Source organism: Chionomys nivalis, chromosome X (assembly GCF_950005125.1).
Source record: "Chionomys nivalis chromosome X, mChiNiv1.1, whole genome shotgun sequence".
In the NCBI taxonomy this organism is placed as follows: Eukaryota; Metazoa; Chordata; class Mammalia; order Rodentia; family Cricetidae; genus Chionomys; species Chionomys nivalis.
The window spans coordinates 111682070-111826248 of NC_080112.1; positions in this window are offsets into that span (position 1 = coordinate 111682070).

Sequence of the window (144179 nt, forward strand, 5' to 3'; positions counted from 1 at the left end):
CCAAGGTCCTCCCACTTCTATCTAGGTCCAGGAAGGTGAGCATCCAAACAGGCTAAGCTCCCACAAAGCCAGTTCATGTATTAGGATCGAAACCTAGTGCCATTGTCCTTGGCTTCTCATCAGCCTTCATTGTCTGCCATGTTCAGAGAGTCCAGTTTCAACCCATGCTTATTCAGTCCCAGTCCAGCTGGCCTTGGAGAGCTCCCAATAGATCAGTTCCACTGTCACAGTGGGTGGGTGCACGCCTCGTGGTCCTGATTTCCTTGCTCATGTTCTCCCTCCTTCTGCTCCTCATTTGGACCTTAAGAGCTCAGACCGTTGCTCCAAATTGGGTCTCTGTCTCTCTCTCGATCCATCGCCAGATGAAAGTTCCCGTGCCATTCTCCTTGGCCTCTCGTCAGCTCTCATTGTCCGCCACATTCAGAGAGTCCGGTTTTATCCCATGTTTTTTCAGTAGCAGTCCAGCTGGCCTTGGTGAGCTCCCAATAGATCGGCCCCACTGTCTCAGTGGTTAGGCTGGATAGGGGAGCAGGGAAACTCATATCTTAGTTAAGGGAGCCACCTAAGGGTTGGCAAGAGACTTGAACTTGGAATGGCTATCAGATGCCCAGGGCAATGTCCCCAGTTAGTTCATTGGGGCACCTGAGGATAGGGAACCTGAAATGAACCTATCCTATAACCATACTGATGAATATCTTGCATATCGCCATAGAACCTTCATCTAGCGATGGATGGAGATAGAGACCCACACTGGAGCACTGGACTGAGCTCCCAAGGTTATAATGAGGAGCAGAAGGAGAGAGAACATGAACAAGGAAGTCAGGACCATGAGGGGTATAACTTTTATTTAAATGTACTTTTGGTATTCGTTGTGTATTTCCTTATTATCTTGAAAATACATGTTTATTTGATTTTAAAATATCTTGAAGATATGACTAGTAATTTAATTAAAGTTTGTTGTGGTTCTGAGTAATCATATAGTATGTGTAATATCCCCAAATTATTTTCTGAGTGTTCTAATGAGTGTATCACAAATTCTGTTGATTTATGATTTTTTACTTGAATGTGCCTGTATGAAAGTGAATATATGCATTCATAGTGAATAATACTGCAATTTGTTTTCCTATTAGATGTTGCTATTTTATACTGCTTATTATGTAGTGAGTATAACTTGTCGCTAATCAAATCTCTTCTTTACATAATTTAAAACCACCTCAGTAATTCATAAAATTATTCTATCCTTGATGAGTTGGCATAGTTTAAACTGCGTTATTAATTTTTTATATATTAACCTTATTAAATTTGTATATTCTCTGCTGAGTACATCATTGGTTAGTTAATTCACTCTTTTAGAAAAGTTCTATTGATATACAAGTCATATAATAATGTTTTCATATTGTTTTGTTTTTGTTTGTTTTTTTGTTTTCTTTTTTCTGATTTTTAGATACAAGGTTTCTCTGTGCATCTGGAGACTGCCTGACTCTATAGACCAGACTGGCCCCTGACTCACAGACATCCATGTACCTCTCCCTCCTCAGTGCTGGGATTAAAGCCATATGCCACCAAGGACCAAGCCAATGCTTATCATTTTAAAGTGAAAAATTGGTTAATAGTTTGTTTACTGTTTTGTTATTATATCATTATCTCAATTTACAATTTTTCTTTATTTAAAAAAAACACAGAATTTCACTCAGTTCCAGGATTCTCTTTTTAATTAGTAATTTTTTCTCTTTCTCTCTATCTCTGTCTGTTTATCATTTATATTTTCATGTAAAATTAATATATGCATTTGACTGGATTTTTCTATTTATTCTTATATTATCAAGGTTTTTCTATATTTTAGCAGCTGCACATTTTGTCATAGAATAGACTATTTTAGTTGCATCCTAAACACATAATGGACAACAGTGTAGTTTCTTCTTTGGAGCTGATATTAGTAAGATACAAATATCTGCATACAATTTTCACTTTCCAATTCCGTGACACTATGTTTTGCAACCAAATTAGAGAAATAAAGAGTATCTTGTCATTTGTTGTTGTTGTTTTTGGAAATAGCATATTGTTTCCTGGAGTAGGAGAACTTAGATAATCTGACTACCAAACCATGAAGTTCATAGATTTTCATCATTATTGACATGCTTTATTTTCTCTCTTAATATTTATAAAAATTCAGATATTATATCACTTTATTATTGTTTTAAATAGTTTGTGTCACAACTAGTGTTAAACAAATTTTAATATTTATTGCCTCTTTCTGTGTGTATCCTATTTAAATAAATAAATCTCCATACAGAATTTATTTTCTGTTATTGTATAGTTATAAATTACATTTACTTTTATCGATTGTTTTCTTTTGCATACAAACATGTCTGTTTCTGCACCTCTGTTTTTCTTGTGATTTTTCTTTTGTTTGTTTTTTCTTATTCTGGTTTGTTTCCATTTATTTTATCTTCAAATTATTATTATTTTCATGTTTTTAGATGGCTTTTCGTAATATAATGAGAGTGAAAAAGAGAGAGTGTGTGATGTAGGTGGGTCTTCTATCTAGGTGTTACTTTCATTGGTCAAATAAAGAGACCTCATTGGCCTTTGATAGGACAGCAGCTTAGATAGACGGAGTAGACAGAACAGAATGCTGGGAGGAAGGCAATGAGGCAGACAGACATCATAGCTCTCCTTTCTGAGATGGATGCAGGTTAGAATCTTCCCAGTAAGCTACCACTTCATGGTGCTACACAGAAATTAAAAATTAATAGAAATTGGTTAATCAAGATGTGAGAATTAGCCAATAAGAGGCTGGAACTAATGGGACAGGCAGTGTTTAAGTGAATACAGTTTCCATGTAATTATTTTGGGTAAAGCTCCCCAGGGGCCAGGAGACAGGCGGCGGGAAGCAGCTGCAGCTCCTCACTACAGGTGTGGATTTGGATAAGTGGGGAAGTGGGGAGGATCTGGGAGGCATTGGGTTTGCAGAGACCATAATCAAAATATATTGTATGAAAAATATATTTTCCATAAGACATGTATTTACATTTAGCACATATACCCTATAAATATATGTTCAGATTATTATTTTTTTGTCAACTTGACATAAGCTACTGTCACCATGGAAGACAGAATCTCAATTGAGGAAGTATTTGTAGCAGACTGGTCTTTGTAGATGTATATGGGGCAGCTTTTTGAATAATGATTGATATGAAAGTGCCCAGCCCACTGTGATTATTATTATTTTTAGGCATGTATCTTGGGCTGTGTAAGAAGAATAACATAACAAGGTATGGAAAGTCAACCAGTAAAGAGCTTTCTTCTATGGTTCTTGTCTTTGCTCTTGCTTGAGTTCATATCTTAACTTCTCTCAAAGATGGACTGGGATCCAGACCTGTAATCCAAAAGAGTCTGTTCCTCTCCAAGCTGTTTTTGGCCAGTGTTTTATTACAGAAACAGAAATTAAAATAAAACTTAATATAATATCAGATTTTGTGCTTTTTTCTGTGTGCTGCACTTGATGTTACTCTTCAAACTGCAGTTTCCTCAATCAGTTACAAATTAAACAAAAAAATAAATATTTGGGGAAATATTCACCTTGTACATGATCATGGCATCTGACTATAAGGAAATATATACACATATACACGTGCGCACTTGCACACACGTATGCACACGCATGCAACACAGATACACACACAGATAAAAATTGAGTGCATTGTTAGGACACTTGCCCGCCATCCTGAGGGCCTTAATTCAATCTTCACTAAAGAAAGAAGGAAATATGAAGAGAGAGAGACAGAGAAAGGGGAGAAGTGAAAACAAAGATTCAAGGGAAATGAGGTAGGGAATCACACTATTCTGTTTTACAGTAAAAATATGTCATTAGTGCTTCTTAATTTATCCTTTATACTTTCAGACAAATGATGATACCTAAATAGATTCTCTTATGAAAAACAGCCTTTGTCCAGATATCAAAGTTTTACATGCTATCATCTTGACACATTGGCATTCATAAGAATGAGAAAATGAAATATCTCCCTTTATAACTTGACAAATATCCAGGATTCTTTTATAGCTGAAACAACAGACTAAAACACTTTTATTTCCAATTTTAATAATAGTATTTGCTACTCCTACTTAATTGCCTGAACTAAAATCTCCAATATCATATTTAAGGATCTGGCAAGAGAACATATCCTCTCCACATTATTTGCCAAGTATCGTCATGCATATTTAGGATGAGAATTGGAAAATATATTCTTTACCTCATTTGCCATACCCTCAAGAGCAACTGTCATAAGGAAATACCTGTATCTCTTATTAAAAATATTTAACGATTGATAATCTAATCAGCTATACATATACATGCAAATGTGTTAGCATTTCCTGGAATTTTCTGGCACAGGTGTTAGTACAAGGGAAACATTCCTTGTACTGTGTGTCTTTCTATATTCTACAGGTAAAAGGGTCATGGGATAATTCACAAAAAAAATATTGGTTTGGAGATAAAAATTTAAATGCTTTTCCAATGCAATAGTTTAGTATCATGTTCTATTAGCTATTTGTTTCATATGGAATTTATGTTCTGGCACATTTCCTTTAAAAGCTTAATTTTCTTCAGGCTATTTCCTCAGTTTCGACAACCTAACTTTCACAGTTCATGCTTGATCCAGCTACAAATGAGTCTTCCCAGTAGCGTCCTGTGCCAGAAAATTGCACAGGTCAACCATATCTGTTGTAAAGAATCCTTCACTTTACTTCTTTCAAATTAATTGCCTTTAAGCCCTTTCCATTGTGCCTTGCATTATAGCAATATGAGCAAGCTGCTGAGTAGCTGAGGCTATTGACATTCATTATGTCCATAATTACTAAGGACTGCCTATCAAGTTTCCTTTCAATCTTTAAAGAATAGTTGTCATCTCATTTCTGGACTTTTTTTCTCAGAGTCAAGAAAAATGTTTAAATACATTTATTAGTATCTGTGGACAAAGAACTATAATATGTGCTTTGGTGATCATCTTTAAATATAGAACATTTTATCACACAGTTTAATAATAAGGATACATTTTGGTACTTATGCAAAGCTACTTTTTAAAAGTTAATCTATTTTCCATTATTTGACATTTTATGCATGCATATAATAAATTTTAATCTTTCTCGACTCCTTTATAAATCTATCTCATCCCTGTTCCTTTTACTTAAACCTGTATTTGCAACTTTCTTTCTCACTGTTTTTTTTTCCATTGGTGGCCCACTGAGTTTAAATATACTGCCTGCTTGAGCATGGACAAGGGGCTATTTGCCAGCAAGTTATCACTAGATTCATCACTGCAGTGACAGCCTTGTTCCAGCCACTATTACCTCTCAATATATACTCTGTGAGGTTTGAGGCCACATGAATCCCTGGCTTTCCATGATAGAATGTTCAGAGACTAATTTTATACAGGACTTGTGCAGGTAACCATAGTTCCAGTGACTTTATGAGTGCTTTGGTCCTGTGATGTCCAGATACTACTTGGCAGCACTCTTCATCAACCTCTGGCTTTTATAAATCCTGATATGCATCTATAATGTTCAGACTTTTTTTTCTTTTAAACACTGCCTGGCCCATTAGTTCCAGCCTCTTATTGTCTAGCTCTTACATATTTATCTAAACCATTTCTGATATTCTGTGTAGCCTCACAAGGTGGCTTACCAGGGAGGATCTTAACCTGCATCTGTCTGGAGTGGGAGAATCATGGTGACTCCCTGACTCAGCTCTTTCTACCAGCATTCTGTTCTGTTTACTCCGCCTACCTAATTTTCTGTCCTATTAAAGGGCCAGGGCAGTTTCTTTATTTAACCAAGGAAATCAACACAAAACAGAAGACTCTCCCCCATCCTTTCCCCTTTTTCTGTTTAAACAAAAAGGAAAGGTATTCACTTTAACATAGTAAAATTACTGATTTATGAAAGAGTCTACAAGACATTCTGCAGGACACAACAAATAGTGACTGAACTGTCTTTGAAATTTCCTGTTTCATGGAAAGGTCTGCTGAAAACTATGGACCTGTAGGCTGAAGATGGATGCCCCAATGGTACAGAGGAACTTTGGGTGACTGTCCAAGCAGCGAGATGTCTCTGTCATTTCTAGAGTTTTCTTATTTCTTGTTTACTTAGGTAATATTATATCCTTCTGGAGTCTTTGATGGAGTTGAAGAATAAATAGATAGTTATAGTTTTCTTTAGTTATGATAAAAGATAAAGTAGATATAAATAATGTAACTGTAATTCTTGCTTTATAACTGTTTTTCTAAATGTTCAGACTTTTTATACCTATAATAATAAAAGAATACAATCTAAAAGGTCTGTATATTGATTATCTTAACCTTTTCCTTAAAGGTTTCATAAAACTTAATAATGACTGTCTGGTCACAAGCTTTTATTTATTCCTTTTTTGTCATTGTTTGATACAAGCCATTTGAAGATAGTTTATGCATTTATGGTTTAATTCTGGTGTGTAATATATGCAAATGAAGCTTTCTAAATTCAAGTCTTTTCCAGATTTTTTTGCTAAGTAAAATTTCAATAATATTTCCTAATTATTATGGATTTGGAATCTGTTTTTCCTGTTTAGCCTCTAATCTTATTCATTTAAATCTTCAGTGTTTTTTTTGAAGCTTAAGTGGATAAAGGTTTGTAGTTACTGCTATTATTCTTTTTGATTGATTTTATGTGTTTCTCTTTAGGTTTCAATTTCATTCACTTATGCCTTGCTCTCTTATTACTTCTTAGGTTATTGTAGGTGACACTGTTTCCATGATATCTTTCTCAACATGCTTATTAATTGTGTACAAAAGGCTATTGCTCTTTGTAAAGTGGTTTTTCTCCTGTGACTTTGCTCAAAGTATTGATCATTTCTAGTTGTAGAACACCTGACATCTCCTGAGTACATCATAACATCTGAAAAGGATAATTTGACTTCTTCTTTTCCTACTTATATACTATTAAATTTCTTGTTTTATTTTTCCAGCTAGTTCTTCTGGCACAGTATCAAAAAGAAATGGGAAAACTGACCATCCATGTATCATTTCTGATTATAATGGGATCACTTCAAGTTTAGGATAATATAAACCACAGGCTTGCTATATATAGTCTTTATTATATTGACAGATGTTTCCTCTCATCCTACTCTCTTTAGAAATTTTATCGTAAAGGAATGTCAGATTTTGTCAAAGGCTTTTTATTGTGACTGTTGTCTTTTAATCCATTTGCACAATTTTACATTTATTGACTTACATATGTTGAACTGTCACTGAATCTCTGGTAAAAATAAATTGAAGACAGTGAATTCTCTTTTTTAATATGTTTATGTTTGCTTTGGGGCTAATCTTTAATTTAAATTATGTTTAAATTAAAATATAATTGCATAAGCATAACCCTTCCCTTTCCTCCTTCCAACTCCTCCACTAACTCTACTTGCTCTCAAAATCCTGGACTAATTTTCATTATTATTGTTACATATATATGTAAACATAAAAATATAAAATCCAACATGCTAAGTCTGTTTAGTGTTCCTCCTATTTATTTGATCTCAGGACTGAACACTTTGTATTTATTAACAAATTAGGGAAGCCAATTCCTGAAAAAGGTTAATTTTATCAGTCATAATTACTTGTTTAGTTCTTCATCTGGGAGAGGGACCATATGAGATTTCCCCTTTCAAGTTAGCATGTTTATTTATATCATTGCTCAGGTCTTGATTAGGCAGCCATATTGTTGAGGTATTACAGATACAGCTTTTCTATCATTTCAGGAGATGAAATCTGATACCCTGGCTCTGCCTGTCACTTCTTCCATAATGTTCTCTGACAGGCCTTAGGTGCACAAGTTTTGTTTTAGATGTATCCAATAATATTATGCATCCCATGATTGGTTGATCATCATGAACAATTGTGGTTTTGCTGTAATGTTATCTTTTTGATGTAAAGGGAATCTTCTTGATAAGGGCTGATATATATGTACATATATATTATGCAACATATACTTATGCACATAGGCACAAGTGTGTAACATGAGTGGGCCTGGCTTGTTTGTTGTTGGGCTTTTTTTCCTCCTACCAGGTACCCCACAACTGTTTGGCCAGAAAGAAAATCACACATAGGTCTCCATAAATTATAAAGCTGATTGGCCCATTAGCTCTAGCCTCTCACTGGCTAACTCTCACATCTTGATTAACCCATTTTTTGATCTATATTAGCCATATGGCTCAGTACCTTTTTTCAGTGGGGCAAATCACATCCTTCTGCTTCGGTGGTCTGGGCAGGAGTGGGAGGAATCAACTTCCTCCTTCTCAGAATTCTCCTGTTCTCATTACATCATTTTTACTTCCTGTCTGGTTCCCCCCCTCTATATTTCCTGCCTGGCCAATCAGCATTTATTTATAACATGATTGACAGAATACAGACAATTCTCCTGCACCACTGGTGTGCACTGCACACACGCACACGTGCACACACACACACATTCAATTATGCTAGTCTAAGAAACTGGCAGTAATAAACTCTCTTCTAAGATCCATGACCTCACAAGATACAGGTAGTTGTCTAGGTTTCTAGTACTAGTCATGATTTCTCTCCTATTGAGTAGACTTTAAGTACAGCTTTTGGTTAACAGGAAGATATGAGTGCTACTATTGCACTTTTAGATATAACCTTTAGCACACTGGTCATTTTGTTGTGATTCACAGGAATCCCAGTTGGATAGGACTATTGACTGCTAACTTGTATGGACAGCTTGATTACTACTTACCAGTACTATGAAAGAAAGACTGTGAGAGGGAGACTTTCAAGTTTCAACAGCTCAAATTTTCAGAAAGCTGTGCCTGAAGTCTGAAGTACTACGAATGTACCTTCAACTTCTGAAAGACAAGCAAAAGCAGCAACAATAGCGTATATTGTTTTGCACATGTTGGGCTGCTCTAAATAACAACTTGAATCTAGGTTTCTCATTCGTGGTACTAGGATTTTTGTCTGTGGCTCTTGTGGAGAGCATTATTAGCCCTAATGGCATAAATTTCTTTAAGACATATACATTCCATCTATGTTCATCTGTTATTTCCTTTTTTGTTGTGTCTTTACATAGTTTGAACATTAGAGTGTTGCTTTGATGTGGGATTTCCCTCTTTACATTGTGATAACCATTAATGAATAAAGAAACTGCCTTGGCCTGTTGATAGGGCAGAACTTAGGTAAGTGGGGAAGATGGAACTGAATTCTGGGATGAAGAAGGCAGAGTCAGAGAGATGCCATGAAGCCTCCAATGCCACCAGAGGCAGGTGTGCTGAAAATTTGCTGGTAGGCCATGGCCTCATGATGAAGTACAGATTAAGAGAAATGGGTTAGATTAATATGTAAGAGTTATCGAATAAGAAGATTGAGCTAATGGGCCAAGCAGTGATTTAATAAATATAATTTCTGTGTGATTATTTTGGGGGTAAGCAGTCAGGCAGCTGGGAAGAACAAGAATCCCCTACAATGCAACAATGCTTGCTTTGTAAACAGAATTTAAAAGTTTTCCTTCTGTTTCTAATTTTTTAATAATTTAAGTATTTTCTGTAGAACATTTAAAGTGGTAGAATTCTATTATGAATCCATCTGACCTTCCATTTGTTTTAGTTAAATGACTTTTTATTACTGTTTATATAGCTTTATTTATTATGGATCTGTTTAAGTTGTTATCTCACATTGGTTTTTCCTTGGTAGTTTGTATGAATCAACAAAGTTGTCCATGTCTTTTAGATTTCTGACTTAATGGTCTATAGTTTTGAAGAGTATTATTTTGTCTCTGTAGTTGAAGGGATGGTTATCTTTCTCTATATTCACACATTTCCTTGTTTCTGAGACATTTGTGCTTGGGCTTCATTTTTGTTAATCATTCTCTTTTATGAATCCCCATGTAACAGTTACAATTCTGTCTCTTGTGTATGGAAAAAAGGACTCTCTAACAAGGCTTTCCTTGACTGGAATCTGGGAACTTAAGGGAGGTTTAATCACATGGGTTCTCTTTAGTTGCTGGGTAATCTGTTTCCAGTCAAAAGTTATAGTAATGATCAGATGACCTATTCAGCCCAGTTCTCCTGTGCATTCAATCCCTTGTGATTAATCATTGTTGGGTGTATTTATTAGTTTTATTATTTTTATAGTTGCTGGTATAAAATACCAGACAAAGTCAATTTGGAAAAGGAGGGATTTATGTTTACACATAGTTCAAGGGCCTTCTCCATTGTAGTGGGGTAATCATGGTAGCTGAAGCCAGAGAAAGCCTATTATTTTGTACTTTATTTTTCATTTTAGGACCACTGCCAAATAATATTGCTGCTCACTTTTAGGAAAGATCTCCTGCCATTATTAAGTCAATATAGAAACTCCTTTAGAGACATGGCTAAAAAAAATGTTCCCTATGTAATTCTAGGTGTTGTTGTTTTGACAATGCAAATGATGACAATGGTAAGGGACATAAAACTGGACACTGCTGAAGAATTTCATCTTCAGATTTCTACACAACCACTTGGCTGCTTTCTGCACAGCCTATGCTATTGCTATATCTTTGCCCAGTGTGTTGTATATAGTCTTTGATTATGTCCTCGCAGTCTGACCAATCTCTCTTCAGCTGGGTTTTACTGCAGAACCAGTGACCAGATAAAATGAACACCTCTCTGGATGCTATTGCATTTATCAGCTCTGGGATATTCTAATCCCCTTCACAGCAGGCTCCTAGTACAGGCAAATCAGTAGTTATGGCATAGATACCTGAGATTCTTCATTAGAGAGCAAAGTTTAGAGAAAGATTCCTAGGTTAACGCATATCAATTTTGTACTAATAATATTTTTCTACTTCTTAGTCCTGACTGTCAGATTTAATCCTGTAATGTAACATTTGCTACTAATTTTCTCCTCAGAAGCAGTATAGTAATTAAAATTTATATCAGTTACATGTCTCATACAGAAAATCTCATTCTAATTTCATAACCTTAGGTATACACTGAGAGCCCCCTTTCTATTATTCTATGTGATAATAAAATGTCTGTGTTTCATATTTGGGGAGGATGCCTTCTTGTTTTCTTTCAGAAAACAAGTATTTGCCCTATTGAAAGTCGATATTAAATTTAGTTTTCCATTATTTTATCATCAACACAGTGATTCATTTGAAGTGCATAAAACATTGGTCTAACATTATTATATTTTCTTGAGAAATGTTGAGAGTTTATATATTTCTGCTTTCCTGAAGATATTTTAATAGATATTTGGGGGGGCTGGAGAGATGGCTCAGTAGTTAAGAGCATTGCCTGCTCTTCTAAAGGTACTGAGTTCAATTCCCAGCAACCACATGGTGGTTCACAACTATCTGTAATGAGGTCTGGTGCCTCTTCTGTCCTGCAGGCATACATGTAGACAGACTATTGTATACATAATAAATAAATATTTTAAAAAATATATTTGGTTATATTAAATTCTCAAAGTTGTAGAAGGAGCAGCAGGCTGCAGGCTCCTGGCCACCTGGCTAGCTTATATCACGAAATAACAACACACACATTGTATTCATTTAAACACTGCCTGGCCCATTAGTTTCAGCCACTTATTGGCTAGCTCTTACATCTTGATTAACCCATATTTAGTAATCTGTGTAGCACCAGGAGGTGGTGGCTTACCAGGAAAGATTAAGCATGTCTGACCTGGTGGCTGGCTCCATGGCATCTGCATCACTTCCCTTCTTCCCAGCATTCTGTTCTGTGTACTCCACCCACCTATGTTATGACCTATCAAGCCAAGCAGTTTCTTTAGTAATTAACCAATGAAAGCAACACATAGAAAGAAGACCCACCTTCATCACTTCCCCTTTTTCTGTTTAAATAAAAAAAGATAGTCTTTCATTTTAACATAGTAAAATTACATATAACAAAACAGTTATCAAGCAAGAATTACAGTTACAATATTTATATCTATTTCATCTTTGATCATAACTAAGGAAAACTATATCTATTTATTCATCAACTCCATCAAAGACTCCAGAAGGATATAATATTACCTAAGTAAACAAGAAGTAAGCAACTTCCAAAACTCTAGAAATGACAGAGACATCTTGCTGCCTATACAGTCACCCAAATTTTTTTGTACCATTGGGGCATCCATCTTTGGTCTTCAGGCCCATAGTATCCAGAGACATTTTCCATGAAGCAGGAAATTTCAAAGAGAGTGCAGTCACTTTCTTCTGTGTCCTGCAGAATGACTTGCAGACTCTTTCATGATTCAGGAACCCCAAAGGATCATCTCACCTTTAGGCAAGTTCAGCAGTCCTCTCTCTGCAGGTTCTCTGTGTCCAGTTTATACAACAGTCCAGGCAAGAGCAGTTTCTTGCCCAAATGGCTATCAAACTCCATAAGGAGCCTCTTCAATGCCCATCTTTCTCTTGAAGTAGCTGGTGCTGCCAGGAGCAGACATGTCTCATTATCATGAAAAGCTCTAAATTATTAAAACTTTAAATGCCATATTCTATAGTCTTTGAAAGATATAAAGAATGCCTATCTGAAATATATCTATGCACATCTAGAAAGTCTAACTAACATGACTACAAACTTGACTATTATAGATGATTATCCATTAACAACCTATATTTTCTAATTATACATTACATTTTTAAATGAACTACACAATCACAATACCTTAGTCAAGGTCAGAAATACATATAAATATAAGAAAATTGACCTTAAATTTATACCAATAGAGTAAAATTTATACCAATATAAATTATTCATATCTATACTTCTTTCTTGGCCCCAAGCGGCCATACCCTAGCCAAATGTGATTGGCTGAGCTTCCCCACCACAAAGTAAAATAATCAAAATATTACTGATGGTAGTCATATCTTTAGAAATCACATTATAAAAGCAAATACACTTTAACTTATGATATTAGGTTATAAAAGGCAGTAAAGTAAAAATATTGAATAAACAAATTGTGATTTGGTAGTGAGAAAGGTTGATTTTACCACTGAGTTCAAAAGTATTTCTGTTCATCATGAAAGTTATGACTTAGTTTTCTATTGTTCTAATAAAATACCATGATCAAAAGCAACTTGAGGAAAAAATAAATTATTTGGGTTACATATTTTGTGTCAGAGCCTATCGAGGGAAGCACAGGAAGGTTCTTCTAGGCAGGAACTGAAGCAAAGATATAGAAAAATTTTCCTTACTGATGTGCTCCTCTTTTCTTGATCAGTATGTGTTATTATATCATCTAAGATAATCTGCCTGTGGATATCACCACCCACAGTGGGCTGCTATTCCCACATCAATCATTAATCAAGAAAATACTACATAGACTACCTGAAAGTCACATCTATTGTTGATATTTTCTCCTTTGAGCTCTGCTCTTCTCAAATGACTTTAGCTTTTGTCAAGTTGACATAAAACCAGTTGGCACAGTAAGATACAGTGGAGATCATAGTAGTGGGGACATAGCTAGAAATTGTTTATATAAGAGCATACTAAGGAGATGCAGAAACCAAACAAGAACCAGGAATGGTTGCTTCTAAAGCACATTCCTGCTTATTGGCCCTGCCATCTAAGGTCCAAATTCCTAAAAGCCTCACAACCTTAAATATAGCACAACAGAAAATCAACCAGATGACAAATGTATGAAATTCTAGTATTTAGTGGCATGAGGAAAGTGGATTGCATGTTCAAGGCCAGCCTGAGGTACATAGTAAAGCCAATATTTAACAACAGAGAGGAGAGAGAGAGAGGGAGAGAGAGAGAATTTTAAAAAATGAAAAGAGAAAAATAGACTCCATGACTCAAATCAAGTACTGAAAACATAAGCTTCTGATAGATATTTCAGGTTGATTTATAGCATTTACCCTGGTCTCTCAAAGGCTTATGGTCATATCACAACACAAAATGAAACTTAATGAAACCTGAAGAGTTCTCAAATTTTAATTATCTTAAAATTAACGGTTTATTTTTCAAACATAGAGCCTTGTAAAACAGAGCCTCATGGCACTTTTCTTTTCCAGTGAAAAGTCCATGGCTAGAGTCTAATGGTCCTGATCTCTTTAACAATAATCTTCGATGTCACTGCAATGTTTTTGTCTACAGATATAAACACAGGTATTCTGGGTCCCAACAAGATAGCTCAGCAAGTAAAGAAACTTACCACCAAACCTGATGACCTAAGTTCAGTCCCCAAGACTCATAAATTATCATCAAACCACCATAAGAGCACCATGATATATATTTGTAAATGATATTTGTAAATGAACAAATGCATGTAATACAAAATATAAACACATTCAGTTAGTCTATAACTTTAAGAGTATCTGTACTCTTAAACTGCACTTTCACATTGTTTTTTCTGTTTTGTCAGTTGATCCTGCTTCTTACTGTAAATTCAGTTTTAAAAGACTAGCAGTAACCACAATATATCTTGAATTATGATGTCTTCAAATATTCTTCACAAAATACATAATCAATTAGTTTTTAATTTAGTTTCGTATGAATTTTCAGACAATTATAAAATAATAAGTATATTCTTAGCCAGATTGTAAGCAGAAAATTATCAAATGTGATTGTCAAAAGAGTCTATGTTCCTATTGGTAACTTCTTGAAAACAGTTCTCTCATGAATTAAGTTATGATTCTTCTTTATCTTCTCTAAAGTAAACAAAATATTTTCAGACTTTAAATAATCTTTGAGTATATCAAATCTTTTAAAATGTTATCTGGCATAGGAATCATGGTATAATCATAATATAGGAAGCTTATCCTTCATTAATGAATGTCCAAGGCCAACCTGGAATATATATTTGAGGTATTTGAGATCAATATGGACAATTTAGTGTGATGGAGAATAGGTTGGGCTATTTCATAAGAATTAGGGTATTTGGCCATAGTTTCTTGTGAGTTCATATTCTACCCCTCCTTCCTTGGTTATAGAAATGTCATTATTCAACGCTTAGAAGCAGTATTTGAGAAGACAACATTTTCAAATTTCACCAAACAAGGTCCAGGATAACCATTCCCCTGAAAATAATTCAATTTTCCCATTCCTGAATTACAGAAGTTCTTATATTCTCATTGATTATAAAACAGAGTAAACAAGCATACATAATGAGACCAGACTCTGCCATTTCTAGATTTCTTAGGAGTCCTGGGATATTCCTTAGTAATATTCAAGAAATAATATGTCACAGGGTGACATAATTGTGGTAATGTCACCTAAAAATTCTAAAAGTAATAGAGAGCCTAAAAACAGCAAAAAAATACAAACAAAAAACAACGGACCTACAGGTGTATTATGACGTGTCTTGAAATAAATAATGACAATAAAGGGTCAATCAATCATTGTTGGAAAGAAAAGTGAAATAAAACCAATATAATGTCTTCTACAACACATACAAAATAAATAGTTACCTTAAAAGTAAAATGTTCAAAGAAACTTCTGTAACATATTATTACATTTGTAGTATATATGATATATATACATGTATATATATATATATGTTTCTAGTTTTCAGTTTTAATTTTATATAATACCTTATTTTCTTCCACCAAGAACAATTTTGAAGCTTTACATTTACTAGCACATTTCCTTAATAAGTTTATCAGAAACACTACACTTAAGTTTATGTCATGCAAAATCATATACTTTCCTAAGATATCATGCCATCCAATAAATCCAATTCTGTGCATAAATTCTAGAAAACTAAAATCAATGTCTCAAAGAGATATTTGTGCTCACATGTTTATTGCATAAACAAACAGAGAGCTGAAAATAAGAAACAACTCAAATATCAATGAGTAGTTGGTTCTATAAATAAATATGGTGTATACATATAGGAAGACTAATATTTAATGGAAAGAAAAATTTGATATATGCTGTAACATGAATGAACATTAACAAAATTATGCAAAATAAAATACACATGTCACAACAGATATTCTATGATATAAGGAATCTAATATGAAAATGACAAGGACAAGATATGAAATGATATAAAAATCCTAGAAACATGAAGAAAAGAAAGCAAGGAGTTCTTCTTTAACATTCACTAAATTGCTGTTTTTGCAACATTAGAAGTTTCTAGTAATATCTTACATAAGTGTGTAAAGAAATATTAAGTTTGACATTTATTTACTTATATATTATTTATCTATGTATTTTTAAGAATGCATGTATATATGTGTGTTCCATGAAGCACATGTGAAGATGGGACCAAATTTAGGTCATGTTTGGTGACAGTTAGCTTTTGTAACTGAGTCATTTATTAATCAAATGTGAATTTTTTAATAGTGATATATATATATATATATATATATACTGAAAAGAATGGCAGCCATTAAAAATAACCCACCTCCAAACTCTGTCACTTATAATATGTCACCTGCAAAATATACTGGTGCAATAATAACACATGTTACTGGAATAAAAAACAATTTTAGAATTTTTTATATTTTAAAGTAATCAAACTATCTTTTTCATTATACATACCAATCCAAGTTCCCACTCCCTCCCCTTCTCCTATTCCCTCTACATAGCTCCCACCCCACCCCCATTCACTCCTCAGAGAAGGTAAGGCACATTGTTTGGGGAAGGTCCAAGACCCTCCCTACTATATATCTAGGTTGAGCAAGGTATCCATTCAAAGTGAATAGATTTTCAAAAAATCAGTACAAACAATGGGAATAAATCCTGGTGCCACTGCCAGTGGGTCTTATTTTGTCCCAGCCATGTACCCGTCAACCACATTCAGAGTTACTAGTTTGGTCCTGTGCTTGTCCCTTCCCAGTCGAGCTGGGGTTGGTGAGAGCTCCCTTTAGCTTAGATAGACTGTTTCAGTGGGTGTACCCATCATGGTCTTAACCTTTTTTCTCATATTATCATTCCTCCTACTTTTCATCTATACTTTGGGAGCTCAGTGCAGTGCCCTGATGCGGCTCTCTGCCTCTGTTTCTATCAGTTGCTGGATGAAAGTTCTTTGGTGATATTTAAGATATTCATCAATCTGACTAAAGGGAAAGGCCAGTTAGGGCATCCTCTCTTCTATTGCTTAGTGTCTTATCTAGAGTCATCCTTGTGGATTCTTGGAAATTTCTCTAGAGTCAGGTTTCTTGCTAACCCTATAATGGCTCCGTCAAACAAAATATCTCTTTCCTTGCTCTCATCTCTCTCCTTCCTCCATCTCAACTATCCCATTCCCTCAAGTTCTCCTTACCTCTCCTGTAAGTTCTCCTTGCCCCTCCCCTTCTTCCCTCTTCTTCCCATTCTACCCTCCCTTTTCATTTTTGTTCCCAATTTTATCAGGTGACAAAATCCCAATCTTCTCTATTTTGATTTTCCAGGTGGATCTATATATGTTTTTCTTAGGGTTTACTTTGTTACTTAGCTTCTCTATGATCATGAACTATAGTATCAATGTCCTTTGTTTATAGCCAGTATCCACTTATGAGTGAGTACATACTATATTCATCTTTTGGGGTATGGGTTACCTCACTCAGGATGGTGTTTTCTAGTTCCATCCATTCGCATGCAAAATTCAAGATATCATTGTTTTTTACTGCTGGGAAACTTTATAAAATAATAGATTTCAATATTATACTTTCAAACATCCTTAGTTTTATTTATTCATCATCATCCCTTTTCTTTGTCCTACCTCTATCCCCTCACCCAACTTAAACCTCCACTTATTATTCCCATTACTCCTGTCTTATATCCTATGTTCTACTATATCTCCCTCAGTTAAAGACATATCATCTACCTTCTCCATCAATGGCCACTTTCTATTTTCCTGGCTTCTATAGGTACTCCAAGTGAAACACAGAAATCTAAAGATTCAGTGGTCGAAACTACATATTAGGTATATTCCCAATAGTGGTATTGCTGGGTCGAAAGGTAGGTTGAACCCGACTTTCCTGAGAAACCGCCACACTGCTTTCCAAAGTGGTTGCACAAGTTTGCAGTCCCACCAGCAATGGATGAGAGTGCCCCTTTCTCCACCACCTCTCCAGCAGAGGCTATCATTGGTGTTTTTGATTTTAGCCATTCTGACCGGTGTAAGATGGTATCTTAATGTTGTCTTGATTTGCATTTCCCTGATTGCTAAGGAAGTTGAGCACGATCTTAAGTGTCTTTTGGCCATTTGAACTTCTTCTGTTGAAAAGTCTCTGTTCAGCTCAGTGCCCCATTTTATAATTGGATTGATTAACCTTTTACGGTCTAATTTCTTGAGTTCTTTGTATATTTTGGATATCAGACCTTTGTCAGTTGCGGGGTTGGTGAAGATCTTCTCCCAGTCAGTGGGTTGCCTTTCTGTCTTAGTGACAGTGTCCTTTGCTTTACAGAAGCTTCTCAGTCTCAGGAGGTCCCATTTATTCAATACCACTATTGGGAATATACCCAAGAGATGCCCAAACATACAACAAAAGTATATGTTCAACTATGTTCATAGCAGCATTCTTTGTAATAGCCAGAACCTGGAAACAACCTAGATGTCCTTCAATGGAAGAATGGATGAAGAAAGTGTGGAATATATACATATTAGAGTACTACTCAGCAGTAAAAAACAATGACTTCTTGAATTTTGCATACAAATGGACGGAAATAGAAAACACTATCCTGAGTGAGGTAAGCCAGACCCAAAAAGAGGAACATGGGATGTACTCACTCATATTTGGTTTCTAGCCATAAATAAAGGACATTGGGACTATAATTCGTGATTCTAGAGAAGCTAAATAAGAAGGTGAACCCAAAGAAAAACATATGAGCATCCTCCTGAATATTAACTGATGGAGGTGGGTCATCTTTCTATCTGTTGTTGTTGTTTCATTGGTTAAGTAATAAAGAAACTGCCTTGGCCCCTTTAATAGGACAGAAAAAATGATGGAGGTGGGTCATCTTTCTATCTGTTGTTTCATTGGTTAAGTAATAAAGAAACTGCCTTGGCCCCTTTAATAGGACAGAAAACTAGGTAGGCGGAGTAGACAGAACAGAATGCTGGGAGAAAGAAGCTGAGTCAGGAGTCGCCATGATTCTCCCACTCCAGCCAGACGCAGGTTAAGATCCTCCCTGGTAAGCCAGCTCGTGGTACTACACAGAATATTAGAAATGGGTTAGATCAATATGTAGGAGCTAGCCAATAAGAGACTGGAACTAATGGGCCAGGCAGTAATTAAAAGAATACAGTTTCCGTGTAATTATTTCGGGGCATAAGCTAGCCATGCAGGCGGCTGGGTGCCGGGGACGCAGCCCTGCCGCTCCTATTACAACAATTAACCTTCATCAGGCGATGAAAGGAGACAGAGACGAACATTGGAGCACTGGACTGAAGTCTCACGATCCAAAGGAGGAGCAGAAGGAGAGTGAACACGAGCAAGGAACTCAGGACCGCGAGGGGTGCACCCACACACTGAGGCAATGGGGATGTTCTATTGGGAACTCACCAAGGCCAGCTGGCCGGGGTCTGAAAAAGCATGGGACAAAACTGGTCTCGCTGAACATAATGGACAATGAGGACTACTGAGAACTGAAGAACAATGGCAATGGGTTCTTGATCCTATTGCACGTAATGGCTTTGTGGGAGCCCAGGTAGTTTGGATGCTCACCTTAATAGACCTGGATGGAGGTGGGTGGTCCTTGGACCTCCCACAGGGCAGAGAAACCTGCTTGCTCTTTGGGCTCAGGAGGGAGGAAGACTTGATTGGGGGAGGGGGAGGGAATGGGAGGTGGTGGCAGGGAAGAGGCAGAAATCTTTAATAATTAAATAAATTAATTAATAAAAAAAAATAAAATATACTTTACATAAAATAAAAAAAAAGAAACTACATATTAGGAAGAAGACATGGAAAGACACACAGTCTTCCATCTCTATATAAATAGCCATTGATAGTGATGGCTGATTATAGAAGGGGTTGTCTCAGTTTGCTTTATGAGTATGGACCCTGGTAAATTGATCATGCTCTAAGTGAATGGCCCTACAAATGTATGCATATAGGTAATGAAAATTGTACTCAATGGATTATGAAAATTAAAAAGGCAGGATATTAATTTGAAAGGGTATAAATTGTATATAGAAATCCTTATTCAGTTTGTCAATTTGAAGGGGATATTTTGATCTTATCAATGGCTTCTACTGTAAAATATGGATTATATGCTATCAGAAAACATATCACAAATATTATATGTGAGGAAGTATGATGGCATAGCAAAATGATACACACTAATTTAAAACTAACATTCGATTAGTAATAACCTATAGAGTAAAGTTTCAAGGTCTTTAGGATATTTTTGGCCACCAATTTCAAAATAAATAATTCATTATCAGCTCTAGATATGTTTTTTACTCTTGTGTCTAGTCAGACAATGTTTCCATATTGTTGGATAATATTATCTTATCCATTTTGTGTATATGTAAAGATATATTTTAGAAAGATTTTTACAAAAGTTGGTTTCCATTTCCATATGACTTTTTTGAAGTTTTAGTGTTATTTACCCCTCTCTGATTCTTTCTTTTACCTTGTCTTTATCTCTCCAAGCCCAATTTATTTATTTACAATCTATAATTTTTATTTAACTCTGTATAGCAGTGTGTTCTACCTATTCTCCATTGAAAGCACCTCCCTATTGGGGCTTACTAATTTCCTAACATTTGTGAGTATTTGAATTGCCATATTTTTCTAAAGATTCAAAGATAATATCCAAAAATGAAAGAAGACCCAAAACATATATTTCACAGACTGGGTTACCTCACTTAAAATGAATATTTACAGCTGTACCCACTCACTTGTGAATTTCTAAATTTCACTTTTACAAAACGAATGGTCATGCTGGGCAATGGTGGCACACGCCTTTAATTCCAGCACTTGGGAGGCAGAGGCAGGTGGATCTCTGGGAGTTCTAGACTAGCCTGGTCTACAAGTACTAGTTCCAGCCCAGGCTCCAAAGCTACAGAGAAACCCTGTCTCAAAGAACCAAAAAAAAAATGGTCAATATTCTGTTCTAAATGCCATTTTACTATCCATTAATCTCATCGGTTTACATCTCTTGGCTACTGTGAGCATCAGTGAACATGGAAGAGCAATTGTTGCTATAGTGGTATAGAAAGGCCTTTGGCTATATGCTCAATAGTTGTATAGCTAGATATGCAGTAAATTTATTTTTACTCTTTGTAAAATTGGTTCTTTGTGGCTTCATACAATGTATTTTGGTCATATTCCATCACCTTCCCCTAATTCTTCCCAGATATACCCCCTCCCTAACTACCCAACTTTTTACCTTATTTTTTTAAAAAAAATCATTCAATAAAACTTTGTGCTGTCCATATATTCTTAGTTGTGCTGTCTTCCACTGAAGAGTGGTCAACTTCACAAGGATTGTACTCTTAGAGAAAACTGAACCTACCTTTCCTGTAATTAACAATTAGCAATTGATTAAGAGGTGTGTGTAGGATCTAAATATTGGGATTTGATCTGCCTTATGTTGCCATGGGTTTTGTACATGCTGTCCCAAACTTTGTGAGCCGTGTTGTGTCTAGAAATCACTGTTTTCTTATAGTTATTTATGACCTCTGATTTTATACACTTTTCCCTCTTCTGCGTTGATTCCCGAGCCTTAGGAGTGACTTGTGGCATATATTTCCTTGGAACAAAACATTCTACACTTTCATTTTTTCTACAACTTGATCAGCTGTGGGCCAGTTTGAAATGCCATCTACTACAAACAGAAGTTCCTTGGGTGAGGGTTTGAGAAAAACATAGACCTATTGGCATAACAATAAATTAATAGGATTTCATTTAATGCTATATGTCCATTTAGCAGCATAATAGTAGTATGTTCTCCACTAGGGCTCATGATCTGTCTAATCATAGTTTCCAAGCCTAGTAATAGTTCCAGGCACATTTTACACCTCATAGAACAGGCCTTTAACTCAAGAAGAAAGTAGATAATGCCAACATATCTATGTCACTACTGTATCAGTGGGCATGTTATCCCATAACAGTGATTATTGTAGCTCTCAGGGTTCTTATCTCTGCATTATTGTTTGTTTTCTTCTCTTTCTCTTCTTTTTTATTGATTTTTTTATTGAGCTCTATATTTTATCTACCCCTCTCCCTGCCTCTCCCCTCCCCTTCAACCCTCTCCCAAGGTCCCCATGCTTCCAGTTTTCTCAGGAGATGTTTCCTTTTTTTACTTAACATGTAGATTAGATCTATGTATGTCTCTCTTAAGGTCCTCATTGTTTTCTAATTGTGATTTGTGCACTGATTTTCTTTGCTTTATGTTTAAGAAACACTTATGAGTAAGTAAATGTGATAATTGTCTTTTTTGGTCTGGGTTACTTCACTCAAAATGATGTTTTCTAGCTCCATCTATTTGCCTTCAAATTTCAAGATTTTTTTTTCTGCTTTGTACTTCCCCATTGTGTGAATTTACCACATTTTCCTTATCCATTCTTCCTTCAAGGGGCATTTAGGTCATTTCCAGGTTCTGACTATGACAAACAATGCTGATATGAACATAGATGAGTACATGTCCTTGTGGCTTGATTGAGCATCCTTTGAATATATACACAAAAGTAGTACTACTTGATCTTGAGGAAGGTTGTTTCCCAATTTTCTGAGAAATCACAACACTGACATCCAAAGGGGGCTGTGCCAGCTTGCATCCTCACCATCAATGCAGGAGTGTTCCCTTTTCCCCACAACATCTCCAGCTTAAGTTGTCATCAGTGTTTTTGATCTTGACCATTCTTACAGGTGTAAGATGGAATCTCAGAGTTGTTTTGATTTGCATTTCTCTGATGACAGAAGCTGCTGCGAATTTCTTGGGTGTCTTTCAGTCATTTTAGATTTCTCTGTTGAGAGTTCTCTCTTTAGGTCTGTATTCCATTTTTATTGGATTATTTGTTCTTTTGATGATCAATTTCTTGAGTTCTTTGTATATTTTGGAGATCAGACCTCTGACTGATGTGGAGGTAGTGAAGATCTTTTCCCATTCTGTAGATTGTCATTTTGGCTTGATGACCATGTCCTTTTCTTTACAGAAGCTATTCAGTTTCAGGAGGTCCCATTTATTAATTGTTTCTTTCAGTGTCTGTGCTAATGGGGTTATATTAAGGAAGTGGTCGCCTGTACCAATGCGTTCAAGTGTACTTCCCACTTTCTCTTCTATGAAGTTTAGTGTGGCTGATTTTATGATGAGGTCTTTGATCTATTTAGACTTGGGTTTTGTGCATGGTGATAGATATGGATCTACTTTATTCTTCTACTTGTTGATATCCAGTTATGTCAGCATCATTTGTCAAACATGCTTTCTTTTTTCCATTTGATATTTTTTGTTTCTTCTCAAAAATCAGGTGTTCAAAGGTGTGTGGATTCATATCCGGCTCTTCAATTTGACTCCATTGTTCCTGCTGTCTATTTTTTTTGTTTGATATTTATTTATTTATTTATTAAAGATTTCTGCCTTCTCCCTGCCACCACCTCCCATTTCCCTCCCCCTCCCCCAACAAGTTCCCCTCCCTCATCATCTCTAAGAGTAATCCGGGTTCCCTGCCCTGTGGGAAGTCCAAGGACCACCCACCTCCATCCAGGTCTAGTAAGGTGAGCATCCAAACTGCCTAGGTTCCCACAAAGCCAGTACATGCAGTAGGATCAAAAACCCATTGCCATTGTTCTTGAGTTCTCAGTAGTCCTCATTGTCCATTATGTTCAGCAAGTCCGGTTTTATCCCATGCTTTTTCAGACCCAGGCCAGCTGGCCTTGGTGAGTTCCTGATAGAACAACCCCATTGTCTCAGTGTGTGGGTGCACCCCTCGCGGTCCTGAGTTCCTTGCTCGTGCTCTGTCTCCTGCTCTTGATTTGGACCTTGAGATTTCAGGGATAAGGAAGCAGAGAGGGAAATCAGAGAAGCATCACCTTTCACGATAGCTACAAATAGCATAAAATATCTTGGGGTAACTCTAACCAAGGACGTGAAAGATCTATTTAACAAGAACTTTAAGTCTTTGAAGAAAGAAATCGATGAGGACACCAGAAAATGGAAGGATCTCCCTTGCTCTTGGATTGGGAGGATCAACATAGTAAAAATGGCAATTCTACCAAAAGCAATCTATAGATTCAATGCAATTCCCATCAAAATCCCATCAAAATTCTTCACAGATCTGGAAAAGACAATAATCAACTTTATATGGAAAAACAAAAAACCCAGGATAGCATCCTGTCTATTTTAATACCAATACCTGGCTGTTTACAGTACTATAGCTCTGTAGTAGAGTTTGAAGTCAGAGATTGTGAAGCCTTCCGGAGTTCTTTTATTGTACAGGATTGCTTGGGCTATCCTGGGTTTTTTGCTTTTCCTTATTAAGTTGAATACTGTTCTTTTGAAGTCTGTGAAGAATTTTGGGGGGGGGGGGATTTTGATGGGCATTGCATTGAATCTGTAGTATGCTTTCAATCTGATTTTCTTCTTCTGGAAGCTTACACAGCACTTTCTAAAACTACAAAGACTAGCAAATACATATCAAACTTCCAGGGGAGTTCTAGCCATGATCAGTGATTCTCCTATATTGTGTCTGCCTCTTGAGAAGCTGCAACACTTTTTCTATCACAGCTGTACCAGTTTGCACTCCCATCAGAAATTAATAATGGTTTCCCCTTCTCCACGTTCATGCCAACATTGATGATCATTTGCCTCTGTTTTTGCTGTTTTCTTTTTACTTTGTTTTATTTTAGCCATTCTGATTGTGGTAGTATGAAATCTCAATTAATTTTAATTTGATTTTTTTCCATGATTGCTAAGAATGCTGGACATTTAAAAAATATTTCTTAACTATTTGTGTTTTGAGAATTCTCTTTAGGTTCATGTTCCATATTTTTAATTGGCCTGTTTATTTTCTTAGTTCTTTCTTTCTTCCTTCCTTCCTTCCTTCCTTCCTTCCTTCCTTCCTTCCTTCCTTCTTTCCTTCCTTCCTTCCTTCCTTCCTTCCTTTTATTCTTTTTTCTTTTCCTTCTATTTATTCATATATATTTTATTTATATATTCTAGATATTAAATACATCTCCAATGTATACCCATTAATGACCTTTCGCCATTCTGCTGGCTTCTTCATAATTTAAGCCATGATATTGTTTACTGTCCCAAAAGTTTATAGCTTCACAAAATCACACTTATTATTTTTTCATCTTAGTCTCTGTGGTATGAGACTCCTATCCAGAAAGTTCTTATCTGTGTCAGGAAGAAGTATATTTTCTACTTTCTCTAGACTTTGACAGTAAGTCCTTATTTCTGAAAACAACATTGGCCACAGTATTATATGTGATTAACCAACCACTTCCTGATTAGATGTAAAGTTCACTGCACAAGATGATACATATACATGGCACCATTATTATATAAGACACTGTGGCTGGGCAGATCACAGATCCCAAGATAGAACCTAATACTGGTAATTGGCTAAATGGACACATTATTAAGGCAATTCCTAATGACTTTCCATTACCCCTATAGATTAAGGAATCTCTCCACCCTCATTAGAGAAGTTTCTGTCCACAGTAAAAGATTATCAGTAAGAAGATCCATAATTGCACACCGTACATATAACACAAGACTACAGAACACTAGCCCTGGGTGGAACATTTATAACACATTCATCTTCCTAAGCCTCAGAATACATTGCATAAAAGGGAGTGAGGTAGGTGGGTCTTCTATCTATCTGTTGCATTCATTGGTTAATTAATAAAGAAAACTGCTTGGCCTGATAGGGCAGAACTTAGATAGACGGAATAGACAGAACAGAATGCTGGGAAGAAGGAAAGTGAGGCAGACGCTATAGCTCTCCTCTCCAAGATGGATGCAGGCTAAGATCCTTCCTGGTAAGCCACCACCTCGTGGTGCTATACAGATTATTAGAAATGGGTTAATCAAGATGTGAGGGTTAGCCAATAAGAGGCTAAAATTAATGGGCCAAACAGTGCTTAAAAGAACACAGTTTCCATATAATTATTTCGGGTAAAGCTAGCCGTGCAGGAGCTGGGCGGGAATGCAGCCCGCAGCTCCTACTACAAGGGAGTAATAAGAGTGTAAGACTCAGTAATAGTGGATGATTACAAGAAGACGGTGTCTTCTTAATATAGCAGGGAATGTAAACATATGAACTCAGCAGTAGTGGCATCAAGAATGAGAAATGGGCAAACCTAAGCCAGCTCAAATCCTAACATTTGGGAGCTCAGGAGAAGGGCTAGTAATTTTATCCTTAGCTAAGAAGATATTGGCACTTCTTAGCTGCGACGGAAGGAAGAGTCAGTTTTCTCTAAAAGTATAGCCCTTCATAAGTAGGCCAAACTCAAGAGGAAAGTCACACATCCAAGAAAAGTTGGAGAGTCCAAATCAGCCTTGTTGCTGCAACAAAGGAAACAAAGTTGAATGGGAGGGGAAGAGGATGGATTTGGGAAAAGTTTGAGGGAGGATGAGTGACCAGGATCAAAACATGTTTTATAAAATTTTCAAAGAACTGATTACAAACACACACATACACACACACGCATGCACGCACGCGCACGCACACACACACACACATTGCAGCAGTGTAGTCTCTTCATAAAGGATTCTTTTTAATGCTTTTAAGTAATGAAGTTCTATTTAAACCAATACAACAATACAATTAATTATATTGGAAACCACTTGATTCATTTTTGTCTCAATATATTCAGAGTAGGATTTCTTTGGTGTGCTTTCTTAGGGGATAGAGATCTCCATAAGGTGGGAAGCCTTCTTTCCATTGGTTTATATATTGAATAGAACACAAGAAATAGCCTCCCTAAAGGAAGCAAAAGAGAATTCTGCAGTACATTACCTTCAGATATTATTTTCTAACATATCCTAGTTCTATTGCAGAAAGATTTTAGATTGGATCTGCAGCAACAGCTGACTTGTCTAGTAGAATTTGGACTTTCCAGTTTTCATAACCACTTGAGCTAATTTCTTATAATGATATTTTTCCACCTATTTTCATATCCTGTTTGTTCTGTCTCCAAGAATGCTGAATGGGGTAAAATACAAGTCAGGCCAAAGGATGGTGGTGGATGTCTTTAATCCCAGCACTTGGGAGGCAGAGGCTGAGGTGTCTCTGAGATTGAGGCCAGTGTAGTCTACAGAGCAAGTTCTAGAATAGGTTCCAAAGCTATGCAGAGAAATCTTATCTCAAAAAACCAGAAAAAAATTATGCAAGTTAGTAAAGTTAGAATTGCAAAGTGCTAAGACAAATAAGGTAAATACATAGATAATAGATCACTGTCAAAGTAACTATCTGTTGCTTTGTTTTATTTGGCCTGATAGATGGGAAAAATACATAATATATGTCAAGTATATAATCATTTACAAAGGCATTCACATATTTATGTGATTCAAATTTCACAATACCCCATGAGTAAAAAAGGTATACTATTCCCAACTTCCCTTTGAGGAAATGCAATGTACCACTTCCTATTGTAACTTAATTATACCTTGCAAAACTTCCATCAAGTTATATAAAACTCTAGACAACCTAGTCACATACTGCCACAGAAAAATGAGTTGTCATTGATATTAATATCCAGATTCACGTATGTTACAAAAACTTCTTTGATTTCATAATCAATTGTAATGCTTTCTTTCTATACTCTGATTAGGGAATATTTTTATTTTCTATCATTTTGTAGGGGAAATCAACTCCATTTTTAGTCTACCTTAAAAAAGGACAGCATGTAGATGATGAGTACTGTTATGCTTGACTTGTTTCTAGCACAAAATATATGTCTGCTCCATATATATATATTCCAAACATCTATAAGGCATGTTTTATAGTTATTAATCCAATTCTTAAATGAGAAAACTAGTATAATGACTATTTAAATATTTTACAAAAATAAAAACAAGAAATGAAAAAATAGAAATCATACATTATTTCTAACATATAGCTGCTATTGTCTTTTAATATCATAGGGGGCCCACTTATCCTTGATATATTTGCATTTAGTGAATAAATATATTCATTCTCAGTTATTACTCTCAGTTTACATATGTATTTGATTTTATGCTGATTTCTGTACTCCTACAAAAGTCATTCTAATGGTCATCAAGACATACACAATCATTTGCAATTTTTTGTGCTTTATATATGTTATTTTCATCAATATATTGTCTTTCTTCAAATGTAGTATCCTAGTTTCTATGGAAGTTTTTAAGTGTTATGGATACTAAAGAAAAAGTACTCTCAATATTATCATAAAGTTATATCTTTGTTATGTCTAGCCCTGGAGTTGTACATAATTATTTGTATTGTCAAGAAGTTTTTGCACATCTTTTTCATCTACTAAAACAGTAATATATCAAGAAGAAAGTGCTTATGCAGCCTTTCAGAAGACAGTATCCTTAATCTTGGCTTTTACCCTGCTCTAAAGGAAGAATGCAATATAGGATTTTCATCAATCTTTATAAAAGACCTTTGAAAACATTAATTTGCTTAATCCATAGGACTGGTGATTAGAGCTGTAGAAAAGACTTCCCTAAGCTGTAAAGTTTAAATACTTTATATAGACACAAGGTTGATAGGTTTTTGAAACTTCCAACTGCTTAAAGCACATCTTCTTCTCTGCCATTAATCGACTGGCATTCTTTGGGCTGTTTGTTGTACAATGACACAGAGGCAACTTCGTTACTACATTTCCATGATACATTAGATAGAGTAAATACTGGAGAGAGAATATTTTGCCTGAAGTAGAAAAGAGAAGATAAGTAGATTTATGCTCATTTTTCATCTTGCAACTCTGCAAAAACACAAACAGCATTATATGGACAATCATTAAAATCCCTTTATTTTATTACATATGCCTATATCTAGATAATTCTTTTAACACAACAGTGATGTTGCAGTGCTTCCCAAAGCAGTTCTCTTTCTACTGTTTCATTAGCTTTTAGAACTTCTTGCTTTCATCCAGAGTATTTTGACTTTATTTCATTTGTAAAGCAAGTAAATGTAATAAGCACCCTTTTGGAAAATCAGGCTGGCTTAAATCATGCATTCTTTATACAATGTTCAGAGGAGAATAGTTAACATTTGTAGCCTCATGACTTGCAAATGAAAGAAAATAATAATGCTTAGCAAGACATTAGAAGAACACATTCACCATGAATCATACTGCCCTTGAAGGTGCAGCTTAAAAAAAGCAGAGAAATAGATTTGACACCACTTGGACTTGCAGCTTGGACATGCTGCATTAAACTGTTCAAAATTAATTTAATCTGAGCAAGGAGAATAATAGCCTCTCAGTTCAAGGCTTCTGATAGCAGTAATTTGCACTCGAAAGTACTTCCAAAGGGAAAGAATAAATGAAGGGCGACTCTCCAAAACTGAGTGAGCAAATGTATTCACTAAATGAAAGCCTCTTGATCACCCTATAAAAGATCATCTCAGAAAAAAATGACACATTCTATTTTATTCTCTTGGGTAGGAATTTTCTCCTGACTGTTCAGTTGCTCCACTTTGGGAATAGATTCATCACTTTTTGAACTCTTGATGACTATGGAGAAAAGTGTCTGGCTTCAGTTGCTGCATTAATACAGTTGCCCAAAACCAATTTGATGAAAAATCGTACAGTCATGGTCTTGGTTCTCATTATTCTCTTTCACACTCTTGAAGAAGACATTTTTTATTGAGTAAATAAGTAAAGGAATCATACGTAGTAAATATTTAGGGTTTGAGACAATTTGTGATGGAAATACTCTCACTGAATGCATATCTCAAAGTACTGACTACAGACAGGGAAGGACGCATATGCAAGCTAGGTTATTCATTCAAATGATTGATGAATCAAAATAGTAAACTGACCAGTGAAAGTAGCATCATACACTGTATATTTTGAATATATACAACATCTCTTTACTCCAAATTATTTATTCTATTAACTTATGACATTCAAAAATTCTGTAATTCATCACTTTTCAGGGGTTGGTGACACCATAAATAATTAATTAATATTATTGTTAATAACATAATATTCTCTTGTTGATTTATATTTGTGTGCTTGAGAGAGAGAGAGAGAGAGAGAGAGAGAGAGAGAGAGAGAGAGAGAGAGAGAAAGGGAGGGAGAAAGAGAGAGAGAACGGAGGCGTGGGTGGTGGATACAGAAGTATTGGGTAAGAAGTACCAGAGAGGAATTTTTCTAATGCTTTTTATTCATGACTAGTAAAAATGGGAACTTGCAGGGAAAAGTGGTGTTGCTAAGTACCCAAATGATTACATGCACAGAAAGACAAAACTTCATTTTCCATTATTTCTTTGCCTAGATGTTCATCAAATAATTTTCTGCATAAACTGGGACAAATTATTTTTCCCTTGATTTGAGCTCTAATGATGGTGAGCAAGTACATGCAGGCAAATATAAAGCAGTTTTCCAAAACAGCAAGAGAATAAGTAATGCATTAGTATTCACGTTTCACTTCCAGTTCCTTAGTTGATCTCTTGTAAATTTAGACAACGAAACAACAAATGGTCTTTTTAAATTCTGTGGTAACATTTAATTTCTCTTTAATAATTTACCTGCCAGTAGATATTTGCTCTATAATAATTTAAAAAAATGACTATTATGCCAAAGGCCCTTATTAAAAGGCATCACTCTAGGATATGTTAGAAATTAAAATAAATTGAGGACTTTCAGGACATTAAACAAGATTGTTTCTTTTAGTTAGTGTCACCAATTAAGAATGATTTTACCCCTGATGGGAATTATTATCAATTAAATATTGTCTACATAGTTTTCTATATTCTTAGATGACTTTTAATAAAACTTAATCTCCTTCCATTATGCTATTTTTAATAGTTAAAATAAATATTATTATATGAGTACTTTAAATATTTTTGACAATAGAAAATTTGATTAACATGTTTTAGTTTCTTCATATTAATCAGTTTCTTATCAGTGCAAAAGATTCAAAGACCAGTGTGCAATAGTTTTTTTATTAATTCATTAGATCGTATTTCCAAAAATGAGAATATAAACTATTTGGCTTGGTTTGGTATTTTTATATTTACTTAATATGGAGGGGCATGACATTTGTGTTCCATAATACATTCATGGAGGTCAGAGGACACTTTTCTTGAATATAATATTATTTATAATATTTATTTTAAAATATCCACTTAAATGGGATTTATTGTGTCATATATTAACCATTTTAAGAGTGCTTTTGGACAGATTACTTAACTTTTACTTAGTCACACTATATCCTGGAACTACTATTTGTTGGCTCTGATTTTCACTATGAAAGCAGAAAAAATAATTATACTTTTCCATCAACAGGCCAGTCCATCAACATATAGAAAACACTTCACTTCCATGCATTTTCTGCCCTGTGCAGAATTCTCTGCTCTCACAGTAAATTATTTTATAGCATTTTGGGACACTTTACTATTCTTATCACCCAATCTAGAGAGGTTCCAATTTGTCATTTTACTTTCAAACTCTGGTGGCTAGAATTGAATGTGATATAAAAAGATATGATTTGATCAGACAATAACATTCTTGCTAATTTTTCTTCTAGCTGTTTGGAATACTAGACTCATAAAATACTGTGACCCTCATAACTATATTTCATATGTGACACTGTCTTTATAATAAAAATTTCTTAGCATTTTAGAATAGTATTATCTAGTAATTCTGCATAATGTACAAATTCAGTCGGTACTCTTTCTTAAGGCAAAGGCATAGGTAATAATTCCTTCACATAAGAAAATGTAATTGAGGTTAATAATAGGCCATCATTTGAAGCTTGTTGATATTTTTATAATATCATTCATTTTATATACCAATCACAGTTTCTCCTTCCTCTTCTCTACCTATTTCCTACCCCTGCTTCACATCTACCCCTCTTCCCATCTACTCAGTCTTCATTCAGAATGGGGCTGGCCTCCCATGGGAGTCAACAAATTATAGCATATCAAGATGAATCAGGATCAAAATCCTACCCTGTATTGAGTTTGGGTGAGGTATCCCAGCATGGGGAATAGTTTCCCAAAAGCCAGCTCAAGGGTCAGGGACAGGATCTGATCCTACTGATAAGATCCCCACAAACAGATCAAGCTACATTACTGTCACCCACTCACAGAGGGCCTTAGGTCATTCTCATAAAGGCTCCCTAATCCCCAGCAGCCGGTAAAGAGGTGAGAGAGCTGCCTCCATACTGTACCATCACTTATTGACAGTTTTATCCAAAGTAATTTGGTATCATCCATTCCAGTTCACTTTACTTCATCTACTTCATTTGAGGGTTTTTTCTTTTAAAAGTCATCAAACAAAATATTGAAATCAAAGACAAAGATTATAAGAAGACTAGCAAATATCTAATGACCTCTTATCAGTTTGATTTAAGTTTACTAACACTTTGAAAAATAATTAACAAACAATTATGCTTTTGTAATTTGAAGATTGTTTTCATGCATTTGATATTGACATTTAAATTCTGGCTGCTACACAGTTTTTTAAAGATCATTATGGAGACATATGCCATAACCCCCAATTAACTCATTTAATTCATAGAGTTAAGTGTCTTTGACTAAATTCATGGAGTTGAACTTGTTTTGTTTCCAAACCAATTTATAAGAAATATCATTAGTTAGATCCCCAAATTACTAATCTGTTATGTACAAGCATGTAGTTGCCTCAAAACATTCAAAGTAGAACTTCCATATTTTTCAGCCTTACCACATCTGGATATATACCCTAAATAAATGAAGGTAGCATACAACAAAGATAACTACATTTCTATACTTACTGTGACAACATTAACAAATGCCAGGTTATGAAGCCAGAATTGATACTTGTCGCGCCCCACCTCGTCCCGCAAGGAGGACACGACACACTGGAGCTCTTCTTGCTAAGCAGTTTTATTCAGGACCTTGTTAACAATTGTAAAATCTCTCTCTCCCTCTCTCACTCACTCACTCACTCACTCACACTCTCTCCCTCTCTCTTTTTTCCTCTCTCCCAGGACAAACCTCTCCCAGCCCTTAAGTAGGCATGGGCAACCAACCCCAGATTGCCAGGTGGGCACTGCCCATAGGTCCATGCATATGCAAGCAGCTGACAATCATTGCGTGATAATAGCATAAGTCAGGCCTAGTTGATATTAGGAGTTGATTATCACAGAGAGCACTCGCTTTCGGGATTGCGGAGGGCGGGAGCCAGCACCATCAGGTGCGACTCCACGCAGCTCTCTACACATAGCCATCAGGTGTGACTCCACACGGCTCTCTACAGATACTCATCAGCATATAAATGAATAAAAGGTATGTAGTAGATGTACAACGAAGTTTTACACAGATACAAAAAGTGAAATTATATCATTTAAGTGTAAATGAATGAAGAGGTGAAGCAGAAAAACTGGGGTGGATTTATGTGAGAAGAAGTGAGGGGAGACAACAAAGAGAAAGAGAAAAGTGAGAGAAATAGCACTAAGAATAATTGAAAAAGTCACAGAGAAAACTATGATTTTATAGGTATACTTAAAATTGTCAATATAATATGCATTATTGTGCACACATCATCTGCATGTTTAAATAGAGTTATAGCATACAGGGTGATAATGCCCCTCCCCAAGAGAAAAAACAAAAACTGCAGCGCCAGAGTGCCAGACACGGAAAACCTGTCTTCTAGTTGATGGTCAAGAAGATGCAAGATTCACAAAACAGCGTGGGCTATTTTCAATGCTCTTGGGTGTCTCCAAGAACTTGAAAGTAAGGCTTTATTGCTGAATTTACCACACAGTTTGAACCCAAGACTTGGAGAAATTAAGCTGGAGCTGACCCAGAAGGCTCCTCCCTGAGGACTAACTCTCTTAGAATCATAGTGCCCTATGGAAGTTGTCAAGGTAGAAAAGTAATCAGTAATCCCATCGTTTGTTCTTTCTATATGAACTAGGACAATGATTAATCCACCTGGAAATATATTTCCAGTGGTGCATTAGTGGTACCTTTTTTTAGAGTAAATAACAGCTATCTAAATGGATTTAAGGCCTAAAATAAGTGATAGGGATTGATGTAGGTTTCCCCTCTGTGTGCTGTGATTAACACAAATGAATAAAGAAACTGTCTTGGCCATTTGATAGGGCAGAACTTCGGTAGGCCGGGAAAGCAGAACTGAATTCTGGGAGGAAGAAGGCAGAGTCAGGGAGACACCATGGGGCAGCTGCCAGAGTCAGATATGCCAAATCTTTGCCAGTAAGCCACTGTCACATGGCAATATACAGATTAATAGAAATGGGTTAAATTAAGATTTAAGAGTTAGCCAATAAAAAGTTAGAGCTAATGGGCTTTAATTAATATAGTTTCTCTCTGATTATTTTGGTTCTGGGTGGCCAGGACAAACAAGCTCCTCCTTGCAACAAGAGAGCTCATGCTTGGTACTATAAACCTAGCTAAAAAAAAAAAAACAAGTGGCAAGAGAGGTCATAGGTCCTAGAGAATAAGCATAGTTCCATTTTTTTTCTTAACTCATATAATTTCTAAGTGTAATTATACTCACTGCTATGTAGATATAAGCCTGTAGATATAAGCGTAGTTCTTATCTCTCCTCAGAGAAGCTACTTTTGGGATCAGGCAGAGACCATTATGGAAATATATAACTGATCAAAGTGTACACAAAGACTGAACATGGACTTATCATTGCCAAATTATAGATCAGAAACACCACCCCTACACTCTGGGAAAAATCATATATGAGGAAGCAGAAAGATTGTAAGAAAGAGAGGACCAGGACATGTGCTAGAACATAGTATCTTCTATATATGATAGGAAAGCTGTGCTCCTGAAATCTCAAAAATCTTACCTAAACAAAAAACCTGCATAATAACAATAGCAGTTGACACACCAAAGTATATGGAGAACATTTCAGGAGACTCTACCCATAATTAAAAAGCTAACAGGTAATTAATGGCCTCTGAGAGGGAGTGAAATGTGTCATATACTAGGAAATGTCCTACCATGGGTTATTCAATTCCAAGTGGTTAGGTTTAAACATAGGCAAATTCAAGCAACACAAATGTGTGTGTGTGCCCTCATGCATACATTTGTGTGTGTGTGTGTGTGTGTGTGTGTATGTATTGCAATATTGGAAGGAGATATGCAAGTTATTAAGGGATCTTACTATGAAGTCCTGGAGAGTAACCAAGAACAATGGCAATAGTGTATATTGTTTGGAGGGTTTATATGGCATCACTAATGAACAACTTCAAAAGAAGTAACCTATTCCTGGCATTGGGTTTTACATTAATTAGCCTCTGGTGTCCACTAAGATATTTTTTTGCCTTGTTTTCTGGTAATTCAATTTTAACTATTTATATATATGCATGCATACACATGATGTACTTGTATGTATGTGTGTATATGTGTATAGCAGTAAGATCCTATTGTTGAAGATACTACATATTTGAACTATATATAAATGAGAAATCAAGCTAATATAGACATGGAAACTTCATTCCATACTGGCTATATTTTATAGTGCTTGAATGTACTATGTACACTACTAGTAGAGAAAAAAAGTAGTCATTAGTCATCCCTGTTTGTATATCCTGCATAGTATTATAGTGACTAACCTGGCAAGACATACCCACTGGAGAAATAGCAGCAGGAACACGAGGGAAATTGTATCCCACTTTCATATTGAATTTATATAATCTCTTCACAAGAAGAAACCTATATCTACCACTATTACTCTGATCAAGAACATGTTTCTAGATATATCATAGACCCATGGGGAAAACCTACTACTAATATTCTGCTAAGTGGACATGGTATTAAAGCAACCCCTAATTACTTCTTATTATAGACATAGATTAATGCATCTTTCAGTCATCAGATGGAAATTTTTATTTGCAGTAGATGGTAAATTATACAAAGATGCACAATTGACCAAGGTTTGGAGATTAAGATACTACAGAATGTTCAGCCCTAATTGTAACATAAATACCACAATCACTTTTCTCAATTCTCAGTTAGCATTGTGTAAAAGGAGGGGTATAAAGAGTAGGAGAAATTAAGGTGATGAATGACTATATAGAACAGTGTCTTCTGGATGTAGCAGAAAGCTCCACACATGATACAATGATATCAACAACATACATAAAACCTGTTCAATTCCAAGACAAACTCAGCACTGAATATGTAGTTAGGGAAAAATTTCCAACTGTAGTTGAGGAATTATTGGCAATTAACTTCTGCTGGGAGAAAGAGAGTCAGTATTCTCTAAGAATATATTGCTTGGTAACTAGCCCATGCTCTAATGGAGAACCACACAAGCAAGAACACTTGGGCTGCATAAAATTGTCATGATGTATTTAATTAAAGAACAGAAAAACTGTTGGGCAGGAAAGGGAAAATGGATATTAGAAAATTTGGGATAGGCAGTGTAAATATTAAAACATGCAGATAATTCTGAAGAAAAATTAAAAGTAAATAATTACATAGAGAAGAAAAAGAATCAGAGTCTATGTGATTCAAACCAAAAAGGGGGGGGCAGAATTATCTTCAGTTACATCAACCAGCATTATGCAAATATAATAATTAAGACTGTAGGACATCATCTCATGCAGCATGAGAAGTAATTATTAAAGAAGTGATCCTTTCCAATTCATAGTTTACCCAATGATTTTGTAGAAATTAACTATGTTAGGAGATGTATTAGAGTTATGTAATTGACATAACAGTACCAAAACATACCATATTTTTATATTTCTAGTTTGTAAATTTTTGTTTGATGACATGGTCACTCTGAGAATTAGGGAAGATATAGGAATCATGAAATTGCTTATTATTTGGAATCAAGTTTACAGACATGCTAGCAACTCACAACCCAAGCCATGCAATGCTGAAGAAAAATAAAGACAGATCTGCAAGCTCTGAAAGTGTAAGCCAGAATCCATGTCACACAGAGAAGCCAACAAACAAATGTGTCTCAGTTTCAACTCTGGTAAAGACAGAGGGATGAGATGCATGTGAATATGAACAGGAGTGATAGGAAGGACATCTGTGAATTCAGGGAACATGGTACCAATCATAGTCTCATGCCTAGCCAGTGGAGACTGTTTGCTTTGACGGCTTTGTATACTGCCAGATGGCCAGAGAGAATAATAAAAGCTCACTGCTTGGAAGGAGTTCAACCTGAAAATAGCTCTTTCTGTTTTAACCTGCTTGGACTCAGAGAGAAAAATAAAACAGCTGTCTCACACACAAACTAAAATGTAAAACTGTGGGGAAAAGAAATCGACCTTCTAAACAAGGAAAAAACAATTACTGTTTTCTTTTGTTTGCTTGCTTTTATCTTTATGGTTAATTTTGTATGAATTAATTCTTCTGGACTATGATTTTTATGGTTTAATCCAATATAATTTTCTGTGTTTCCTAGGTTTTGTTTAGTGACTTTTGACATTTCTCATGCTCTTTCATTGATACTGTTTTGCTATTCATATCTTTACTTTTCTCCTTTTTAAGCTATTAGGTTATCTCCCATGTATTCATCCTTATTTATTTCTTTTCTAACATTTGTATTATAGTTGATGTTTCCATTTTAGTACACGTAAATACATTATTTCCTTTTGAATTATTATTGGTGTCATTACATTCTGTTTGACAAATATTAATAAAGATATTAACCCAAACAGGTGGTTTTCCACTAGGAAGACTCCTTAGAAAACACAAGAACAAGCAGAAAGTTGTATAAATGCAAACTAGAATATAGGTAGACAATAAATACTAAAAGTTCGTAAGTCTTCAATAATCAAAACTGATGATAAGGAAATTATTGAAATGTTAAAATAACTAATTCAAAGGTTTAGTTAAAAATATAAGGAACTTTTGAAAAGACCTGGGTTAGAAAGTAAGCAACCTTGATGGGAAATTCATCAAATGTTAAAGAAAAAATATTAAAATTTAAAGTTCAATAAGCTAAATAGAACATTGGAAAACAAGACAAGTAGACAGGATCATAAAGAAGAAAATCACGAGTAACTGAAGAACTATATTCAACAATAATTAAAACAAAAGTGAGCATAATAATAGCTTCAAAAGTTAAGAAACCTGATGAAGACTTTGATCATTAAACACCATGAGACAAAAGAGAAAAAACAAGATAAAAAAAGATAAAACTAATAAAAACCATAGCAGAAATCTTCCAATATCTAAAGATACCCACAGCCATGGTAAGAAGGCAGTTAGAATTTCAAATTAATATGATTCTAAAACCCTCAAGAAGCCCTCCAATATTATTGTGCCTTAATTCCTAAGACTACAGAACAAAAAGGAATATTAAAGTCTCCAATAGAAAGTGTTATCTCACAAAAGCAAACTCATGAGAAATATGTAACTATTCTCAGGAAAAAAAAAACTAAATACGAACAAAGTATGGAGAGATATATTCCAAGTCCTAAGAGTAGATTACTGCCAATTATGATCAGTATATTCAGCAATTATGCCAATAAAAATATGGAGAATTTTATATACTCAAAAATGAGCAAAAACTAAGAAAAACCACAACCACTAAGTCATCGCTGTAGAAGACAGCTGGGCAGTAGAAGATAGTTAAAAAAAATCTTACACAAATGAGAAAGAAAATCATGCAAATAATATTGAGCTTAGAAAAGTATCAATTTCATTAAGGTAATTGATGAACCAATATCTTTTAAGAAACATACTTAAATAAGTCAGGAAACCTTCAAACTCCTAAGATGAATAAGAAGAAAAAATTAAAGGTTTTCATGTGCTTTTACCTTATATGCATGATTACATTACCTACTTTTTTTTTTGTCTGTGCACCACATACAAGGCTGAACAAAAACTTTCATTAGGTTTCTCATTTCCTAATCAGTCTGAATTCTTCTATATTTTTCAGATTATCCTATATTACTGTCATGCATAATATTCAGGAACCTTTAACTGATTTCATCAGGTATTATGTGGAAAACTATATCTTCTTCATCTTCCTCAAAATGGAAAAAATGATTAGTGATTAGAGATGGGGAACCAGCAACACACTTGTCCTAATTAATTAAGCATTTAATTATACAAGTCTACCAATATCTGCATTCTGTCACTCAAAATTAAAAAGAGAATAATTGGGATAGATAGAGGTACAAATTGTAAGAGCAATTTAAGGGTATGGTTCGGAAAGGGGAAGAGAATGAAACATTAACATCAACTGTGCTTGAAATAGCCATAGAAAACCTACTATTTAATATGCTTCTGAAAATTATATTTTTAGAAGTGCAATTGGAGTTTTCCTTCATGGAAATATAATGTTTCTTTTTGATGTCATATGTTATCAAATAAAAATTCCAGTTCCAATGGTGGTATGATCACCTAAATAAATGCAAAGTAGTTCACCATCATTTATATTGACTAACCACCAGTATTTGGTTATCAGATGTTATTGCTAAAGATGCTACAGAGTTTGGTCACTGAACCCCAAGAAACCAAGCTAGTACTGAACTGAAGCTGTCTCTCTGATATCTAGCTTACACAGGTGAGATATAGGCTTCTGGCAGTGAAAATTCATCAACAGTCTTGCTTATCTCCAAGTACTGCAAACTACAGTAATGACTAATGATTCAATAATAATATTAATGTTACAGTGCTTACCCATAGATTTCTTATTAAAATTAAGATCAGCTCCACTGGAGGGAAATCATACTGGTATTACAAATCTAACAAATAATCAATGGTTAAGGAAGAAATATGCCATAGGAGATAGCCTAATACTTTTATTTTGCTAAATCGATACAACATCAAATTAAACCATCACATCTCCACAAGGCTCAAGGAAAATTGTTTAAATTGGAAGAAAGATTTAAAGAGCCAAAGGTAGGTGAGGACTATTTCAAATTACTGTCGTCTGAAGTTAACAAGGCTACTGCACTTATAAACTCATAATTGTGTTTGCCTACAAAAGACCTGAAAAGGATGATATACTCAACATCCTAGCATATATGGGATTGGTACTCAACAAGTTACCACAATCTGTTGGGAGCAGTGAGACCCCAGATCTTGTTTTCCCCTGATCTGAATGCCTATAGCTGCTCTGAGCATGAGACCTTCAGGAGTTCCTGATGGCAGGAGAGTGGTTTCTGGTGGGTTTGGCTGGGGCATGGCTATCTCTATATAATCTGCCCCTGAACACAATAAAGGGGGCATTCTTGGGGAATTCAAGGATGACCCATGTCACTGTTTCTCTGTCTGTGTGTGCTTGTGTATTTTAACCTCCAGCCCCCTTGCCCGAAGCTCACGAACTGGGTGCCAGCGCACAGAGTGCAGACACGAGGGCACGGTACGCGGCAATTGGAGGTCTCCACCGAGATATGGGGAACTAGAGAATGCTGAGAGGTCGCCCTCAGAAGGTGAGGGTGGATTGGAATATGTGTTAATCCTGACATCCTTTGCTTGGTTTGGCAGCAAGTAGAAGTCAACCGAGAAAGAGGGGTAAACGAACAGGGTTGTCCCCAGCCTGAGGGGGTGTATGTATTGGGAAAAGATAGAATGTATATAGCTTAAAAAGATAAATGTGTACAGATGTATGATATGTTGATTGTGTTGTCTTTTGTGTTCTGGACTGGAGAAAGACATTTGATTCTAGGAACTGCTAAGAATGGTATCTTGACTTTAAAATATGGGCTTAAGAATTTGATGTTTTGGAAAGGAGGTTCTGTTTTTGTCTCCACAGACAATGAGAGGCTAAGGATTTATTCAATATTCATGTGGTTTGAATTCCTGAGACCACCTGAAATGTTGCAGTGGAGTGTGAGGGAAGGTGGCTCCAAGGTCAAGGGGCTCCAGGCAGCAGGCACTGAGGGGCTGCAATGCATGCAAATCACCCCCCACCACAGGATCTGCCTCCAGGACCTACAAGGCAAGAAGGCTAGGCCGGCTTCCAGTGCAGGCCTCAGGGCGCAGAAGCTCAGCAAGACTGCAACAAGGCCCTTTTGCCTGGACCTCTGTCCCAGCCTGGGGCAACTGGCTGGGATGGGATCCTCCCCACCCCTATGGGTTGGGGCCTGCTGCTCAGCCACCTCGTCTCCACTTTCCAGCTCGGTGGGGTGGTGGAGCCTCTGCCTCTCCCCTGCCGGACTGGAAAATGGCAGTAAATTGTAGTAAATACCCCTAAGAATGCAGTGTCCTGCTCAACAGGAAGTAGGCAGACAGATTGACAATGCCCAAATTTCCTACCAGTTTGGACCCAGAAGGAATGCTGCTGGGGCTAGAAGGCAGCTGGAGCAGAGCTTTGCTAGGTGGCTGTGGTGGAAGGCACATTGCTTCAGCCCAGTCAGTGCCTAGCCTGGCGGATGCCACAGCAGTACCAGCAAATGCAACAACAAGTGCTGGAGCTGAGACAAGCTGTAGCACAGACCCCACTGGGCTGCCCAAGAACGCAGCAGTGGGGCAAGGAGAAGGCAGTGGCAGTTCCAGGCTCTGCATGCTGAAGAGTCTGAGTCAGAGTGAATTTAAATCAACAGACTGCCCTATTTAGGAGCAGGTGGACTTATGGCTAGTACAACAAATGTCTTGTTCACACCTTTATCATTTCATTTGTATGACATCTGTTAATATTGCTAATGCCTCTTATGTGGTGAAACAACTCAATGGTTACTTAAATAGCCCTTGAAATGTTACAATTAGCCTACCAGATTCTATTGTTTAGCCAAAGGGATGGTTAAATACCATAGCTCAAATGGGAGGTTGGGTCCAGTGGTGACTGGGGACTCTACTGCTGGCAATCTTAACGCCTGTTGCCATTGACATTCATCTTCAAATTCTGTGTAAGATCAGACAACCCATGAGAATGCAACATATGGTCACTTAGCAGAAGCAGGATCAGCTGGGCTGCTAGGGAAGCCACAGTGGTGCACGAGTGAGAAGGTGTCTTCCATGCACTCAGCTGACAAGAATGAATGTGCCATGGGGATATGGCAGCTGGGGTATGTTATTTAAGGGACTGCTGAATGAGCAGTGGTTTCTGACCATTCCTGGGGTCATGGCAAAGCCACTCCTAAAGCCAGGCGATGGTGGCGCAAGCCTTTAATCCCAGCACTCGGGAGGCAGAGGCAGGTGGATCTCTGTGAGTTCGAGACCAGCCTGGTCTACAGAGCTAGTTCCAGGACAGGCTCCAAAGCCACAGAGAAACCCTGTCTCGAAAAACAAAAAACAAAAAACAAACAAACAAAAAAAAAAGCCACTCCTAAAAGTCCCGAGTCTGAAATGGTCACACACCTCTGTTGACTTGAGGGGAAAAGGGTATGTGGGAAATAGTATGAAGAACCAACAGTCTCTGGAATACTTGTATCTACCTGTCTTACAGGCTTAAGTTGCTCTCTTGTGTTCCCTAAAAGCCACTATTCTCCTGAGGAGATGCTGTCACTCTCTCCTGAGTACAGGTTCAATAGAGTGCTGGCCAAAGTGAATCTAGGTGCAGTAGAGACCAAAAGGCTGTGTGGACAGGAGGGTCTTCTGTTTTATAAAAATTTAGGGGAGAGATGTTGGGAGCAGTGAGACACCAGATCCTGAATTTCTTGTAAACAATTTGTTTTCCCCTGATCTGAGTGCTTACAGCTGCTCTGAGCATGAGACCTTCAGGAGTTCCTGATGGCAGGAGAGTGGTTTCTGGTGGGTTTGCTGAGGCATGGCTATCTCTATATAATCTGCCCCTGAAAACAATAAAGGGGGCATTCTTGGGGAATTCAAAGATGACCCGTGTCGCTGTCTTTCTGTCTGTGTATTTTAACCTCCAGTCCCCTTGCCCGAAGCTCACAAACTGGGTGCCAGTGCACAGAGTGCAGACATGGCTGCACTGTGCGCAGAAACAACCAACTGACAGCTATTGGCAGTTAGTAGTTTCTACAAGAGAGATGTAGAAACCACTAGCCTGTCATGGGTTGTTCATCCTCCAGTAGATGGCCTATCCACATGTCCTTATGAACATCAACAACTGGAGTCACTGAGTTATTTTAAAAAGAAGAATAGAGCTTCACTGAGCATGACTGCTTAAATATCTGTCTATTAAAAGTCAAGTCCTTTGTTCATATAGGGAAGAGTGGTATAAATGGATCATGTAGTAGCTACATGTTTTAGTTTGTGAATGTTCTCCACACCAATTCCTAGAGTGGTTGTGCCAGTTTACATCACCACCAACAGTAAATATGATCCCTTTCTTCATAACTACCATATCTATATCAGCTTTTGTTTTTCATTTGCTTTTTTGTACATTAGCTATTCTGACTAGGGTGAGATGAAATTTTAAATCTGTTTTAATTTGCATTTCTTTGACTAGTAAAGATGTAGAAAACTTTTAAAAATATTTCTTTGCCACTGTTTTCTTCTTTGAGAACACTTAAAATTCATAGATCATTTATAATAGGGTCACTTGATTTCTTGACTCTGCTTATGAATTCTGGGTAGCAATCTTGTATTGTAGTAGGCAGGCTTTTGCTTGGCCTGTGAATCAACTCACAAATGATGATGCAGAGATTTATTATTAGTTATGAATGCCCAGCCTTATCTTATACTTGTCCCATTAGCTTTTATTTAATTTAACCTGTTTAACCTCATCTACATTTTGCCTTAGGGATTTTTCCTTTCTTTCATTCTGTATGTCCTATTTGTCCTTCATCTTATGTATCTCGCTGACTGGTGACTGCCTGGCTGGCTGGTACCAGGTGTCTCCCTCTCTTTTTCCCCTCATTCTCTCCTCTCTCCTGAGTCTAGATTCCTCCCCCTACTTATTCTCTCTGCTTAACAGCCCCACTCTCCTGCCTAGCTATTGGCCATTCAGCTTTTTATCAGACCCATCAGGTACCTCAGGCAGGCAACACACCTTTACATTCTTAGACAAATGCAGTATAAACAAATGTAACACATCTTTCCATTGCTAAACAAATGCAATATAAATGTGCATTTGTAACACATCTTTGCATATTTAAACAAATGCAGCATAAATAAATGTAACACATTTTGCCTAGTTAAAATAATGTTCCATTATACTCTATAAATGTATAGCTGGCAAAAATTCTCTCCCACTTTGGGAGCTACTTACTTCATTGATTGATTTGTTTTATTTGCTATGGGCAAAACCAATAGTTCTATTCACCTATTAATAGATGTAAGTATCTATTAATATCTATAAACAATATCAATGACCAGAATAGCAAGATATAAGGTGCAATAGTGGCACCAATACTCTGTGGTAAAAACATCTGTAAAATTCAACTTAAAGGCTGCTAAGTAGGATAAAATTTATAGTTAACAATTAAACCTACACAATGATCCATGAGTGAGGAGACAAAGATAATCTACTCTTTCCATTTCTTTGTTGTGGAATATTAGTTTAAGATGTGCTACATTTTTTTATGATGTGGAATACTGGTTTAATAATGCAAAGATATGTTTTATTCTCCCATTTTGCATTTTAACTCTTTAAAACTGTGCTACTTTGCCTGCCTAAAACACCTGATTGGTCTAATAAAGAACTGAACAGTCAATAGCTAGGCAGGAGAGATAAACAGGTGGAGTTGGTATTGTCAGTGTCTGCTTGTTCATTTTCCAGCTGCCCAGACCTGAAACAATCACTCAGAAACTATATTGTTAAATCACTGCTTGTCCTATTGCTTAAGTGTATGCCTAGCTAGTTCCTTTATCTTAAATTAACCCATTTCTATTAATCTGTGTATGGCCACATGTCTGTGGCTTACTAGGCAAAGTTCCGGCATTTGTCTGCTCTGGTGGCAACAAGGCTTCTCATTAACTCTGCCTACTGTCTCATTCTCTATCTGCTTGGAACTCCCACATAGCCCTATTCTGCTAAGCCACTGGCTGAAACAGCTTTATTCATTAACCAATAAAAGCAACACATAGACAGAAGGCTATCCCACACCAGGCTGGCATGCACAGAGAATATATAGGCAAAAACCTAGGCTCAGAAGAAGAGCAAGGAGGGTTGAGTGTGAAAATGAGGAGAAGAGGATGCCAGGGCCCAACCACAGAGCCACACCACTATCCATGAAGTAAGAATGAAGAAGATATATATAGAGTATAAAAAGGTGAAAAGCCAAGAGGCAAAATGTTGTTAAAGAGAAATGGTGTGTCTCTGTGGCATAATCAGTCAGTGCATTGGACTGTTAACAGAAGTTGGTGCTCCAGTGGAGGGAAGAGGAAGAAGAGAGGGACTGGGGTTGGTATGTAAAATGAGAAAATATAGTTTTTTAAAAGAAATATTTTGTAAAAGGAGAGAAATGGGATAATTTAAGTTAGAAAAGCTGGCTAGAAACAAGTCAAGCTAAAGCCAGGCATTCATAAGTAAGAATAAGTCTCCATGTATTTATTTGGGAGCTGGGTGATGGGCCCCCAAAAGGGAAAAATACCCACTAACTGCATTTATTTTTACAGCATACTGACACCATTACAGAAAGACGCATCCGTCAAAGAAAAAAGAACTGTGGAGCACTCAGGCCCAGATGATACATTTACAGCACAATCTCTATACAAAAACTCATGGAACATCTCGAAAGGGGAAACAGAAAGACTGTAAATTCCAAATGACTGACCAGGAAATCTGCTCCAAGAGTGTCTTATACATATGACAGAAAAGTGAATCCAGTAAATCTCATCAACATGGATGCTTGAACAAATTTGGAAAATGATAGCATGAACTGGTATGTGGGCTCCCATTCCTAGATGGAAAGGGACAAGCACATAATGACTGCTGAGAGAGGGATAATCTATTTTATTTAGTGATCAGCTATCTAATAGGCTATGCAGTCCCAAACAACTAATACTAATCATGTATTGATATGAGCAACACTAAAGAAACTCCTAAAATTGTGTGTGTTCATGCACATGCATGTGGGGGTGTGAGTGTGTACAGCACTAGTAACCAAAGAACAATAGTCCATGAGTTTGAAAAGGAATGGGAGCCAAGGGAAGAGGTGGAGGATCAAAGACAAAGGATAAATGTTGTAAATAGAGTATTCAAAATGAACTTCTAAATAATCATAAATAAGAAGACATGTAGCTTTAAGTGGGACATGGTTCAGGTAAATGGAAAAAGTTGAAAGGTGAAAAGTGAAGCACATATATATATATATATATATATATATATATATGTGTGTGTGTGTGTGTGTTTGTGTGTGTGCGCGCATGTATATGTGCAATCAAATTGCAATGTATGTATTTACATAATTATCGAAGCCTAGAAAAATGTTTAAGAATGCTTAATTACTGTCTACTATGTGGGGCATTCTAATAAATATGGATATGTATTCAACTATTTTTGCTTGTAGTCAAAGGGATAATGCAATATTTAGTCAAGACATAGTTTCATATGTGCAGAGTACTTGGAAAGAGATATACTTATTGTACTGCTAATGTCTTTGTGAAATCTAGACTTATTAATTTATGTCCTCTTAATCTTTCAGTTTGCCAAACTACGTATCCATTTAAACAAAGAAAATTGAATTAGCTTAACAAGACATCTTAAATCATCAGGAAAATGCACATTAAAACTGTTTTGAAATTTTATATTTCCTCCAGTTAGAATGGCTAAGATCGAACAAAGAACAAATGAAGAAAAATATTGGTGTGAATGCAAAGAATGTGGGAACACTTATTCTCTGCTGGTGTTGTAAAAATTGGCACATATATTATGGAAGTCACTGTGGAACTTCTTCAAAAAAACCAGAAATTCATCCACCACAGGATCCAGCTATATTCATTCTTAGGCATACACCCAAAACTTCTATATTCTGCAACAGAGATACTAGTATTTGCTCATTCATATTCACAAAAAAAAAACAGGATGTGATAATATCTTGATGTGCCTCAATTGATGAATGGGTAATGAATATATGGTACATTTACACAATGCAATATTACTCAGCTAGTAAGAAAAATGAAATCTGCAGGTAATAGGTAGAAATTGAAACAGTCACTTTGAGTGAATTAACCCAGGACCAGGAAGACAAATGTCACATGGTTTCTTTTGTTTGTGTCTATTACCTTTGATACTCCTGATAATCAGGTATTCTTTTGGAATGCCCATAGTGGTCAGAAAATTACCGAGTGAGCTTTGGAGGTGATTTCAAAGGAGGAGAGGTAGAATGTCCTGGTATAATATTTACAACTGTAATTATTGAAAGGAAGAGTTAAATTGGTTGGGGAGAGGAGGACAGGATATGTGAAGGGAAATTAGGTGGGATGGATAACACTTCAGGCTTCTTTTAAAAGTCTTTATTTTACTATTACTTTATTCTGCTGTTATAGAAGCATCCTAAAATATTTATTTCACAAGCATAACAAAGTTTTAAAATGAATTCAATCTATTTCGTGCCAGCAATTACCACCATTAGACACGAATGGCTAATATATGAAAAGCCCAATACCATCAATAGGTTACTTCTTTTGGATTTTTTGGCCAATGAGGTCCATTATCTACTCTGAACATTACAAACTAGTGTCAATGCTCTTGATTTCCAACTATATTTTCTACTATATGGACAATTAGATACTACACCCCTTCCTTCTAAGACTTGAGAAAAGAAAAAAAGAACATGATTCCCCCACCCAGAACTTGATAGTAATATTCTATTACTAAAGGTAGCACATAATTGAATCACAGAACTGGGAGAAACCAAACTGATACTAACTTGCAAGTTTCATCCCTACTAGCTTTGTCTCATATTGCTTGAATATGTTATATGTGCTATTAGAGAAACTTCTATTTGCCATTTGTCGTAAATGGTGATTAATACAGAGGATCAGGTGCAGAGAACAGAGAATATTAAACTAATTGGAAGATAGTATTTTCTACTATATGGACAATTAGATACTACACCTGTTCCTTCTAAGACTTGAGAAAAGAAAAAAAGAACATGATATCTGAATTACCTAATTTTTTTTTAGGTTTATATGAGTATAAAACTCATGATACCCATTTATAACTTATTGTGGTTGTAAAAAGGAAACATAATCCTCCTAACACTTTTTGTTTATATAACATAAGAGGCAAATGTCACCATTTTTATACAATTCATAACATGAAAATTTCCTGATTTTTCTTGTATATATATATATATATATATATATATATATATATATATATATATATTGGTTTTTCGAGACAAGGTTTCTCTGTGGTTTTGGAGCCTGTCCTGGAACTAGCTCTTGTAGACCAGGCTGGTCTCGAACTCACAGAGATCCGCCTGCCTCTGCCTCCCGACCGAGTGCTGGGATTAAAGGCGTGCGCCACCACCGCCCGGCTATAGCCATATATTTTAATTGACCATAAAATTAATTTTCTATGAGATTATAAACTAGTCATTCAGTATAAAAGAAACCAGTGAGATATTTAGATAAAAATTACTTTAATGTTTTCAGATTTCAAACAGTACAAATTCATTATTCTTATTACTGTCATCATCATCGTCATCATCATCATCATGAAATTAGCATTTACAATACAGGAAGACTACAAAGTTTTCAGTTTGTTGGTGAACAATATATTTTATGAGGCTCATTTTAAAACAATTCTTTCATTGATTTTATTGAGCTATACATTTTTCTCTGCTCCACTCCCATCCTTTCTCCTCCCCTTCTACTTGGTATTGGCATAAAAACAGAGAGCTTGACCAATGGAATCGAATCGAAAAACCAGATATTCATCCACACACCTATGAAAATCTGATTTTTGACAAAAAAGCTAAAATTATACAATGGAAAAAAGAAACTGTCTTCAATAAATGGTGCTGGCATAACTGGATGTCAACATGTAGAAGAATGAAAATAGATCCCATATCTATCACCATGCACAAAATTCAAGTTCAGATGGATTAAAGACTACAATATAAATATGACCACACTGAACCTAATAGAAGAGAAAGTGGGAAGTAGTCTTCAATGCATGAATACAGGAGACCACTTCCTAAATATAACCCAGTAGCACAGACACTAAGAGCAACAATAAATAACCTGGACCTCCTGAAATTTGAGAAGCTTCTGTAAAGCAAAAGACATAGTAAATAAGTCAAAAAGTAGCCTACTGAATGGGAAAAGATCTTCATCAACCTAACAGTAGATAAAGGACTGATCTCCAAAATATAAAAAGCCCAAGAAATTAGACATTAAAATTCTAAATAACCCAATTAAAAATGAGGTACAGAACTAAGCAGAGAATTCTGAACAGAAGAATCTCTAATGGCCAAAAGACACTTAAGGAAATGCTCAACGTCCTTAGCCATCAGGAAAATGAAAATCAAAACAACTCTGAGAGATACCATCTTACACCTATCAGAATGGCTAAGATCAAAAACACCAATGATAGCTTATGCTAGATAGGATGTGGAGTAAGGGGAACACTCCTCCATTGCTTGTGGGAATGCAAACTTGTACAACCTTTGTGGAAATCAGTATGGCAGTTTCTCAGAAAATTGGGAATCAACCTATCTCAGGACCCAGCCATAACACTCTTGCACATATTCCCAAAACATGCCCAATCATACTACAAAGACATCTGTTCAAATATGTACATAGCAGCATTATTTGTAATAGCTAGAATCTGGAAACAACCTAGATGCCCCTAAACCAAAGAATGGATAAAGAAAATGTGGTGCATTTACATATTAGAGTACTACTCAGTGGTAAAAAATCAATGACATTTTGAATTTTGCATTCAAATGAATGGAACTAGAAAACACTGCTCTGAGTGAGGTAACCCAGACAAAAATGAGGAATATGGTATATACTCACTCATAAGTGGATACTAGCCATAAACAAAGGATAGTGAGCCTATATTTCATGATCCTAGAAAAGCTAAATAACAAGGTGATCACTAAGAAAAACATACGTAGATCCACCTGGAACGTCAAAATAGACATGACCACCTGACAAAATTGGGAATGTAGGAGTGGTGGGAGAAGGAAGAGTGGAAGAAGAGGAGAAAAAGGGCAGGGCAAAGACAACATGAGGGAATGGAATGGCCTAGTTGGAGGAAGGAAAGAGATGAGAGCATGGAAAGAGATATCTTGATTTAGGGAGCTGTTATTGGATGAGCAAGAAACCCGGCTCTAAAGAATTCCCAGGAATCTATAAGGATGACCCCAGCTAAGACTGTAAGCAATAGAGGAGAGGGTGCCTGAACTGGCCTTGCCCTGTAGTCAGACTGAAGAATATCTTAAATATCACCATGGAACCTTCATCCAGTAACTCATGGAAACAGAGGCAGAGACCTGCATCGGAGCACTGAACTGAGCTGCCAAAGTCTAGATGATTAGTAGGAGGAATGAGAATATGAGCAAAGAGGTCAAGACCATGATGGGCACACCAACTGAAACAGTCTACCTTATCTAATGGGAGCTTACCAACACCGCTGGACTGAGTAGGAACAAGCACAGGACCTAACTAGTCCCTCTGAATGTGGTGTACAGCTTCATGACTGGGCAGACTAAGGGGTCACTGGCAGTGGCACCAGGATTTATCCCTACTGCTTGTACTGGCTTTTTGGGAACCTATTCTCTTTGAAGGGATACCTTGGTCAGCCTGGATATAGTAGGAAGGGCCTTGGACCTTTCCCAAAGCAATGAGCCTTTTCCTATCTGAAGAGCAGATAGGGGTAGGATGGGGGTTATGTGGAGGAAATGGAAGGAGGGAAGGGTGTAGGAACTTGGATTGGTATGTATAATAAGGAAAGATAGCTTGTTTTCTTTAAAAAAATAAAAAATAAAAAAGAATTATATTACATTTTACTTATATCAAATATATAACTAATATATATATATATATCATTCAGATTGTAGTTTTATTTTTTTTAATTTTTAAAGAATCTCAGTACTCTTTTTCATAGTAGCTACAACAGTGTACATTTCTAGAACAATTTACAATGTCCCCTACTTCTTTAAATTCTTATACTTATGGTTTGTTTCAAATGATACCCATCCTCTAAATGATTTAATTTCTGTTTACCTGATGATTAATGATGTCAAGTATCTTTTCATAAAGCAAATTATTTCATATGTATTCTTTCATGGTCTGTAACTAAAATCCATTCAGTTGTTGTTGTTGTCTATCTATACTTTAGATATAAACTCTTCATCACATAACTTATTTGGAATTCTTTTGCTCCATTTTGTAGGGTGACTTTTCACACACATAGTTTAATGTCCTGTGCTGAGGATTTTTAGTTTAATATAATTCTATTAGTTCAGTGCTGGTGGGTTTTCCTACACTTTTAGTGTTACTGACAGCAAACATTGTAAAGATCAATGACAGGAAATTCTTCTCTTGTTTTGTTATAAAAGTTTTAGCTCTTAATTTATATTTATGCCTATAATCCATTTTTCAATGATCTTGTTCATAATGTGAATAAAGCACCCAATTTTTATCATGTTTCTCAAACGCATCAGATGTTCTTTCAATTTCTTTGCATATATCATTTAATACTTACACAATCAAATGTCATAGGTGCTACCCTTTTATATCCATTTCCAAAGCAAGACACTGTGGAAAAAATAAATGATACTGGTCAAGCATCAAATTATGGGTAGGTACAACAAATGTAATTTGAAATGACTTTTTTTTGGGGGGGGGGATTTTTGAGACAGGGTTTCTCCGTAGCTTTTTTTGGTTCCTGTCCTGGCACTAGCTCTTGTAGACCAGGCTGACCTCGAACTAACAGAGATCCGCCTGCCTCTGCCTCCCAAGTGCTGGGATTAAAGGCGTGTGCCACCACCGCCCGGCTTATAGTCTACATTCTTAACAGGCACATCATATTCTACATCTTTGTTCATTTGGCTACTATAACAAAATACTATAAACTGAGAAACTTAACAACAGGAATTTATTTTTGCATACCTAGCAACTGAGAAATCCCAAATGACAGTTACACTAAATTTCAGGACTGATGGGCATCTTTACAAATTCTCCAGAGATGTTATATTTTTGATATTTCATTGTAGAATAGAAAGAAGAAAGGAGCCATTTTTACTCAGTTATATATTGGCACTAATCCCATTCACCAATGCATAATATTCATGAAATAATCACCTCTGAATTGTACTCCCTCTTAATGCTATGACTTAGGAATTGGGTTTTTTTTCACTTTACTGCAATGTATTATTATTACTATTATTATTATATTAGTGTACGAGTGTGTGTAAGTATAGATAAGTGTGACTCTGCACATGTACGGAGGACTAAAAAGACTTCTAAGATTCAGTTTTCTTCTTCAACTGTCGGTTCTGGTGATATAACTAAGGGCCTTAACCTTTCCCAACAAGCATCTTTATGCAAGGAGCCATGTTGCAGGCCCCAAGGAGTTAGGATTTTAACCTAAGAATTTCAAGAAGTCACACATTTTCATACCTGTGCAATCTCCCTTTCAAAGGGTGAAGAATTTATATGTAAATGCAGACATATAAATGTAAAGATATAGTTTTATTAGAAGTAGAGATATATGATATGTCCATAATGGCGTAACAATGACAGGGGTCAATGAAATTCACATAAAATTATGTAGCAGGTGTTTTCAAATTAACGTATTTATTCAGTACCCATGCCAACACTATATGTTGGATTATATTATTCTCATTTCACAAAGAAGACATGTAAATTGAAGGATTGGCAGAGATATAATTACAGCACATAAATAGAAGCCTTAAACTGTATGTTTATAATCTTAGCTATAAAGTGAATGATGGAGGTTATGCATAAGTAAATATGGTTCAAAGTGATCTGGCCACAAAGGCATAAAATTAAGTTTACCTTAACTTATAAACAAATTTCACTTGATGCACCAAATATGAGGCTACTGAAAAGTAACTTATTCTGAAGCTAGATAGCAGTGATTTTGCTATACTCATAGCACTAGCATTAGCATATTTTATGTAAAGCAAAATCAGTAATATATGAGTTAAGGCAAAACAAGTAAGAGTAAAAATGTTCAGCATTGATGACATTTCAACTTCTTTTCCTGTCATTAGAAAAGGCAAACAAATATATGTCAAAACACATAGATACAAATATCTATAGGACTATGTTTATAATGCTCCATGCTAGAAAAGCTAAATGTCTATCAACCATAAAAGGATAAATAAATAATGGTATATTCACCCAGTGGATGCTAACATCAAATTAAGTGAATTTCCACTGAACATCATAACATGAGTAAACTTTACAAATGTTATCTTAAGAGGAAAATTAAAGTTTGGGATCCACACAATTTTTTTAACACAGTGGATTTCTTAAAATATTAGTGCTGTATTTTATGAAACACTAAAATGTAACTCAGAATGCAAAGTATATAATATGTGGAAAACTGAATATATTGTTCTGTAATCCAAGTATTAATAAATAAATAAATAGTTTTCCAGAGTTGTTTTCTCACAAATGTTATTAAATGGATAGATGACTATTTGTAATCACATGTATTATTTTATAATACCAAATACAGCTTAAAGTCCAAAAAAGTATATCTGTGGCAATTTAACAAAAATATTGACTTAAAACACGATTTTTGATTTATTCACATTTTTCAGAATTATTCATCATGTATTATTTGGAATTATTTCTGATTATAGCTACCTTTTCATAATTTGAGAAAAATGTTTTTGATAATTTAGATTTCCATCATTCTCTGAGTTTATCTTTATCTGGATAATCTAAAATATATTTTGAAATACAACATTATATATATGTATATATATATATATATATTGTCATATGGTAATACACAGATTAATAGAAATGGGTTAAATCAAGATATAAGAGTTAGCCAATAAGAAGCTAGAGCTAATGGACCAAGCAGTGATTTAATTAATACAATGTTCTGTGTGGTTATTCTAGGCTAAGTTAGCCAGGCAGCTGGAACAAACAAGTGGGCCCTCCTCCTACAGTAGGCCAATGAAACTGAAGAAAAGACATCGATATGAGTATACATACCTTCAGCCATCTAATATTTGATAAAATGTCAGTAACATACACTGGAGGGAAAATATCATCTTCAGCAAGTATTCCTGGGAAAACCGAATGTCCACAAATAGAAGAATAATTGTAATCTCATATCTATAAGCCTACATAGAATTAACTCTAGATGACAAATTATCTCAAATTAAACCTGAAATGTTAAAACTTCCTGAAGAAAATTGTTTAGTAACCTACAAAATATATGTATAGGAATGGACTTTCTGAGTATATCTCCATTTGACCAGTCATTAACATAAATGAATTATTGATAATGGGACCCCTGTAAAACCAAAAATCTTCAATATAGCTAAGGAAATGACTAGATGAAAAAGAAACTCAAAAAGTGGGAGAGAATCTTTTCCAACTCTAGGTCTGGCAAAGGATTAATATACAGAATATATAAATGAATCTAACACCAAAGGGCCAAGAAAACAAACTAACCAGTAAGAAGTGGACTACAGATATTAACAGAGTGTTCTTAATACAAAAATAAAAAGTGACAAAGAAATTCCTCTGAGAATATTTATCATCCTTATATATTAGGGAAATGCAAATTAAAATATGGTGATATTTCATCTTACCTCATTTGAAATGTCCTAGATCAACATGGCCACAAGTTCTGGTGAGTATGTGGGGGTAAAAGGAGTTCTCAGTGACTGTTGGTGGAAATCCAAACTGGTATAGACACTCTGCAAATCTCCTATATAAACCTCTATATGCAGCACAAGCTTTTCATCTGCACTTCTAGTACCTGAGAAAATGCCCCAAATGGGCCAATATCTAAAAGGATATTGGCTAAAGAAGTTCCCAAAACACCCAGATATACATTTCCTTGGTATATGCTTAAAGGATTTGATTCTTATTCCATAATTTCTCAGACCTTTGTTCAGCCAAGTCATTGCTCTTTTATTCAAAATATAGCTAGAGAATAAAAATTACATAAATACCCTTTGTCAGATAGACAGATATAGATATAGATATAGATGTATATATACCTGTTTGGCAGACATATTCATCTGTTAAACAATTACATTTTACAAGTAAATGAGTCAATGGGGTATAACTATAAGGGAAACAGCAGAATATGATTGATACGAAGGGGGAAGAAAATAACTTGTAAGTAGTTTTAGTTGGAGGGAATCAATATAGAGAGGAAGGTAGGGGAATAAGTGCATTAATGATGCTTATAATAGCTGCAGGAATGAAATTATTTTATAATCAATTAAACTTACACCACACTTTAAAACAAATTTATACCACTTAGGATGGCAATGTTGACTGACTAACAAAACCTTCAACACCAGGCATGTGAAACATTCCTTTGAGTGGTTGGTCAAGTGAGTCTGAGATTACCCCCAAACTACATGAGATTACTGTTGTTTTCAGTTTCTTCCTGTATAACAAATTTAAATTCCTATTTATGAAGATACTGATGCTTGATTTTTACCTAAAAGCATCCTACTTGAGACTATCTTTCATAGTGCCAGTAGGTTATATGCAAAGTTCCAAAGGAGGAAAAAAAAAACAATAATCCTACCAATCCTAGATTCATGAACCACAGCAATGACCATCAAGACATGATATCCCTAAACATACAATAGGAAGGCTCATATTTTGGAATACCCAATAAATATCCTATTGGACACTTTAACAGGAAGGAAAATGTCTGGTACTGGAAACTCAGCCAACCACCCTTGAATTGAGCTCTTAGAGGAGAATGAAATAGTCACTGTCCTAAACCAGTATAATCTTCAGCTGCATTATAAATGCTAATGCTTATGCCTGCAATTAAGTATAGTTCTTATACCTCACCAAAAATGCTTCCCCTTGCAGCATATGGAAAATGTTAAAGAAGTCCACAACTGTTGCTGGGCCCTAACATCTTCCTCGGGGGAGGAGGTGAGAAGGTGCAGTGTCAAGTCTCAGACACTGGGAGTCAGGTAGTAGGCATATAGCAGACTCATTTATTTAACAATGGGGGAAAAACTTATATACTCTTTAAGCACCCCAGTGTTCTGATCCATTGATAGTTGACATTGCATGGTCACTGTTCATTGGCTAGGCACAGTCATGACGTCTGACAGTGCCTGTTGCTTGGAGCTCAAGAAACATTGACTGGTTATCACTCATTGGCTAGGCAGGATCAGGACCTCTGACAGTGCAAAGCATATTTCTGGTTGGCTCCTTGTGGCCTGGTAGCCCTTAACTTTCTATAGCAACTTATAAAATTCAAACTGTAGCATGGATAATAAAAACCCAGAGACAAATATATGGGTTAAAGATGAAGATCAGGCTGGGTGGTGGTGGCGCATGCCTTTAATCCCAGCACTCAGGAGGCAGAGGCAGGTGGATCTCTGTAAGTTCGAGGCCAGCCTGGTCTACGAGAGCTAGATCCAGGACAGGCACCAAAGCTACAAAGAAACATTGTCTTGAAAACAAACAAACAAACAAGCTGCAGATCAGAGAAGGAGAGCAGTAAGCCACTAGAGAGACGTTTTACCTCAACTAATACTCAAACTAAAGGTGCAATCCTCAGACTGCCTAGACTGCACTGTATCTCCACCACATTTCAGATTCCACACACCAGTGAGTTCCTGTCTCTTCCCCTTATATTTCTCTTTCCACCCAGTCAAATTGCTCCTGTCTCCACCTCCCTGGTACTGGGATTAAAGGTGTGTGACTCCCAAACACCGAGAGTAAAGTTGTTAACCACTAACACCTGGATCTGTTTCTGGATCAACCTTATGTAGTCCAATGTAGCCTTGAATTCACAGAGATCTGTCTGCCTCTGTCTCCTGAGACCTGGGAATAAAGGTGTGTGCCACCACTCCCTGGCCTCTAGTGGTTTAGCTTTGCAGTCTTAACTTCAGGCAAGCTTTATTTATTAAAATACAAATAAAATATCACTAAAACACACAATTGACTATGTGGTGCCCATTCCCATTTGATATATCTACAACACAACCCCTACACTGGAAGTTGACGAAATGTCACTTAGGTGGTTAGTTATTATAAGAGCCAGAGGACAAGGAAGACTCCTGGGAGAATGCACATGCTAGATGTGACAGGAAAACTATACATAGGATACCTCAACATTATGGCTGCCTAAATAATACCTGAAAATTGAAGATATCAGGCAATAACACCAATGCTGATGGAGAAAAATTATGGTATGTCATCACTGATGAAGTTACAGAAATCTAATCATGTCTGAAACAGAAGGAGCTTTTCTTCTTTAGGAGTGGGCCCTCTAAACAGTTCATAGGTTTATTCAAAGGTCAACCCTCAAAGAAAATATATATAAGAAATACTAAACAAACTCAAGATATGGCATTAATATATTTTGTATGAATAATTATACAATTATATGTAAAATAATAAATGAGAGGAGGCCATAAACATGTAATGGACATGGGTCAGCATTGGGGTGAGGAGAGGGAATGTATAATTATAACTAAATTAAATAAATGATAAGATGTTATAGTAATTATTTTACCTGCTAATTATTATCTTCTTTGAAAACTTAAAATGGTCATGGGATATTAAATAATCTTATATCATACTCTGGAAAAGTGAACATTGTTTATGTTTTCTCTTATCATTTTGCTAGATAAAGGTCAAATGTCATTACATTAAAGTAAGAAATAGCCAAAGATTTTATAATTTTAGAGCAGTGTCAAGAGACAGGTACTAATCAATTTTCAGACATTTTCTCTGATAAAAAATAAAATAAAGGATCCTGTTTTGCTTTTCCTATGATTATATCCTCACCTTCTCATGGATTTTTTATCCATTTTCAAAGCTTGCAAGGCATAGTGCATGGCTCACTGTCAGAAGAGGATAAAGCTGACAAGTTAATCAAGGAGACTGATGGTTTGGTGCCTACAATAAAAAAGGTCAAAATCATGCATTATTTCTTGAAAAGTGTCTACTGATTTGATGATAACGTCAAGTTCAAATCTTAAAAGGCCATTTAATGGAGTACAGAAAGAATTTCTCTTGGGGCACAGCAATTTGATCTCATCAAGTGAAGCTTGTGAAAAATTTCAACTGTTGATCTAAAGTTATTATTTGTTAATTATATAATTCATTCATCTACTTAGCTATCTATACATGAACCTCCTCATCTACCTGTTCATTAATTGATTCACCCTTTATTTTAAAAAAAAATAGTAATGTAGATGCTGGAGAAATAGCATAGAACAATAAATCATGCTTACTGCTCTTGATCAGTACACTGTCTAGTTTAATATTTCTCAAAATATAATAATCCCTTATGATGGTAACTAGCTTTCCTCTGAGTTTTCTAGAAAAAAATTAAAAAACCCTCAGTTTTGAATTAGTAAATTAGTTTAGGCTGAATTTTTTTTTAAATATTTTGATGTTGATTGTGGAAATTGAAATAGATAAAACATATCTTAGATAAAGTTCTAAAGTTGGAGCTCAAGTTTATAGTAAAATCTCAGTTTCTGAGGTACTGCCAACTTTGCATGTAAGTATAAAATCCACATGGGATGAATTAGTAAGAATATATGAAAGTGGAACAGTCTTGGCTATTCAATAGTCATGATAGGCACAAATGTGTGTAACTTTTGTAAAAGTGGATTTTTATAAGAAATGTAGGGCAAGTGTTATCATTTCCAATTATTTCAATCATATTTGAAATCTTCACTGACACATTGAAAAGAGGAACAAATGTAAACCAACTTTAATCAGTGAGAGCTGTGATAAACTTAGTACTTTATTTTTAACAAAAGATAGTTTAATGAGAGAAGCACTCTAAAAGATTTAATTTCATTGGGTGGGAAATATTATATAAGTAACTATTAATTATGATCAGAGTATGATTAGAGTCACAATTCTTATGTCTTCACTTCAGGTCAATAGTTCACTTCTACTTCTTAGTGTTCTTTAGTTTATATTTTTAATGTTGTCAAACAATTTCCATGTAATTTTAAGAATTAATTTTTATTTCATGGAAGTACGAGTTCAAAATAGAAAAACATTAATATTATTTGTGTCTAAATGTTAAAACTTTAGAAGTAATTTCCTTTCTATCTGCCACTAGCTGACCGTGATCTTTGCATAAGTTTATTTTAATGATTTATTTAATGATCAGAACATTTTATGTTAAGTAAAGGAAATTAAGGAGAGACTATTTTAGTAGGATTGAACTTGTATGGGAAGGGAGCTAATATTTTTTCAGTGCATTATTTAAAAATTTTAAAAATATTTGCAAAAAAGTGGGTGGTTTAATAACTGTATCTAAGAGACTGGATAAATATTCTTAAAATAAGGATGAACTACATGAGTGACTGAGTTTGTAGAGTACTTCTGAAGACTTCAGAAAATTCTGATTTTTTTCTCCAACAATGCATAAAAATTGTGGTAACATGAATGTAATTCTGACATTTTAATGTGAGAATGGAGGCAGAAGGATCAGAAGTTTAAGGTTATCATCTTTTATATAATAAGTTGGAGGACAGCTGGACTTTGAGACCCAAGAAAGCATGACAGTGCTAATGAGAGCTATGGAAAGAAAAAGAGGGAGAAAGATGGAAAGCCATGGTTACTGAGTCACTGTGTCAAACTATTTTTGCCTGCTTCCTGACTGACTGACAAGTGTACATATTGAGCACTTGTATATATTGACATACATGTGTATTGGTATACATGTCAGTGATAATCTCCCATGAAAATGTTCATCAGTTGTTGGGGTCCTCTTTCCCTCTCAGTCTGTCAGCCATCAGTCCAAGAGGGAAAAGAGGCCAAGGGAATGAAAGAAATGCTTATGTATTCAGCACATAAGCACAAATGGAAGGAGACCTCTGGGAGATAAACTTCTTTTTTAATTAATTAATTAATTTATTTTTTTATTGAAAAAAAAAATTTTCCCACTTCCTCCTCGCCTCCCATTTCCCTCCCCCTCCTGCCGCCCCTCTCCCCCTCCTCCCACTCCTCTTCTCCTCCCTCTCCAGTCCCAAGAGCAGTCAGGGTTCCCTGCTCTGTGGAAAGTCCAAGGTCCTCCCACCTCCATCCAGGTCTAGGAAGGTGACCATCCAAACTGTTTAGACTCCCACAAAGCCAGAACATGAAATAGGATCAAAACCCTGTGCCATTCTCCTTGGCCTCTCGTCAGCTCTCATTGTCCGCCATGTTCGGAGAGTCCGGTTTTATCCCATGCTTTTTCAGTCGCAGTCCAGCTGGCCTTGGTGAGCTCCCAATAGATCGGCCCCACTGTCTCAGAGGGTTAGGTACACCCCTCATGGTCCTGACTTCCTTGTTCATGTTCTCCCTCCTTCTGCTCCTCATTAGAACCTTGGGAGCTCAGTCCGGTGCTCCAGTGTGGGTCTCTGTCTCTATCTCCATCCATAGCTAGATAAAGGTTCTATGGTGATATTCAAGATATTCATCAGTATGGTTATAGGATAGCTTCATTTCAGGTTCCCTATCCTCAGGTGCCCCAAGGAACTAACTGGGGACATTGCCCTGGGCACCTGGTAGTCATTCCAAGTTCAAGTCTCTTGCCACCCCTTAGGTGGCTCCCTTAACTAAGATATGAGTTTCCCTGCTCCCCTATCCAACCTTTCTTTATCCCCAATCACCCCGATTCCCCCAGTACCCCTCATCCTCTCCTTCACACTAGTCTCTCCCCATCTCCCCTCACCCCTATCCCACCCCACCCCCAAGATTCCAATTTTTTGCCCAGCAATCTTGTCAATTTCCCATAGCTGGGAGGATATCTATATGTTTTTCCTTGGGTTTACCCTCTTGTTTAGCTTCTTTAGGATCACAAATTATAGACTCAGTGGCCCATATCCATGGCTAGAAACCAATTATGAGTGATTACATCCCATGATCTTCCTTTTGGGTCTGAGTTACCTCACTCAGGATAGTATTTTCTATTTCCATCCATTTGCATGCAAAATTCGAGAAGTCATTGTTTTTTACCGCAGATTAGTACTCTAATGTGTATATATTCCACACTTTCTTCATCCATTCTTCCATTGAAGGACATCTAGGTTGCTTCCAGGTTCTGGCTATTACAAATAATGCTGCTATGAACATAGTTGAACAAATACTTTTGTCATATGCTAGGGCATCTCTTGGGTATATTCCAAAGAGTGGTATTGCTGGGTTCAGGGGTATGTTGATCCCAATTTTTCTGAGAAACCGCCACACTGATTTCCAAAGTGGTTGTACAAGTTTGCAGTCCCACCAGCAACGGATGAGGGTACCCCTTTCTCCACAACCTCTCCAGCAAAGTCTATCCTTGTTGTTTTTGATTTTAGCCATTCTGACAGGTGTAAGATGGTATCTCAAAGTTGTTTTGATTTGCATTTCTCTGATCGCTAAGGAGGTTGAGCATGACCTTAAGTATCTTTTGGCCATTTGAACTTCTTCTGTTGAGAATTCTCTGTTCAGTTCAGTGCCCCATTTTTAATTGGGTTAATTATCATTTTAAAGTCTAGTTTCTTGAGTTCTTTATATATTTTGGAGATCAGACCTTTGTCTGTTGCGGGGTTGGTGAAGATCTTCTCCCTGTCAGTAGGTTGCCTTTTTGTCTTAATGACAGTGTCTTTTGCTTTACAGAAGCTTCTCAGTTTCAGAGAGCCATATTTTTTTTTCATACCACATTTTTTTCATACCTCAGGACAGACAGCCGAGAGCCACCCTCTCTCCACTGGGAATCAAACCCAGGACCTCTCACATTACAGGCAGAGCTATTAACCGCTGAGCCATCTCTCCGCCCCTTCTCAGTTTCAGGAGGTCCCATTTATTCAATGTGGGCCTTAATGTCTGTGCTGCTGGGGTTATACATAGGAAGCGATCTCCTGTGCCCATATGATGTAGGGTACTTCCCATTTTCTCTTCTATCAGGTTCAGTGTGTTCAGATTGATATTGAGGTCTTTGATCCATTTGGACTTGAGTTTTGTGCATGGTGATAGATATGGGTCTATTTTCATTCTTCTACAGGTTGACATCCAATTGTGCCAGCACCTTTTGTTGAAGATGCTTTCTTTCTTCCATTGTATACTTTTAGCTCCTTTATCGAAAATCAGTTGTTCATAGGTTTGTGGGTTAACATCCGGGTCTTCTATACGATTCCATTGGTCGACTTCTCTGTTTTTATGCCAGTACCACGCTGTTTTCATTACTGTAGCTCTGTAATAGGATTTGAAGTCAGGGATGGTAATGCCTCCAGAAGTTCCTTTATTGTATAAGATTGCTTTGGCTATCCTGGGTTTTTTGTTTTTCCATATAAAGTTGATTATTGTCCTCTCAAGATCTGTGAAGAATTTTGATGGGACCTTGATGGGGATTGCATTGAATCTATAAATTGCCTTTGGTAGGATTGCCATTTTTACTATGTTGATCCTCCCAATCCAAGAGCAAGAGAGATCCTTCCATTTTCTGGTATCCTCTTCAATTTCTTTCTTCAATGCCTTAAACTTATTGTCAAATAGATCTTTTACTTCCTTGGTTAGAGTTACCCCAAGATATTTTATGCTGTTTGTGGCTATCGTGAAAGGTGATGATCCTCTTATTTCCCTCTCTGCTTCCATATCCTTTGTGTATAAGAGGGCGACTGATTTTTTTGGAGTTGATCTTGTATCCTGCCACATTACTAAAGGCGTTTATCAGCTGTAGGAGTTCTTTGGTGGAGTTTTTGGGGTCGCTTAAGTACACTATCATATCATCTGCAAATAATGCAACTTTAACTTCTTTCTTTCCAATTTGAATCCCCTTTACCCCTTATGTTGTCTTATTGCTATTGCTAAAACTTCAAGAACTATATTGAAGAGGTAAGGAGAGAGTAGACATCCTTGTCATGTTCCTGATTTTAGTGGGATGGCTTTAAGTTTCTCTCTGTTTAATTTGATATTAGCTGTCAGCTTGCTGTAGATAGCTTTAATTATATTTAGGAATGACCCTTGTATCCCTAATCTCTCCAAGACTTTTATCATAAAGGGATGTTGAATTTTGTCAAATGCTTTTTCAGCATCTAATGAAACGATCATATGGTTTTTTCTTTCAATTTATTTATATGATGGATTACATTGATAGATTTGTGTATGTTAAACCAGCCCTGCATCTCTGGGATGAAGCCTGCTTGATCATAATGGATAATTTTTCTAATGTGTTCTTGGATTCAGTTTGCCGGTATTTTGTTGAGGATTTTTGTGTCGATGTTCATGAGTGAGATTGGCCTGTAATTATCTTTCTTGGTTGAGTCTTTGTGTGGTTTCGGTATCAGAGTTACTGTAGCTTCATAAAATGTATTTGGCAATGACTCTTCTGTTTCTATATTGTAAAATACATTAAGTATAGGAATTAGTTCTTCTTGGAAGTTCTAGTAGAATTCCGCATTGAAACCATCTGGTTCTGGACTTTTTTTGGAAGGGAGGTTTTTGATAACAGCTTCTAATTCTTCACGACTAACAGGTCTATTTAGGTTGATCACCTGGTCCTGGTTTAACTTTGGTATATGGTATTTATCTAAAAAAGTGTCCATTTCTTTTACATTTTCCAGTTTTGTGGCATACAGGCTTTTGTAGTAAGATCTAATGATTCTCTGAATTTCCTCTGTGTCTGTGGTTATGTCCCCCTTTTCATTTCTGATCTTATTAATTTGCAAATTCTATCTCTGCTGTTTGATTAGTTTGGATAGGGGTTTATCAATTTTGTTGATTTTCTCCAGGAACCAGCTTTTTGTTTCACTGATTCTTTCAATTGTTTTCTGTGTTTCTATTTTGTTGACTTCAGCCCTCAGTTTGATTATTTCCATCCTTCTACTCCTTCTAGGTGAGTCTGCTTCTTTTTTTTCTAGCGCTTTCAGGTGGGCTGTTAAGTCTCCAATGTGTGCTTTCTCTGTTTTCTTTAAGTGGGCACTTAGTGCTATGAACTTTCCTCTCAGGACTGCTTTTAGTGTCCCATAGGTTTGAGTATGTTGTTTCTTTATTTTCATTGACTTCAAGGAAGACTTTAATTTCTTTCTTTATTTCTTCCTTAATCCAGGTATGGTTCAGTAGTTGAGTGTTCAGTTTCGATGAGTTTGTAGGCTTTCTGTGGGTAGCATTGTTGCTGAATTCTAGCTTTAATCCATGGTGATCTAATAAGATACAGGTGGTTATTAATATTTTTTGTAACTGTGGATGTTTGCTTTGTTACCGAGTATGTGGTCAATTTTTGAGAAGGTTCCATGAGCTGCAGAGAAGAAGGTATATTCTTTCCTATTTGGGTGGAATATTCTATAGATGTCTGTTAAGTCAATTTGATTCATTACCTCCATTAATTCTCTTATTTCTCTGTTAGGTTTCTGTCTAATTGACCTGTCCATTGGTGAGAGAGGAGTATTAAAGTCTCCTACTATCAATGTGTGAGGTTTGATGGCTGCCCTGAGTTTTAGCAATGTTTCTTTTACGTACATGGGTGCTTTTATATTAGGGGCATAGATATTCAGGATTGAGACTTCATCCTGATGAATTGTTCCTGTTATGAGTAGAAAATGTCCCTCTCCATCTCTTCTGATTGATTTAAGTTTGAAGTCAACTTTGTTAGAAATTAGTATGGCCTCACCTGCTTGTTTCTTAGGTCCATTTACTTGATAAGCCTTATCCCAACCCTTTACTCTGAGTAGGTGCCTGTCTTTGTGGTTGAGGTGTGTTTCTTGTAAACAGCAGAATGTTGGATCCTGTTTTCGTATCCAATCTCTTAGCCTGTGCCTTTTTATAGGTGAGTTGAGTCCATTGACATTAAGTGATATTCATGGCCAGTGGTTGTTAACTCCGGTCACTTTTTTAGTAGTAGATTTTGTGTATTTCCCTACTTTGAGTTGTGCTGGTGAAGGGTCTCTAGATGTCTGAGTTATTGTGGTCATTGTTGGACTCCTTGATTAGTGATTTTCCTTCTATTACTTTTTGTAAGGCTGGATTTGTGGCTATGTATTGTTTAAATTTGTTTTTATCCTGGAAAATTTTGTTTTCTCCATTTATAGTGAACGAAAGTTTGGGTGGATATAGTAGTCTGGGCTTGCATCCATGGTCTCTAAGTTTCTGCAGTACATCTATCCAGGACCTTCTGGCTTTCATGGTTTCAACAGAGAAGTCAGGTGTAAGTCTGATAGGTTTACCTTTATAAGTAACTCGGCCTTTTTCCTTTGCTGCTCTTAATATTCTTTCTTTATTCTGTATGCTTTGTGTTTTGATTATTATATGGCGAGGGGATTTTTTTTTTTTTTGATCCAGCCTATTCGGTGTTCTGTATGCTTCTTGAACCTTCATAGGTATATCTTTCTTTAGGTTGGGAAAGTTTTCTTCTACAATTTTATTAAATATATTTTCTGGTCCGTTGAGCTGCGCTTCTTCTCCTTCTTCTATCCCTATTATTCTTAGGTTTGGTCTTTTTATTGTGTCCCATATTTCCTGAATGTTTTGTGATGAGAATTTGTTGGCCTTGCTGTTTTCTTTGATCAGCGTGTTTATTTTCTCTATGGTATCTTCAAAATCTGAGATTCTTTCTTCTATCTCTTGTATTCTGTTTGTTATGCTTGCTTCTGTAGTCTCCATTCGTTTACCTAGATTTTCCCTGTCCAGGCGGCCTTCTATTTGTGTTTTCTTCTTTGCCTCCAATTCAATTTTCAAGACTTGAACTGTTTCCATTATCTGTTTGATTGTTTTTCCTTGGTTTCCTAGGGTATCATTCACTGATTTACTCAATTCTTCAAACTTTCTGTTATACTTCTCATCCATTTCTATAAGGGCATTTTTTACATGCTGTTTAAGGGCGTCAATCACTTTCATAAAGTCAATTTTTTCTACTTCTTCATGATTAAGGTGTTCATGTCCTCCTGTTGTGAAGTCGCTGGGTTCTGGTGGTTTCATATTGTTTTTCAGATTGTTGGGTGAATTCTTGCATTGGTGCCTGCCCATCTCTTTCTCCGAATGCTCCCCTATGGATCTTCTTTTACCGGATCAGGTCTCTTTGCCTACTGATGTACCTTCCCAGTGATGGCACTCCCCAGTGACGGCTCTCCTGGTGCTCCAGTGATGTCTCTCCTGGTACCAATATCAGATCTCCATGCCCAATGATGGCTCTCCTGGTGCCGAGATTAGCTCTCCCACTGATGGCTCTCCTGGTGCTGAGATCAGATCTCCGTGCAGGTTGTGTAGTTCGTAAACAAAGCGCCTACCTTGCTTGTTGCACGCAGGCCAGTGAAACAAAGGAAGTCTCGCCTGCCTACTTGCCATGAGGATTTGCCCCCAGCGCCAGACAGACTGAGCTGGATGGTGTTATGTGCCCAAAGAGGAAAGGGGGCAGAAGGAAGAAGGGTTCTGGATGCAGGCTGGTTGGGACAAGAAGAGAGAGGCAGTAGGCAGGGAGTAGAGCCCCTGCAGGAAGTCCAGGAAGTATAGGGTGGGGGATGAGGAACTTCAGAGTTCCCTGTCCCGGGCTGCTGCCGCGGGACACAAACTCACCCCAGTGATGGCTCTCCTGGTGTCGAGATCAGATCTCCATGCAGGTTGGGTAGTTCGTAAACAAAGCGCCTACCTTGCTTGGTGCAGGCACGCCACCTAGTGATGGCTCTACTGGTGTCGAGATTAGATCTCTGTGCAGGTTGGGTAGTTCGTAAACAAAGCGCCTACCTTGCTTGGTGCAGGCAGGCCAGTGAAACAAAGGAAGTCTCGCCTGCCTACTTGCCCTGAGGATTTGCCCCCAGAGGCAGACAGACCAAGCTGGATTGTGTTATGTGCCCAAAGGGCGAGATAAACTTTTTTGAATAAGCTCGACTTTATTCCAGAGTATAAGGAATATATAGGGTTGGGAAGCATGGTAACAAACCCTAATTTACATTACGTAGCGTTGTCTTATGTGATTTGTAAGTGACAGAAAGTTCTTATAGCAGAACTCCTATAACAAGTCTTCTTAGCTCTTAATATTCTTTCTTTATTCTGTATGTTTTGTGTTTTGATTATTATATGACGATGAGATGTATTTTTTTGATCCAGTCGATTCGGTGTTCTGTATGCTTCTTGGACCTTCAAAGGAATATCTTTCTTAAGGTTGGCAAGAGACTTGACTCTAGAGGGGCTCGCAGGTGTCCAGGGAGATGTCCCCAGCTGGTACCTTGGGCAACTGAAGAAAGGGAACCTGAAATGATCCTATCCTTTACTGATGAATATCTTACATATCACCTTAGAACCTTCATCTGACGATGGATCGAGATAGAGACAGAGACTCAATTTGGAGCAAAGGTATGAGCACTTAAGGTCCAAATGAGGAGCAGAAGGAGAGAGAACATGAGCAAGGAAGTCAGGACCACGAGGGGTGCACCCACCCACTGTGACAGTGGAACTGATCTATTGGGAGACCACCAAGGCCAGCTGGACTGGGACTGAATAAGCATGGGTTGAAACTGGACTCTGAACATGGCGGACAATGAAGGCTGATGAGAAGCCAAGGACAATGGCACTAGGTTTCGATCCTAATACATGAACTGGCTTTGTGGGAGCTTAGCCTGTTTGGACGATCACCTTCCTGGACCTAGATAGAAGTGGGAGGACCTTGGTCTTCCCGCAGGGCAAGGAATTTGTACTGCTCTTCAGTATCGAGAGGGAGGGGGGATGGAGTGGGGGGAGGAGAAGACAGTGGGGATAGGGAAAGGGGAGTTGGGGGAGGGGCAATATTTGGGAGGGGGGAGGGAAATGGGGAACGGGGACAGGTGGAAATTTTAATTAAAAAAGAATAAAAACAATAATAATAAAAAAGGATAAGATCACTCATAAATGGGAAAACAGGATAACTACGATGCATGATAACTTCTTTAATATCAATATTATTATGAATATAAAATTATTCTAAAACAATAAAATCTGTAAAAAATGCAAAAAAAAACCAAGTCTTCTTAGCAGGAATCTATGCCAAGGGTCACACTAAAGATGAATCAGGCATCTTGTTTAGAAACAGGGTTCAGATAAGGTCAAACCTTCAGGCCCAGGGAATCCTCCAGATAAGGCTAAGCAGAGAGAAAGAAGTTTTGCTGGGGAGGAAGGGAATTTCCCTACTGCCTAGCTTAGAGAATCCTCTGAGATTATGGTACACTATGATCTCTAATTAGCCAGCAATATATTTCAGCAGTCAGCCAATCATTGTTCTTGCTGCTGAAGCCACTATGAGGACATAATCAATACTATCATGCAACTGATGACTTTTAATCATCTTTCTGACTGATATGCTTAAAGGAGTGGTACTGAGAATTTTAGAGATGGAAAACTATGCTACTTAAAATCACATATAAAGAACCAGGTAGGTTAAGTGAGATATGCACAGCAGAATGTGGGCAGGGAAGTTGAGTGTCAGATATTTAACCAGAGAAAAACACCTACAATCCCATAGTTGCTAGTACTTAGCTTTACAGGATCACTGGAAGTGTACTGTGGAATTTAATGTAATAAACTTCCAAGATATAAAAACATGTAGTTAGGTGGATCTTCTACATTTCTTCAGAACCTAAATAGAAGAAAGTACTGCCTATAGAAAGTTGATTGTATATACTTTCATTCACAGTGATACTTCCCCCTTCCCACTCTTTATTCATTTCACTATTTAAATATTGACACCCTTAGGACTGTATATCTATAAGATACATTTTATCCAAGCCTAACCCAACATTGTTGTCTCTGAATTTTATCAGGGACACAACTTAAGCATGTGAGAATCACCTGATTAAATGACAGGCCTGTTTCAAAATTATTAATGGGAACTGCAACAACTTCTACCAAATAGTAACAGGAAATATAACTACTAGTAAACATAGCCTTCTAGGAAGACTTATACGAAACACTACAAAAGGAAGTGGAAATAATAAAATATTAAAACTTGAAGACATAACATCTCAACAGATTTACAAAATACAACATAGAATGTAAGGCAAAAGTTCAATGTGAATTGCTCATATCTATAGCACTCCTTAACAATGGAAACAAAAATCCAACAATATTAACTGATAAAAAGTTCACCTTCACTTTTTAAAAGTATCAATGACCATATAATAAATTAAAATAAACAAAATAATAAAATAAGAATATCAATTTGGAATCACAAAAGAAAATTGCCAATAACATTACAAAAATATTAAAAGAACACTGAGACACTGAAAATGAACCAAACAGAAATTCTAGAATTGAATAAATCAGTCAATAAGATAAAATCCATAGCAGACAACATCATAAAAACTGTCGGGGACCAGCCCAGACATAAAATTATTTTGTACCAGAGTGGAGGTGTGGGAATAAATGAAGCACTATTCCCATGACAGCATCAGGAGGGAGTTTTCAGTGATCCTTTATGAAATCCTGAATTCATGTCTTGAAAATCCATCTAGATTTATTTTCCAAACAGGTTTTATATTAAAAAGTAAACTCGGGAAAAATTCCTTGGCATTCTGTTTCCTAGATATGGTGGGAATGAATCAGGTCACGTCTTGCATATTTATGCCTATTTTGTCATGTCCTGCCCCTGCCCATTTTTCATGTAGACTGAAAACCACTTCTTCCCTAGGAGACCTCTTAAATTCCAATAGAAGGAGCAGAACAAAATTAGCATATCCTCACCACTTTTTAGGTTGGCATCACATTGTTTTATTATCAAAAGTCAGTCAACCACTTTCTTGTGCCAGGTGCAAATTGTGCCTTCTAAGTTGTTCAGAATTTTCTACCAGACAATGTAGGAATATGGGCCTGTATTATTTGGCCTCTACAATTTACTCAATTTTATTAATTTTAATAAAGCCTATGCATCTGCAACAGGACAAATGATTGTGTATGTCTCAGGCAAAGACCCCTTCATTTACTGAGTCTTACCCATGATTGGAACAAACACTCTAATCATGCAAGCTCCTGTCTTAGGCATCTGGGGAGAAGAAGCTTCAAACCCATCACTGATGGCTGATCTCTGTGAACAAAAGAGATTAAGGGCTCTGTGTCTTGGAGCCATACTTTTTTGTCAGAAGAGATGATAATGTTTTATGAATAATTATGTTCCTAAAAGCTATAGTATCCTAGTTTAAAAATAAAGGAGGATTGCCTGAATTAAAAATATTTCTTTAGCTGGTCTAGAATACCTCTTAATAATTTTATACTATATCAAAATCTAGATCTCTTAAACACATGCATTAAGTCCAAACTTTTACAGCGCAAGTCTAACTTTTTTCAAAACCTTATAAGCAGTTACAAACATTACCAAGTCAATACCATAATTTTAGAGTGGGAATTAACAATAAATCCACAATTTAACATATCACATTTTTCTTAAATCCATTTTAATCAAAAGACAAGAAAAGTTTTTTTTTTTTTTCTGATGGGTGAGAGTCCAATGACATTGCTGTTATCAAATACCAGTTCCAGTCTCTGAGAAGCAGAAGCAGTCAAATCCTTAGGCCACCCCCCTTTTAAGTGGAGAGGTACTTTAGTTAATTCTTATTTTCTTCCTGAGGGGAAAGTTTAGGTCTTAGTTTTTGTGTCTAATATTTAAATTAAAATGAGTTTTGTGTTTTAAAGATTAAAAGTCAAATGTTTAGAATGTTTAGTTTGTATTTTTAGTTTGGCTCCAAAGCAAACAGTATTTAGACTGAAGAAAATTGTAGTCATTATGGTGATTGCATCAGGATCTCAGTGGTGGTGTGTGTCCTGAATGTCTGGAAGCAGTTTAGTGTCCATCAGTGTATAATGGCATCCTGCAGTGCAGAGAAGCAGTAGCAGGTCCCTTGGATTAGGCACTCCTGTCTGTGGGGGTGGGGAAGGCTGGACCGTGGACGTTTCTTTAGCATTTTTTATTTTGACTCCTCTATGGGGGCATATTTAGTTATGATGTCATTGGGTTTGTCACTCCATTTCTGTAAATGTACTCATCTTATTTAGCTTTATTTTTGTGAAAAAAGCATGAATTCATTCTTGACCCCAAATTAATATAGAGCTAGGTCTTTTTATTATTTATTGTAATAGCTTTTTTTTTTTTTTTACCTTGCCTTAATAAAGGTCGCCTTGGTGTCACCATGGCAGAATGTGTCTGCAGCTTCACCCATTCATAAAAGGCATATCACTTAAGGCATTATGTAGTGATTTTTGATTTTTTAAAGTTTGTTTTAAGGAGCCATTGCACACTCTACAATTTTTTTTATTATTGACCATATATGTAATTCTTCCATTGGAAGATCCATTTGCAAAATTTAGCATGACATCCTTTAAGGGGATCTTTAGTTATAACATTAGCAAAATATAGTTCCCATCAGCAGGAAAAAGATTATCACTTTAGCTTTTTAATTGAGCAAATGCAATTGTTCTAGAATCATTATTTTAAAACTTTTAATTAATATATTGCTAAGTATAAGAAACATTGCTCATAACCAGTCTTTTGGTCAAAATATTTTCTAGATTTTATACTGTTTTTCTGTACTAAGCAAGCTACTGCTTTAAATTAAGATTTTAATATCCAAACTGGTAAAATGGGAAGGTGTAGTCATAAAAGTCAGATCATTTTTTCTATAAAACTGCTGTATAATAAGTTTTGTAAGTAATATACATACTTGTCAAAGCTGAATCATAATTAATATACTCTATATGCTTGAGTACCAATCTGGCATCTTTTGTAAGCTGTCTATTGGAAATTGACTCATTGCTCCCTTTAAGAATTTTATTTTGTAGCTCAAGATCTTCCACAAGAGTATTATAACTAAGGCTTTAGCCATTGTATATCTAATTAAAAGTTTGTAAACTATCTTTTTAATCTAAGTTGTAAGTCAGTCTAGCTGATACAAATATGGGAAAAAGAAAGCATATTCAGCAAATAATGCTAGCGTAATTGAATACAAACATGTAGAAGAATAAAAACAGATTGGTATTTATTGCTATTTGCAAAAATAAAGTCCAAAATGGATCAAAGACCTCAACATAAAACTAATCACACTGATCCTCACAGAAGAAAATGTTGGAAGTACATTTGAAGGCATTGGCACATCTCAAATACAATCTCAATTGCATTGACACTGAGATAAGCAATTAATAAATGAGCTATCCTGAAACTGAGAAGCTTCTGGAAAGCAAAGGATGTAGTCAACAAGATAAAATGTCAACTTATAAAACAGGAAATCATCTTTACTAATCCACTCCAAAACATACAAAGAACTCAAGAAATTGGTCATCAAAAGAATAATCCAATAAAAGAATATGGGATACAGACCTAAATAGAAAACTTTCAACAGATGAATCTAAAATGACTGAAAGACATTAAAAAAAATGCTTAACATTCTTAACCTTAGAGGAATGCAAATCAAAACTACTCTGAGATTTCATCTTATTCCTCTAAGAATGGCCAAAACCAAAAACACTTATTACAACTTATGATGAAGAGAATGTGGTATAAAGAAAAACTTTTCCACTGCTGGTGGGAGTGCACAGCACAGCCACTCTGGATACCAGTATGGCAATTTTTCAGAAAACTAGACAACAATCTACCTTAAGACTCAGTAATACCACTTTTGGGCCTATACACAAAAGATGCTCAATGATATCATAAGGACATGTACATATGTTCATAGCAGAGTTATTTTGTCATAGCCAGAATCTGAAAACAGCCTAAATGCTCCTCTTTTACCCAGATAACTAAATGATCTGAGAAAGAAATCAGATAAATATCACCCTTTACAAATAGCTACAAATACCATAAAATGTCTTGAAGTAACTCTATCTAAACAAGTGAAAGACATGTATGACAAGAACTTTACATCCTTGAAGAAAGAAACTGAAGACACCAGAAAATAAAAAATATCTCCTATGCTTTTGGGAAGGTAGAATTAATATAGTAAAAACTATAATCTTACCAAAAACAATCTACAGATTTAGTGCAAATGCCAATTAAAATTACAGCACAATTATTTACAGAACTGGAAAGAAAAATTCTCAACTTTATATGGAAAACCCAAAACTCAGGATAACCTAAAGAATCCTAAACAATCTTTTACAATAAAGGAGCTTCTAAATGCATCCCAATCTCTGAATTCAAACTCCTCTACATAGCTACAGTACTGAAAATAGCCTGAAAACAGATATGAGGATCAAAGGAACTGATATCAATCCACACATACCTACAAATAGCAGATTTTTGATAAAGAAGCAAAACATGTAAGATGGAAAAAATGAAAGATTATTTAACCTGAATTTTTATTTTTAACTGTCCTGAAGATGGAGCTCTCTGAGGCTATTTGCAAACCTGCCTCTCAGGTCAGAATAACTGCAGCCAGACAATGTAAAAATATGGGCCTGTATAATTCAGCCCCTACAAAAAATCATGACTGAATTAACAACCAGTGAGACTGCAAGGGACTGACCTATGCACTCTGCACATTTGTTACAGTTGTGCAGCTTGATCCTCTTGTGGGGCTTCTAACAGTGGGAACAAGGAATGTCTCTGACTCTTTTCCTGGATTTTAGGACTCTACTCTCATACTGGGTTGCCTTGCCCAGCCTTATTATATGGAGAAGTGTTTGTTCTTCCTTCAACTTGATATGGCATGTTTTGTGGATATAGATGAGAGACATTTCCTTTCCTGAAGAGAAACAGAGGAGGAGTGAATTGAGGGGTGGGGACAGAGTAGGGAGAGACTGAGAGTAGAAGAGGAGGAGAAAACTGTGGCTGGAATGTAAAACTAAAAAATAATTGGCTAATTTTAAAAGCAATGATGAGGCAGAAGAAGAAATTTCAGGGATAAAAACCTAGTGGAGACAATAATACATTCAACATTAAATAAATTTTAAAAAATCATTAGAGAAACATGAAAATTCATATAAGAGGAAGGTGAAAAGTGAAGTAGTGCATAATTTTCTAAATACATGAAACCTACAAAAATTAAATCCAAAAGAAAAATTAAACAGAAAATAACAGATATTGAAAAGTAAATAAGTTCTTCCACAAAGAAAGCACAGTTTTTGCTGAATTCTACCAAATTGTCAAGGTGGTGTTAATACCCATGCTACTCAAACTCTTCCACAAAATGGGAATGCAAGGGACACAATCAAATTCACCCTACGAGGTCAGTACTATTATGGTATCAAAAAAGTTAAAATAATGACAATAAAAGGAAACTACGGACAAATTTCACTTATGAATATATGACTGTAAAATTTTATTAACAGAATACTTGCAAATCAAATTCAAGAACTTATTTAGATCATGTAGCAAGATCAAGTTGATTTTATTAGTATAATCAAAGGATTTTTAACATACATAAATGAGTAAATGTAACACATTATGTAAATGGAATTAGAGACATAATCATATGAATATTTCAATATAGAAGCATTTGACAAAGTTTTTTTAAACTAAAGTATAAATTGTACAATTTCACTTGCTTCTTTCTTCCATCCAATACTTCCTATGTACAACCCTCACTCCTTATCATAACAGTATCTTATTTTTTAATTTTTATTAACAATGTATACTGGACATGCCTTTATAATCAAAGACCTGAATAAACAGAAATACACAGACTCCAACATAATAAAAGACAGTATGGTAAAAAAAATATATAGCCAATATTACACCTAATAGGTAAAACTAATACCATTTACTCTAAAATCTGTAATGAGAATATGATGCTTTGGTACTTCCAAAACTGTCCCCCACAGTCTTTGGAATTTGAATGCTTGTTCCCTAGTTGGGGCATTATTTATTGCTTATGCAGGTTTAGGTAATATAGTCTTGCATGAGAATATAGGTCATTTCTGGCATAATTAGAGATTCAATTCCTCATATCATTTTCAGTTTCCTTTCTCAGAGAACAGAAACTAGCCTTAAAATTTCCAAATTGGATTGTGTGAAATTTAAAAGCTTTTGTTCCACAAAGAAAACTTTCAGCAGAGTTTGTTCCACAAAGAAAACTTTCAGGCTTCCATGTGAGAAAAAAAAAAAAAAAGCGTTTCTACCTATACTTGAGGCAGGGAGTTACTACTTAAAATATTTAGATAGTACAGAATTTAAATATCAACAAAACATAACTGTAGTGTGGTGTAGGAGATCCTTCTGTTTATGTGTTTCTTTCATTGGTTAATGAATAAAGAAACTGCCTTGGCCTTTTGATAGGGCAAAACTTAGGTAGGTGGAAAAGACTGAACTAAATTCTGGGAGGAAGAAAGCATAGTCAAGAGATGGCATGGATCTGTGGCTGGAGGCAGACATGCTGAAACTTTTCTGGTAGGCCACAACCTCGTGGTGATTGATAGAAATGGGATAAATTAAGATGTAGTTTATTTTATGACCAATAAAAAACTAGAGCTAATAGGCTAAGCAGTGAATTAATTAACACAGTTTTTGTGTGGTTATTTCTGTGCTAAGCTAGCCAGGCAGATGGGACAAACAAGCTGGCCCTCTCCTTACAACATTTGGCACTCCAACATGTTCAACTCAATTTATGTAAAACCTGAGAGGGCTTGAAAAAGGAATTCTATAAAAGAAAAAAAATTACATAGAGAGTTTAACACAGCTTTTTGCTATTTGCTAGATCCATTCCATAGGTCTTTTAAGAGAGATTTTTCTGACTCAGCAGCTGTAGCAGGACAAAAGTGATGGTTTTAAAATGTTGGCTTTCTGGGCTATGCTGCTAGTTTGACCTCTGGCTCTTTTGGTAGACCAAGCATTTGGATGGGGTTTGTGGGCATCATGCTGCATATGGCTTGCTTGATGGCAACTTGAACTGGCTGTGTGCATGGAACTGTGGTGGTATGTGTGGCTCAAAGGTGCGAGCAGCTCCTCCATGCTGGACTGGGCAGGGCAAACAGGCACTGACCTATTATCTGAGCAATGACACAGTTTAAGTTTTTAAGAAGCACATAGCATTTTAAGAAGTGCTCCTGGATACTAAACAATTACAGATTCACAATAAGACAGATTCAGACATAAAGGACCTCTAAATGGGTCCAGTGTTGGATAAATGTGTGTAGGCTTGGGTGAGAGAAGAAAAAATATAAAGAGTCATAAAATAAAGGTAATGCTTTAAAAAAAGGGTAAGTCTTTAAAGAGATACAGTACAGATAGATTAAAGGGAGCAAATAAAAATAAGCTATGTAAAAATGTAAAATTCACACAGAGTTTGGATTATATATATTGTGTTTTCCTTGAATTTTTTGACTGTGAAGAAGCTAAGTACAAAGAGACATTTTATTATTTGACCTGCTAAGCTAAATGAGCATGTACATTATAAAGGTATCTTGACTTCAGAATTTGAGTCTAAGGATATGGGGCTTTGTTATAAAAAAAAAGAGGTTTTTCTTTTGTTTTCACAGAAGATAAGAAACTGTGGGTTGCTTCTAGACAAATATGGTTTGATAGACCATGCCCTCCTGAAAGGTTGCTTGGAATACCCTGAAAAAATTACTGTGCTCACCCTGTCTTGAAAATCAAAAAAAAAAAAAAAATACTGTGCTCAACTGCTGACTGAGATGAAACTAGCAAACAGGATACACCATGAAAGACCTGATTAATAGCACTCTCATACAGCAGGAAACAGTTTGGAGAGAAAAAAATTACACCCATATCCCCAAAATATTGTTTATAATTATTTGTTTACGTTTAAAAGTGGATATGCTATAGAGATGAATAATTTGCATTGGTATGGATCTTGCTTTATTGATACAAATTTAAACTCAATTTTCATATATGTATGTCTTATCTTAATTAAGGTATTGTGATTGTGTAGCTAATTTAAAAATATAATGTACAATTAAGAAATATAGGTTAATAGGTAAGCATCTATAATAGACAAGCTTGGAATCATGTTAGTTAGATTTTCTAGATGTATAGAGATATATTTCTGTTAGATAGGTATTCTCTAAATCTTTCAGAGACCTTCAGCATATGGCATTTAAAATGTTTAAGAACTTAAGACTTTTCATGACACTGAGATACGTCTGTTTCTGGCAGCACCAATTACTTTGAGAGGAAGATGGGCATTGAAGAGGCTCCTTATGGAGTTGGTTAGCCATTTGGCCAAGAAACTGCTTTTGCCTTGTCTGCTTCACTGGACATGCAGGACCTGCAGAGAAATGACTGCTGAACTTGCCTAAGGATGAGATGATCCTTTGGGGTTCCTGCTTCATGAAAGTGTCTGTGAGACATTTTGCAGGATACAGAAGAAAGTGACTGAACTGTCTTTGAAATCTCCTGCTTTGTGAAAAAGTCTGCTGGATACTATGGACCTGAATGCCCCAATGGTACAGAAAACTTTGGGTGATTCTCTGGGCAGCAGGATGTCTGTGTCAATTCTAGAGTTTGGGAAGTTGCTTCCAATGCACTTCCTGTTTATTTAGGTAATATCATATCCTTCTGGAGTCTTTGATGGAGTTGCAGAATTTATATTTATAATTTTCCTTAGTTATGATAAAAGACAAAGAAGATAAAAAATATTGTAACTGCAATTTTTGCTTGACAACTGTTTTGTTAAATGTAATTTTACTATGTTAAACCCTTCCCTTTTGTTTAAACAGAAAAGGGGAAATGGTGTAGGAGATCCTTCTGTTTATGTGCTGCTTTTATTGGTTAATGAATGAAGAAAATGCCTTGAACTTTTGATAGAACTTAGGTAGGCGGAGAAGACAGAACTGAATTCTGGGAGGAAGAAAGCAGAGTCAAGAGATGCCATGGATCCACAGCCAGAGATAGACATGCAGAAAATTTTCTGGTAGGCCATGCCCTCATGGTGATACACAGATTGATAGAAATGGGTTAAATTAAAATGTAAGAATTAGCCAATAAGAAACTAGAGCTAATAGGCCAAGCAGTGATTTAATTAATACAGTTTCTGTGTGGTTATTTTGGGGCTAAGCTAGCCAGGCAGCTGGGATGAATAAGTGGGCTCTCTCATTACAACAGTAGAGGCATTTCATTTGTATTTTAATTAACAAAGCTTGCCTGAAGATCAGAGAATAAAACAGCCCCATTGCTCAGATTTATAGACCAGGCAGTGGTATCACACATCTTTAATCCCAATAGCCACATTAGTTTGCCATAGAAACTGGGCCTTTAATCCCAGTGGTGAACAGCTTTAATCTCAGGCCTTGAAAGGATTAAAAAATGGGAGGAGACAGCTCTCAGACAGTCTTATTCTGAGTTTCCTGGAGGCAGGATTTCAATTTTCAGACTAAGGTCAAGGTAAGAGCCATTGGCTGGCTATTTTGCATTTCTGACTTTCAGGTTGGACCCCAATTTTTCTCCCCAAGTTTCTATTAATCATGCGTCATTTGACACCCATTTTTTGGGATATAAATTTATGAAAAAAAACATTTGCCTGAGGCTTTTTAGCCACCAGCCCAAACCGGAGTTGGGATTGGCATTCTAGCTCTAGTAATTGGAACCCATACCTAGCCACCTGGGTTCAGGAAAAATAAAACTAGTGATTCCAATTCTGATATTCCCAAAGTTTGGCAACTACATCCACATAAAAGCTGAGAGAGCTTGGGAAAGGAATCTACACACAAAAGAACAGATTCCAACATGGGTTCTTGGTGGCATTGTCTTGGGTGGCATCTGTTAGAGGCAAACAGAGGTGCAGCTCCTTTAAGAGAGGCTTCCTGATTCAGCCTCAGTGGTAAAAACTTTGCAACTCTTTTAAGAGGTTCTGCCATCAAACACTTAAATGGTATTTATGAGCAGCTGACAGCATGTTTCTTGGTTGTGGCATGGACTTTGAAACTCCACAGAGTTGTGGTAATAAGCATGGCTTCCTCCAGAATCTCCCCCATGAAGCTCGACTCTCAGAAAGCTAAGGAATGGAACAGAGCCAGTCACCAAGGCCAAGGATTTAATTCTAGCCATGCATTTAAGCAGATTAAAAATTCATGTGGTCAAAAAAATAGACACATAGAGTAAAGACAGATTCAGAAAATATCAAAAATGATAGGAAAACTCTAAATGATTTACAGTGTGTTTAAAAAATATACATAGGCTTGGGAAAAAAAGAAAAATGATAGAGAAAGCCCTTTAAAAAAAGAAGAGAGTAGTTTGATGTGGCACTTATCTTTAATCCTAGTACTTGGAAGTCAGAAGCAGGTGGATTTCTGGGCATTCAAGGAAAGCCTGGTCTACAGAATGAGTTCTAGCACAGTCAAAGATACACAGAGAAACCCTGTCTCAAAAACCTAAAAATTAAAAATAAAAGATATAGAGTACAAGTAAAATTATTAAAATGACATAAAGATGGAAAATATACAGAGAGTCTGGATACTGTACGTTTTTGTGTTGTGTTTGAATTATCTGACTGCCAAGAAAGGAGCAAAAGTTGCTAAAGGACATTTGATTATAAATGCTGGGAGATTAATCAAATGTGTATATTTTGAAAATGCTTTGACTTCAAACTTTAAGTCAAAAGATATGTTACTTTGCAGAAGAGATTTTGCTTTTGTTTCCACAGGAAGTGAGAGGCTGTGGATTCATTTTGAACTAAGAAAAATAAGGTTTGATCAACTAGACCCCCTGAAAAACCTTTAATATGAGTGGAAGTCCCAAATGATCCAATGCCTTAGAACACCTCTCTTGCAGTTTCCTCTGAGTTCTATATCCAAAAACCTTCAGGACTGCTAGCTGAGATGATCCAGTCTCACAGATTACTCCAGTCAGGACTTGACTATAATCCTAAATTTTCTTTCAGTCCCTTCAAAATTACCAGCATCTCCAATCAGCAGGAAGTAGTCTAGAAAACTACACCCATATTCCCCCCAAAAATGTATTATGAATATTTGTCTGTGTTTAATGTGTTGGTTACAAGTTGTTATGGATAAAGTTCAGGAAAAAAAGTTAAACAAATGAAATTACACTCAATGTCCTTGTTTTGAAAAGAAAAAAGGATATAAATATGATAGAATAACATGGTAGATTATTGAATATAATCTGAAAAGAATAAAGGGAAGATATAGATATGATCTTGCTTTTAAAAGAAAACATGAGCTGTAGATATGATAGGATAAAAGTGTTGATTATTTAATCTACTCTGAAAAGAAAAACGGAGGATTTAAATATGATAAGATAAAAATAGATTATTGAATCTATTTTAAAAAGTAACTATTAGTTTTAAATGTTATACATTGGATTTGACTTCTGTACATTGTATACAAATTTTGTATTTTGAGACAAATTTGAGATTAAATTTGTTAAAACATACTATGCATGTATTTCTATTTTTGTTTAAGGTTAGAAATGTATTGTACCTATACATCTCTTTACCAATGTAATACAAATTTTTAGTCCTTGAAAATTATTATTAGAAAACTATTTATGATCATATTGAAATGCAATTTAGTAAGTAGTAATTGAACTTGTCCTCACATTAGGTATGCTTTCAATGTCAAACAAAGAAATATTTTAGATAGACAGGTCATCTTCAAACACTTAAGAGATCTACAGAATATGACATTTAAGATGTTTTATAATCTAGATTCTTTTTTTTCTTATGACAATTAGATATGTCTGCTCCCTTCAGCACCAATCTACTTCAGAGAAGATAATGAGTTTCTAAAAGACTCCATATGGAGTTTACTTTTTTTGTGGCAAAAGTAAGTCACTAGGCAAATAAATGTCTGTCTCCCAACTGCTGACAATATGCTGTTATAATTGGATAAGCAGGACTCAAAAGAAAGTGACTGCCCAAAATTTTCAAGACAAGGAGTGACAGTCTTTCAGATGTCCTGCTTCAAAGAAAGGACCATCAAATATGTTAGGCCTGTAGACCAAAAATGGATGACCCAATGTTGCAGAGGAACTTTGGGTGACTTTCCAGGCAGCCAGATGTTTCTCTCAATACTCATATTGTTTGGGAAGTCACTTTCTTGTTTTTTATTCCTAATCAGTTAATATTTCCTTCTTGGGTTTCTGAGGTAGTTGAAGATTAGATAGTTATAGTTATAGTCTTCCTTGTTTATGAGACTTGGAAAGGAAATTCACTAGGGAAACATAAAGTATATAAGGTTGAGACATATCAAGAGATAGTTTTGGATGTTTATGCAAGTTTTGGCAGAAAGTAAAGTAGGTATAAGACTTTGGACTCACAAAAATTGGACAGATATAGAGTATTTTCTCTGAATTTATCATAAGCAAATGGACTGGACATTGTTGCTGTATTTAGTGCCTGTATATATTGTATATAATTATTGTACTTATTGAATATAGTTTTTTCTGATATTTGTTATCATATATCAACATTTTTTTTAGACAAAAAGAGAAAATGTAACAGCCTTTCATTTGTATTTAAATAAATAAAGTTTGCCTCAAGATCAGAGAGTAAAACAGCTATACTGGTCAGAATTACAGACCAGGCAGTTGTAACACATACCTTTAATCCCAGTGGCCACACTAGTTTGCAATACAAACCAGGTGGTACATGCCTTTTAACACAGTGGTGAACACCTTTAATACCAGCTCCAAAGAGGATTATTGGTGTGGGAGGGTCTCCTGTCTATGTGTTACTTTCATTGGTTAAATAAAGAAACTGTGTTGGCCTTTTGATAGGACAGCAGCTTAGATAGGCGGAGTAGATTGAACAGAATGCTGGGAGAAAGAAAGCAGAGTCGGGAGAAAGAAAGCAGAGTCAGGCAGACGCCATGGCTCTCCTCTCCAAGATGGACATAGGTTAGACTCATCCCAGTAAGCCACAGTCATGTGGTGATACACAGATTTAATAGAAATGGGTTAATCAAGATGTGAGAGTTAGCCAATAAGAGGATAGAACTAATGGGCCAGGCAGTGTTTAAATGAATACAGTTTCTGTGTAATTATTTCAGGTAAAGCTTGCCAGGAGCCGTGTGGCAGGAAGCAGCCCACCACTGCTCCTTTTACTACATATTATTAAACAGGAGGAAATACCTCTCAAACACAGTATTCTTCCAAGATTCCTGGAGGCAGAATCTCCATTTTCGGACTGAGGTCAAGGTAACAGCCAGTGACTAGCTGTTTTTGCTTTTCTGATTATCAGGTTGGACCCCAATTACTCACTCTGAGTTTATATTAATCATGCATTGCATAATTTCTGTATAATTGAATTAATAACCTGGATTTTCTCAAAAAAATAAATATACATGGCTAATAAATATTTAGAAAAATATTCCTTATTCTTAAGCATTAGGTTTAAAGCTAATTAAGAATATTTTCAGATTTCATTTTACCCAATTCAGAATGGTTATGATCTACCAAAGAAGAAGAAGAGGAGGAAGAGTAGGTGAAGGAAAGGAAAGAAGCAGAAAGCAGAGATGGAAAGAGAGATGGTTAAGGAATCAGAGAAAAGAAAAAAGCAAAATAAATACTGATGAAGATATGTCAAAAAGACTACTTACTCATCCTTGGTGAGAGTATAAACTTGTGTAGCCATCATGAAAATGAGTAGGGATGTTTTTTCCAAAATTTAAAAAGACAACTACTGTAAAAATTATCTTTAGTGCTCCTAGGCATATATCCAAAAGATACTGACCTAAATACTTGAACATTCATGTTTGTTGATATTCTGTTCATAATAGACAAGAAATACAATTTGCACAGAAACCTCAGAAAAACAAAGACTTCAGTGATCTGTCATTTGTTGATCTCAGATTTTCATCTTTCTCTGTATATGTATGAATATGTGGATATGAGTATTGATATACATCTTGAAACTAGAAGCTGACCATGTAAAGTAGAAAAAGAGGTTACAAACAAGGGGAAAGACTTTATAAGAAAGAGAATTCTTGTAGATGAAAGGATACAATTAAAGGCAGGATATGGGTGTTAAAAAATGAATTATATAAAAATACTATCACATAACCTAATTGTTGTAGTAGGCCACTTATTTGTTCCCATCAGCTCAGCCCTGAAATAATCACACAGAAGCTATATTCTTTAAATCACTTTTTGGCCCATTAGTTAGTGCTAGCTTATTATGTTTAAATAAGAATGTTCTAAGCCTAATACAAAATCACATACAATAAGAACAACTATCACGTATAAAACTTGGAATTACAACCAGTATAAACAATATCAATCAGGAAACATGTGATAAATGTTTCATTAATTACTCTACCCTAAGGAGTTTAAATCTTATATTATAAATAACTTGACCAAGTCATGAGAGGAAAGCAAATACAACTATCTAGACTTCAACCTCAATGAAGACCCAAGAAGGTAAATAATATTACTTGAGTAAGCAGGAAGTGTAATCAAGCAACTTCCAAAATGTGCAACAAATGACAGAGACAATAGGCTACCTGGGCAATAACCCAAAGTCTCATTTGCAACGTTAGAAGAACCAACTTTGGCTAAAGCCTAAAGTAACTGACAGACCATTTTCAGAGACAGGAAAAATTTTAAAACTGTCTTAACCTGTCTGAGCAAGATTTGACAATCTTTTTTCTTGTATCCTGCTTGTCATGACTGGACATTGTACATTTTGTCAGTGGTCGATGCATAAGCAGATCCTTGCCTAAAGGCCACATTTGCCAGGAAGAAACAGACTTCTAAAGAAAATTTCACGCAAACACTGCAGAATATGTATTCTCAGCAGTCAAAGGAATTTATTCTGATACTGATTACATATTTAGACACAAAGACAGTCTCAACAAATTAAAGGAAATTAAAATTACTTCACAAACTCTACCTGATCACAGTGGAATAAAACTGGAAATTAATAGTTAGAAAACCTATAAAAATATTTAGAGTCATATATATTAAATAAGACTCTATTGACTGATGATGAGTCATTAAAAAACCAAGAGGTAAATAAAAATTACTATAATCAAATGCAACAAAAATATAGCTTACTAAAATCTATAGGAAAAAAGTGATATTGCACATCAATCTCCGAGATGAAAATAGATGCATCAAATTCTCAACAAAATACTTGACAAAACTAATCTTAGAGCTTACCACAAAAATATTATTTGTCATGACCAAATTGGATTAATTCCAAAAATACAGAGATAGTTCAACATGCATAAGTCTATAAATGCAATTCATCACATAAATTGAATGCACTGACAGAAATAACATGATAATCTTAACAAATGCTAATAGACATTTTGAAAAAAATCCAACAGTGTTTCACAATTTAAAATCTGAATTGACTAGGGACAGAGAGATATAACATTATCATTCCAAATGGAAAATGATTATAATCATTATCTCTAAGATTAGGAACAATACAAAGGTGTCCATTCTCTTCATTACAGCTCAATACTATTATATATTACCATTTAAATTTACATTTCTAGTCTATTAGTTTTAAAAAAGCAGTAAGTTGTAGGATATGATTTCCATAATATATTTTCAAAACAACCAATAGCATCAAAACCAAGGTAATACTCTATGGAATTATAGTTCACAGAAGATTAAGGGTACACATCAACTGTCTCTTATTTTAGTATTCTAATAATGTATTTATGACTGAGCACTTATAATCATTAGATATTTACTTCTCACAGTACAGAAGCTGGGAAATGTGTGATGAGATATGCAGTAGGGTTAATGTCAGATGAAGATTACATAAAAGAAAATGCAGTATTGAATTTTAGAAGATTGAGAAATGTTATATCCTAATGAGACGGAATAAATATAAAGCAAGAGGCTATTCGCTTGAGACTTTAGCTATTTTGTGAGGCCACTAATTGTATAAATGGTCACAACATCCCCATGACTTAGAAACCTACCAAGCTTATATCTTGCCATATTATTACATTGAAAGTTAATATTTCCTCAGGTAAACTGTTTCTAGTGGAGGCTATTTGAAGAACTAATAAACATACCATTTATATATCAAGTGCAAAAATATGAGTAGTAGCTGCAAATCACTCATGGGCATCTTCTAGCATATAGAGGCTGTTCAACTTGTGCTTTCATGATTTATGATGACAGTAAGGACCTTCTCAGTGAATTATTACAACCTTGTATTTATTCATCATCCCTCTTTTATCTTCTAAAGCAATTTCCAGACCAAGTTGTAAATTTGACATTGCTATTTTCAATTTTTTTTTTTTTTTTTGGTTTTTCGAGACAGGGTTTCTCTGTGGCTTTGGAGCCTGTCCTGGAACTAGCTCTGTAGACCAGGCTGGTTTCGAACTCACAGAGATCCGCCTGCCTCTGCCTCCCAAGTGCTGGGATTAAGGGCGTGCGCCACCATCGCCCGGCTGCTATTTTCAATTTTGAAAGCTTACAACTCAGAATCCAGGAATTGTATGATTCCCCATGTAATAGAATCTTATCATAAAGGACAATCCTTAAAATTCCTGTACATTAGTTTAGAGGTATATTCATATGAAACTTGAGAGGAAGTGGTATATTCTTTGAGCTTCAATTTAAAATTGTGAAGAATGTTCAACTCTCTTTTTTTTCAACCAGAAAAAAATGTTAAATGAATGTTCACAAAAGTATAAAATATAACCGTGTGGTGGTGGTACATGCCTTTAATCCCGCACTCAGGAGGCAGAGACAGGTGAATCTCTCTGAGTTTAAGGCCAGCCTGGTCGACAAGGGTTAATTCCAGGACAGGAATTAACAGTTACAAAGAAACTCTATCTTGAAAAACCAAAAAAAATGTATAGAATATAGGTATGTGAATCCTGAGCAGAGCAAAAATCTAACATGAATTGTTAAAATACTCTTTTCAAAAAAAAAAATCTTGATCAGGAGTCACTTCAAATGTATAAAATTATTGGATTCGTTCCACAATGTTCATGTAAAAACCGAATTAAAATTTTTATTCTTGAGATACATCTACAGTTAAACTCTTAAAACCAAGTTAGTATAAAGTTGAAAAGGGAAGGACACTGAAAAAAAGTCAATGATTATAGCAATATAGTATCAAGCTGGGATGAGAGGGCAGATCACAGTAGTGTACTGTTATTTTCACCATGCTTTGACAAGGCATAATAAATCAAAACTCAAAACACTTCTGGAATTAGGACTAAGGTACAAGCAGGAAACTGCAGGCAGTTGCTGAATCCACTTGCACAAAGGAAGAACCTTAGAATTTAGTTATATTCTCTAAGAACCGCTTCCCTATTCTATTATTGTAGCATTTCTACCCATTTGGAGTGTTAGAGTAATCTCAATACATTTGCTATTGAAAAGAGGTTTTCCTCAGACTTGAGTTCCATTTCAAAGTATTGGCTGATATTACTACCAGTGAGCATACTTAAACTTTAGTGTCTTAGTAACTCTAGCCATTTAATCAATCACTAATCTAAGCATTGTTATGAAGATACTTTGTAGATATGACTAATCTCAATATGCTGACTTTAAAGAAAGTCAGTGGGTGAATCTCCCTCAATCAAAGGACTTAATTATAAAATGAAATGTCTCTCAGGAAGGAAGAGACATTGTCTCACAACTGCAAAATCTCCTCCTACCTGAATTTCCCACTTGTGAATATGTAAGTTGTCATATGGTCATTTTCTATCACTGCAGTAGATAATTACTTAAAACTCATTATACACAGGCTGCATATGTAGCTCAGTTGTAGAGCACTTGTCTAATATACATGAGATCCAGGGTTCAGTCCCTTATACTGAACTGATGACTAACATGGCTGAAGAGTAAAATAAAGTACATTATAAATAATTTTTCTAATTTTTCCATAATTATTGTCTGTATCTGCTTAGTTCTTACCTCTTTCACAAGCATAGAGGTATGAATGATAGATAAATCAGTGAGAGTCCTCCAGAGAAACTGAGCCAAGATAAAATATATTACATGCCTATCTCTCTTTCTAAATCTATATGTATTGAATAATCCATACCTAATACACACACAGATGCACATATATATGTGTGTATATATGTATATATTCATCTTGGGTTCTTGGGTCATTTCCTCTGGAGAACCCTGGCTGATAAACCGTCCTCATTACTAAGTTTATAGATGAAGTTAGATCTAAGTAGGTAATCACAGTAATGGATACACAATGTAATTTAAAAGTAAAAATAAAATAAATACCTATAAAGTTAGTGCAAACTGAAAAATATATTTATGGTGCAGGCCACCTCTTTTTAGGATGACTTAAATGTAAATTGTTATGATTATGTTCTCTGGAGTCAAGCTGGTACTCATGCATTTTATTCTCAAGGTAAACAATGTGTATGACATTGGAAATGTCCAATTTGTGAGTTTTAATAGTTTTGTTTTGTATGAAGAGTTGCCATTCTCATTAATTTGTACAAGATGATATCTCTCTAGATATAACCTTCAGATATATGTACAAAGTCTTCTTCTTTGGTTTTTCAAACTAAATATTGATTTCAAGCAATTTTTACATCTTACATAATTTCCACCTCATTATTATGCCATAAATTATATCAATGTGTTAATTCAAGTTTTATAACAATTATACAAATATGATGATTTCATAATTAAACATAATTACTCTTATACCAACTTGGGAATTCTGAACAACATAAAACAATAAACTTTTATTTGGACCAATTCATACTCCAAAGAGTGCCATTTTTCACTAAGTATATCATACCACAGCTTACAAAATACAACTTGTGCCCATGAGTTCAGCTATAAACTCTTTCCTTTTATGTTCTTCGTTGGAAGTTAGTGCCCAGATTAGTCATATTGACACAGTGGGGCTGTTGAAAATTTATAAAGGAATATCACCCTTAAGCTTTGCCTATATAAATCCAGTTTGAGATTAACTTGAAGAGGACCATTTATATAAACATGACTTAGTATTCATTATCAAGAATAACATGCTTCTTTTAAGCATGTTTTACTTAGCAAAACTGGCATAAATAAAAGTGAGTTTATAGGGATAGTGAACTGAGGTAGTGATTTGAGGATGTATGGTGGTAATCATGATAAATTCCATTCTCACTCCTCTTGTCAACAGCTTATCAAAGCCACATAATTTGACTAATTTAGTGACATGTCTTACTGTGATTTTAAAGCTTTTAGGAGGTTATTTATAACTTTAGTTTATTTGTGTCAAAGTTTTCCTACAAAAATTATTTATTTATTTTACTCATGCAACTTAAATCAGAATGTTCCGTACTGATTCACATCAAATGTCCATGGTGGGGGCATTATTACACATTTTTAAAATCAGTTATCTGTATTTCTTCTCAATTAGCCCTTTATAGATACTTTGTTGTTTGAAAATAATGATGTATTGACTCCATATCCTAACCCTTCCATAAACTATAAACCTTAATTGGTGACAAATAAAATTTTACTATTAAATGATACTTTGACTATTTTCTTGACTGATAAAGTCTTCATTGGTTTCAGTCCAAAATATGGCATGGTATTTACACCTGTCGTTATTTAAACTCAAATTGATTTTATCCATGGTTGTCATTGCTTAAAAACTTTCAAGTTAAGCCTTTGTCACTAATTTCTGGTTTGGGTAAGAGATATAGAATCAAGCATCTCACCCACCTCTATTTCCTTTTGGGGTTTTTTGTTTTGTTTTGTTTTGTTTTATACAGGGTTTCTCTGTGTATCGGACTGTTCTGTAATTCACTCTGTAGACTAGGGTGGCTTCAAACTCACATAGATCTACCTGCCTTTCCCTCACAAGTTCTTAGATTAAAGGCATACACTGTCACTGCCTGGCTTTATCCCCTTCTTACCTAATATTCCTTGTTTCAGTTGGGAGTGGGCAGTACAGGTTGAACAAATGGTACAGTTGGGACTAAGAGACTTTAGGTTTTGTTGCTTTTTAAAGAATTACTTCAGGAGGGACCCTCTCATTACTGTGAGGCTAATACAGAAAATATCTCCTTTAAATTACACACAAAGTCCTTTCTGGCGCTAGATTTTTCTCAATCTTTGGAGTTAAACAATTTTAAACACATCTGTGTTGAAATTTCATTTATTTATTTGTTTTGGATCACATTATATTTATATATTTTTTATTTAAAAATATTTAATTTAGTAAATATTAGCTTCTTTTTTTATTTGTTGTATGTACCAATCAGAGTTCTCATCCTTTCTTTCCTCACCTTCCCTTCCCCACTTCCTTTCTACCCCCATCCAATCCTTAGAAAGGGTAAGGCTTCCCATGGGGAGTCAACAAAGCCTGGCATATCAAATTGAGGCAGGACCATGCTACTATCCCCTGCATCAAGCTTGAGCAAGGCATCTCACCATAGGAAATGGGTTCCAAAAAGCCAACTCCTGTAACAGGACCAGATCCTACTCTCACAAAGAAACCAAGCTACACAACTGACACTCACGTACAGAGGGCCTAGGTTGATCCCATGAAGGCTCCCTCTAGATTCTATAAACTCCCACAAGTGGGGTTTAACTGTCTCTGTGGATTTCCCCATCATAATCTTGACCCTCTTGTTTGTATAATCCCTCTTCCTTTTCTTCTACTGGACTCCAGGAGCTTGTAACAGTGCTTGGTGATGGATTTCTGCATAGGATGTACATCTCTCCATCTCTATCAGATACTAGATGAAGATTCGATGATGACAATTAGAGAAGTCGTCAATCTGACTGCAGGATAAGGCCAGTTCAGGCAACTTCTCTACTACTGCTAGGAGTCTTAACTGGGGTCATACTTGTAAATTCCTGGGAATTTTCCTGGCACCAGGTTTCTCCCTAACTCCACAAGGCCCCCTGTTTCAAGATATCTCTTTCATTGCTCTCCCTCTCCATCCATCTCCAACTCGACCATCTGGATCCCTAATGTTTCCATCCCCCATTCCTTCCCCTCAACTCTCTGCCACCAGTTTAAACAGGAGATCTCATCTCTCTCCCCATCTCAGGGTCTTCTTTGTTACCTAGCTTCTATGGGGCTATGGATTGTAGCCTCGTTATCCTTTGCTTTACATCTAATATCCACTTATGTGTGAGTACATAACTTGTTTTGTGAGACCAGAAAAACTGAAGCGGGAAAAGATTCCAATTTTGTGTTGAGACCATTTGGGACTTCGAACTTCACTACAACCCCTGAGAAAAGCCGGAAGTCTTGAGGCAGGGCCCCACAAGGGAAGTATTAGTTAATGGAAAAACCCAAGTTACACAAAACTGCTGACTGCTACCCACACCCGAACCTGTAGTTACACAAAAGATGTTGACCACCTACCTTCCCCTATAGGTTGAGTAACAATGAACCAATCAGATAAGTTTCCAAACAGCCCCTGTGGTTAGGAAAGGGTCAGCAGATGTCCTGAGGATGTGACCAGGAGACAGATGCTAAAAGTAAACGACATCAGAAAACAATAGCTAAGTTTCACCTAACCTTCAGTAACTTGAGATGTATAATAAGCAATTTTGTATTTTGAACCTGTAATTTTATGACTGCTCTGTGGTTTTTATCTTTATAAACCCCTTACAATAATAGACGGGGTCCTTCTCCCTCTGTCTCCTATGTCAGATTGCAAGGTAGGGAACCCCTGCTATTCTGTATACAATAAATGAAATCTTGATTTTGCATTCATAAGAGTGTGGCTTTACGGTGGTCTCCTTGAGAGTCTCAGGACTTAGGCACAACAGTTTGTCTTTCTGGGTCTGGTTTTTCTCACTGAGTATGATTTTTGTAGTTCCTTCCATTTGCTGTAAATTTCACGATATCATTTTTTTTAACTACATTGTGTAAATGTACCACATTTTCTTTATCCATTCATTAGTTGAAGGGCATCTATGTTATTTCCAGGTTCTGGCTATTATGAATAATGCTACTATGAACATAGTTGAGCAAGTGTCCTTATGGAATGATTGAGCATTCTTTGGGTATATACCAAAAAGGTGGTATTGATGACTCTTGAGGTAGATGGATTCCCAATTTTCTGAGAAACCACCATATTGATTTTCAAAGTGGATGTAAAAGTTTGCACTCCCAGCAGCAGTGGAAGAAAGTTCCCCTTAATCTGTATGCTCTCCAATGTAAGCTGTCTTTTGTGTTTTTGATCTTAGCCATTCTGATAAGTGTAAGATGATCCCTCAGAGTCATTTTATTTGCATTTCCCTGATGACTAAAGATGTTGAGTGATTCTTTAAATGTCTTTCAATTATTTGAGATTCTTCTTCTGAGAATTCTGTTTAGATCTGTACCTCATTTTTTTAATAGGATTATTTGGTATTTTAAAGTCTAGTTTCTTGCATTGGTGCCTACTCATCTCTTTCTATAACTGGTGCTGCCAGTGTCTTTGCTTGAATTCTTTATATATTTGTGCCATCAGTCCTCTGTTAGATATGGGCTTGGTGACAATCTTTTTCCATTCTGTAGGCTGCCGCTTTGTCATTTTTACCTTTTCCTCTGCCTTACATGTAAAAGAATCAAATAGATCTATATCACACTGCACAAAACTCAAGTCCAAGTGGATCAAAGACATCAACATGAATCCAATTACACTGAACCTGATAAAAGAGAAAGTGGGAAGTAGCATTGAACACATTGGCACAGGAAACTACTTAAATATAACACTAGTAGCACAGACACTGAGATCAACAGTTTATAAATCAGGACTCCTTAAACTGAAAAATGAGCTTCTTAAGCCAAGGATAAAATCTAAACCACAACATCATAAGAAGGGGAAAATCTTTGTACTATACAATTATAACTGAGTAAATAGTATATAGTATATTATTTATAGCAGCTGCCATTTTGAAAACTTCCTCTTTTATCAAGTTTCTATCATCTACATGAAAATTATTTAATGAAATCTGTTGAATTTTAAGAAAATATTGATGAACATGAACTATTTATATAATTAATCTTGTACTTAAACACTTTTCATTCAATGGAGAACTCTAAAATCTTTAAGTCATTTAAAAATGTTATTGATTTTTTTCTTTCTGCAAAAGTTCTTATCTACTTTCAATTTTGGGTAAACCTTGATTCTCAGCAGACATAGTTTTCACCTTGAATAGGCATATATTTTGGAAGTTTCTAGAACTAAATTTTGTTTAATGAGTAAGGAAGAAGTGGTGCTAATAGTCTCAGTTCAGAAGAGGCAAAACTTCCTGTGGAACATAAAACTGAAGTTCTAACTCAGTGTTATGTGCATTCTAAGAAGGTGCTCTACCACCAAGTTACAACTCCTGACAGAATAAGCATTTAATATTTAGAGATTCTTGAATATATCAAGTGAACTAACACTAATTATTAACTGGAAAACAAAAATCTATGATATATATCTTCTTTACTTGTGTATTCTTAATAGCTGAAATCTGAGTGTGAATTTTTTTCTTGCCATCAGTGAATCTATACAATAAATAAAGATTTATACTTTACTGTAGTGTATACTTAACATTTGCTGTCTCTTATTATAAATCATAATGATAAATGTCATCATTTAGATATTTCCTAATATCATATATTCTTTGACACTTTTCTTGAGACAAGTTTTCATATATATCCCAAGTTAACCTGTAGCTTTCTATATAGCACAGGCTAGCCTCAGACTCCCAATGACTCTCTCACTTTCCTCAGCAGTAATAATTAAGATAAATATTAGCTGTAAAATAGAATCTAAAATTTTATATTAATATAATAAAAGCAAAATATGGTCTACACTGTCTAATACTACCTAAAATATTTTGACTGAAAATAAATGTTTAATGAGCAAAAACTAATTCTTGATGATAAATGTAGCAAATAAATATTCTCAGAAAGAAGTTTGATATATTGTAAATATCAGATAAAATTATACCTTGTAGAAAGATGTATGACAATTAAACTGCAATGAGTCATGCCTTTTAAGTTTTTGACAATCTTAGAAAGGCATCACCTGTATATTTCTATATTTGGAGCAGAAATCTGATATAATTGTCCAAAAGAGTACATTGTAGATGGTCAGTTTTGATGTCCCCTACTAAAGCTTACAGTGAGAATAGCATGCCACATTTATCAATTGATAAACATTATCACAATTTATAATATCCTTTTATTAAATTATAAAAGCAATGATTGTTTTTATTCACTTTATCACATTCTAAGTTCATGCAATTTTCTATTCCTATCATCTTATTTATCTCTTAGTGTCTCAAGATAGCAAGTGACTATATTTCAGAATTTTCTGCTTCTGTGTTTCATTTGGTTTAATTTATATAGTAAATTTTGAATAATGTCAAATTAATATCACATAAATTTAAGTCATTCACTAGTGGTATAGAATTCTAATTAATGATTTCATAGTTATCAAATACATCCCTAATTTCAAAAGTAATGGCAGATTTAAATAATAAATAAGATAATGCTATACTAAGACATAATAAATAATGGAGGCTAGTTTTTGATAATTCTCAAATCTTTTTTTTTTTTTTTGGTTTTTTTTTTTTTTTTTTTTTTTTTTTTTTGGTTTTTCGAGACAGGGTTTCTCTGTGGTTTTGGAGCCTGTCCTGGAACTAGCTCTTTTTTTTGTTTGTTTTTTTGTTTTTGTTTTTGTTTTTGTGTCTCAATTGTGAGCCACACTAAAATGAAAATGAAAGTCTTACATTTAATATATTGTGGAGTAGATTAACTATTCTCATTCCAATAAATAATAATAATAGGCACATGGCAAGAAAAATCTGAACCAAACTAGCATGTACACCTAGCTTTTGATGGAGTCAGATGGACTCTATTGCCCATGGGAAGCCCTGTCCCCAGAGTTATGTTACCTATAGCATGCATAGCATCTTTTGTTGCCTGTGTATAATTTTGTACCAAAATTTTCCTTGTTAGGTATTCAATGGTCCTTTAATTTCCAAAATCCTGAGTTACCTATTGAAATTTAGTCTTCTCCATCACACTTTCAAAAACAGTTTCTTATGATTTCCTTATAGAGATTCTGACCATGTACTACATTGACTGGCTTTAGCAGTTTTCTAAACGTTTGATGAACTCCTCATTGACGCCATAATACTTACTTTTTATATGACTGAAAAAACAATACACAGTGAATAACACTTCTATGTTTTAGTCCTAAGTTGATATTTATTTTGGGAGTCTTGGACAACAACTCTTTGTTCATTTGAATGCCTTTGATGATGAACCCAGGAAACATATTCTGAGATAACCATTTTGGTGAAGGATATTACTCGGTCACACTCTTAGTTTGTAATATTTTCTTAGAAAGGAACTTCATTTTTATAAACTGAAGCCTACATGTAGGGGTCTCACTCTCAGAAAACCCTCTTTACTATCCTAACCCTGAGTGAGAGTTTTCATTTAATAGTATTTTTCTAAAAACTAATACGGGTTATTGTGTGGTGGTTGTTTGAAACAAAATGACCCCCAAAATGAGTAGCACTATTAAGAAGTATAGCTTTGTTGAAATAGGTATGGCCTTGTTGGATGAAATGTGTCACTGTGGGGGTGGGCTTTGAGGTCTCACATATGTTCAAGCTACACTCAGTATCTCAGACCACTTCAGGTTGCCTATTGGATCAAGAGGTAGCTCCTTTTCCACTCTTAGCTATTTTTCCATCACTGTGTCTCGCTGAATGCTGCTACATCATACCATGATGATAATGGACTAAACCTCTGAAACTGTAAGCCAGTCAGTTAAATGCTTTACTTTATAAGAGTTGCCATGGCCATGGTGCCTCTTTATAACAATAAACCAGTTGTCAAAAATCCATAATAATAATAACATAATTTTTAAAATTTTGAATGTATCTGTGGTGTGATGGTTTGAAAGAAAATGGCCTCAAAGGAAGTGACACTACTAGAGAGTATGGCCTTGTTAGATTAGGCATGGTTTTGGAGGAAGTGTGTCACTTATAGGTCTCATATATGGTCCAGTCATGTCCAATGTGCCAATGAACGTTTTGTTGTTTGTAGATCAAGATGCAGAATTTTCAGCTCCTTTTCCAGTATCATGTCTGCCTGCATGCAATCTTGTTCCAACATGATCATAATGGACTGAACCTCTGAACTGTAAGCTACACAATTAAATGTATTTCTTTATATGAGTTGCTGTGATGATGGTGCCTTTTCACAGCAATCAAAACTCTAACCAAGACAAAGTCAATGATGAATAAATAATATAAAGTTGAGGTAATAACAAATACCTTATCAAGGTAAGAACTATGTAGGGACAATATTTTCACCAGAAATTACAGTCTTTCCAGAAAAATAATAACCATCATTATTTCTTAAACTACTTTTTATCACCATTTTTCTTGAATTTAGAATTATGTGAGACCCAACTCTGGTCATATCTATGAGGGAAATTACAGAGATATTTAAGTGACAATGGAAAGCTTGCCACAAATATAGGTGGACCATCTCAAGGTCTGAGGTCCCAAACTAAATCAAACTAATTCTTAAAAGATAAGAAAGCCAAATGAACTCTACAGTTGACCTTTCTCTGCTTGGGTCTGCCAAGATTTTAGAAGGACTGCTGTATGTTTCTACCACCATGAATTCTGTCATGTCTACCCCAATTTTAATAGACTGTATAATCTCAAATAATTTATCAAAATAAACACTGTGCACCACAAATTACTTTCTGTCAGATACTAGATCACACTAATGAAAGAAATAATTAATGTATAAAATTGATTTCAGGACTAAAGACACTGTTCTACCAACCCAGATCAAATGTTTTATATGCATTTGGAACTAGTTTGTGGAAAAATGTATATGATTCAGAGCTGTGAGCTTGACAAAACTTAAAATATTATAAGCATAGTTTAGTGGACTATTGAGACATGAGTTTAGTATATCATAATGATAACAGAAATGAATAAAATGGAAAATATGCTCATAATATTTCAGAGAGGAACATACAAGTATTTGGAACTGAACTAAAACCCATTCATGTTAGTTTCTAGGAAAGAATATGTCAGCCTTCTACTTTTATCCTGAAAATTTGCATAAAGCTGAATTCAGAAATAAGCTGTTTGGTTAAAGAAATTTTAAGGCAATATAACACCCAAGCTGTTCAGAATGGGGACTGTTTCATCCTCTTCTTAGGCTCTACAGTATAAGACAGAAAAATGATATAAAATTTCTGTTTGGTGAGAAAAGGCATGTGAACAAGTTTAACACTAAAGATAAGGAGACTACAAAGGCCCATTTAAACCAAAAAATGTAACTTCATACTTTATATTCTCCACAGCAATTTGCTCTCACACTTAGAGTTTCTTTTAATTTTATTTTGCTGAATAAGCATTGAGTCCACATCATACACTCAATACATTGTGGCAAATAAGATTACCTACAAACATATTTTTAATTATCAAGTTTTTTCTTTTTGTAAGTTTTAGGGAAACATTTGTTCTACTTGAAATTTTGCATTTTGTGCCCTCTTTATCACCTCCCTTTCCCCAAGTGATCTCAAAAATATTGAGAGAAAGTTTACCTTTCTATAAGAGCTTCAGAGGTATCAATGACCTTGAATGGGGAAACAATTTTAAAACAAGAACAAGTTGTCGGGTGAGTACTCAAATCTAAAAATCTCTATATGTTAACCCTGTTTTTGAACTTTTTATATAATTTATTCTCCTTTCCTTTCCATGGCTTCTTTCTTTCTGTTTGTTTTATTTCATTTTGATGACAATTTGTACTACAATTTCCTCAATCCTTTCCCACCCTCATTGGGCAGATTTATAGCAAAAAAAAACAAAAACAAAAACAAAAAAAAACCTTTAATGGCTAAACTGTCTCTCCAGTCCCTTTTGTAATGTTTTATTCTTTCTGTCCAACTGTTATTAACAAACTGCATCCTTGTTTCAGAGGCTCTTTTATACATAATCTCAAGTACTTCATTTTTGAACCACAAATTGAAACCTGAAACTCTACTGAAATAAGCTGCATAGACTCAACATTCATTCAGACTTGATTCTTTTATTTCCCTCTTTTGTAGAATCACTAACTCATAGTATTTTGCTATAATGACCACCAGAGGAACAGGTCTGATGTGTCAGGTCCAGGCCCAGGGATCTGCTTTGTTCTTTGGCCTTCTTGGTGAGTTTGCCCTTCTCTCCAGTGTATCTGGCCAGGGTTCAACTATCTAGAGAGTTGAAGCATTGTTTTGAATTGAGTACTTGGAAATATTCCAGAAGGTACACCAGCTCATTCATTTCATCTCAGGACTTCTCTACCCATCCAACCATACTGCCTATTTGGCAGCTCATTGGGTCCTGGGGTTAGAATTTCACAGAAACCTCCACATATTACAGGAAATCTCAGACATATTGCATAAATCTGACTTGAAGTAAACAAGCAATGTTTATCTCTCACTATATGGTGGGTGACAATTTATATCTGTTCAATCCAAATATGGCACTAGTAACTCAAAAGGTTCCTGGAGGGTCATTGGTGCCTAGTTCATGATGAACGTTTGGAATGCCATTTCTGGTAGCAGCTAATAAATCTGGAGCAGCAGCATCAAAAGGGCAAATTACCTTGGTGACAAGAGAGAAGCCTAGCAAATAAAACATGAGATGATTTTCTTTCTTCCATGCACACTTACTTTTCCAACTTGTTACCAAAATTTGCCACCCACATTCATAGTGGATTTTCCTCATTAATTAAGGCAATCAGGACGCTTCTTCAGGTAAGCCTTCATTCTGAGATGATTCTGATTTTCAAACCAACCATAAGAAGCATGTAGGAATTACCTCTTCAGCTGACCTCCAAACGAAAATATACAAAATTCTCCCACTCCGCACCTAGCAAAGAAATGAACCTAGGGAGAAAATGGGTGTTGTGTGATATTTTGTTTATGTTCTAACAAAGAATGCTTGCTTGGAGTTAAAGAGTGGAAATAGTCACTAGTTAATAGTAACTAGTTAACTAGGTTTGGAGGACTGTAGAGATAAGACAGAAAATGGTAAGGCAGGCTGAGACAGGATATCTCTGATTCGCCAGTTTTTTACCCACTATCTGACTCCGGATTTATACTGATAAAGGTTAATTAGATTTATGCTTCATCTGGCATCTAATTGGGGGCAGGAAAACATGAGATAACCACTTGCCCTGATTTGCAGTCATCACAGCTGCCACTAGTGACCACAGCTACAGCCACAGCTGCCAGAGTCTGCTGTTTTTTCTCCTTTACTCCAAGTCATCAGAGCAATCCTGGGAATTTTCTGTTACAGCCTCTTTAAAAGAATCTCCACAGGCACTTGGACTCTAAACACCACCAAAGTTAGCCCCTCAATACCAAGAAGTTCTGCCTTCAGGCAGCTCCTGCGAGATGTCCTTTTGTGTGATCCTTGTGTACATTTTTCTGACACCCAACTCCCTCACCCCATGGGTTTCAGACTTCCTCAAGACCCCGACCTTGGGCTTGTGCCACACTAGGAATCTGCCTTGACAGTGCTTGGGCTTCTACCGTTGTTGTAACAGTCACACAGCTCACAGTTGTATGCTAATAGCTTCAGCTGTCCTCACCCGGACTATGAACTGCCTGTGTTCTCTGGTCAGACATACTATGTGGCATTTGCCAGTCTCATACTTCACCATCATTTGGTGAGGCAATTTGGAATTCTTAAAGCGGGAATTAGTTAAAAGGAAAAAAAAAGTTTTATCCCATGTTAAAAAATTGGAAATACTATTACAATGGAGGGAGTTAGGTCTCTCTATGAGTCAACAATGGGTGGCTTACAAATGGAATGATTGATTGAAGGGATAATTGAGTTTTCTGGGATTTTCACATTATCAGTTATAAATATTATTTATTGGGTAATTCTTTTTTATCACTGAAGAAGTTGGTTGACATGAGTGTCAAGATCCACGCATTAGAAAAAGTTACCAGAGAAAATAATTCCATTTTGACTGGTAAGGTACAAGAGTTAAGCAATATTCAGACAAAAACAGAGGAATTTAAAGGAGAACAAACCACACCATTACATTATAAAATTAAAGAGGAACAGTCTAAGATTTTCAAACAACCAACCTTAATTTATACAATCACTTTACCAAAACAACTGCCCAATGACAGGTATACCCAAAGCTATGTAAAAACTGATTGGATTCTTGTGGAAATATTAGATTTGAAGAAATTTAAGGTTGCATCAATCTCATATGGTATGTATTCACCTTTTGTGAAGAAACGGTTAAACTCATGATTAACTAGTAACAGGATTGCTCCACAAGACTGAAGAGACTTGGTTACAGCAGTATTGGAACCTGGTCCTCAGTTGTAGTGGAGGAATAAGTGGGAAAATGAGACTAGGACCATTGAACAATGAAGTAGGGCTAGAGGTATTGAAATTTTCCAAGACCAACTTCTTGGATGGGGACATTATGCTGATATACAAAGTTGTCTCTATATGACCATATCATGGCTCTATGTCATGTAGCATCTTTGAATCCTTGGGAAAGAATTGAAGAAATTGGAAAGAAAACTGAGTCATTTCTAAAGTTATACATAGCCCCCAAAGAAAGTTTCACTGATATTTTACAAAGATTGATTTCAGTTGTAAATAGAATGATACCAATTTCAGAAGTTAGACCAATACTAAACAAACCTCTATTTTTTTTAAAAAAAAATGCTATTTTACAATGCAAAAGGGTACTTAGGCCTTTAAAGGCAAGATCAGAACCCTTAGAGGAATAGATATAAGATATAGTCAACATTGAATTCATAACCATGAAGATAACTGGATAGGACAGATGATTTCCAGAGGCTTGAAGAAAAATTAAAATGCCAGATGTTTTAATTGTAGCAAACAAGGTCACCTAAAAAAGGATTATAGGCATGGTATTTCTATCCTAGAAACAAGGTTTTTTCTAGGAATACTAAAACAAATCTTTCCATTCTGGAGTATGCAGAATTTGCAGCAAAGGCCACTACTGGACCAAAGAATGTAGATCTACTAGGGACAAAGTAACCCTATGCTATCTGGAAATACCTTGGGGGACCTCTTGCAGGCCCCCATGTTAAATTTGGTTCAACCATTCCATGTCATCATGGGGAAAGTTTGTCCCCAGAGCAATTATAGGGCCTAATGACCTAACACATTTTGGAAAAAGAAACTTTCTCTAGAAGAGAAAAGAAAAATTTCAAGAGAAACCACAAAGTAAATATTTTGGCAAACTTCTATAAATGATCAAAGACTAAAGCTAAAAATACAAATAAATGGCATTGTATAAGTATTTTGATCAGAGGTAGAAATGTATATTGTAATATGATAAGTATATCCTAAAATTGCATCAATATGTAAAATGTCTTAAGCAGAGGTAAAAGCATGCATACAATATGACAAAATTACTATTAGTGTGAGTAAGCTCACATTAATATGTTATCTCATCCAATTTCCCTTTTTTTTCAAAGAGATCCCTGATCCTACATAATTTTCTCCCCAACCCCAACCCTATACCAATTATAATCAACCACTAAATGATTTCCCTAACCCTGAGGATAAACTTCATTGAGAGAGAGGTCGTCATCTTCTACAAATACTTTCAGCTGTCATGGGGGCTATGCTCTTTTTATGGGATCCTGTAAAAGTAAAATGATGGTTATGTTTCAAGATTATTGTCTGGTATAATTACAAATAGACTCTTATGAAATTATGAGGCTTTCATCACACTTCCAATAAGTGATCAATCAATTTCTGCATTACCTTGTGCTAGAAGTTCTGACACGCCATTATTTGTGAAGTATATGGGACAAAGCCTATTCCTGATTTTATCGTGAATCTTTTTGAATAATGAAGTCAATTCTGTATCATCTGATATAAATAAATTCAGCAGTTTCAATATGCAAGACAACTCTTTCAGCATATTGTGAATCAGTAACTATATTAAGAGGTTTTTAAAAATCTTTTAGCACCTTGAGAATAGCATTTAATTCTGCCTTTTGGACAGAATTATAAGGTATTTGTTTTTCCGTACTTAATTCTTCTGATTTGTAACCTGCCTTCCCTGATTTATTTACATCTTTATAAAATGTACAGGTTCCAGTTATTGGAGCATCACTTACAATTTGGGAAAGAATTTAAGAATTTCTCTTTATAAGGTAAAGTTTATAACTTTGGGGATAATTGCTATTAATTTCTTCTAAAAAATTAACACAAGATTTTTGTCATGGCTCATTGTCTTCCCATAACTTTTTTATTTCATCAGTAGTAAAAGGTACTATAATCTCTACTGGGTCTATACCTGCTAATTAACAAAATCTCAATTTATCTTTTCTGATTGATTCAGAGACCTTTCCACATAAGCTTTTAATTTTTTACATGATTTATGTGGTAAAAAGATCCATTCTATGATAATATCGTCCCTCTACATTAAAATCCCTTCATGAGAAATTCTGGAAGGCAATATGACTAGAATACAATTAAGATTTTGATTCTCCCTATCCACATGTGCCCCCTTAATATCTCCTCAACAATCGTCAATTCCTTTTCTGCTTCAGCTGTTAATTCTCTGGGACTATTCAAGTCTTTATCACCATCTAAGGTTTGTTTAAATGAAATATTAGATCATGTGTTACCCCAACTGCTGGTCATAGACTGGAAATGTCTTCTAATAGTCTTTGAAAGTCATTCAGAGGCTGCAACTAGTCTCCCGTAATTTGTGTCTTTTGTGTTCTAATTTTCTGTAAACATATTCTATAACCTAGGTAATTGACAGAATCTCCACTCTATATTTTTTCAGGAGCAATTTTTACTCCTCATTTTTAAAAAACTTTCTTTACTTCTTCAAACATTCCCTCTAAACTATCTATTTTGGAATTATATTCTCCTTTCTAAATTTCTTAAGGTAAGTGCTCCTTTTTAACTTTCCTTTTATTTATTCATTGTCTCTTTCAAGTCATGCATCTTAATCCCATTCATTTCCACATCCCTTCGTATCATTCTTTGCCCTACCATGCAGCAGCATGGGTGGAAGAAAAATCCTCCCTTATCCATCACAGCAATTGAAAATTGGGCCTTACATCTCTCTTAGGCAGCACAGTAAGGCTGACCCTATTGACTGTGGGGCATGCTGTCAACCACCTCCTATAATGTGAGGGTGGGAGATCTGGACCCACCTTTCATTCACCATATGGTGATGCGAGCAAGGGAGAGATGTCCTCTCTTCCTACCCTTGCTGCTTGTGGCAGATGGGATAGCTGGAACTGAGGTCAGAAGAGCTGGAGAGATGGTCCACCTCTTGCTCTTAACTGCAAGGTGTGAACTAGCAGAGACACTGCTGAAAAGCTCACCCCGGTGCTGAGGACAAGAAAGAGCTGGCCAGATGATTTAAAATGATTGCAAAGTGGTTTTCAAAAGAAGTTTTAAAAGTTACATAAACTGTGTTATTGTTCATCAGATTGTGTCTTTGGATTAAGCTCAGTCTGCAGACAGTGGTAAATTTTGATCATGTTACTTCAACAGAATTATCTTGCCATTATAATTATATATTTTAAACATGATGCTGTTATTTGAAATAAAGTTATAATTTAAATATAATGAGCTGATTAGTTTTTTTATTTTTCAAATGGTCATTATTTGAAATATATATAACTCATTTTTATATAAATATATTGCTGAGATCGTAGTTTGCTTTATTACAAACATCTTCCTTCCATCTAAGTCTGCAGAGATTTTTTCTTTCATTTCAATACCATATATGATTCAACTTCTTTGGTGTAGTTGGAGTATTTTTATCATCTGTTTACAATGAATTATCTTTTTAATCTTTACACTCAATAGTAAAAAACAAAGAGGTCAATTTTGTCTGGCTTCTATCAGATGCACAGATAGTATAATATAAACTGTGTTTTTTTATCACCCTGGAAGTAACAACAACATCGCTGTATGTGTTTTTATTTTACCAATTGATCCATTTGGTTTCTCATTGAATTCTTTCATGATATGTGATTTTCATAAGCCATATTAAAATTTTTGGATTTCATTTGAGCAATATAGGCCATAAATCAATAAATATAATTACTTCAATTTATGGATAATGAGGAAATCATAAATTAGTGGAAAGATCAACTATTTATAGGACACTTAAATGGCCATTTTCTCAAAATAAAAACATATAGCATAACTCCCTTGTACCTACACATCTTTGTGAAATGGGCAGCCAAAATATTAGAAAGCAGTATATAACAAACTATTAAAAGAAAAAAACACTATATCATTTTTATCTTTCAAGTATATTGACAGTTCAATAACAAAGTCATAATTAAAAAGATATCCACCAATAACATGGAAAATAATAGTAATGTAAAAATATCTTATGTGGCATAAAATTTTGTCATAATTCTTGAGGATAATATATAACTAGGTGTAATTTTCAGTTAATTTACATTTATTTATTAATATTTTCTGTGCTTGAAATATCATTCATCAATACAGAGATTTTTTTATAAGAAGAGGTAAGCTACTCAATCTGTTTACTTTTAAATTAGAGCAGTTTATGTATTTTTCACATTATTCTCAATATAAAGATCTAAATGATTTTACTGCTTTTCTGGGTTATTTAAAGCAAATAACTTCACAGTGTATTTTCAGGTTATTTTAAAGTAATAGATAATATTAACCTTATTAAATATTTATTTATGGATCTATTTACTGCAAGATCAGTCTTCTACTAATACTTTTGTGTCATCTATACTAAAATATTTCTCTGATTCATATCAAAATCAAATCTAGAACTAATATTATAATAAGATAAAAACACTGTTATAACTGAGGGAATAGATTGACACCAATTTTAGAATCTAAACATATGATGTTTAAAATAGATATATTCTACAAAATATTGCATGTGAATATAGAAACCTGGGAAAAAAATGACTAAAAGTCCATTTAGATACACTTTAATAAAGTATTAAATAATTCAGGATATGAAGTAGGTAGTATAATAGAATCAACACATGATGCAGAAGAGATTGTTCAGGTATTAATATCACTGTCTATTTCTGCACAAGTGGGTTCTACCCCCAGCACCCACAATACAGTTAACAACCATCTATAAACTCCAGTCTCAGAGAATCTGACACCCTCTTCTGGTATCTACAGAGACAAGACATGCAGTTGATAAGCAGACATACTTGCAGGCAAAACACACACATGCATGAGATAAAAATAAAATCATTTTTAAAATCAACATTCTCACTAGTGTAAATGCAATGCAATTGTGGAGAAATAAAATCAACCTTTTAGATAGCATTAATATTTACATTTAGGCATTATTAAGGAGAATAAGTGATCAATACTTTTTTGATATATATTCACAAAATCTTAAATAATGCTCATTTAAACAGATAGGTAAATTCTCTTTTTCCTGAGGGTATATTGGACTAATGATGTATGTCTAGTGAGTCAAATGAAGTGTGTTCTTTTTTTAAAAAAAATTTCTTTTTTTAATATTTATTTATTATATGTACAATATTCTGTCTGTGTGTGTGCCTACAGGCAATAAGAGGGCACCAGACCTCATTACAGATGGTTGTGAGCCACCACGTGGTAGCTGGGAATTAAACTCAGTACCTTTGGAAGAGCAGGCAATGCCCTTAACCGCTGAGCCATCTCTCCAGCCCATGAAGTGTGTTCTTAATGAGAATAGTTGACAAAATTTACTTTGAATTATGAGTTCATTCTCTCAACTTTCATCATTCATTTTGGAAGGTGCCAATTACCAATTTAGAAAGAAAATTAAGTAGAGGACTTCACGTTGACAAACTGAAATGCTCATATAAAACCCACAAAGAAATGTAAAGAGTCCTACCAAAAGTACTGTGAATAAGCTTAGATGAAGCTTATATAGCAATGAGAGCTGCAGACCTGGTTGATATCATGCCTATAACTCTATGGAAGAATTACTTGGTTAAGCTTTTTCTAATTCCTGATTCATAAATATGTAAAATTATGATAATTTGTTGTTGTTATTGTTTTAAATCTCAATTCATAGGGATAATTTGTTACATAACCATGAATAGCAGTTACAAATGGTGAGTGCACTTTTAAATATATATCAAACATATATACATGAGGCTAAAAAAGAGATAGAAATATTGTTTTGAATTATTGGTGAATAATGAGGAATACTGAATGAAGTAACACATGCCAATGTATACATACATGCAGACATGTATACTTAAACCTTTTGTGGATATAGGTCATCTAAGTAGATGGATTTTTCTTTTATTATTTAGTGCTTTTATGTGTAGTTTTAATCATCAGTCTTCATAATGTTTTATCCCAGACTGCTAATTTGGCTCTATTCCCATTTTCAGTAAAATGAATCAATTATGCCAAGTATATAACTTTTCTTCTATGGGCCCAGAGATTGCAATCACTTGTAAAGAAGCTTCTGTTTTAGTCCTGCTAGTATCATTTCTATGAGTATTTATTAGAACCTAAATAAAAATGTTTTGAATATCACAAAAGCATAGAATTATGTGTCTGGACACAAATATGAAAAATTCATATGCCTATACTTAAAATATATTACCTATGAATTTTAATTGCCCTCATCATTTTTAAACTGACAAATAAGAAAAGGAGACCTTTATCCGTGCTATCACCTATGGCTTTTATGAAAGTAACATCTGTAAATGGGTATAGAAAAATGGCAAATTTAACAGACAAGTTGTCAGTTGGGTAATGATATAAAATATTTTACCTACTTCATCCACCTTGAGTTGAGTTGTATATCCCAAGTTTGTCCATGATATATGCTTTTCATCCTCAATTTTAGTAAAACCTATAGAAAGCTTATATATATATATATATATATATATATATATATATATATATATACACATTACTAAACATGATGTTAAAAGCTTACAGTGTCTTCTTCATTGAATATAGACTAAGTCATCATCACGAGACTTGATGTATATAACCTGCTGTCTTCATCAAAATACTCAGTGAATATCAGAGCCCTTATTATGTATTAGATAGGGCATTTTGCTCATTGTCTCAGAAAAGAGAGTGAATATAAAACTTGACTATACATTTATTTAAACTGAACAAAATCAAGTGTTATGATAAAACACTGATTAAATGTAGTAACATGTCAATATGAATATGTGAGTTACATTTTTTATTAGATAACTTTATGAGTCAGTTAAATTTTTTATTGTTTTTATTGAACTATATATTTTTCTCTTCTCCCCTCCCCTTTTTCCCTCCTCTTCTACCCTCTTCCACAGTCCCTATGCTTCAAATTTACTTAATATATCTTGTCTTTTTCTACTGTCCATATAGATTAGATTTATTTATGTCTCTCTTAGAGTCCTCTTTGTTGTCTAGATTCTATGGGATCATGAATAGTTGACTGGGTTTTCTTTGTTTTATGTCTAAAAGTCACTTATGAATGAGTATATATCACATTTGTCTATCTGGGTCAGGGTTACCTCACTCAATATGATGTTTTCTGGATCCATTCATTTGCCCATAAATTTCAAGTTGTCATTTTCCTTGCTATGTAGTATCGTGCTATGTAAATGTACAACATTTTTCTTTATTTATTATTTGGTTGAGGGGCATTTAGGCTGTTTTCAGGTTCTGGCTATGACAAACAATGATGCTAAAACATGGTTGAGCACATGTTCTTTTGGTATAATTGAGCATCCTCTGAGTATATACTCAAAATTGGTGCTGGGTCTTAAGGTAGATTGATTCCTAATTTTCTGAGAAATCACCATACTGATATCCAAAGGGGCTGTACCAATTTGCACTCCTACCAGCAATGCAGGAGTGATCCATTTTCCTCACAACCTCTCCATTATAAGTTGTAATCAGTGTTTTTTACATTGGCCATTATTACAGGTGTAAAGTGGAATGTCAGAGTTGTTTTGATTTGCATTTCTGTGATGGCTAAGGATGTTGAACATTTCCTTAAGTGCCTTTCAGCCACTTTAGATTCCTTTGCTGAGAGTTCTCTGTTTAGGTCTGTACCTGGAATGGAAATTCCTTCTGTGTATGTGTTGCCTTTACTGGTTAAGGAAGAAGTTGGTTTTGGCCAATGGTTTAGCAGAATATAGCCAAGTTGGAAGAGGTATATATAGAGAGAATAGGCAGAATCAGAGAGACACCATGTAGCCACCAAAGAAGAAAGACCCGAGCTGCCAGTTGGAAACCTGCCATTCGATCATGAACATAATGGTAAAATATAAAATAATAGAAATTGGTTAATTTAAGATGCAAGAGCTAACTAGAAATACACTTAGGTTATTGGCCAAACAGTATTACATATAATATAGTTTCTGTTTGATTATTTTGAGTCAGGGCAACTGGGAAATGGTCTTATGTGCTAATGTGTGCAAATGTATTTCCCACTTTCTCTTCTATAAGTTTTGGTGTGGTTGTTTTTATGTTGATGTCTTTGATTCATTTGGACTTGAGTTTTGAGTATGATTATAGATATGGATCTCTTTTCATTCTTTTACTTGTTGATATCCAGTTATGTCAGCACCATTTGTTGAAAATGTTTTCTTTTTTCCATTTTTTTATTTTGTCAAAATTCCAGTGTTCATAGGTATGTGGACTGCAATTTGGGTTTTTGATTCAGTTCCATTGGTCCTCCTGTTTGTATTCATGCAAATAGCAGGCTGATTTCAGTATTGTAGCTCTGTAGTGCAGTTTGAAGTCAGGGATTGTGATGCCTCCAGAAGTTCTTTTATTATACAAGATTGTTTGGACTATCCCGTTTTTTTTTTTTTTTCTGTTTTTACATATGAAGTTGAATATTGTTCTTTTGAGATCTCTGAAGAGATCTTTATATTAGCTCTTATAACGTATACCAGCCCATTATTCTCATATATGTTAGCCACATGGCTCAATACCTTTTCCAGCAGGGTAGGTCACATCTTGCTTCTTCCGTGGTCTGGGCAGGACTGTGGAGGAATGGTCTTCCTTCTTCCTAGAATTCTCCTTTTCTCATTGCCACACCTCTACTTCCTGTCTTGTTTTCCCACCTATACATCCTGCCTCGTTAATGGCCAATCTGTATTTATTTAAAACATAATTGAAAGAATATAGAATTGTCCTATACCAATTTATCATCTGTGTAAATGAGGACTAGTGATTTTTTGAGTTAATATTGTATGCTGCTACATTACTAAAGATGTTTATGAGCTATAGAAGTTCCTTGATAGAATTTTTGGGGTTGCTTATGCAAACTGTCATATCATCAACAAATAGTGAGAATTTGACTTCTTTTCTGATTTGTATCCCCTTGATTCTACTTTTGTTGTCTTATTTCTCTAGCTAGAACCTAAAGTACTATACTGAATATGTATGGAGAGAGTAGACAACCTTTTCTTGTTCCTGATTTCAGTGGGATATCTGTGAGTTCCTCTCCATTTAGTTTGATGTTGGATGTTGGCTTGTTGTATATTGCCTTTATTATGCTTAGGAATGTTCACTGTATCCCTGCTCTCTCCAAGACTTTATCATGGAGGGATGTTGTATTTTGCCAAAGGCTTTTTTTAGGATATAATGAGATGATCATGGTAATTTTTTATTAGTTTGCTTATACATTGACAGATTTTCATATGCTGTGCTATCCCTGCATCTCTGGGATAAAGCTGACCTAATAATGGTGGATGATTTCTCTGATATTTTCTTGAATTCAGTTTGCTTATATTTTACTAAATATTTTACTAAATATTTTTGCATTAATATTCAAGGGTGAGATTGGTCTATAATTCTCTTTCTTAGTAATGTCATTGTTTGGTTTGGGTTACAGGTTAATTGTAACATCATAAAAAGGGTTTGGCAATGCTCTTTCTCTTTCTATTGTGTGGAACAATTTGAGGGGTATTAGTATTACTTCTTTAAAAATCTTGCAGAATTCTGTTCTGAAACCATCTTGTCTTGAGCTTTTTGTGATTGAGAGACTTTTGATGACTGTTTCTATTTCTATATCAGTTATAAGTCTATTTAATTTTCTTATCTGATTTTAATTTAATTTTGGTAACTGATACTTATCCAGAAAATTGTACATTTTCTTTAAGTTTTTCAATTTTGTGGAGTACAGGTTTTCAAATATGACCTAATGATTCTCTGAATTTTCTCCATGCCTGTTGTTATGACCATTTTTCCTTTCTGACTTTGTTGATTTGGATATTCTTTCTCTGCTTTTGGTTAGTTTGGATAAAGGTGTGTCTATTTTGTTGATTTTCTCAAAGAACCAACTCTGTCTCATTGATTCTTTGTATTGTTTTGTTTCTATTTTGTTGATTTCAGCTCACAACTGATTTTTTTCATGCTGTATAGCCCTCTTTGGTGAGCTTGCTTCTTTTGTTGTTGAGTTTTCAGGTATTCTGTTAACTCACTAGTGTGGGATATTCTAGCTTCTTTATGTAGGCATTTAGTGCGATGAATTTTCTACTTACCAATGATTTCATTGTGTCCCATTAATTTGTGTGTGTTGTGTGGTCATTTTCATTGAATTTTAGGAAGTCTTTGATTTATTCCTTTATTTCTTTCTTGACCCATTGATGATTCAAGTGAGCATTACTTAATTTCCATGATTTGTGGGCTTTCTGAAATTACTGTTGCTGTTGAGTTTTAATTTTAAGCCATGATGATCTGATAAAATACAGGGTGTAACTTAAATTTATTTGTGTCTCTTTAGGTTTCATTTGTTACCGAGTATGTGGTCAATTTTTGAGAAGGTTTCAGGAGATGCTGAGAAGAATATATATTCTTTTATGTTTGTGTGGAATATTCTATATATGGATGTTAAGTTCATTTTATTCATAATATGTTAGTTCCCTTATTTCTCTGTTATTTTTCTGCCTGACAGACCTGTTTAGTGATGGGAGTGGGGTGTTGAAGTCTCTCACAATTAGTATGTGGGGTTTAATGTGTGAGGTAAACTTTAGTAGTATTACTTTTACATATGAGGGTGCCCTTGTATTGGGAGCATAGATGTTCATTACTGAGATTTCCTATTGATGGATTTTTTTTTCTGTAACTAATATGAAATGTTCTTCTTTGTCTTTTTTGGTTGATTTTAGTTTGAATAGCTACAGCAGCTTGTTTCTTAGGTCAATTTGATTGGAAATTTTTTTCCACCTTTTAATCTGTCTTTGAGGTTGAGCTGTGATTCTTGTATGCAGAAGAAGGATGGATTCTGTTTTCATATCACTGGCTAGGGCCTGCTTCAGCAAAGGATGTCACTAGCTCAGGCATGTTCCTGTGGGAGTCACTCCTCAGTTAAATTAATTTACACTTAAAATATAATTTTATCTTAAAAAATATATAATATTTTTTTAAAAATATGTATGTAATTTGTGAAATCTGATGATATGTATTTCTACTATTAGTACTATTTGTACTCTCAAATGAAGTAGAAATAACTATAAATAGCAGAAGTAACAATTTACTTAGTTGTTTGATGATAGTTACTTCTCTCCTTTCCCTATACCTTTTTATAAGTATGGGGTTGTTTTTAGTAAGTAATATTATGCTAATTATAGAAAGACCAGTCCATGTAATACATAACCAATGTCATCATTGAGGCCTTTTTTATGTGTAATATCAGCAAGAGAACTATATTTTATGCATGACAATGAAAGGCACAAATGAAAGTAGAATAGAAGAAAATCTTGATAATTAGTCCCTCTACACAGACTTTTTCAAGGGAAGAGATGGTCAAAATCATCTTTTGACACATGTGAAAATGCTAATGCACTGTACGTTCTATCTTTTTGCATTGCAAAAGTTAGTGTCATCATAAAATGCACATAAGGAAAAGGGGGAAAAGGAGAAAATGGGATAAAAATAACCATGATCATAAAAATAAGGACATGAATATATAAAGGATAGCACTAACACCCACTGAAGAAAAGTTCACTAATTGTTAAATTAGTATGACAAAGATCAAATAAGAATCTGTTCCCCTAGGTAGTGTTTTCACATTCTGAATATTTCCTTTATTTATCATGTGTAAGGATCTTAGTTTTATTCTAACTACATAGAACAAACTGAATTTATTAAATAACTAGAAGTTACCAAAAAGTAGAATGTAAATGAAGCTTGCAGACAGGTATTCCAATTAAAGGCTTATAAATTCTGACCGATCTTTACTTTAGATCCTGAAGTACACTAAAGCTTCTCATGAATCACTCAACCTTTCATGCATTTCTAAGCCACTTTGCTCTATTGCTTTTACCAAGCTGAGGGCTCTTAACTAAAGTGAAAACAGTGTACATTTCAATCTGAATCATAAGAAAGTTTTCTTTGAAATGTGAAATAAATTTTATAATTTACTTAGAAATCTCAACGCTATTGCTATCTAAAATCAGAATAAGAATGATCCTGTGGCAAAATACCAAAGGAATTCAGAGGTCATAATATTCATTTTCTTTTGTCTTCATCATTTTTGAAGATTTTAGACATAAACTAGAAAAGCAGGCAGAAGGATAATATGTAAAAACTTTTTCTTCTACTCAAGTTCTTTAGCTCTCCAAGTAATTTAAAAATGGTTTGTATACTATTGAGTTGAATGGCAGTGAGAACAGGTAAATTACTATATTTGTTCATGTGCCTTTGTAAATTACACAAAGGCAAGAAGAAAAGAAATTTCTTTATATAAAGTAGGAGTCACTGGTAGGCTATAATATACTGTTACAATTCCTCCCATTAAACAAAAATTAGGTATAGCAATTAGTATTTTATCATCTTATTGATGTGAGAGTCCCCTCTGTGTGCTGTGATCACCATGAATGAATAAAGAAACTACCTTGGTCTGTTGATAGGGCAGAACTTAGGTAGTGGGTAGGACTGGACTGAATGCTGGGAGAAAGAAGGGTGAAGTCAGGGGATACCCCTGGAGATAGACATACTGAAACTTTGCTGGTAGGCCACAACCTTGTGTTGATGCACAGAATAACAGAGATGGGTTAAATTAAGATGTAAGAGTTAGCCAATAAGAAGTTAGAGCTAAAGGGCCAAGCAGTGATTTAATTAATATGTTTTCTATGTGTTTATTTGGGTTCTGGATATCTAAGATGAACAAGCATCCTTCTCCAACAACTGTTATTTTTTTTCCATTTTTCATTTGTATTGAAAATTGATTTTACCTCACACAATAAAGCCTGACTATGATTTCACTTTCCTCACTCCTCCCAATTGCCCCTGTCTTTCTATTTTCCCCAGTTTCATATCCACTCTGTATCCTTTCAGAAAATAACAGGCCTCCAAGAGACAATAGCCAAACATTGCAAAACAAGATACAATAAGACAAAGGCAAAATCTTTCCTATCAAGGAGGAATAAGGCAACCCAGCAGAAGGAAAAGAGTCCTAAGAGTAGGCAAAAGAGTTGGAGACACACCAACAACAACTTTTAGAAGTTCTACAAAAGCACCAAGCTAATAGCCATTGCACATATACAGAGGATCTACTGTAGATCCATGCAAGTCCTATACCTGTTGCTTCAGTCTCTTTAAACTCAAATGAGTACTTCTTATTTAATTTAGTGGGTCATGTTCTCTTGGTGTCTTCCATCTCCTCTGACTCCCACAGTTTTTTCTTCACCTCTTCTGAAGGGTTCCATGATCTCCAAAGGGAAACAAGCAGAAATCTTTACTGAGGGATTTTGAAAAGATATCAGATGATCAAATTTTAAAAAGCTACTTTCAGGTAGATTTTCAAATCAATTATCAATGGAAGTGCCTTGATAGAAATCTATGCAGAAAACATATAAATATAATTCCTCACATTAGAACAGAAGATACTCAGGAAGAAGTGCATTAATAAATTGAATACTGACATTAATCATTTTAGGGATGGTAGGAACTTTAAATTTTCATTAAGATATTTGTTTATAAATGCTGCTGAACTAATCCAAGATAGATATTTTCAAAATACCTTGACTTCAGAATTTGGATCTAAGGATATGATACTTTGGAAAAGAGTTTCTTCTTTTGTCTTCACAGAAGATGAGACACAGTGGATTGCTTTTATCCCAATATGGTATGATGGACCACGTCCTTTTGAAGGGTTGCTGTGAACACCTTCAAAAAATTACTTTGCTCAACTGCCGACTGAGAGGAACCTAACACACAGGTTATACCATGAAAGACCTGATTAACAGTGCCCCCATTCAGCAGGAAGCAGTTTGGAGAGAAAAAACTGCGCCCATGTTTCCAAATATTGTTTATAAACGTTCTTTTACATTTAAAGGGGGATATGATATAGATATGGATAATTTACATTGGTATAAGTTTTGCTTTGTTGATATAAATTTAAGGTCAATTTTGTTATATATATATATGTATATATATATATACATATATATATACATATATATATACGCATTTCTGATCTTGATTAAGGTATTGTGATTGTGTAGTTTATTTAAAAATGTAATGCATATAGGTTGTTAATAGATAATCATAATAGTCAAGCTTGTAGTCATGTTAGTTAAGATTTTCTAGATGTACATAGATATATTTTAGATAGGCATTCTTCATATCTTTCAAAGATTATAGAATATGGCATTTTAAATGTCTTAATAACTTAGGACTTTACATGACAATGAGACACTCTGCTCCTGGCAGCACCAATCTACTTCAAGAAGAAGATGGGCATCGAAGAGGATCCTTATGGAGTTTGATAGCCATTTGGGCAAGAAACTTCCCTTGCCTGGACTATTGTATAAACTGGACACAGAGAACCCACAGAGAGAGAGGACTGCTGAACTTGCCTAAAGGTAAGATGATCTTTCAGAGTTCCTGATTCATGAAAGAGTCTGCGAGACATTCTGCAGGATACAGCAGATAGTGACTGAACTGCCTTTGAAATTTCCTGCTTCATGGAAATGTCTCTAGATACTATGGACCTGTAGGCCAAAGATGGATGCCCCAACGGTACAGAGGAACTTTGGGTGACTGTCCAGGCAGCAAGATGTCTCTGTGATTTCTAGAGTTTTGTAAGTTGCGTACTTCTCATTTACTCAGGTAATATTATATCCTTCTGGAGTCTTTGATGGAGTTAAAGAATAGATAGATAGTTATAATTTTCCTTAGTTATGATAAAAATAAAATAGATGTAAATATTGTAACTGTAATTCTTGCTTGATAACTGTTTTGTTATAAGTAATTTTGCTATGTTAGTGTTAAAGCCTTCCTTTTTTGTTTAAACAGAAAAAGGGGAAATGATGGAGGAAGGTCATTGGTTAAATAATAAAGAAGCTGCTTGGCTCTCATAGGTTAGAATATAGGTGGGTGGAGTAAACAGAGCAGAATGCTGGGAGGAAGAGGAAGTGAGCTCAGACGCCATGCTCCCCTCTTCCGGGCAGATGCAGGGCAGCTCCTCTGAGAGACAGCCGCCATGCTCTCCTCTCCAGAGCAGATGCGATGAAGCTCTGACCCAGGATGGATGTAGGCTAGAATCTTCCCGGTAAGCACACCTTGGGGTGCTACACACATGAACAGAAATGGGTCAAGCAGTGTTTAAATAAATAGAGTTTGTGTGTTGTTATTTTGGGGCATAAGCTAGCCAGGCTACCAGGAGCTGGGGCAGCAGGAACACAGCCCAAAGCTCCCACTACAAAATTTGATGAAAATAATAGCATGCAGAAATATCACAAATGAAGAAATGACACATTTAACTACAAGAATTAACAAAAATGGAAGCAAAGATAAAATTATAGTACGTTATTTGGTTTAGTAGTGAATTCTATTTGAATAGACACAAAAACAAGAAGCAAATGTTTCCTCAGCTATTGATAGCTTTGTAGGCCTGCTCCACAAGTCTATCTTCCGGAGTTTAGGTCAGAAGTCACAGAGCAGTGAAGGGAAATCAATATAGCTCTTAATCTGACAAAAAAGGCTCACAAGAATACTATTTTAGTCGTGCCTCTTTATTCTTCTGCTTCTTTCTAATTCTCTTGTCCTCATTCCAATTCCTATGAGTTTCTACTTCTCTAGCCTCATATTTCTCTTTTTCCAGGAGGCTAAAGCAATTAAAATATTACAAGAGTTACCTCTCATTGGTCAAAAGTACATTCCTAGGGTGAGCTATAATATTCAGAGCCATTGACCATGGTAAAACAAGGTTTCAAGGTTCAGGAGTAGGAAGTGATCTGAACCCAGAGGGACAGTATCTATAGGTCTTTTATGAATTAGACTTGTCAAGCAAAGAATTGGCCTGCTTTTCTTACTGTACTTTGTTTAGCAACCATAGACAGACACCTGTGACTCTGACCTTGTGCATAGTTTCTTAAACAATTGTTTTAAAGTCTGTTTTGCTGATATTTTTCACATTTGATAAATTTATGGCCTAGGCATGATGATTACAAATATACTTCACTATTTTAATTTTGTTCAATTCTGAACATGAAAAATCTTTGCTCCTATAGATATTTAAATGATCATCTTTAAACAAAAATTACTACTCGAAATAAACCTTCAAAGTCATAAATATAGATTTAAGACAATTTCCATGAACTGTAGCTTACCAACTGTATCCCTGTCAATATTTTTAGTTAGTGATAATAGATTATATAAACTTGTTTGTAATACATAATTTCCTTTAGCTTATTTTAATTGAGAGAATATTTCAGTAGAATGATTAGAAAAGGTAGTGGAGACTGTCTTAAACAGACTGAATCACCCCTTGCAGGACAACATATTCCAGGGCAGGCCTCAATTCTTGGATTATTTGGGCAACATAAACTGGAGTTAATAGAAAATAAGCAAAAAGCATGAAGTTGTATGAATTTAGAGGAGAAAGGAGGGAAAGTAGGCATGGAAAAAATTTGGAGAGAAGGGAAGAATATGATCAAATACAATGTATGGAATTCCCAAAGAATCAATAAAAATATAATTTTCAAAAAAATAGTAAAATTCCAAATATATGTGTGTATATATATATATATATATACCATTTAAAAGGCCAGTTTTAAGAAATAATTAAGATGTTTGTTTCTTAAAATAAAATACTCAAAATAGTAGTTTTTACCAGAGTTTTGTTGATGATTTACAGGGTTTATTTAAGCTTTCCCAGACAGAGTAAGAAGCTCTACATAAATATGTTTTCAGTTAGGTATTTATTACCTCCTCCTCCATCTCTCTTGATCTGAATTTCCTATTTAGAATTTAGTGGGCATCTGAGTGATGACTGCACATAGACAACACAGATTTCTTGAGAATGTACTCATAATAGTTACTGATCTTCAAGTTTGTGACTGTATACTTCCCTAAGAAAGCATAGATCCTGCTGGGCTGGAAGCAAGAAGATTTCCCATAATGGCAAGTTCAAACACAAAGGTGAAATGACAAATCATGAAATGCCTCTTGTACAGGATTGATTCAGGAGGGACCAACCTGTCTGTAAGTATGACGTAACAATGAATATAAGCCTCTGAATGCTATGAATCTGGGAAAATTTTAACACAAATCACCTTTAATCACAATATTCGTAGTTTTAGTTAGAATTTATCCCTTTTGGGGTATAGGGCACAGATACTACATAGATATCAGAAAAGTGAGAGAGTGTATTGTCAAAGCTATAACCTCAGTCAGAATGACAGAAATCCCACAAATGCAAAGAGCACAGAAATAGCTTCTGATAGTGTTCTCACATTCATGTTTACCAGAGAAACCCTGCATCATCAGTCAATAAAGTATAGCTTTTAATCTAGAATTTTCAACTTTATAAATATCAGGAAATTCACTAACCAGAAAATACACAGGGAAGAACCCCAGTGTTCTTCATCAATGAGATGTTTACATCCAGAAAACTTCAGTCAATACATTTGCATTGTTGAAACACATGAAAATGTACTCAGACATAAAAATTAGATATCTCTTAATCCATGGGGTACATATTTTGTTAGAGATTTAGCTCCATGATATTAGAGTACACTATACACAATCTGAAACATGTATGTATAATACAAGTATACACTACATAAATCACTCTACAACCTTTAGGAATTGAGAGGATTCATACTGACCGAATCATGAGGTATGACAGGAAGTGAGATTTTCAACAATTTATTTTTGTTCTGTAATAAACATATAAGTCCTCAACTTGAGGAGTTATTCATTTCAAAATGAATGTGAAAGATCTGTACCTATAGTCACAAAGACATTTGACAATTGATAAATAAAAACTAGCATAATATTGATGAGAATTTAGACTTTGCCAGATAACTGATTCTGATTAAAGAATGAAAATATAGCATGGTATTATGGTTGAGGGACCACGAATATAGTACTTGATAACATCAAGAAATGAAGTATCTCCAGTTCAATAGAGCAGCATTAACATATATGGAAGTACTTATAATTCTTGATAAAAATCTGTGTAGTTGAAACTAGCTTTTGGAGAAAAGAAAATATACACTGGTTGTGGACAGCTGTAATTCAGCACATGGGGGCAGAGACAAAAAGATTGAGAGTTTGAGACTAGCTGTATCAATTGAGTCAGACACTGTCTTAAAAGCACAAACCAATCAAAACAAACCCCAAATTCCATAAAGCACTACGCCAAGAATAATAAATTTAAATATAAACTAAAAATGTAGAATACACTATGATGTGTGGTAAGGATGCCATTACTGACCAAATACGTATGTTTGTTTCAAAGATAAATGTAAATAAGAATAAAAGAACATGTGAATTTTGAGGCAATACCACCATAAAATTCTATAAACTCTCATGGCAAATATTTGTTTCAAGGTCTAAGATTAATGATAAATAAGTAACTTTGGGAAGTTCACATGGTGTCCTGGTTAATTTTTTTTTCTTTCAACTTACCTGAAATACGGTTATCTGAGAAACTCAGTTCAGATATCTCTCAACTGAGAAAATGCCCACATATGTCCCTAAGGGAAATCTAATTGAGGCATTTTCTAGATTAAGAATTGGTTTGGGATAGCCCCACAGAAGTCAATACAACCTAGGTAAGTGGCCCTGGATTGTATAAATCATGGTCTGATCAAGCCAGTAAGTAGCATTCTTCCATAGTTTCTGCTTCAGTTCCCATCTCCAGGTTACTGTCTTAAGCTCCTGCCTTGATTTCTCTAGGTGATGTACTTCAACTGGAACCTGAAAAAAAAACCCTTTCCTCCAAAAGTTGTTTGTGGTCATTGTGATTTATAACAGGGACAGAAAGTAAACACAGGGTAATTAATTTTTTTAAAAAGGGACATATTCTATGTCTTAAAAGGGGGGGGGCAAATATAACATTATTCCTAGTGTGTTTTCTTCATTTCCTATGCAGAATTAGTATAAAATAGCAAATATTGTTGTCTCATGCTATTACATTTTGAATGTTTAGTTTCTTTCTGTTTGAATCAATTCTGTCTTACTAAAATGTTAAGAAATACAAACCAAGGAAACAAACCAAGGAAGCCAACAACACCCATAGTTCTTACATCTTAAATTAACCCATTTCTATTACTTTATATTTTACCACGAGGCTTTTAGTTTGTTACTTCACATATTGCTTCTTGGGCAGCTACATGGTATCTGCCTGACTCCACCTTTTTTCCTGCATTCAGTTTAGATTTCCTGCCTAATTGTAGGTCAAAGCACCTTTTCTAATTAACCAATAGTCATAAAACATATTCACAGCATACAGAGGAGAATCTCACATAATTTCACCTCCTGTTTTTTCTCATGTCTCACTGGCAACTCCTCTGCCTCTACCCTTCTTTTTCCCAGTATCCTTAGTCTGGTTTTCTATTGACTGCAGTTATCTGTCCTACCTGGTCAGTGTGCTTCCTGGTTCCCACAATTGTTAAGTGCCAAATAAATCACATAGAGGTCTACATTAACGGTAATCTGATTGGGTCATTAGCTCAGGCTTCTTATTAACTCTTATAACTTATATTAGCCCATTATTCTTGTCTATGCTAGCCACATGGTTCTGTACCTTTTTCAGCAAGGCAGTCGCATCTTGCTTCTACTGTGAGAGGCTCACACCTGCAGAGGAATGGAATTCCTCCTTCCCAGAATTCTGCTGTTCTCATTGACCTTCCTCTAATTCCTGTCTGGCTGTCCTGCCTATACATCCTGCCTGGCTACTGACCAATCAGGGTGTATTTAAAATATAATTGACAGAATACAGACCACTATACCACACCATTTCCCCCTCTTTTTTGAACCAAGGAAAATAGCCATAGTTCACTTTTTGTGAATGTGGGCATGATTTTCCAGGCTACTTCCTGCTGGTTGGAGGCACTTATAATCTTGGGTACCTAAAGAAAATTTAGAATTATGATCAAGTCCTGACTGTAGTATCCTGTGAGGCTTGATCATCTCGGGCAGCATCTTGAATCTATTCTGGATGTTGAACTCTGATATCTGGGCCATTTGTTCCTACAGAGATTTTGTAGGTGGTCATCTTTGATCAAACCTGATTTTTCTTAACTCAGAATGAATCCATAGCCTCTCATTGCCTGTGGAAACAAAGCAAAATCTTTTCTCCAAAGTAACATACCTTTTGACTTCAACTTTGAAGTCAAGGTATTTTCAAAATACCTATCTTGGATTAATTCAGCAGCATTTATAAGCAAATATCGTTCAGCAGCTGTTGCTCCTCCCTTAGCATTCAAACAATTCAAAGATAACATAATAACATACAGTATCCAGACTTTCTGTGTATTTTTATCTTTACATGGCTTTATTTTAACCTTTACTTCTTTTATTTTTAATGTTTTGCTTTTTTATACAGGGTTTCTGTCTATCTTTGTCATGGAACTTACTCTGTCCTTGAACTCACAGAGATCTAGATCCTCCTGTCTCTGCCTCCCAAGTGCTCTGATTAAATGTGTATGCCACCGAACCTTGAATTCACAGAAGTCTGTCTGCCTCTGTCTCCCAAGTATTAGGATAAAAGGTGTGTACCACCACACACAATTACTCTCTTTCCTTCTTTTTTATTTTAAGAACTTTAGCCTTTTTTTCCCAAGCCTGCATATACTTTTAACACATTTTAAACAATTTAAAGTTTTTTTTATCTTTGAATCTCTCTTTACTATATCTTTCTCTCATTTTCTGACCACATGAGTCTTTAATTTGCTAAGCAATATGGGTAGGATTAAAGCCGTGACTTTGACGGCTGGATCCAGCCCATTCCTTAGCTTTCTGGGATTCCAGTCTCATGGCTGAAGTACCTGCTGGAGCCATGTTTATGGCCACAACTCTATGGTGTTTCAAGCTACCTGCCACCAACAGCAGTCAGCTTTTCATCAACACCATTTAAATGTTTTTGGCAGGACCTCTTTAAAAAGCTGCAAGGTTTTGCAACTAAAACTGAGTCAGGAAGCCTCTCTTAAATGAGAGTGCTTGCCTCTAGCAAGCAGAGCCCACCTGAGAAAATGCTGCTATCAGTTAGCCATGCTTAACTCTATTCTTTTTTGTCTAGAATAACTTTCCAAGTTCTGTCATGCTTTATGTGGATGAAATCATCCACACATTGAGCACCATTTGTTGGAGGGAGTGGGCTGCTTGTTTGTCCTGGCTGCCTGGCTAGCTTACACCTGAAATAACCACACAGAAACTGTATTTATTAAAACACTGGTTGGCCTTTAGCTCCAACTTCTTATTGGCTAACTCTTACATATTAGTTTAACCCATCTCCATCGATCTGTGTATTGCCACATGGTTGTGCCTTACCGGAGATTCTAGCTGTTGTCCATCTCAGGCAGAGAATCCATGGCTTCTCTCTGTCTCTGCTCTTCTTACTCCCAGCATTCAGTTCTGTTTTCCCTGCTGACCTAAGTTCCACCCTATCAACTAGGCCAAGGCAGTTTCTTTATTCATTAACTGATGAAAGCAACACAAAAACAGAAGGAACTCCTACACAAGTTCTCCCACCTAACTTTATCCTATTCTGCTATAAGTCATTCAGCTTCTTTATTAAACCAATCACAGTGACATATATTCAAACAGTATAAAGGAATATTCACACACTGAGCTTTGTGGATGTGAGTATGTCATTAGGACTCATTTTATTGATATGTGCCTTTAGGAGAATAGTACTAGTTTTTCTCTAGGCTCATGATCTGCCTTGTCCAAGATTCTCAACTACTTTAGCAGTATCATATATGGGCTCCATTTCATGGAGTGAGTTTTATATCCAATCAAAAAGTGATTGGTTACTCCCATAACATTTGTGCCACTGTTGAACTAGTATAACTTGAAGTCAGATCATTGTTGTAGGTCACTGGGTTTGTAGATGGGAGATACTCATGATTACATTTCCCTTCCAGTAGGGTGCAGCATACCCTCCAGTACCATGTACACCAGTCAGCAGGAGTGGAGATTCTAGTTAGCCAACAACTTTACTCCTCTCTGTTAAATTAAATATGACCTTACATTCTCATTATGAATAATAATCAATGCCCTTGCATCCCGGTTAGGATTATTATTGGCTATGATGAAATACCATGACCAAAAAAGTTGAGGAATAAAAGAATGATTTGGCTTATACTTTCTCATCATGGTCCATCACTGAAGAAAATCATGTAGGAACTTAAACAGAAATGAAACTGGGGGGATTAGCTGATGCAAAGATCCTGGAGGTGTGCTGTTTACTAGCTTGTGCATCATAGCATGCTCAGCCTGCCTTCTTACAGAACCTCAAACTATCAGCACAAAGATGGCAACAACTCACAATGGTCTAGGTTCTCCCACATCAAACACAAATTAAGAAAATGCTGTTCAGATTTGCCTACAGCCCAATCCAATGGAGGCACTTTTCAATTGAGGTTTCCTCATCTCTGATGACACTAACTTGTATCAAGTTGTTATAAAACTAACCAAAACACTTTGGCAATAACCTTTGATTTTTAGAAGTTTCCATGGGGCACTTTGTACCAGTGATTCGATAAAATGTATCCTATTCCTGGCACAGGAAATTTTACTTGGTGAGCTGTCTAATTAGGACATTGTCTGCCCCCAAACCATCTATAATGTATCAATGGTCTCTCTCAATATAATGGTATCTTTTAAAATTAATGTTAGGTATATTACTTCATTTTACTAGATATATAATTATAACCTGCTCATTTTTATCCTTTGATGAAGATATATTGCTGTTTTGATAAGTGATTTTCTAGTTTTTAATATTTTTTACAAAGTACAAAATTTGAAATAGAGACAGTAGTGAAATTATTCTAAAAATTTCTAAAGTTAATTTTTTAATAAAATAAAATTTCCTTCAAATTATTCAATATATTTCTTTATTTGGCATATTTTAGGTATGTTTATAAATATTAACAAAATTAAGTAATTTTGAAAATTTAATAAAAAAATCAATTTTCATTTAAAGGAAGTTACAGCATTGTAAAGTTGCAATTTAAGGCAGCAGTTTGAATGGAGAAATTTTCACATAAATACAGACAGTAATAAAATCATTGTAAAATTATTATATAATTAATTAGTATTCTATCTTCAAATAAAGCAGAAGTGTAGTAGGAGGTCTCTTGTTTGTTCCTGGATGCTCAGCCTTGAAATAATCACACAAGAACTGTATTAATTAAATCAATGCTTGGCCTATTAGCTCTATCTTCTTATTGAATAGCTCTTACATCTTAATTTAACCCATTTCTATTAATCTGTGTATCGTCACATGGCTGTGGCTTATTGACAAGGTTCAAGCTGGCAGCTCACAACTTTCCCCTCCAGTAGCTTCATGGCTTCTCCTTGTCTCCCGGCATTCAGTATAGTTGTCACTACCTAGCTCTACTTAGCTATATCACAGGCCCAAAACAGCTTTTTTTATTAACCAATGATATTCACAGCATACAGAGGAGAACCCCACATCACAGAAGTACTAATCATTTGGCTTTAAGATATTACATGTAATTGATATTATACATCACCTCCAATGCAGCTCCTTATTTGCATATGTGAATGGAATACATGTATATTTCAACCACACTGTTATAGTTTGATTATAAATTAAATTATTAGAGAGAATAAGCAGAAAGGGTATGGGGTAAGCAGAGTGAAAATGATGATGAAAAGGAGAAAGTAGAGATGAAAAAAGAATTGGAGAGAAGGAAAATAAGTAATAAAGAAAAGTTTACCTTTCATATTTCTTTTGTGGTAGGCAAACTGTAAGTGGCTTCCATGATACTTGACTAAATGTTTATGTCTTCGTAGAATCGCCTCGCTTAGGATATAGGTGAACTAGCGACTTTCACCTAAGCAACAGAATACAGCAAATATCTTAAAGATATCCTATTAAACCCCAAATTTCTACCACTTCTCAAAAGTATCAAGATGAGGAAAGAGCCTTTTACTTACAGGTCTTTGGGGAACATTTTAGATCTAAAACATAGTTAAGTGGCAGTGATCTTAAACATTGGGACGTCTGAATTTTTTCTATTCAGAAATGAAGGATCTTGGAAAATTTGCTCAAGAAACTTAGTGGTAGGGCAGAAAATAAGAACCTGTATCTTTTCAAGAGTCTGGGGGTTTTTTTGTGGATTTTTTAATCCTAACATTTGTACTACTATTTGAGGAGAAATCCATAATCTATTCTCCATTGAAAGCAATATCATTTGTTTAGTAAGTAAATAAATGTAGAATTACATTATCATACTATATTTCTGGGTTTTCTTTTTATGTTACTAGAAATGATTTTCTATCACAGTAATAATTCAGAAAATTTATCTTGAGATCAAGCTATTTATGAGTCAAATTTGTAGAGCTCAATCTAATTTTGTTTTTGCTTATTAAACACATATGATTATTTTTGAAATGTAGAACAGAAAAGTTATATAGTGCAAATTTTTACTGTGTCCACTAAGCAATACACTTTCTGTAAGGGGCTCCTAAGCCATTGTGTCAATACTGAAATATTATAATACACTACTGAAATATAATAATTCACTACTGTGGTTAACTTCAAATGATTCTATACTAATCTGTCATCTATCAAATACATCTCATATTATTTTCTATATAACAGGTTTAATTTGAATTAAGAAACAAAATTAGTTCAATTTCTGAAACATTAATTTGCTATTCTGAACACTGCAATTCTAGAATCTCGTGAAACAACTAAAACAACAAATCTTTGATAGTCAAAATTCATTTAAATGAAATTATCTGACTAGGTAATCTTTGAAACTATAGAACTTTGATTATGGGTAGTTCTTTTTAAGATATCTCCACAAAGGAGTAAATAGTTAGGTATGTGTTTGAAAGCTATAGCTGCTCTTTTCAAAGACATGAATTCAATTCCCTGCACCCACATAGTGTCTTATAACCTTCTGTAACTCCAGTTACAGAATACTCAATTCTTTTTCTTGCCTCCGGTGGGCACTGTTATGGTTTTCTGTCTCTTTAAGAGACAAGCCACTCCCACTCCCTCCCCCACCCGCTGAGGCAGGCTGATCTCCAGCTTCCGGCCTGAGCTTGCTCTCTTTTCCATCTTCCTCTTAGAGAGGCAGCTTCGCTTCTGCCTCTCTCCCCACTTCTCTGCTTCCCCCCTTCTCTGTCTCTTTCGCCTTCTCTCTCTCTCGCTCTCTCTCTCTCTGCCCCCCTTCTCCCTTCCACCTTCATAACCCCCTAAATAATTATTCAACCTCACTCTTCATGTCGTGTCTATCCATGTCTCTGTCTCCTGCCCGCCTGCCATGTGTCTTCCTGCCTGAGACCAGTCACTGCTCGGGGACTGGCAGCCATCTCTGCCTGGGACTGGCTGTTCCCAGGGCTTGCTGCCTCACGCCACATGGCCTGCCACCATCATTTGGGACTTACAGCATTTCTGCTGCCTACTATCGCAAGGGATCTTGCAACATTTTTTAAAAAAACCACAGGCACAATGCTTGCACTTGGTTGAGAGGAATACTTGTAGGCAAAATATCTATACACATAAAATAAAATTTAAAAATTTTAAAGATTTTTCTGTGAAAGTAATTGATGGAATAATACTGTACTTTTCTTTTTTAGTTCAAAATCCACAAACATAACCTTGCATTTTGTCTGTCAACTTCTATTATGCAGTGAATGACTCTATTGCCTAAGTGCTCCCAGTGAAGAAAATAAAATGAAAGAAAAAAGGGGTAGAGTTAAGAGAAATAGAAATGTTCTCACTAAAAGTATGTGAAATTACATTTTTCATAAAATAGTGTGAAAATAGTTAATTTGTGACATAACTTATAATGAAATGGTATGTCATTTCCTCATTGTAGATGATTCTATTCATGTAAAACTCAGGGACCATAAAATTATTACAGGTGTTTTACAATGCATAATTTTCTTTAAGATAGCATTTAGTTCAAATACAAAATTATTCACATAGGAGCAAAAGAAAGATGAAAATTGTATTGAATGCTATAAAAAATCACACCTGTATTTAGATTATTCACAATAAATTATTAAAATGTAATTAAGTATATTGCTATATAAAATTTCATTGGTTAATTTGAACAACAAAAAGACATATACTCAGGATGTCAACATAGAGAGTAGTATATCCTGGTCCTAATTTTTGATAAATGTATTCATAGCAAACAAGTCAATATATCCATTGCTGCCTTTATACAGTTTAACAGAGAGCAAGGCAATTCAGGGTTTGGATGTGCCAGGCAATACCAACTGAGGTGTAGTTGTCAATTCGAATTCTTCAGCTTATTTCCATATTCTAAGGCTTCCTATAAATGTATAGAGACCATTTATTAACACTTTTTCATTACTCAGTCATTACACGACTGAGTTCAACCATTTTCATTTCATTTACATTTTTAGTTTTGTAAATATCCTATAGATAATAAATATATTTTGGTAGCTTAATGTTGTAAAAGTGTTAAATGAGTGCTCATAAACATTATTGAAAATTTTTATTAGGTTGGCATGAACCATGTTTTAAAATAACTTTTAATATGATAATGTCTGCAGTTTACTAGGCCATAAGTACAGTTTGACAATGGAGCACATATGAATATTCCATCCAGCAAAGGGGATGATTCTGTAATTATAAATAGACCTATTCCTACCCAAACTGACAGATTGGGTTTCAAAACAAGTGTCTGAAAGTAATAGTGCTTGGGTAAATATTTGGGTAAAGCAGAGGTACATGTTATCTTTAGGAAGCTACTTTTAGATGCACAGAAATCTGAAAAGGAATCATTATTGGACACAACTGTAAGTTAGACAATGTTACCTCTCTGGTGTCTATGCTTGCTCTATGTGTTGGCAAACCACTCAATTAGGTAATATAGGTAATACAAATTCTTGTTACTTTCTTTAATATCATCTTAGGAAATTTATTGGCTATCATGTCACCAAGGTGAAAAATAACTTAAATTGAGATAAAGTATAAATATTATCTTTCCTTGTGTATTCTTTTTCTACTGAATATTTAATAGGCTAGTTTCTCCAAATGATACTGGCCTATAGAGAACTGGGTTTTACTCTTTAGCGCTTTCATCATAGTCTTGAACTCCTTTGCTGTAAACTCTGATGACAAAACACAATAATGAACACACACACAATAACCATTGTATAACTGCAGGATAGGATCAGTAAGATTTTATGTTATGGAGCCAGGTGTAAGGGCACATTCCTATAATCCCAAGGATTTGGGATGGAGAGGCAGGATTAGGAATTCTAGGTTGTCAGTACAGTGTAAGACCAGCTAGTTTGCAGGAAATTGTATCAAGAAAGTAAAACAAAACAAAAACACATATGCAAAACAACAAAAATTACTATGCATTGTGGTAATTTACCATAAGACTAAATCTATACAATATATATTTAGGATCTTTCAGAATACCTTAGGGTATTAAATAAGTATGTAAAGACATACTAATAACACTTTAATTTTACAGACATATACTATGAGGTCCTGGGAGGAAGAGAAAATGATCCATAGCTCTAGGAAAAGAATGAGATGGTTTGAACTTTTTAAGTAGTCAATAAAATATGCACACATGGATGAGTTTGTATTAGAATAAAAATCTATCTTATGGAAGTTTATAATCTGTGAAACTTTATAAATTAAAGTGACTCTGTGTGTTCGGGCTGTCACAGAGATAGAGAAATTTGAAATGTAAAAATGGGATGGAATTTCATAATAAATTATTTAAAAATGCAAATACTTTCACAATACTGTGTGAAAATGTAAACTTTTAAATCTATTAATTCAACCACTTAAATGTGCGCTTATAGCTTTAAAATAGTAAATGGATATAAAAGTATATATTAAAGAAGAAAATGTTATTTCAGACCACTCTGTTAATATATACTTTCACACTTTGTACCATTCTTTACCAGAGGAATATGACATGGATAAAACTGGTATTTTAGGGTAATTTAAAAAATGTATGTTTGAAAGTTGGTAAGTAGTTTCTTGGAAGCTGTTTTTCCTTTCGTGCTGTTTTTTATTGTAAGTTGTTTAGCTTTTACTTCTGTAAAACTTACTGAATATTTCCTTTGTATTTTTGTTTATATTCTCCTGTAATCACAGCATTTCTTTCCACCCATACAAATTTGTTTTCCTGAAGATAAAGAAAAAACCTGCCATGGAAGCTATAACACGCTTTGCCAAAACTATTCTTGTCCTTTGAAAATGTTCCTACACATCTAGAGTTTTCTTTGAACATGCAATTCAATTTGTAGTCTTACAGTTTCTTAGCCAGACTGAACTTTCATTTCTTTCTGTAAACTATATTTTCAAAGGAAAATATTTTGAAAGCTAGTTTCAATAGGTTAATATACTTTTAGATTAAATTCTATACTTTATCCTTCATACAATATCACTGAACAAAATATGATTTTGACTTTAGAATTATATAAAAATAAATTCTAACTTAAAAAGTTAATTTACATAAAATCTGCTAATATCTCAAATTATATCACTATATATCTTTAACTTTGTCATAATACAGAATAAGTATGCCTTTTTTCTATCTGCTTATTATATTTCTTCGTTTTGTGCAACTCAATATGTAACTCAGTTTTATTGCAAAATATGCTAAAGTTTCATGAAGGATAGTATAAAAAGTGCAGAGTCTTATATTTATCCACTATTATTCACCTAAAAGAATACAAAAACCACTCAAAGAACTGCACAATAGCATAAAATCTGCCTTTGGTCCATGTGCCATTTTCCATTAACTTCACTGGTTGTTATATGTAAAAAATGAATGCAGAATCCCATCTCCTGAATATACACTTTAATCTTGTCACTCTCCATTGAAATATGTTCACCTCTGGGAGTGGACTGAAAAGCTATTTGAAAACAGTTCACATGTTTAGAAAAGGAAGTAGTGTGAACATCTTATTTTTTATCAATTATTTGAACTACATATATAAGAGTGAGGTTGATGACTATATAGTAATTCCATATTTAACTAAATTAGAAGTTTTATCACAATATTTTCCATGGTGAGATCATCATTTTTCAGCTCCTTTTGCAATGTATGAGAGTTGCAATTTCTCCACATTTGAACAAACACTTGCTACTTTGTTTCTGAATTATTATTAGCATCATTATGATGATGATGAAGATGATGATGGAGATGACTTTGAAAAATGATGATGGTAGTAGTCATCTTACAGGGTATTAAGTTTTAAGAGTCTCTTACATATTATGAGTATTCAACCCTTACATGGTCAAGATGTGCAATTAGGGTCAGTTAGCTTATTCTTTCCCGATTTGCATGCAATAGTTCTTTAACTTCTGGTTCCTGTAGCCTTTCCTTCCCATCTTCTGCAATTTTTGGAGACTCTTGGGCTAACATGGTGTTATAAATCACCTTTTTATTGGTAAGGACTCCAATGTCACTAATATTTTTAAGTTTGATCAGCTGTTTTACTTTTGCCCATAATGCATAATTAAAACAAGCACCTCTGGTGAAGGTTGAGAACAGATTAATAAATGAGTAAACACATAAATATTCAGAAAATACTTGATACTAATTCCATTTAGCAAAATAATAATAGCATATTCTCTCTTGTCTTGAATTTTTATTTATATCCCCCAAAGATGTTTGAATATTTACATAACCTCAAAACTAGAAATAACTCAGTGTTGCTCAGTTGAAGGAATGGATGCATAAATTATGACAGGTCAATATTGTTGTAAAATATTATTTTAAGATGTATAACATTTGTTTATGCTGTGGCATTTTTGTTTCAATGATGTGAAGATGTGTTGCATTCTTTTCTGTTAAGTTTGTTTAACTCCGTGAAGCTGTGTTACGGCACCTATCTAAAAAACCTGATGGTCTAATAAAGAGCTGATAGGCTAATAGTAAGGCAGGATTAAGGATAGGCAGGGCTGGCAGGCAGAAGAATAAATAGGATGAGAAATCTGGGAGAGAGATCAGGGAGAAAGAAAAGAAGAGGAAGACATTAGGGAACAGGTGTCAGCCATTCAGCAACATAGCCAGCTACAGAGTAAGAATGAAAGTGTGATAAAAGTTATTAACATAAAAAAGAAGCTAAAAGAGAAAGTAAGATATACATAAATAAGAAAGATAAAAGCCCAGAGGCAAAAGGTAGGTAGGATAATTTTAGATATGAAAAGCTCGATAGAAACAAGCCAAGTTAAGGCTGAATTTTCATAAATAATAATAAGCCTCCATGTGTGGTTTATTTGGAAGCTGTGTGGCTGGTCCCCAAAAGGGTAAAGAGTAGAAAAGCAACAACAACATTTTTTGCATTCCAACAAGGGGCTAGAGTAAAAGATAAACCAACAACATTTGGCATACCAGTGTGGGACTGAATTTCCATGTAGGGGCTAAGAAAGCTGAAAAAAAAAATGGGAGAAAAGAACATGGCTCCTTTAAGAGGTACTGCTGTTCAGCCTGCAGCACTAAATAGAAACTAGAAATGGCAAGCTAAGTAAAAACAACTTGTGGTAACACAGGTAGTGGCTTCCACAGCTAAAAAGGCTTAATGCAGCTCTCAGTTAGGAACCACCAACTGGACTGTGAGCTTGAGGCTTTGCTTTCCCAACCTGAGAAGCAGGCCAAGCCGACCACCAAAGCTACGTGGAGGTCCTAGTCTCACTGATTAGCAGGTTTTTTGCTTATGCAGAAGACAAAAGACTAAAAGATATTCAGCTAAAAAAAAAAAAATGGTCCCGATGGAAAAATCTCTAAAGTAGTTCTAGAGTGTTTTACGATGTGCATAGGCTTAAGAAAGAAAAAAAATGCGTATAGACAGTCATAGAAATTAAGAAACAGTTTATAAATTGTCTTTAGAGATAGTAAAAGTAATATAAAAGAAAAAACACATAAAGATATGAAATAGACAGGAAGTCTGGATCCTGTAAGTATTGTGCTGACTTTGAATTTTGTGATTGTTGATAAGCAAATGACAGTTGCTAAGAGACATGGGATTGAAAGAACTGCTAAAATAAACCAGCCTAGATATTGTAAGAATGCTTCAACATTGAGATGGAAATCAGAAAATATATTTGCCAAATGGAAGTTAAAGATGCTTTGGAGAAAATTTTTGCTTTTGTTTCCACAGGAAACAAGAGGGTGTCGATTCATTCCAAGTTAATGTGGATCAGGTTTCATTAGGGAAGACCTCCTGAATCTTGACAGGTGATACCTATCAGGAAAGAATACTGCTGATCTTCTCATGGGTTGGTCATTATCTCGAAATTTTATTAGGAACCCCTACAGATATCTTTGTCCACTTTCAACAGGAAGCTATTTAGAGAACATGAAGTCCACATTCCTGTGAATTAGGTTATGGGAGGCTTTTGACTATTTGGTGGGTTATAGATGTTATAATTTAGTGTAATATATGAATATAGAATAAAAAGACAATAATTCATCTCATATTTTGCATTGGCATAGATTTTGGTATATTGATACAAATTTGAAGTTATTTTTGTTATACTGAATGTATGTTTCTTCTCTTGTTTGGGGTCTTGTGCTTATGCAGCCCGTTTAAAAGTGTCCTGTATAAATAACAAATGATGTTAGTACTTAATCTATAATAATTACACTTGTAGTCACATTGGGTATATTTTCAAGGTTAAACAGGTTTATTATAGACAGATGATTTTCAAACACTTCAAAACCTACAGAATACAGCTTTTAAGATGTTTAATAACCTAAACTATTTCATGAAATGAGACACATCTGCTCCTGGCAGCACCAATTTACTTCATAGGAGGATGTTGGGCATCAAAGAAACTACATAGGACTTGAGGCCTGTTGGCTGAAGATGGATGCCCCAATTTTTCAGAACTTTAGGTGACTTTTCAGGCTGATGTCTCTGTTGTTAATATTAATTCATTCTGGGGTCTTTGATGGAGTTAAACACTAAATAATTAGAATTTCAGTTTTCCATAGTTATGATAGAAGGTAAGTTAGGTATAAATCTTTGCACTCACTAAAATAAGATCATTAATGTAGAGTTTTCTCAGAATTTGCATGACTGAATATTGTGAATGTAATTCTTACTTGATAACTGCTTTTTGTAGTTGTATGTAGTTTCACTATGTTAAAGTTAAAATCTTTTATTTTCATTTAGACAAAAGGGAAAATGTAGAATATTATTTTAATATATGTTACAATTTGTTTCTGCTGTGGAACATTTGTTCAAATGATTCAAAGATGTCTTGCATTCTTTTCTGTTGCATTTGGGTAGCTATGTGAAGCTGTGTTACTGTGCCGTCTAAAACACCTGATGGTCTAATTAACCACTGAATGGCCAATAGGAAGGCAGGAAAAAGGATAGGCTGGAACGGCAGGCAGAGAGAAAAATAGTAGAAAACTGGTAGGAGAAAAAGGAGGAGCAAGAGAACAAAGAAAGGAGGTTGCTTAGGGCCAACCACATAGTTACACAACCAGTCACTGAGTAAAAATGAAAAAATTTTATGGAAAAACTGCTCATACTATTAGAACAAATGTTGAATTATAAAACTGTTAACCATCAGTAATTAATCTTCACAAATTGGTCTGTTTTGTCTTAATATACATTCCACAATATCTTAGTATGTGTATGTTTTTATCTATACAGAAAATAAAAGCTCACAATGGAATCTGTAGTTCTTCTAAGCATTAACATTATAGCTGTCAAATCATGCACTGACATTCTAGGGGATTGGATTCTCTATTATTTAAACTTTAATCTTTTTTAAGATTAAATAATAGTTACACCATTTCCACCCTTCTCTTTTTCCGTCACCCCTTTCCATGCACTCTCTCCTCTTAGATTCCTGGCCTCTTTTTCTTTAATTGTTATTTTACACATAAACACACAAATGTACACAAACAAACACAAATGCATATAACCCATTTAGTCTAATTAGCATTTTTTGTACATATATGATTGCAGAGCTGAATAATTTGAATTAGAAAAATAAATTAGGGGCCTCATCCCTAGGAAAAACTATCCCTCTCTCAGAAGTCATTATGTGCCTTTAGTTCTTTGGCTAAGAATTGGACTCCATGAGTTTTGACCTTTCCCCTTTCTACATTTGCATGTCTATTGGTTTTCTCTTTGTCCAGATCTTGTCTAAAAAGACATATAGTTGAGGGATCATGAGTAAAGTTTCCAGTCATATCTAGGAGCTACATCTCAAATCAGACTTCCTGACCTTCTTGTCTCTTACAGGTTTTAAATTCCCTCTTCTATGATGCTCCCTGAACCTTAGGTATAGGCATTTTGTTGGAGATGTGTCAGATGAAGCCAGATAACCCACAATCATTTCTTCACTACATTTTGACAAGATGTGGCTTTCTTTAATGGTCTCCATCTGATGCAAAGAGAAGCGACTTTGATGAGGGTGAGAGTTATAATTATCTGTGGGTATAAGTATTTAGAATATACTTAGAAATAATATTGATAGGAAAAGTAGAAGTTGTAGGTTGTCATCTAAGATTCATTACCTCACTAACCTGGGATAGCTAGCTATGTTTCCAGTACAAGGTAAGATTTTCCTCCTGTTCAGCAGACCTTAAATCCAATTAGGTAGCTATTACAGGCTGCCAAGTTATTAGTACAACTGATGGACCTTAGGAATCTCTTGCCATGATAGTCATTGTTGTGGTTCCTAGGCATCATAGCTAGATAGGGCTATTGTTTACTTCCCTCCATTAGCAGGTTGCATAGTATCTTTATGTCCTATGATATTTTGCCCTCAGTGAGTAGGCTTTCAGGTTCTATCCAGTTTACACCCTCCGAGGCCTGTCTACAAAAACGCATGTCTTTAACAATGTGGAGTTACTTTCAATTTCTGTGAGGCAACCAATGATAACAGCAAGAGACTGTATTGTTTTAGGAGTCTTTTAGTCTGTCATGACCAACAATTTCAAAAGAATTTTTTTCATGACTAGTACTGGGGGTTTTGTTATATAGTCTGTGTGTCTTGGAAAGAACACTGACAGTTCAAATGATATAACTTAATTTAAATTATATAGTTTTAAGTATATATATATGTATATATATAATTTAGGTACATAAATATAATGCTACCTGGCATTATTGTGTAAGCCTTTAATTCTAGCACATGGGAGGTGGAGGCAGAAGAATTTCTGTGAGCTGGAGGCCAAACTGGTTTACATAGTGAGTTCCAGGGCAGCCAGAGCTACATATTGAAATAGTGTCTTGAAAATAAAAAAAAAAAATCATGGATTTTTTAAACATCTTTATTGTTGCAGAAAGAAAAACTCTCATTTTAATTGTTAGTTGTTTAAGAAGTAGGCACTTGTGTACAAGATCAAGATATTCTAGCATAGACAGGTGAAAGGCCCATAAATTCCCCCCTATCTGAGGACCTATTGGCAATTGATGGCTGTTTGCAAGGAAATAATTTTGAGAATGTCGTCAGTATGAGGTTACCTATAATCCTATAGATGATCCTGTGCTTATACAAAAATACTCTATGGGTTAAAAATAAAACATGTAGTTTAGAGAGGGCATGGTAGAGGTTGCATGAAGTAGGAGGGAGTACTGCTGATGTATGTGATCTAGAAACATTGTGTGCAGGTGACCTATGTCAGACCCATGCCGTTTCCCTAATCATAGAACCCCAGTCTCTGCAAGCCCCAATGAACCCACATTAGTTCATTCTCTGGGCTGTGTTTTTGTGATATCCTTGAAGCCTCTGGCTCATACAATCCTTCCTCCCACTCTTTAACAGGATTGCCCAAGTTCCACCTAATGTGTGGGTGTGAGTCTCTATATTTGTTTCCACAAGTTGTTGGATGAAGCTTCTCTGATGAGTATTAGGCTCCAGTCTAAAAGTCCAGCGTACCATTAAGAATCATTTCATTAACTTTTTTCTGGTAGTGTTTGGTTCTATCTTTGTGAGATTCCTAAGAGTGGGTGTGTTGGCTGTCTCTGACTCTTTCAGGACCTTACCCTACTACTGAGCTGCCTCATCTAGACTTGATTTAAGAAGAGGATCCTAGTATTATTGCAACTTGATATATTATGTTTAGTTGATATCCCTGGAAAGTCTTTACTTTTCTGAAAGGAAATGGAGACAGTGTGGATCTTTGGGGAAGGCAAGGACTGGGAGGACAGGAGAGAGGGAAAACTGTAATGGAAATGTAATACATGAGAAAAGAATAAAATTACATTTTATACATGTATAAAATTCTCAAATGATGAATAAAATCAAGTTTTAAAAGAATAAGGCTCAACTGAAGCAAAAACTATCAACTTCTTTAAGTAACAAAAGTCATCTATTCCTCTTCTAAAAGGATTCCATTGGAAAACTGTGCAAGAATTCCAAGAGCACTAAATGAGAAAGAATGGGACCAGAAAAAAGCTTGATCTCCAAGAACAGTAATTGTACTGATTATAGTATATTTTTCATACTAATTAAGCATAAAATTAAAAACTCCTCCACAAATTATGCTAATAAATGCATTTTTATTTTCAGCTGCTGATAAAATTATAATTGTAAAGAAAGATAATTTTTTATTAAAAATTTTTTTTATTAAAAAATTTCCACCTCCTCCCTGCCTCCCTTTTCCCTCCCGCTTCCCCCAATCCCCATGCCCCACTCCCCTCCCCCTCCCTCTCCAGTCCAAAGAACAGTCAGGGTTCCTGCCCTGTGGGCAGTCCAAGGTCCTACCCCATCCATCCAGGTCTAGGAAGGTGAGCATCCAAACAGTCTAGGCTCCCACAAAGCCAGTACATGCAGTAGAATCAAAACTCAGTGCCATTGTCCTTGGCTTCTCAGCAGCCCTCATTGCCCACCACATTCAAAGAGTCCGGTTTTATCCCATCATTTTCAGTCCCAGTCCAGCTGGCTTTGGTGAGCTTCCAATAAAAGAGTCCCACCATCTCACTGGGTGGGTGCCCCCTTGCGGTCTTGACTTCTTGCTCATGTTCTCCCTCCTTCTTTTCCTCATTTGGACCTTGGGAGCTCAGTCCATTGTTCCAATGTGGGTCTCTGTCTCTATCTCCATCCATCGCCAGATGAAGGTTCTATGGTGATATGCAACATATTCATCAGTATGGCTATAGGATCGGGCCATTTCAGGCTCTCTCTCCTCAGCTGCCCAAGGACCTAGTTGGGTACATCTCCCTGGACACCTGGGAACCCCTCTAGAGTCAAGGCTCTTGCCAATCCTAAAATGGCTCCCTTAATTAAGATATATATTTCCCTGCTCCCATATACATCCTTCCATTATCCTATACATCCCATTCCCCCAAGCTCTCCCCATCCTCCCCTTCTCACTTGTCTCTCACCATTACCCCTTTCCCCCATCCCACCCCACCCCCCAGTTCCCAATTTTGCCCAGCAATCTTGTCTACTTCCAATATCCAGGAGGATAACTGTATGTTTTTCTTTGGGTTCACCTTCTTATTTAAATTCTCTAGGATCACGAATTATATGTTCAATGTCCTATATTTATGGCTAAGAACCAATTATGAGTGAGTACATCCCATGTTGCAGGAGGTCCTTCTGCTCCTCCAGCCAATAGCCGCTGAGATACCAGCCAATTGGGGCGTGGTCTCTCTCCCTTTAAAAAAGTGGATACTTCCCTCCTCACTCTCTCTTACTTCCTGCTCCACTTCCAGCAACTAGACTCCCTTCCTGATTGAAGAGGGTTGTTGTCTGGCATGGTGATCTGTAAGTTTTTTCCCCTTTAAATAACCATTATATTAATCATAATTCCAAACTAGTGTGGGATTGTTTGTGACTTACACCTTCGCCTTCATCTGGCACCCAACGTTTGGTTTTGGCACCCCTCCTTCCCCAGCTCGGCTGCCTGCCACCAGTTCAGGCATGGCCTGTGCCTTACGGCCTGTGCCTTGTGCATGGAGCCAGCAGTTTAACATAAATCATCACGCAGTGGCTTTTCTTGCTACAGTTCTTTATATTTTCCCTTTAGACTCCTCAGATTGACTTCAAGTCCCCATGTAGCCTATTGTTTGCCTCCCCACGTGGATTTAAACTCCACAGGCCTGCATAGTCTCTGCTCACATGGTTTGCTCTTTTCTGAGTCGTTTTCAAATCTCCCTTGTAAGCGCAGCTCTTAAGTGGTGCGAACCAGAGCACGCAGTTACCGGTTGCCGAAAGCTGCAACCCCTCGGGATGACTCTGTTATGTGGAGGCATACACGGCTTCTGGGTTACTCTTCTCTACCCCTGGATTCTGGGTTTATGGTTCCGTGTATGTAATTGGTTTAATTACATTTACTTTGTTGAGCAACTTGCATTTCCCAGTTTTTAACAAATACTAGGTGGACACTGAAACAGGACCCCATTTTTGTCGCGACTTGGCAACAGCGCCACCTGCTGGATAATAGGTAATATGGTAGTTTTTGTTTCCAACACGAATTTTACTGTTTTGGTTACCAAAATAATGGGTTATATCATGTAAGGTTTATATGACTATGGGGATAACTTAATATCCTGGTTACTAGGTTTCAGTTTTCTTTTGCATATTCTATCATTTAAGAAGATTATGGCACTCCTAAGAACCATACAATCTTTACTAGAAACTCATTCAGGTCAGGAGATACAGGATTCAAAAGCTTTGGAATCACAGGTGCAGAATGGGGACCAAAAAATTGATACCTCAGTGAAATCACTAGAAACACATGCAGGTCAGGAGATTCAGGATTTAAGAGAGACAATAATAAAACGACTTGAAATGATTGAAGAAATTATTGGAGCTGGTGAACAGAGTAAGAAGGCACAAGCACAGGATACAATGCCACCACAAGCTATTAGAACTGGCTTACCCAGGGTTTTAACGACATACCCTGTAATTCATTCTGACAAAGTGTCAACTTCTAAAGGCTCAAAGGGAGTCAGAGAAGCTAGATGGATGCCAATAGCAATGAATGATCTAAAAGAAATTAAGCAAGCTATTGTTACTTTTGGCTTGCACTCTGCATATGTTAAGGAAATGATAAGGACTTGGGATTCTAATGCTAGAGCTACCTCCCACGATTTCCATCAGTTAGTGTCTGCAGTTTTAGATAATGGACCTTCCTTGATGTTTGGACTCTATTTCAGAGAAGAATCCAAACATATAGAACAGCAAGGAAGAGCAAAAGGTGTGGAGGTTTCCCAAGATCAAATTCTTGGTGCAGGAGAATATGCTGATCCACAGGTCCAAGCTCTTTATGATGATGAAGTACTGTGTCTATGTCACCAAGCAGCTTTAAATGATTGGAATAGGCTACAAGATCCAGCAAAAAGGGTTGAATCATATACCCGAATTAGGCAGGGACAGAGAGAACCCTTTATTGACTTTTTGCAAAGATTAATTAAGGCTCTGGACATAGCGGTAACAGACCCAGAAGCTAAATGACTACTTTTTGAATCTCTATCTTTTGAGAATGCAAACATAGAATGCAAAAAGATAATTGGGCCTTTAAAGTTTAGATCAGCACCTATGGATGAATGGATTCAGCATACAATGAATGTTGAGACGTTTAGCTATAATGATGAATCTTGGGTAGGAGAAGCGATTTCCAAAGCAATGAGGAGACATCAAACTGCCAGGTGTTTGAATTGTGGTAAATTAGGACATCTGAAAAGGGATTGCAGGCACAGAATTTCTAGGAATAATATCTCCTCTGGGAATGACAAAAATAGGAGACCTCGGCCTTCAGGTATATGTAGGAGAAGCGGTAAAGGCCGACATTGGTCCAACGAATGCAGGTCCACAGCAGACAGACAAGGCAACCCGATACCATCAGGAAACACTTCGAGGGGCCTCTCGCAGGCCCCCAAGCCAACAGTGGCCCAGTCATTCCCAGTCAAAGTGGAGAATGTACCTCACCAAGAAAATTAAAAGCTCCAATTTCTGCTGTAAAAAGTAATACTGGTCTAAATGATGAATTACGTGGGGAGGATGAGTCAAAAAACCCAGTAGTACAGAGTAAACGTATATTTTGGCAGACTTCTATTAATGATCAAAGACCAAAGCTAAGAGTCTGTATAAATGGCACTTTTGTTGAAGGCTTATTAGACACAGGTGTGGATGTAAGTATAATTACTCCAGAATCTTGGCATCTGAATTGGCTTCTTCAAGAGGTAGATGTTCAGTTCCTGGGAAATGGAACCCTATCTCGTGTAAAACAAAGCACAAAATGGGTTGAATGCATAGGGCCCGAAGGGCAAATAGGAAGACTAAGGCCATATATAGCCAATATTGCAATAAATTTATGGGGCCGTGACCTGCTACAGCAATGGAATACCCAGATTAACATTCCTGTAGTTCCAGGAACTCATAATTCTGGGAAGGATATGATGAGGTATTATGGAAAAAGGTCACCAGCCATTAAGGCTGTGCAAGAACATACAGCAAATACCAAACCTTTAAAGGTACCAACAGCCCTACCTTTAAAATGGCTAACTGAGAAGCCAATATGGAGAAAACAGTGGCCTCTAGCTGAAGATAAATTACAGGCTGGTGCAAGGGCAACTATATGCTCACCATATTGAAGAATCAACCAGCCCTTGGAATTCTCCTGTGTTTGTTGTAAAAAAGAAATCCGGTAAATGGAGAATGGTGACAGATTTAAGAGCTGTCAACAAGGTAATTCAACCTATGGGCCCACTACAATCTGGAATTCCTGTGCCTTCTCTATTACCAAAAGGATGGCCTCTTATAGTTATTGATTTGAAAGTTTATTTTTTCAATATACCATTACAAGAAAAGGATAGAGAAAAATTTGCCTTGACAGTGCCTACTTATAATAATTCTCAGCCTAATAGGAGATATCAATGGACTATCCTCCCACAGGGTATGCTCAATAGTCCTACATTGTGCCAATATTTTATAAGTAAGCCATAGGAATTAATTCGTAAACAATTCCCCAAGTCCATAATTTATCATTACATGGATGACATCTTGTTATCTGATTCAAATAAAGATACTTTAGAAAGGATGTTTGAAGAAGTAAAGAAAGTCTTGCCTAGGTGGGGATTACAAATTGCCCCTGAAAAGATTCAAAGAGGAAATTCTATTAATTACCTAGGTTACAGAATAGGGTTAAAGAAAATTAAAACGCAAAAGAAACAAATTAGGAGAGACCGGTTAAAGACTCTTAATGACTTCCAAAGATTGTTAGGAGACATTTCCAGTCTACGACCAGCTGTTGGGATAACACCTGATCTAATAGTTCATTTAAACAAAACCTTAGATGGTGATAAAGATTTGAATAGTCCAAGAAAACTGACAGTTGAAGCAGAAAAGGAACTGACAATGATTGTGGAAAAATTACAGGAGGCACATGTGGATAGGGTGAACCCAAATCTTAGCTGCATCCTAGTCATATTGCTTTCCAGAATTTCTCCTACAGGGATTCTAATGCAGAGGGAAGATATTATTTTAGAGTGGATATTTATACCTAATAAACCAAGTAAAAAATTAAAAACTTATATGGAAAAAGTCTCTGAATTAATTATAAAATGTAAGCTGAGACTTCATCAACTAGTAGGTATAGACCCAGCAGAAATTATAGTGCCTTTTACTACTGAAGAAATAAAAAAAGTTATGGGAAGACAATGAACCACGGCAAAGAGCATGTGCTAACTTTTTGGGAGAAATTGATAGCAACTATCCAAAAAGTGGTAGACTTAACCTCATAAAGAGAACTTCTTGGATTCTTCCTAGAATTGTACATGATGCTCCAATAACTGGAGCCCATACGTTCTATACTGATGCAAATAAATCAGAGAAAGCAGGTTATAAGTCAGATGAATTGAGTAAGGTGGAACAAAGCCCTTATAATTCTGTCCAGAAGGCAGAATTATATGCCATTCTTATGGTGCTAAGGGATTTTAAAGAACCTCTTAATATAATTACAGATTCACAATATGCAGAAAGAGTTATCTTGCATATTGAAACCGCTGAATTTATACTAGATGACACAGAGTTGACTTCATTGTTTATCCAGGTACAAGACATAATCAAGAACAGGCTTTGTCTGATGTACATAACACACATCCGATCCCATACAGGTCTGCCTGGTCCTCTAGCACAAGGCAACGCTGACATTGATCAATTATTGATTGGAAGCTTGTTGCAGGCCTCAGAATTTCATAAGAAGCATCATGTCAATAGTAAAGGCCTAAAGAAAGAATTTTCCATTACATGGCAACAAGCTAAGGACATTATAAAGAGATGTCCTACTTGTTCTTTTATCATCAAACACCATTGCCTGCAGGGAGTAACCCAAAGGGTACTAAGAGAAATGAAATCTGGCAGATGGATGTGTTCCACTTTATGGAATTTGGTAAATTAAAATACGTACACCACACCATAGACACGTATTCAGGTTTTCAATGGGCTACTTCCCTGAGATCAGAAAAGGCTGATTCAGTAATCACACATCTATTGGAAGTTGTGGCCATCATGGCAATACCTGCACAAATAAAGACAAACAATGGTCCAGCATATGTATCTAAGAAAATGAAATGCTTTTTTTGCTTATTATAATATAAAACACATTACAGGTATACCACATAATCCCACAGGTCAGGCAGTTATAGAAAGATCAAATCGTACTATAAAGGATATGCTGAACAAACAGAAAGTGACCGAAAATACCCCCAGAAATAGATTACATAATGCTTTATTGACCTCGAATTTTCTTAACGCTAATGAGAAAAAAACGACAGCAGCAGAAAGACATTGGATAATAGAAAAGTCTGCTGAACTAAATCAACTAATTGATTTCAAAGATGTGCTGACCTCTTAATGGAAGCCAGGAGATGTGCTACATTGGGGAAGGGGTTTTGCTCTTGTTTCCACAGGATAAGAAAAATTATGGATACCATCAAAATTAATAAAGGTTTGATTTGAAGAGGAAAAACCTCTTGGAAAGGAGAAATGACAGCTCATCCACAATGATGATATTCATACATGTGGTAAGAAAAACAAATAGAATGGGGACAGGGTTCTGTTCTTATCTCCACAGGAAAACACTCATCTTTGAAAAATTCAAGGGACTCTGCATGTTTGGATACTGACAGATGGAAAAATACCTGCCCAATAGGAACTATCAAGAAAACTGAATAGGTTGTGTAAGTAAAATATATTAAACCATATTTCTAAATTTATAGAGCTGGTTTTGAAGTTGGACTCTGGCTCAGTCCCTCTCCAATTCCAAGCCTGTTGGTAAGAGAAAAACCCAGAGTTTCTGGAGTTTCTGTCTCATGTCAAGAGCCATGATACGGGACAGAAAGAAATATGAGTTTAGAAAACATCTTTGCTTTTCTTCATATCTATCATACTTTTCATTGAATATATCTATCATGCCTTTCATTGAATATATATATATATGTCTATATATGTCTATATGACTAATGTTTAAGTTTTTCACAATGAACAATGAATTTTTCCTGAAGTGACACTTGAAGTTTCCAGGAAGAAGATGGGGCCCCATAACAATGACTGCACTTGGTTGATATGATGTCATGATACTGATATCGCTACTACAAGACCTGTTTTGGGTACCAGCTGCACAAGACAGTTCCAACTTGGTTAGCTGAAATGGTGCACATCTTATACAACATTCTGGCCAGACCTGCACAAAATACTCAGAGACTATTTGTAGTTTTAAAAGACATTGATCTTGAAATTTAACCATCATTTTACTTTCACAGGATCCCTCAGAAAGAACGTCGCCCCCATGACAGCTGGAAGTATCTCTAGAGGACGAAGTCCCCTCTCCCAGTAAAGTTTGCCCTTGGGTTTAGGGACATCATTTAGGGGTTGATTATAATTGGTATACTGTTGAGGGTTGGGAAAGGAATTTTATAAGCCTGGGGAACATTTGAAAAAAAAAAAAAGAGGGATAATGGGATGATGGGATAATAAATTGGTACTTGTTGGTACTTGTGACTTATTGTTTTGAGACAAATATATTGGTATCGATTCTTATATATTGATACAAATTGAAATTATATTGACTATTGTATGCATGCATGTTTCTACCTCTGTTTAAAAACTTTTTTATGTATTGACATATATTGTATTTATATATATATATATTGTATATATTTACCATGTTGCAGTGTACATTTCTACCTCTGTTTAAGATACTTACATATTGTTTGTATATTGATATATATTTACCATATTGCAATGTATATTTGTACATTGTTTATATTTGGAGGTCATTGTCCTCATTTGTTTTACAGTCGTTTATTGTCTTAGTCTTTAAGTTAGGTAGGCATTGAGAATTATATCGATCAATAGTATTCTAAATTTGTCATTTATAATTAGGCTAATCAGGTTCTTTAGATACATAGAGATTATACTCAGTATAGATAGATAATCTTCAACCTCTTCAAAGAGCTGTAGAAAATGGCCTTTAATCTAACTCAGAGTTTTGTGGTAGTGAGACACAACACTGCTCTATTCCTGAGAGAATGTTGAGCATCAAAGATACTCCACCTGAGCCTTTCTTCATGACTGAACTGACTTTTGGGCAAAGAAATGCCCATACCTCAACCACTGAACAGAGTATTTGTGAATGGAAAAAACAGGACTGTCATATCCTGCCAAGACAGGGTAAGATAGTTTTGACAAGTTTCTTGCCTTTGAAAATGGTATGTCAGTTATGTTAGGCCTTAGCCAAAGTTGGCTGCTTCAATGCTGTAAACGTGACCCTGGGTGATTGCCCAGGTAGCTAGTTGTCTCTGTGATTTGTTGCATGTTTTGGAAGTTGTTTGATTGCACTTCCTAATTACTCGGGTAACATTATTTCCCTTCTCAGATCTTCGATGGGGTTGAAGACTATATAAATATAGTTACTTTCCACTCATGACTTGGCCAAGCTATTTATTATACAAGACATAAGCTAGTTAGAATAGGATATTTGTACTTATTGTATATAATTTCATAGTAGGTTTAGAACTCTCTTACTTAAACAAAAGGGGTAGGTGTTGTGGGAGGTCCTTCCACTCCTCCAGCCAATAGCCGCTGAGATACCAGCCCATTGGGGTGTGGTCTCTCTCCCTTTAATAAAGGGGCTACTTCTCTCCTCACTCTCTCTTACTTCCTGCTCCGCTTCCAGCAACTAGACTCCCTTCCTGATTGTGCAGAAGGCTGTTGTCTGGGACGGTGATCTGTAAGTTTTTTCCCCTTTAAGTAACCATTATATTAGTCATAATTCCAAACTAGTGTGGGATTGTTTGTGACTTACACCTTCGCCTTCAATCCCATGTCAACAGAAGAATTTCAAATGGCCAAAAGGCACTTAAGGGCATGCTCAACCTCCCTAGTGTTCAGGGAAATGCAAATCTAAACAACTTTGAGATACCATCTTACACCTGTCAGAATGGCTAAAATCAAAAACACCAATGATAGCCTTTGCTGGAGAGGATGTGGAGTAAGGGATACACTCATCCATTGCTGGTGGGAATGCAAACTTTTGCAACCACTATGGAAAGCTATGTGGCGGTTTCTCGGGAAATTTGGGATCAAACTACCCCAGGATCCAGCAATACCACTCTTGGTAATATACCCAAGAGATGCCCTATCATACTACAAAAGTATTTGTTCAACTATGTTAATAGCAGCATTATTTGTAATAGCCAGAACCTGGAAACAACCTAGATGCCCTTCCATGGAAGAATGGAAGAAGAAAGTGTGGAATATGTACATATTAGAGTACTACTCAGTGATAAAAAAAATGACTTCTTGAATTTTGCATACAAATGGATGGAAATAGAAAACACTATCCTGAGTGAGGTAACCCAGACCCAAAAAGAAAGATAATTTTGACCAATATAATTTCATTCATTTTTTTATTTATTAAGGTTCACTTTTTTATCTTATATACTTACTTCGCTTGATTTCAAATGAACAGAAGAAGGATTAAGCAACTGGTATATCATTCTCTGAACATCTATTATGGGAC